This window comes from Homo sapiens, chromosome 3, assembly GCF_000001405.40.
Source record: "Homo sapiens chromosome 3, GRCh38.p14 Primary Assembly".
NCBI lineage: Eukaryota > Metazoa > Chordata > Mammalia > Primates > Hominidae > Homo > Homo sapiens.
In genome coordinates, this window is record NC_000003.12 from 177813715 (window position 1) to 177957893 (window position 144179).

The window sequence follows — 144179 nt, forward strand, 5'->3', positions numbered from 1 at the left end:
TGGTAGCAATGGGAAACTAATATAATATCCTTCAAAAATAAAGGTGAAATTGTACATATTTATGGGGTACAGTGTGACTCTTTGATACATGTGTACATTGTGTAAAATCAAATCAGGGTATTTAGCACATCCATTACCTGACACATGTATTATTTCCTTATTGTCATTAAAAAATAAAAATAAAATCTAAAGGTGCCGTGGAGACATTTTCACATAAGCAGAAGTTGAGAGAATTCAGAATTCATCTTTAGTGGACCCGCATTACCGGACATTTTCACAAAGCAAAAGGTGAGAGAATTTGTCACCAGCAGAATTAAGCTGTAAGAAGTACTCAGGGAAGTTCTTCCACCTGAAGAAAATGAAATTAGGACGGTGGAATGGAGTAAATAGCATTGGAAATGATACATATGTCCTTCGTTGCTGTTGTTTCTGCATTAAAGATGGAGCAGCACTCTTTCCAACTCTCTACATCCCCAGTGGGTGCTGCAAGTAAGGGCAATAGCATGGACTAAAACTAAAAGTATGGCAAAAGATAACCCATGCCAAAAGTAAACATAAGAAAGCTGGCCTGGCTATATTAATATCAGACAAAGTGGATTGTCAGACCAAGATCATTACCAGAGGTAAAGAGGATACTTTCAGAATAATAAAAGGCCCAATTTATCAGTAAGGCATAAAACTCTTAAATGTGTAGGCATCAAATAAAAGAACTTCATAATTCCTGAAGTAAAAATCTGGCATAACTTTAGGAAAATACATATAAATCTAGAATTTCAGTTAGATGTTCTAGAAATCTCTCAGTAATTTTGTCTGCTCATTGACAGAATAAGCAGACAAAAAATTGAGGAAGACTATATATACAGAATATCTGAACATCACCAACTGCCTGAACCTAATCACTATTGACAGAACACTGTACCTGATAATTGCAGAGTGCACATTCCTTCCAGTACTCATGGACTATTCACCTAGATCATATTCCGGACCTTAATAGGAATCTCAATCAATTTGAAAAGACTAAAATCTTACAGAGTATGTTCCCTGACCGCAGTATAACTGAATTAGGAATCAATAACAAAATGATCTCAAGGAAACTTTCATATATTTGGAAATTAACAACACACTTCCAAATAACCCATAGATCAAAGAAGTACTTATAAGAGAAGTCAGAAAATATTTTGAACTAAATGATAATAAAAGCACAAAATATCAATATTTGTGAGATGTAGCTAAAACCATTCTTAGAAGAAAATTTGTAGAAGAAAACACTAACAAAGGAAGAAAAATAGTCACTTTCTGGTGCTCAATAAATTATTAGTTTTTAATCATTATTAATAGTATCATATACATAGCAAACTTAGTTTAGACAAATTTACAAAACGTGTGTGTCAGGGTAATGTTACCTATGGCATTCGTTATCAACAATTACCTCTTAAATTTGGCAAGGAATTTCATTAACATAGATTCCATTTCCTAGTGAAAGAGAAGAGCAAAGCATCTGCAGCTTAAAGACCTGGTTCCATCTTCTTCTTCTGCCATTTACTACTGTTCTGACTTTCTCTCTCTTGGTGGCAACTTTCTCAACTGTAGTGGAAAAAATGATATCTGCCTAATCTATGTCACAAAGTCACTCTAGAAAATAGAATGCCATATGAAAACGGACTTAGTGCCAAAAACAGTTAAGGCAATTATTCTTACTCATGAAGGAAGCTAGAGAGTGTTCCTGCTTCTTTTATATATTGCTTGTTTCACTGACGCTATCATTCTCTCTGATTTTTATATGTGGCCTTGAACTCAACAAAGGTTTATATTAAAGATCTTCTATGTAAATAATTGCAAAATTAGACCAGAAGAGAAACTAATGGGCAACTATGGCGTTAGAAGCTTGAACCACTTTCACAGCCTGCAACACCTGTTGAGTCACGTTCATGCTCCTAGGTGTAACATTCAGGGTCTCCATCACCTGGTTTCTCTCTGTTCTCCGGCCTCATTTTAACCTACTTAGCTCTAAAACTTTTAGACTGTTTCATGCCTTTGAATATTTAATCATGCAGTACCCACTGCCTTGAATGTTTTGCAAACTTTTTTTTTTTTAACTTGAAAAACCTGCTATGATTCCCTCTAGTTCTAGTTCCAGGCATCATCTTCCCCAGGAAGCTTTTCCCTAATCTCCTTAGGAGTTAAGGGCCCCTTCCTTCTACCCCCACAGAATCCTGCACAAAATACTGTCTTATAACCCCTGATATTGTGTTGTATTTTCTGTGTAGGAGTCTGTCTCATCACCCAGACTCTTGAGTTACACAAGGGAAGGACATGTTTTATTCATTTTTGTAGATTTAGTACAAAAGAGTACATTATAATAGGGTGCCTAGTGCATATTAAGAAATCAATAAATATCCATTACTTTCTTTAAAAAAAAATGAATTGCTTACACTTATAAATCTATTGAAAGTATCATGGCAAGAAGCAAAGCTCTTAAAAACCATAAAGAAATTATGAATTTTTCAGGGTTTTTGGAATGTGGTTGCCACTTAACATTCAAACTATTAATAAAATACTAATGTGGGTATAAACTGAAAACTCAGGTGTGTTTTTCTTTAAATAAATTTGGTGCAAGGAAATCTGTGATTATGTTGTTAAAATTGAGAATTAGAAAGCGGTTCTTCATTTAATGAAGAAGACTTTCTTTATACAAAATAAGCCATAAGATTAAATGGTGAACTGCTTGTGGACATTAAATTGACTAAAAAAGAGGTTTAAATTCCCATACAAGGAATACGTGATATGCACTAACTTATGTATATCTATATCTTAATAGAATGTGTTGGGCACGTCTACAAGATTTTCCTTAAAATGTAGAAGAAGCCTAGAGTATAATATTTAAGAAAGATTACATATTATTCCAGTTAAAACTTTCAAATTAGGATTGATTGCCAAGACTACTTCAACTCATGTGGGGAAATTGGAGGAGTGTTTTGACGGGGGAAAAGACAAAACAGAAAATGCCAGAGCCCAAAATAAGTTCCCCAGAGAAGCTGGGAGTCTTTGCCTTGATTGGATACAGACTGGGAACTTTCTCATTGCTTTGGAATTTGGGCTAACGTCCAAAACTGAGGGTAACCTGTGACAATTGCATTGCACATTCTGAAGAAAGGTACTTAGACATGTTCCCCACAGGATGTGTTAAGGTGTTGGCCAATCATCAAATATTGTCACTCCAAAGAACACATTTAACAGCCGGGAAGAAAATTGTAGGAAAAGAGAGCACTTTGGCACGGAAGGGTAAGCTGCTATGTGACTTCGTCTTGATCCAAGAGAGGAAATTGAGAGAAAACCCTCTGGAGCAAAGGTGGTGAGGACAGAGAGGCTCACTAGTGGGGAATACTGCCATCTTACAGAGTTCGAGAAATTTCCTCAGAGAGTTTGAAGGGTGCCCTCTAGAGCAGGACTTTGCAAACTTTCTGTGATAAAGGACCAACCTGTTTCAATTTCCAGTCCATCATGGAGTGACAGGTTTATAGATTTACTAGAACTGAATTTTTAGAAAAATGAAATGGAAACAATGTTCAGAGGTTACATACTCTGTATTGTAACATCAAATTGCTATAAAAATTTCTGAACAGTACTCTTAATTCCTGCACTTATTTTGTCATGAACTGGTAACAGACTGTTAAGAATCAACATGAGTGCTGAGACCTCAGAATAAGTACCTCTATCCTACATCAGAACTTCACCCAGAGATCTGGTTAAAATGACAATTCTGAGCACTACTGCCAGTCCAAGCTCTCTGCTACTAAGAGGCTCCTGGGCGATGCCAGTGCTCTGGTCGGGGGCATTCTTTGTGTCCAAGGCTCTAGAGAAGTGCAGGCCGATAGAAATATGATGTGAGCCACACATGTAATTTATTTTTTAGTAGCCTATTTAAAAAACAGGGAAAGGAAATGGGTGATTAATTTTACTAATACATTTTATTTAAGCCAATATATCCAAAATATTATCACGTGGTTGATATAAAAATTAGTGATGAGACATCTTGCTCTGTGTGTGCGTGTGTGTGTGTGTGTGTGTGTGTTTTAATACTAAAGCTTTGAGATCTCAATTTGGACTGGCACATTTCAAGTGTTCAATGGACACATGTGGTTAATGGCTTCAGTGTTTAGCCAGGCAGTGCTTGAATGTGGGCAGCACAGGGCCTGGTGCCTGACTCTGCAGGAGAAATCACAGGTATGAGGTGGCTGAAGATGCGCAGCATGACAGAGTGAGGCCAAAAGGCAGCAGTGCTTGAAGTTTGAGAACATGATGGGGGAGGATGTGTTCATTTTCCTGCAGGACAAGTAGCACTGTGCAAGTTAGTGCAAGTTATTTGAAGGGCCTCCCACCATTTCACAGCAAGAGGGGTGCATGCTGGAATGAAGGAATCCCAAGCACCTTCTGGTACAGGAGTCAAGGTTCTTACAAAAGATTAACGAGAGAGTGTTTTGAATGCATCAGGAAATGTTAAATGTATGAGTCCCTGAAAGGGTCTCCAAAGAATTAACAGAGGTACTTCATGAAAAAGACTTCTTGGAACATCTGTCCTACACAGGGCATTTGACAACAAAGAAAGACACAAATGCACTTGAGCTGGGGAGGAAAAACATTGATTTCAAGAATAAATTGAAGTTTTGGTATCTGATTGGGTTAGAGTTTTTTGATTCCTGAAAATAAGTTCTATAGTACTTGAAAGTAAACAGAAAGTCGTGGATCTGCCCAAGAGGTCGTTGAGGGGAGAAGAAAACTCTGACGGTAGTTTTGAGAAAGGTTGTGGAGAGAGACTGAATTTTTTTTTGTCCAATTTGATTTATTAAATCGACCATCATCTGTGTGAGCTCGTGTTGCAAAAATGACAACACAGATCATTTAAATGCTTTGTCGTTCACATCTCTACTCGGCAGCCTGACGCTGACAACACTGCCAGGCACATGAAGCAATCCCTCCAAGATACATTTCAGATATTAATGTTTTGGTATTGTTAAATCATATTATTTTTATTTCTATAAATTTATCTTGTTCCCCATGTTAATGGCAGAAAGTTTCAAGTTAAAATCAAGGGTAAACACATTGGCTTAGGACTCTGTCTTCTTCTGAAAGGCCTAAGCCAGGAAGGTGGATACAATTGAAGGAAGCCAAGAGAAATTGGTTAGCCTGCTACTGGCTGCAAAGAATAGAATCCCAGAGGCCAAGTATCTAAAATGACAATAGTAACTTCTCCCATAGCTAAGACTCACGTAGGGTGAATCTCATGGCTGGTTGATACTGTGACTCAATGACATTTAGGTTTTTACACAAAATATTTCTTCACTCTGCTATCTTTTGAGCTAGTTTCCTCTTTAGAATGGTAGCAAGAAGGCTATGCCAGATCTAAGCAGTATACTTATGGGCAATAATACCCAGGAGAAGAAAGAGTCACTTCTCAGGCTTCTCTTTCTCTCTCTCACTCTTTTTTTTTTTTTTTTTTTTTGAGAAGGAATCTCTCTCTGTCGCCCAGGCTGGAGTGCAGTGGTGCAATCTCAGCTCACTGCAACCTCCACCCACTGGGTTCAAGCAATTCTCCTGCCTCAGCCTCCCAAGTAGCTGGGATTACAGGAACATGCCGCCACGCCTGGCTAATTTTTTGTATTTTAGTAGAGACGGGGTTTCACCATATTGGCCAGCCTGGTCTTGAACTCCTGACCTCAAGTGATCCTCCCGCCTTGGCCTTCCAAAGTGCTGGGATTACAGGCATGAGCCACTGCACCTGGCCGCTTCTCTCTTTTTCTCAAATTTTTCTGACAGCCTCTCCCCCTGTCTCATTGTCCACAGTTAGATCACATGTCCATTCCTGAATTAATTACTGCAAGGGAAATAGAGACCAACGAGTAAATCTATATTCCAATGAGACTACCCCTGGAGTTGAGGTTCATGACTATGAGAAGGAAAGATGGATATGTGGACAAAATTAGATTCTATTAAAAAAAGAAAGAAGAGGCAATGAATGTCAGGTAAGCACCAATACTATTCACCAAATATCCTATGTAGGTTTCTAATCCAAGTAAAAGCATGCTTCCAATGGATAGAGATCTACCACATACTCTATGACAAACGTCTAAGCCAAACCAGGTTGTCCATGTGAACACAAACCTATTACTGAAACTGCTTCCTGGATAATATCACATTAAATTAAAACTTGGATCATGAAAAGGCTTTTGCAAAGACACAGTATTTCAGTGGAGGGACTTCGTAAAACAAACAAACAAACAAACAAACAAAAACCACAAAGTTCTCCCAGATACTCAACTGAGTTAATCTTGCATTGGATGTCCACATTTAATGTGTCACATTGGAGTCTTAAAGTACCTTCTGCTAGTTGTGTCAGAATTTTGCTTCAGAGTAGGATATAAAAAGAAAAAATATCTTCTTATAAATGTGATTGTTTTTCTGCCTTTGTTATAAATGAAAAGTTATGAACGTTTCAAGATGTACTTTCTTTTTAAGCAGTTAACTGTCAGTTTACTGTAGCTGGGCCCTGAGACAGAGATAAAGTCTTTATAAAACCTAAAACAATTTTAGAAGATTATTCAAACTTGTGGGTTTTTACACATATTTTTCCAGCATTAATTTGTTTCTATTTTTCTTGGAGCCGTAATGTATGGTTCTTGCTTTTCCAGTACACTACCTGAGTATAACAGTATGGTTAGAAGTTTCATTCTAACAGATCTGTTATTCTACATGGTGATAGCAATGGTTAATGCCAGACTAGTCTCCATACAAATAGTACTTGAGGAAAATTTTCTCTTCTTTCATTGGTAGTTTATATTAATATTCTTCACCTTGAATGCCAAATTTAGAAAAAAAGAGAAACCTCAGAAGAAAGACACTGTTTTCTCCCTTTTCTTAGGATACATATTTTGCTCCATAGTTTTTCTTGGTCAAATGGTTTTCTTTTAAGTTCTCTTCTCCATCTTTCTTTCTTGTTTACTCCAGGAATGCAAACTTGATCTTGACTTTAAGGTCAAAGCATTTTCAGAATGTGCAGTCAGCAGAGAATTGAAAAAAAAAATCAATGTGAAACATATTAGAGAAGAATAAGGGGAAGAGTGATGCAGAAGTGCTGGGAAGTCATGCAGGGATTGGAAACCACAAAGATTCTACAGAAAGTAAGAACGTCCTGCACCGAGATGTTTATGATTCCTTTTGCTTTTACTTCCCTTTTCTTACATAGGGGTAGGTGAAAATTATGGTAATTTGAGGTCTGGACCACTTTCAAAGCATTTTCAGGGGATGAAAATGACTTTTGACCTCTAAAAATGAGACATGTTTCTTTTTTTTTTTTTCCTGAAACCCTTTTTTCTTTTCCTGTTTTGTTCATGGTAGGGGAGATGACTATATTCCATACCTGTTATGCACACAAACTTAGAAGGGTTTATTGCAGCTCCATGGCTGAAAATAGCAATGAAAATTGTGAGACCTTTTATGTCAGCATTGGAAATAAACTTAATTTTAAATGAGAACACCTTTGATTTTATAAAGAGACTTATCCAGTGTAAAAGCTGGAAAGTTAAATAGAATCATAGTGGAAATGTTGATTCTAAAATTCTAGTATCTAGCCACAGACCTTGAAAAGAAGAAAGAAAGCTAGAAAGATGAAAGAAAGAAAGAAGAGGCCGGGCGTGGTGGCTCACGCCTGTAATCCCAGCACTTTGGGAGGCCGAGGCGGGTGGATCACGAGGTCAGGAGATTGAGACCATCCTGGCTAATATGGTGAAACCCCGCCTCTACTAAAAAATACAAAAACAAAAACAAAAACAAAAACAAAAAAAACAATTAGCCAGGCGTGGTGGTGGGCGCCTGTAGTCCCAGCTACTCGGGAGGCTGAGGCAGGAGAATGGCGTGAACCTGGAAGGCGGAGCTTGCAGTGAGCTGAGATCGCACCACTGCACTCCAGCCTGGGCAACAGAGCGAGACTCTGTCTCAGAAAAAGAAAAAAAGAAAGAAGAAAAGATCAATTGTCCTTTATGACAAGGATTATCATCTCTTTCCTTATTTATCATTGGACTCGAGAACAAATTAGATATAGAAAAAAATCCCATTACTTTGTGAAGCTTAATATTTACTGTAACTTACTGATCTAGAGAATGATCAGAGAAAATTTTAACTTTTATATATGTATACATATTCTGTATGTATATGTAAATGTGAAAAGACAAACAGGTTCTTAATCATCTTTCCATATGGCTGATTTAAAGTAATTATAAAGCCAAAACATTACTGAGTTATCTGGAAAATATGAAATGTTCTCTCAAACATTAACTATATTAATATTAATATAATCAAAGATTAATATTAACTATATGGCAAATTTTCTAAAAATCTAACTAATCTAAACATTTGCACTGGGGATAGACAGAACTGTCTTATTACAGATTTCTAGACATATATATTATAGATGATTATGTTTAGAATAAAGCATTTGTTAGGTAACATTCTTTCACTGTTTGTTACTTTTGCACTGACCTCACATACTTAAATTTTATAACAGCACAACAAGAATGTGCTGAGAACAGAGCTTGGCATAAGCTCATTGATAACCGTGAGTGTGAATTACTGGCAGAAATAGATATTGATGATTTAGTCCGTATCACAGTGGAAAGGGAGGAAAATTGAAAAGCTTTTTTTTCACTCTTTAGAAACATTTGAAATCATTCCTTGGAAAAGAAAAATCTATATTAGGGGCTGAGTAGGGGAAGATACAGGTTGAGTCATTAATTTGATCAGTACAGTAAGTTCAAAGATTGTTTCCACTACAACATCTCATCTGAAATTTTACAGATTCCCTTAAAGGGGGCCAAAAAAAAAAAAAAAAAGATAGTGATTTCTAAGCTGAATCAAATATGTGCACTTTACTTCATGGAAAATCAGTAGGGAAACAAGAAAGATTCTCTCTGCTAACATCGATTTTCCTTATATTTATTTTTTCAGTCGGAACACTCTAGGCAAAAATTCACTTGGCTTCAACTAATTTGCAAATGCCATCATTCACTGCTGTTTTGCTACCCATTTCTCAAATCTCAATTAAATGTGATGACAGTTTACTTGCCAGAAACACACAGAAAGGTTCTTTTCCAACCAGAGGTCTTCACTCATTTCCTGCTTGTGGACTTGGCAAGTGGGGTCAAAACATCCATTACTGAGGCTGAATCTTAATTTAGAAGGTTATCACCAGAGTCAGCAAAATAATTATAAAAATACTTTCCAAATGCAAACTGCAATAGACATGCACAGTAACAGCTGAAAACAATATATACATCATAAAGCCTGTTTACAATGGAATTTTAAAAGGGTGAATGTTTGGTTTGTACTTGTTGAAAGCTTGTATAACTCACTCCTAGGATGGACCCGAAACTGTCTTCTCTCTGCAACTATTCTTTACATTAAAACCAAAAATAACAACAAAAAATTACGCTACAAGTCTTGATGTTCTGGCTCAGACACCAAATTCCCTATAAAACTAAAAGTGAAGGGTGAGGTGAGACAAAATTTTGGCTTAAAGAAACACCAGTTGAGAAATGAAAGAAAGTACTGCTCACTTTTCCCTTATTTCTTCTATGTAAATAAGTTTCCTCATACAATTTATATAGTATTGCTTTAAATATATGGGATCTTTAGAAATCATAGAATGTTAAAAATATCAATATGTGTAAATGGGTACTCACTTCACATAATAGGTACTCAATAAATATTAGCTACAAAAGATAAAAACAAACTATAAGACATCTTTGTAGAGACAATTTGCTCAACCTTCTTCTCTCTCCCTTTTTTTTTTTCTTTTTGAGATAGAATTTCACTCTTGTTGCCCAGGCTGGAGTGCAATGGCATGATCTTGGCTCACTGCAACCTCCGCCTCCCAGGTTCAAGTGATTCTCCTGCCTCAGCCCCCGAGTAGTTGGGATTACAGGCATGCACCATCATGCCCGGCTAATTTTGTATTTTTAGTAGAGACAGGGTTTCTCCATGTTGGCGAGACTGGTCTCGAACTCCCAGCCTCAGGTGATTGGCCCCCCTCGGCCTCGCAAAGTGCTGGGATTACAGGTGCGAGTCCCTGCACCCGACCAACCCTCCTATTTATAGCTGAAGAACTGAGGGCTAAGTGGTTGAAAGACTTGCACAGCTCCTACACTGGCCTGCTGAAAGCCAGGGCTGCAACGCATTTCTTCTCACAGGTTCAGAGACTCCTGTACCTCATCACTGTTACAGAACCTCTCTGGGCCTCAGTTCATCATTTGATAACAAGAGTAACTCAACCTGCCCAGGGGTTATCCATCAAAGGCAATCGAGGTTGCAAGAATTCCTTTAAAATTTTAATTTACAGTATAGCACCTTGCAGGTAGCAGGCACTCCATAAATCTCTGAGGAATGGAATTTGCTGAAGAACAGTGGCAAAGGCTAGCTCTGATTCATTCCCCAAAGCTCATGGTGCTTGTCCAAACTGTTTAATCAGGCTTATGCAACCAACTCCTCTGACCTTTATTACGGGGTGGGTGCAATCACATGCGCTGTGGGAGGAGGGGCAGGTGGCCTCGGCCTGATCAGGGAGCACTAGAATGGGGACAACATTTTCTATTGTTCAGAAACTAAAAGGACTCTGCTTGACCCCAGTGTAAGCCTTTCACTGCAGTAGTTGGGAGCCAAGCTTTCTCTTCCAACCTATCTGTCCTGGCGATCTTCATTTTCTCTGTTTTTTTCCTAAGACAGAAATATCAGCTAGAAGGCATTTCCCTCACTGGATTCATCCAGCCCTGATGTGAGAGTGCTGGGGGCAGACTGAGATCATGTGTGATGCCTGTCAGGCTGCCTGCCAGGCCATGTATATTGTTTTGGTGGACTGGCTTCTGCAGGAACATAGAGAAGACATGGGAATAGATTCTGAAAAGGGGGGTGGGGGACAGGAAAAAATGCCAAAAGCCCACTTAATACTGAAAAGTCTTACACTTCCAAGTCCTTGTTACTGCTGGCCAGAGAATGGGTTGTTGCCCTGTGTTTTTTTTTTTTTTTTTTTTTTTCCCCAGGAAAGCTGCCACGGCTTTTCTTTATTCAATAAGTACATGACTGCATTTGGTGAATTGTGTTTACACGTTCTGGTGAAATGAGATTTTAAAAAGAAAATGAATCAGGGAGTGTTTTTAAAGAGCACAGAGTGAGGAGAGGAGGTGGGGAGCGCTGCTGCCAGTCCTGTTCTGTTCTCTGCCTTTTGTCATCCTTCCCCCTCTGTATCTCTCTCCTCCATCTTCTCCTCCAAGGAATCACTATGCTCCTGGCAGGACATCCCTGGCGTCTGTCAGGGGAGAGAAGGAGGAGGAGAAATAGGAGAAGGAGAAGAGAAGAAAAAACAAAAGAGAAGAAAAGAACATCACAATTGACGTTGGAGAGTGATCTGTGCTAGGAGGAGTTCATCTCTGCACTTCCCCATTGGAATGACAGTCTCAACTTTACCCCAACTAGCCCCCCACCTTACATGAGCTGTAGGATCGACGTCGAATCTCTTGGCCTCTCTGAGCCTCAGTTTCCTCAGCTATTAGATGAGGATAATACCTGTACTGTTTTTGCCAGAGTGGTTGTAAGAAAGAAATGAGAAGCTTACGAAACCATAAAGCATGATGCCAGTCAAAAACATATAGTGATTTATATCTTAAAAAGATTTATTAGTCCTGGCACGGTGGCTCACACCTGTAATCCCAGCACTTTGGGAGGCCGAGGCGGGGAGATCACGAGGTCAGGAGATCGAGACCATCCTGGCTAACACGGTGAAACCCCATCTCTACTAAAAATACAAAAAATTAGCCAGGCCTGGGGGCACATGCCTGTAGTCCCAGCTACTCAGGAGGCTGAGGCAGGAGAATGGCTTGAACCTGGGAGGTGGTGGTTGCAGTGAGCCAAGATTGCACCAATGCACTCCAGCCTGGGTGACAGAGAGATACTCCGTCTCAAAAAAAAAAAATTATTAATATTCATTATTTATTTTAGAGACAGAGTCTCGCTCTGTCGCCCAGGCTGGAGTGCAGTACGATCACAGCTCACAGCAGCCTCAAACTCCTGGGCTCCAGCGATCTTCCTGCCTCAGCCTCCTGAGGAGCTGGGACTCTAGGCATGTGCCACCACCCCCAGCTAATTTTTTTTTTCTTTTAAGATATGGGGTCTCACTGTTTTGCCCAGGCTGGTCTTGAGCTCCTGGCCTCAAGTGATCCCTCTACTTTTACTCTCAAAGCACTGGGATTACAGGCATGAGCCACCATACCTGGCCTAAAAATATACAGTAATTTATAATTTTATTTCTATTTTCTCTTACAGGATAATTTATAAATTGAGTGTGTTTAGATTTCCCCAGCATATGGGCTCAGGTGATTTCACATTTAGAGTTAAACCTGAATTTTGCAGTCGATAAAAGAACATTTTGTTGGCTGTAAGCTCAGCTCATTCACACAGGCATGTCTATCCCTGCAAAGTTCATCCCTGATGCTTCTGTGGGCCCCAAGTGGTAACTTTATGTGCCTTCACAGATCCAGTTGAGGGCTCCCCTCACCAGTGCCCTTGCTGCTTCCCCAGCCTCCACCTTGCTGAAGAGCAGACCTGACCTCGCAGCTGAGCTTCAAAGCGCTCAGTGCTCACGGCTCACAAGCTGGCAGTCCTTTGGGAAGTGAGAAGGGAAGGGCTTCCTGGCTGTGCAGTTACACCCGGTTAAGTGGACCCCTCGGTGGTACTGGGGAGCACGGCGTAGCTCATGCCTACGACACTCGTGGGGCAGGGGCACTGAGGCAGCACCAGGACCAGCTGGTGTTCCTGACCCCTCTTGCTCCTCCTGCTCAGCCTTATGGTTGAGACTGGCTTGTCAGGCCTACCTCCGTCCTCTCTAGAACACTTTCTCACAGAGATTTAGCCAAATTCTCTTGGCACCTTGGTTGCTTTCTCTCCATGCCATTCCCAGTCCCCTATTCGTTCCCGCATAGATCTAATCCCCAACTGGGAATACATCTTGCAATTTTTTAGAAGATTCCTCATCTACCATGTAAATCACCAGATGAATAGAAACACCATAATGGACAGCAGTTTCTTCTAAAGCCAAAGCCAGGTATTCCTGGATTTCCGTTCCAGGCTGGTTGGGACTGTCTCCCCTCACCTCATTCACACTTTTTATGGTGAAATCTCCTGTGAATGGCATCATAATTGGCCCTTTACAGTCAAACAGAAGAACAGAAATCTTTTAAGTAATCTCCCAGATAATTGTCTTTTATTTTTCCAATACCTATTATACCTGGGAGTCACTATATATTTAAGGTGATGGAGATTTAAAATAGGGAATATGAGAAAGCTTAATATCCTTTTATGTCACTGAAGAAATAACAAAAGTTAAATCTCTAGTTGATGAATTATGAAGTAGCTGGTTCCTTATGAAACAGGATTCATAGGATTTAAAATAAATTTTTGTAGTTGGCAGAACTTTTATTTTTATGTGTCTCCTAGCATATGACTTCAGCAACACATAAACCCTTCTTTCCATTTTTCTTAAAATTCTAAGTAGTTCATTCACTTTATCATGTCTGTATTGTTCAATGTTAGCCCTATATAAGATGGTAAGTACAGTCTTTATCCATTATAAACTTAAAGTCTATAGCCATAGAGTAATTTATGAAACCAGTCACTCGTCCAGCATATATTTATTGAGTGTTTATTATGTGCCGGATGCTGGAGTGACAAAAAAATGAACAAGATGTAGATCCGGCCTTCAAGTGTAGCTGGTGATTTTCCACAAAACCCTCTATTATTGTATCTTAACATCCAGGAGTCAGCCAGGAGTTACACTGATCATAAATCGATAACCTCATTTCAAAGCTCAAACACAGAGATGGCAAATAAAGCCCTGGGCAGCACTGACTGAAGCAACAGATGACTCATTAATAGCAGGAGGCAATGAATAACTTTGCCACTGAGAGTGAAAGAAAATTCCCCCTTTGCACAATGCCTTTCACTTAAATAGCATTTGGATTTCTTAAAATCCACAAAGTTTATATTAGAGCGTCATCCATTAATGCTTTGGCTAGGAGGGGTAAGTGCTGGGAAATGTCATCTTAAGAACAGTGGGATTTGTGGGGGCAATTGTCTTTTACTTGCAGCGGCATAACTGATCATCTGTTCACCATTTACCTCTTATTACTTGCAGTAGTTCTTGAACAATGCTGGGAGCTAATATTTCAATGTTAAGGACTCGGAAGAGACAGCATAGTTGAGGCAGTGTAGCAAAGTGGTTAGGGGCACAACTCTGGAGCCAGCCAGCCTTGGTTTCAATGCTGGTTCTGTCATGTACTTGTGGTGTGATCTTGGGAAAGTTACCAAATGCCTGAGTTCCTCAGTTTGCTTATCTCTAATATGGAATGATAATGACAGTGTCATCTTTTACGGTTGTTGTTAAGATTCAATGGTGATAAGTTCTTAGTACAGTGCCGGCCCATAGTAAGTGCTGTATGTGTTGATCATATTATTATATATCACAGCTCTTAAAATACAGAGATTGTCTTGAAGACAATTATTCATCTTCTCACTCTTTTTTCCCCATTAGCCACTAGCTAACTTGGAAGTGTGTAGTAATAAGGCCAGATGACTAAATGGAAAGCAAAAGTTATCTTTTAAGCATGAGCAAAATTATGAACAATCTATAGAGTGATTAAAGTTGTGATTCAGTAATAACAATTTAAAGAAATTTATCAATAGCAAATGTAAAAATAATTTAAATCAAGAATTAGTTTCAATCAAGAAAATTTCAGATTTTATTTTATTATTCATTTATATTTGTTATATCTGTGGATCTGTTTTATTTATGTTCATGAGGACCTGTTTGGTCTGAAAGTAATTTAAGATAGCTTACAAAGAAGCATATTATATATAGTAAAATGATATTAAATTTAAATTAATAGGAAAAGTTAGATAAATGGAAAACAAAGGTAGAAAAGAAGGAGATGGTGTTTTGAATATGAAATTGTATCTTGAATCCCCCATGCTTGCTACAAGTGGTAATGAGAGTGGTAATATAATTCAAGAAGATGATTGTGTAAAACAAACTGGTTGCTTAGGCAGAGGACATCCATTATTGATACTGTGATAAGAGTAATTTCTGCCATGTTGCTCAGTTTCAGTATTCACCAGAATCTTAAGCATTAAACTTGAATATTAAACCAGGAACTTGGAATATGGTCTTTAATAAATTCATGCAGTAATTGTTTATTGAAATAGTTTCTGACCCACAGAAATTATTGTGTTAGGTGCTACAGAGAAGAGAGACATGTCTCAAACTATCCCTGCTCTTGAATAATATGCATTAAAGAAAGAATATAAGTAATACATTAATAAACTACATTCATCAGGAGGCTGAAGCCAGAGGATCACGTGACGCTAGCAGTTCAAGACCAGCCTGGGCAATACAGTGAGACCCTCTCTCAAGCAACAACAGAAATTAGCTGGGCATGGTGGTGCGCAGCTGCAGTCCTAGCTTCCTGGGAGGCTGAGGCAGGAGGACTGCTTGAGCTCAGGAGTTTGAGGCTTCAGTGACCTATATGATCTGTTACTCCAGCCTGGGTGACAGAGAGAGACACTATCTTTAAAAAAATTAATAGAGGCTGGGTGCGGTGGCTTGTGCCTGTAATCCTAACACTTTGGGAGGCCAAGGTGGGCGGATCACTTGAGATCGGGAGTTTGAGACCAGCCTGGCCAACATGGTGAAACTCTGTCACTTCTAAACATACAAAAATTAGCTGGGCAAGGTGGCATACGCCTGTAATCCCAGCTACTTGGGAGGCTGAGGCAGGAGAATTGGTTCAATGTGGGAGGTGGAGGTTGCAGTGAGCCGAGATCACGCCACCTCATTCCAGCCTGGGCAACATTGAGCGAGACTCCATCTCAAAACAAACAAACAAACAAACAAACAAAGTTCAAAGTAGATAGTGATGATGAGAGGTACACGTGTGGTGTTAAAAGTAGCTCCCCATTTATATCTTACCGCATTCTGTGGACCACCCCACAGAAGATATTGTAACAAATAAAATCTTTATACTTTCTAACATATTAACTCTTTTAATTTCTTAATGGTGGCTTTTAAATACTTAATGATTCTTTTATGTGGATTTCAAAAGCCAGACAGTGCAGTATCCATGCATAGCCACCCAGGACTACTAAAGGTCATAGTGGAGAAGACTTGTCATAAATATTATAATCCCATGGATAATTCTGTCCTTTAACTCTGTATGCAACTTAGATCATAAACTTGCAAAGTGGATGCCAAGCCTCATATTAGTTCTTCATCTCAATTTGTCAAAAATTGATTTCACCAAGTTCAGAGAGAGAGAAAATAAAGCACAAATGCACTGTTTTCCTAGAGGGCATGTGCATATTTTCTATACATTCGTTCAACATTATTAAACATTTATTATATTATGGGAATGGTACTGAGCATGGAATTATAACAAAAGTAAATTTTTTAAAATTTTCCTCAAGGAAAATAATTTATTGTTTAGGTGGAGAGACAGATATATAAACGAATAGTTATAGCAATGAGAGAAGTACAGATAGACATTTGTAAGAAGGGAAAAGGCAAGCTCTGCCTAGCAGGATAGAGAAAAGGCCACATTGAACTGGCGTTTGAATTTCCTCTTGAAAGATGTGCATTTTGCCAAGTGGAGATTGTACAATAGGAATGATATTCATCCTGGTTAGGAAATGTTCTTGGAGCACCTCCCAGCCTTTCGGTCTAATATTTCCTGAGTACCTCTCAAGGATTCAGTGTGGGATTAGGTGATGTGGTAATTATAAAGAAATAGAAGCCTTGTTACTCGTCTTCAGAATGTTTACTCATAAGGGGTAGTAAATTTCCCTCCCCACACTTTCAACAGTGATTAAGAGGTCATGACTGTCAGTCCTAAATTGTGTGTCACGTCATAAATTCTGTAGATTAGAGAGCATGATCATGTAATTCACAGCAACCAGGGCAAGCCTCACAGATGGGGTAAGGCCTAATCTGTTCCTTGGAAACTGGGATGAGGTTTGGATGTGGGAGAGAGAATGCTTTAACAGTCAAGCCACAAACCTGTATTGAGGGCCTACCATGTGTCAGGCTCATGAATAAAGAAGCAGCATGGGAGTGGGGAAAAAACTGGGATTGAGGTTACATGTGTTTGTGGAAAAACCTGGCTGGACTAGTGAGTTTGAGGTGAGGGATGGCGGGCAATAAGTATAGAGTGAAACGAGTTTGGGCAAGAAAACTGCAGCTAGATTAAAAGGTGCTCTGAAGGACAGGCAGTGGCTTTTGGGTTTGGCATTTATGAAAATGGGGAGTCACCAAAGGTTTTTGAGTATGGGAGAGAGCTGCTGAAAGAAGTACACAAATAAAAGTAACCTTCTTTAGGGAAGTTACATTGGAACAGCTGGAAGGGCTTGTAGAGATCCCTTTACTCACTACCCCATCTGAATATCCTTCAGATGGCCATCATTTGACTGAAAAGGCAATGAAGGCCCACAGAGGTTATAGGATTTGCTTAAGACAAATAGAGTAATCTTGTCTCCATTTCAGGCTCCTTCTTTTGATCTTAACAGTGTGTGTGTTCTAGGCTGGGTGGATGGACAGTAAAGGGAGTAGGAGCATCGAGGTCCAGGACCAGCCAGGCTGAATGAGAGGGCAAACAGGAAGCAGCCGTGACCCAGATTATGTTACAGCCATAGAATGAGCATATTAGAACTCGTAGAAGACCTAAATGCCATCCAGCCTTATCCTATTGCTTTGCAGAGAGGGACAGTTGAGGGCCCAGAGGGAAAGTGACTCACACAACAGAGCGATCTAATGACCTGACTTTAAGTCCAGCTATTTTCCCTGTGTCCACCTCCCTTCCTCCTTCAGATTCTATGGTTGTGTGGATGGGCTCTATTTTCTGTCCCCAGCTAGTTACCTGTTCATGCACTACACCCCTTGGATCCTCTGTTAAAGAGAGACTTAGTAATTGGGATACCTGCGCTGCCGATGGATTTGCCACATCTATTCTGTTCTCAGGTTGTATGTTGTTTGTGTGTGTGTGCTTGTGTGTGTGCATGTGTGTGTGTGTGTGTGAGAGAGATGTGCTACAAAAAGAAAGCTAAGGGAGGCATGCAGAAGACTGCACCAGAATGAGTTTGTACCTTTATCCAAAAAAGCCACAGTTTCCTTCATTCTTTCTCCTCCCTAGAAGGAGACCAGTTCTTATAGCTGCAGAGAAGGGTAGGGAATGACAGTAGGAAAGGGGCATTGCTAGAGTCAGAGGCACAGGTGGCATGAGAAGTGCAGACCAGTCAGAAACAAGGCCCATCACACTCTTACCCTCAGCCCTGTGCTCTGGGATCCTCTCTGTGATCCTGATCGTGATCGTGTAAGGGTAAGAAGTTGGGAGGAAGGAACCTCAGCAACATCTCCTCTCTTGCCCTACTGAACTCTGGAAGCCACGTTGTTTTCCAGGAGAGGTGGAGGAGGTCAGGGCCTAGCTAATATCTGGTGCTGCTGGAGAAGATGCTTTCCAAATGGACAGTTAAGAAGAGTGACGAAGGTATTTAAGAAATTTAGCCACAAAAGCACTTGTAAATAGTGTTAAAAGGCAGTGGGAAAGAGATATTTAGATTTGGTAATTTAAAAAAGTCAATGCACACCTATATGAATAAAGTTTTGAGTAGCCTCTCCCCTGCCCCTAAGAATTCGGACATTTATTTAACTGTGGCCCGAATAGTGAATGGAGATGTACATTTTAGCCTTCAGGGATCAACAAATGAGTCCTTAAAGAAACAACAGGCCTCTAAATAACTAAGGGAAGATCAATATAAAATTATTCCTGAGTATAAATAATAAAATATAGTTGAAAAATTAAATTACCTTATCAGAACTTTGGTTGTTCTAGCAAATATTTTTTGCACAGTATAAAATTCCAGAATGCACACTTAAGGCCGTTCAGCTATTTACATGCTAATATACATTTATTATTAATGTGCACATTGAAATATTTTTTTCTCATTTAAGGTATATGTATATGTTTATAATAGAGTGAATATCCCTGAACTCCATTCACACAACGTACAGTATTTTTTCATTCATTTAAACTAAGATTTATCTATATAGTTTATATTTTATATTTGGGGAAAGCTAAGTAGCAGAAATTTTATAACATAGACAATGATATTCACATATTCAGATCTACAACTCAGCCCTCACTGCTTTACACATGTAATTAGGTTGTTTCCATGGTAATGATCTAATTATGGGCTTCTCCTTGGCCTTGTGTAATCACATTTGCTGCGTTTTGGCAGAGATGTTTTCCTTATTTTGTTGAACTGCAACACTTGACAAGATGTTCTCTCTTAAGATGAATAATGATTTTTCTTGGGAGACAAAAACAAAAAACGAAATAACACCATCAAAGTTGATTTGAGAGGGATTATAGGTATTTGACAAATCATGCCAGTAATAAAATATCTATTACCCTTGAAAGCATACTCTATTTTTATCTTTGTGTGTGTTATTACTGATGGAAATCATAGGAGGTTCTCATTTTAAAAAACCATGTGTGCTATTTAAATATATGATTTTCATGGGGCCCAGAGGCTTGAAGGAAAAGAGATGTTAGGCCAGAGAAGAGAAAGCTCCTGAGAGCTTTGTAGAAAGAGAACTGGAGACTGTATTCAGTGAGAATATTATATTGCAATTGACAAAGCTATTCATGAAAAGATATTTGGTTATGGTTGCCATGGCAGTAGGAAACACCTGAAAAAAATCAATTAAGACTTATCTTGGCAGGGATTCAAATGCAATCCTTTATGCACGTGCAGAAGAAGACAGGAGATGTAAATACTTGCAGAAAGACAGCTTTATCATCACGTGGTCCCCTCAGAAAAACCCTGGAATATGAGAAAAATAAAAGTTTAGCTCTTTTATGTGCATAAAATGACACTGTGCTATAAAGCATTTTTTATAGGAAACTCATTCTTACAGTGGAAAGGATGCATATAATGGGTGGTGCAGGCTTATTGTTTTAGGGTTAGCAAGAAGGTGTGTGGGCTCCAATGTCACAGTGCCCAAGGTCCAGATACCTGGTATTCAGGGGCTGGGAATTCAAAGCTTGCTTCTTCAACTATTATGGAGACAGCTTCAAATCCAAAATTAGTGGACCAGATGTCTAAGAGTCCAGAATGTTGAAACTGCTTTCTGAGTATCATTTTGTGGGAATAGGGTGGGTGGATATAGTTTTTGGTAACCTAATTTATTAAAGGGCATAGATATAGCATGATGCTTGGGAATAATAATGTTAATAACCTGATTTTCAATTTATAGCAAACCAACCCCTATGAAATATTATACGGCTTGGTTTTAGGCTTATATAGTGTTATTTTCTCAGGGGGGAAATGATATTCATAGGATGTTTAGTAATTATAGGCAATTAACAAGAAATTTTTAATTTAATGTATTTATTTATTTATTGAAAAAATATTTATTTACTACTTATCACGTGTCAGGCACAGTACAAGGGCCTGGGAATAGAGCAGTGAATCAGAAAGACATGATTGCTGCTCTCAAGTTTTTTATCATTTTATAGAGAAAGTGGCGAAAACAAACAAATAAAGAAACAAACAAACAAAGAAAAAAGGCCAATTTCAATTCTGGCCTAAGCAGTGTTAAGTAGGGAAATGTAGGGTCCAAGGAGAACAAAGAGGAGGGTGGTGTCTGACAGGGTGACATTCATTCTAGCAGAGGGAACAGAGACCAAAGACAACATGGAACATGGACCCAACATCACAGATCAACTCCAAACAGGACAGTGTGATGGGATCCTGTGGAGTATAAGTGGGAATGATGAGAGGTGAGACAGGCAGGCAAGCAAGACCAGAGAGTTGAAGTGCTAGTAAACTACACTGACAAGCTTGGCCCCTCAGCCCAACCAGAATCCATTCAAAGGTCTCAAGCAAGGGAGCAACATGGCCTGATTTGCAATACCTGCTGCTGTTAGCTTTAGTGGTTTTGAAGCAGTGATTTTGGAAAAATCAATCGAATGATTTTCATTCTGAAGTATTTTGGCTGCTAACTGGGACTTCCATTGTGTGGTCTAAGGTGAGTTACTTTACCTCTCTAGTATCCCGTGTTTTCCTCTACATGGGCCCTTTTAGCTTTGTTTCTCTATGATGCGATTTCTCAGTTGTGTTTGTTTTTTGTTGATAGACACACTTGCTTACAGTGTGACTACACATGCACCCAGGAGTGAATTATCTTTGATTACTTGAAGTTCTGCCCTATCCACCAGCTGGCTGGTCTAAAACCCTTTAAACTCCTTTACTCTCACCATGAGGTCTTGCCTCCCAGTAGGATTAAGCCAGGAGGGCAACCGCGCCTGTCAGGGAGAAGGATGTGGGTTTGCCTGAGTCACTGTGTGTGAGAGTGAATGATGGTTTTAGGAAGTAGCCATAAAGCATTGGGAGAATGGCTGTGAATGGCTTTCATATTCTCTGCTCTGTTTTTGATTACACCAAAGACAGCTTGTTATTGAGTAGCTTATAGCATGTGGCTATGTTTTAAGTACTTGAGTAACACAGTCAAAATAAACCAGCTCACTCTGTTTGGTGAGCAAGTCTAACAAACATATAAAGAACATAAATGTACTTCTTGTAAGTCACAAATATATCTAGAAGTTAAAAGGAAGATCAGAATATGTTAGTTGGTCTTAGAATAAACTTTCCCTTAAGGGTTTGGTTTATAATGTGGGCGTGAAATTCAGTTTTCTTATGAACAATTTTACATTATCGTTAATAATGAACAATTTGTTAAGTATTAGCATCAACAATGTGATATAAATAACACTGTGTGTTTGATGTTGGTGTACAGGTGATTGGTGTACTGAAGAAAGGTAACGATGTATTTATTCAGTGTTGCTATGTATCTAATATAAATTAGGTATTTGGCATAATCAGATGAAAAAACTGTTGCGCAGAAGTTCATTCTATAATGCACAGTTAATTATTGCATAGTATAATAAGTATGGTATAAAATATACTTAATGGAACACAGGTAATGGCATTTAGCCTAGCTTTGTAGGTTAGGGTAAGAGGTAGTTAGCGGTGGGATTGTTACCTGTTTCTCCAATATTCTTAATCATTCAAGTCTAATTCCAGTCTAACTATGCCATATAAAAATCCCAAAGTAACCATGAGAATTTAGACATTAAGGGAAAATGAAATATTTAAAAGAATCCCTTGAATCTGGTCTTGTTGGGTTTCTTTCTGTAAAAATGAAGAGAATGTTCTGACTGGTCACTTAGTCATTCGTTCCTTCACTCAACATGTTCAAGTCTCTATGTTCCAGGCACTCTTCCTGGGCCTGTGGTTACAGAGATAAACAAGACTGACAAGGTCTTGGCTGTCATGGAGCCTAACTTCTAGGGGATCCCATGACTTAAGAACTCTACCTCCTCTCTTACATGAAAAAACAATCTTGTATTAAAATCAGACCTCTGTTAGATCTTGGAACAGTAAAAGTACATCAGTGGAAGAAATGGAATCTGAATAAATTTTGTAGTTTAGTAAACAGTATTGTAGCAATGTTAATTTCTCAGCTTTGATAATTGTATGATGGTTATGCAAAATGTCGACATTAAGGGAAGCTGGGTGAAGGCTCTAAGAAAATCCTCTGTACTATTTTGCAACTCTTCTGTATGTCTAACATCGTCTCAAAAAAGAAAAAAAAATCCTAACACTAAACAAATAAAAAACCTTGGGCCTTGATTATTTTACTTATGTATTTACAATGTACAATATCAGATCCTGTTAGGAAGTTTAACAAAAAATAACCCTGTGGGCAGCAGTGTACGTGAGTGCCAAGAAATGTTGGCTGAACTAGATTATTCACTGAAGATTAATCAAAATATTCCCGTCTTCCACAATTAATTTTGAAGATTCTACATGTTTGGATTGCCACCAAAACAAAAAGTGCCAAAATAGCACTGTCGTACACAGCTTTGTTACCTAAGAGACTGAAATGTAGCTCAAGTGTCCAGCTTGTTTCTTTAATGTGCATTAGGCGAGGCCCACATATCCACAGAAGTCATATAAATGAGCCACTTACAAGGCTTACCAATTCTTGCTCAATACCACAAAGACTGTGTGTCAAAGAGAATGGTTGTAAATTAAAGCTGACACACGGCAGCTGTGACCGTAGTCAGTGTCAAATCCCAGTTTGTTTTCTTGTCTTTCAGATAAGCTCAGTGAGTTGATCAATAAATCCAGATAATTACTACTATTAGAAATGTTAAAAGTGTTTTCTTCTTTCTTGGCCTGTATAATTTCCTCTGGGGTATCATGACTGCTGGTCCAGTCTCACCGGGGTACATATTTCATTCAACCCAGTGACTACCACCTAAGGCACTGTGGCTCAGCCCAACACCCTTTTCCTTGAGTTCACCTTCTTGCCCATCAAATGCCTCTTGAACTGGCCTGGGGCCTTGGCTGTGGCAGCCTGTTTGCACTGCAGAGCGTGGTCTCAGACTTTGGATTGCTCTAAGAATTGTCATTCTCTTCAGGGGCTGAAATCCTCACATTTTAACATCATTATGTATATTTTGTCTTGGATCAAATTGATTAATGAATGATAGATTACCCCAAATCTCGCTCTGGTGTGGAGCTTTCCATCTGTCTTATTTTTTTCAGTGAACATCTTTCCAAATTTCAGCCTCTTCTCCACCCACCCCCCACCGTAGCGCCCTGCCTCCTCTCCATTTGCCTCCTCTTACCTTTCTGCTGTATCTTTTTCCTTATTCTCCTTTTTTGTTCTCCACCAAGTATCTTCAGAGAACCTCACTGTGCCTGGAGCAGAGTTAGGTCCTGGGGACACAAAGATGAATGGGACGCACTCTCTGCTTATCAGGTGTGTACCTCTTGGCTGTCACCCTCTCCTGGCCATGCTCTCCCTGTCCCTGCCTGATGGGGGGTGGGCCTGACTCCTCCTTGGCATCTTCCCCTCTCTCTCCATACACTGTAAACCTCCGTTTACACCAGACAGTCTCTAAGGTAACACACTGATGAGGAATAACTGTCAAACAGCATGAAGATATTTAATGATGGCTTAAAAAGAGCCTGGGAATAAAGTCATATGAGAAATTGGTTACATATTTAATTTAGGAAAGATTGTTACAGTATCAGGGGAGAAAAGGAAGAAAATACATTGCTTCCCATAAAAATGCAGTAAAAGATAAAGCACAAACAGCCCCTCTGTATGTTGAAATATTGTCATTCTGTGATTAAAGGGAAGCAAGGTGTTTTCTGTTCAGCACTTGTGCCAGGGAGGCGTGGGGGAGGGATAAAGGCATCCGGGCTACAAGTTTGAATTTCTAGAGCTCTGAGGAAATTAAAATGCAAACAAAGAATAGTGAGATTCTGAGGCTTTTCAGAGGAGGAGTCCAGTACTTGGTGAGCCAGATGGGCCATGAAATGAACTTAAATTTCAGGCCATTTGACACCTCTCGATTTTCCTCAGCTTGACAGCACTAATAGGAAACAAGGTCACATCATTTTTTTTTTCAATGTACAAAAACTTATATTATGTGTTTTCTACCCCGAGAATCTAAGAAAAGAACCATCTTGCAAATGAGTCAGCCTGGAGTATCCAGATAGCTCAGTCAATTTTTGGCTCTGTGCTTTAGCACATTTCCTTAATGGGGTGGATTGCGCTTGTGTGTAAGGCATCAAAAAGTGGCAGGCATTTCCTAGTCCATCACTCATTTGAGCTACTGAACCTGGAATCAATAAATATTCCATTACTGCATTATTTATGGCCAACTATAAACAATTTCTATCATTAAATCTTTGCCTTTTAGTTGTTCCTCATTAGCAAGGGATCAATTTCAGATCCCAGTCTAGGTCGTGCCCAGAATTAAAGAAGAGCAATGTGTGAGAATGTTTATTCATATACATATTTATATTTTATATTAAAATAGATGCATGATGAAAATTATTTCTGCATCTAATATTTTCATAGTGTTTCAGTTCCAAAAGTCACCTTGAACTTCAGTTCGGATGTGGTGGTGGCTTGGGAAAAGCACTGGACAGCATTTAGACGAGTTTGGGTTCTTACATCTCCAAATCTCCAGTAACCAGCTGTGTGCTTTCAAGTGAATCATTTGCCCCAGTTTCTTCATCTGTAAAACGAGTGGATTAGAATGGATGATGCCTAAGTTTTTCTTTAGGTCGTAAATTCAGTGAATGGAAGAGGATTGTAGAAAGGAGCAGTAGATGACATGTGGGAACAGGGTCATTTGCAAATGTGCAGAATTCGTATTACGGGAGTGATAATGCTGGTCATTGTCTTGAGTCTGAGTGCCCTCTGGGAGATCTGCATTCAGTGATTAACTGTTTTCTTGTATGAGGAGTCATTCTGTCTGGGAGGACATCAGTCTAACCAGAGACGGGAGACTGTCTGTGAGCTGGAGATATTGAGGACATGTTTTTTTGTTTTGCTTTTTGTGAGAATTTGAATGCTTTGGATGGGCTTGCACTATAGTTTACTACAGTTCCCACCACTTGGCCTCCTTTACTCCTGACCTCTCCGCCCCAGAGGTATTTGAATTGGTAACACCTAGTCCAAGTAACTCGGAAGGCAGAGCTGGGCAGTCACTCAGGCAGCAGTTACTGAGCACCTACCATGTGCCAGGCACAGTGGGTGGCACTCGGGATACCAAGGGAGACATGTTGGGTGCAACTTCTCCCCAGCAGAGCATACACGCTAGCGAGGAACATGGAACACATGTCTTTTTACAAACACTTAGATAATTACAAGTGTGCTAAGAGCTGCAAAGGAGCGTGTAGTGTGCTGTGCCTGGGTATAACAGGAGCATCTAATTGAGTCTAGGAGTAAGGGAAGACTTCCCCAAGAAAGGAGTTTTTAAGCTGAGACATAAAATATAAGACAAGACTATTCAATAGAGACTATCAGAGAAAATGTTGGGAGAGAGAGGCAGAACAAGTTCGAAAATAAAGAGGTGATGTCTTGAGCAAGATTAACATGGATTAGCAAACACATCTCTGTGCTTGTTTCTTCGAAATTCATCAATAAAAGACTATGAAGAAAACAAAAAAGGGATTCCTCATCCTTTCTTCTGAAACTCGCTCCCTGCCCATTTAGGTCGGTGACTGATTCATAGATTCTCCCTTACCTGTCTGGCAGCCTAGGAGTTGTCCTTGCCTCTTCTTTGCCATCTCACTGCACAGCTCTCTGGTCTCCAAATCAGTCTCACTTCTACTTTCCTTACGTTTTACTTGCTCCCCTTCTTGTTTCAAAGCCCTCACACCTGTACAATTGATCTTTCCCACTGGAGTCTGAGCTACTGTCTTTGCCCATAAGGGTCCCCATTCCTTATCTAGTTTAGGACACATCTTCCTAAAATACATCCTTACACTGCCTGACCTTTTCAAGAGCTGCCTCTGGTCTCCTGTCATCTAAAGCACAAATGCTCAATCTCTTAATCTTCTGCCGAGAGCACTGAAGCACATGAGAACTTACGCACCTGAGTTCTTCAGTCCGGCCACTCTGGAGTATGCAGATGATGTAGTATCGTGAGTGAGCATTTTGGAAGAGAAAAACAGTGTAGCTACAACAGACGTTTGGAAGAATTACATGATTCTTTAACCCCAGTACTCTAGTACACTAGTGATTTTCTTTCCTATACTGTATATTCTTTTTGTTCATGTGCACATATATGTAACAGATTTTAATTGCAATATAATAGACCCTTGAATCCTGCTTATTATACCTTGTGGTAGATGGTGTTTCTCAAGATAGTCGCAACAAGATTTCCCATTCATCATGCCCTTCCTCCAATATGACATTGACCCTCCTATTCAGAGGAAGGGATGATGTTCTCTCCTCTCGAATCTGAATGGGTCTGTGACTACAGCCAAAGTGATGCGACGTGACTTCTGATTCTAGGTCATAAAAAGTGATCTGGCTCTGCCTGGCTTTCCTGAGGTGCTTGATTTTGGAACTGAGGCACCATGTCATGAGGAAGCAGGAAGCACACATGGAAAGTCCTGTGTAGGTGTTCTGGGCAAGAACTCCAACTGAGAGCTCAGTCTGCAGCTGGCATCAACCACTAGACTTGCCAACATGGAAGCTTTGAGATGACTTCAGCACTAGCTACTAGCCGTCTGAAACCACCCAGAGACAGGGCTGCCCAGTTGAGCCCAGTCAACACCTAGAACTGTGAGGAATAATGAAAAAGCAATTGTTGTTTTAAGCCACGTAGTTTTTGGATGACTTATTATTACAGCAATAGATAACCAGATACATACCTCAAACCAGTAAAATATAGACATAATTGTACATTAGAAATGTACGCTGAGAAAAAATCTCAAAAGGCAAAAGAAAGGCTTTATTACAAATATACCAACATTACTCGTAACCTGGAAATAATGAGGACAGAAACTCAGATGTCCAATTTTTGTTTAGTTTTTATAACTAGGCACATTTGCTTTACCATCTAGCTTGTCAACTCCTTGAACACATGGACTGTGTTTTAAACTTGACATAAGTAGGTTCCTCTCTACTGTATATTTTTTTAACAAAATAATGTATTCTATAAATTTGTTGATGATTCATTTTAATAATTTTTCAAAGGATATTTGAATTATTTTATTTAATCCTTTCAAAGCCTTGTCTGATTTTACGGGTGAAGTTAAGAGCCTTCTAAGGTCATACAGGTTGCAGGGGTAGCACTGTGTCTTGTATGTACTTAGATCTGACTTCAATTCTGGGACATCTTTTACGACACCACGAGGGCTGTTTGTCCTGCAATTTCTTTCTAAGAATATCTGTAGAAACATGATGGATATTCATGCATCTCGAGAGGACTATGTCTTTGTTCTGTAGCTTTGATGTGCTTTCAAATGGCTTTACTGTAGCTTTATAGAAACCAATAGCTCAGAACAGGACTCAAGATGGAAAAAGTGCCCATTGTTCTTGCTGAGGGCTGCATTTCCGGCTCAGTCATAATATGTAAGAAGGGCTGTATCCTACAGATACCCTAAGGATGAAATACAAACATCATCAGTTACTCTGGTATCTTTAATAACTGATCTTTGCAAAAATTGAGAATAAGGGAAGGATAAGGCAAAAAGCACATTCAATGCGGAGTCAGACAGGTCTAGATTTGAAGCATGATTGCCGCATGCCATTTCTATGGCTTCAAACCACAGGGCCTCCCAGGGCCTCAGCTTCCTCACCTCTTAAATGGGAAACACGGTAGTTTTCATCTCATTGGGTTGACAGGAGACAAAGAGATGGTGTATATGAAATACTCTCTAAAATGCCTAGTTCTTAATCCAAATGGAGAATTAGTAGCTTATTATATATAACAGCAAAACAATCATTTTTGTTAAACTTTTTAAAAATATAAGAACTTAAATATCACCTGCAACTATCTAGAGATTCTTATTCCAAGTTTTTGTGTGACTTTGGGTAAATCACTTCACAACTCTGGGCCTCAGGAAAGATTTGGCTAGAGGATTTCCAAGATTCCTATCCTCTGAATTTAAAATTCTGACTTTTAAACAGTTAGTTATATGACATTATGCCATTTGGGGTTTGTTAATCTTCTAATTGGTTTCATTGTAATTACCATTGAGCCATCATAGTTTGTCTTTCAAATACCAAGTGACCTTCTGCCATTCCGGTACTTGATTTGCTGACAGTTGTAAAATGTTTACCCTCTGCAAACATTCATTAGTAATGGTCACAATTTTTACAGTGTCACTGCATTTTTGCAAAGAATCTGATAGCTCCTTTATCATTGTGGTACATCATTCAATTGGAGAGTGAATTTGAGAAAGTGTCAAAGCCATTCTTAAGGGTATGTTGACTTTCTGCTGGTGATATGTAGAACTGTTTGCCTGTTTTCTTATTTTTTTCAGTCTGAATTAAATAAAATTAAAATCACAACTGTCATTTGTGATTCACAGAGGAAATCTGTGATTTGCAAAGGGTTACAACATAGTACTATAAATTTGATATTATCCACATTTACAGAAGGGAAACTAAGCCTCAGTTCGTGACTTGTCACACAAATGCAGTCACGTGTCACTTAACGATGGGCATATGTTCTAAGAAATGCATCATTCGGTGATTTTGTCAGTGTACTTACACAAACCTAGATGGTATAACCTACTACATACTTAAGCTAAATGGTATAGCCTATTGTTCCTGGGCTACAAATCTGTATGGCATGTAACTGTAGTGAATACTGTAGGCAATTTTAACAGAATGATAATTTGTTCATCTAAACATATCAAAGCATAGAAAGGGTAAAGTAAAAATACAGTATTATAATCTTACGGGACTATCATTTTACATGCAATTTGTCATGGACCGAAACATTATGTGACACATAACTGTAAGGAACAAGTAATTTCAGAGCTGAGTCTCTAAGCCTTGTATTGGTTCTTGAAATTGCTCATCTAACTACACCATGTGTTTCTCTGTTGGAGAGAGATTCACTGTCATTGATACACTCTTGGTTGAAGAAAACATTGCTAAGCAATCTCTAAATATTTCTGTTGAATATAAATTAAAATTTCAGAAAAATAAAAATGGGGATACAATGGAGCTGGGAGAAAATCAGGGAAAAAATAGTCTTTAAAAATGACACCTTTCCACAATTAGGAAAAAGAAATAGATTGACGTAGCACTTGTCAAAATTATGGTGAGGCAATCTCAGAGATTGCACAACAGCGGCAAGACCAGGGCCATTAAGAGGAGGTGGTGGGAGTGTGGTGCCTTTGTATTGTCTTCCAACCTTGCAAGCCCCACTCTCTAGCTATTTCCTGTCCAGTCACTTCTGAGCTAGATCCCTACCACCCCAGCCACACCTCTTGTTTAAATATCTGGAAAACTAGAATTTTTTTGTTATTATGGTATGGTAAATCAGAACAATGTAGTGAGTACGCTATAGTGAGTGTAACTGAGTGATACAGGGAAAATTGGCATGGTCAGGGAGGCAGGAGACCTCTCAAAGCTCTAGTTTCCTTTCATTCATCTCTAATGTTCTATGACTGTAACAGTAAAACAGTTCCTAGTGATTAAAGTTAGAATGGAAGTCAGTCCATGAATTGAATGTAAGTCCCGGCCATGCTGCTGAACATACTTAATGTGCAACATCACATCTAGGCTTTGTTGACCCCATTTACTTTGCCAGGAATTAGAAATTAGAGCAACTCATCTCATATGCGATGATACTTACATAAATCAAATACAAATAATGAATATCCTGCCCTCTCATATGTTCCTTCTCAGGGAAGAGCTTTGGAGTGCAACATGGACTTGAGAGTTCAGAAAGGTATGATCAGAGGGAGAGGGAGTTGATTGAAAAATGTGAGTAGAATGAACAATGAGGAAAGAAGAGTAGCATGAAAGAGAGGTTTGTTGAGTATTTAACATGTGTAAGTGTTTTACACACATCATTTCTAGTTTTTTTTAGTAGCTCTGAAAGGAAGATAATTTTATCTTCATTTTACAGATATGAAAGCAGAAGTTCAAACAGATTAAGAAACTTGCTTAAAAACCCTAGAAAGTAATCAGGAGATTAATATTCTTTTATTTTTAGCTTCTTTTTCCATCAGAAGCTAAAAATAGTTGATAGTGTCACTTGGCCTGAGAGTAGGGCAGGTAGTCATCTATTCCCCTTGACCCTCTAGCAGATCTTAGTAGAGACAGAGAAAATATTATGAAACTAAGAATTTTTAAGGGATTGGAAAATCTGAGGATGGGGAACAGACTTTTGGTTTTTGGGGGTCTTTGGCCTCTTGGCATTTTGATCACAGACTGTTGAATTGGAAGCTTTGAGACTTCTTGGAGTGTGAGCTACTTGAACACCTTTGAACTAGGTGGCTATGTCTTTGGAGCTAGAGAAGTTTCTGGGAAGGCAGTCATGCTTGGTTCTGTGAGCAGACAGGTCCAAAGGCAAGGCAGATTGAAACATCTGTTTAAGGGTACTCTCTGCTCAAGGAAAAGAGGGAAGGTGTTGCTCAGTTTACCAGATAGGAAATCCCAGACACAGGACAGATGCTTTTCTCAAAAATAGAGCATTTGCATTACATGGTCCCACTTTTTTACTGTGCCTATAAAAACTGAGATGTGACATGGACTGCATAAAATGAGGAATCCTAGCTATGGCTACATTAAAAAAAATATGCACAGAAGGATATCCAATTATACAGATTCAGGCTATACTGGCTCATGTACACTCTCTATGGTATAATCAACATAACATAGCTATTATATGCCCAGCCATAAGTTGAAATAATTTAATACCCATTTGTCAGATCTATGACACATATTTTAAAATGTGGAATGTTTACCTATTATAAAACTGATCATAAGAAAATCAGAAGACAAGCCACAGACTGGGAGAAAATATTTGCAAAAGACATATCTAAAAAAGGACTGCTATCTGAAATATACAAAAAACTCTTAAAATTCAGTAAGAAATGAACAACTCAACTTAAAAATTGGCAAAAGACCTGAATAGACACCTCACCAAAGCAGATGTATAGATGGCAAATAAGCATAGGAAAAGATGCTTAAAATTGTATGTCATAGGAAATTGCAAAGTAAAACAATGAGCTACTATACCCCTATTAAATTGGTGAAAATCCAGAACACTGGCAAAACCAAATGTAGTGAATATACAGAACAACAGGAACTTTCATTCATTGCTGTCATGAATGTGAAATGGTACAGCCACTTTAGAAGACAGTTTGGTAGTTTCTTACGAAACTAATAATACTCTGATCATACAATACAGCAACTGTACCCAAATAAGTTGAAAATGTATGTCTACACACAAAAACCTGCACACAAATGTTTATAGCAGCTTTATTCATAATTACCCAAACTTGGGAGCAACCAAAATGCCCATTAGTAGGTGAGTGGATAAGTAAGCTGTGGTACATCTTGACAATGGAATATTATTAAGTACTAAACAGAATGCATTATCAAGCCGTGAAAAGACACGAAGGAACCTTAGATGAATATTACTAAGTGAAAAAAGTCAATCTGAAAAGACTACAGGCTGTATGAATCCAATTATATGGCATTTTGGAAAAGTCAAAACTATGGAGAGTTAAAAAAAATCAGCTGTCAGAGATTAGTGGGGAGGGAAGGATGAATAAGGACAGAGAATTTTTAGAGCGGTGAAACTATTCTGTATGATACTCTAATGATGGATACATGTCATTATACATTTGTCCTAACCCATAGAATGTACACTGAGAATGACCCCTAATGTAAACGATGGACTTTGAGTGATAACTGATGTATCAATGTGGCTTCATCCCTTGTAACAAATGCACCACTCTGGTGGGGGGATGTTGGTAGTGGGAGAGGCGGCTGTGAGTGTGCAGGGGAAAGGAGTGCATCCCATTTAATTTTGCTGTGACCTTAAAACTGCTCTAAACATAACATATTTTAAAAATGCACAAAAGAAGAAACAAATCACCCCAAATTTCACCATACAGTGATAATTACCACTTACTTTAGTATACATCTTTATCATTCATTCCACAATTATTCATGAAACACCTACTATATATTGCGGGTTGTTCTAGGCACTGGGGATATAGCAGCGACTCAAACACAGAAAAATCCTTACTCTGTGGAGCTTATGTTGACCTCTCTCAAATAGAGGGAGGGCTCAGAAAATAAGCAAATTATACAGTATAGATGTTAGTAAATGCTACGAAAGATTGCAAGCAAGGGGAATAGGGAGAATATGTAGGAAAGGGGATTCTAGTTTAAATAGAGCATTTAGAGAATTCTCTATTTTTGACATTTAAGGCAAGACTTGAAGGAGGTGAGAAAATGAGCTATGAAGATATTTGAGGGTAAGGTATTTTGGGCAAAAGGAAGAGCAAGTGAGGACCCTGAGGTTTAAGAAACAAGGAGGCAAGTATAGCTGGAGTGTATTAAGCAACCAAGAGATGGTGGAAGGTGTTCATAATGATAAGGGTCAGCCAGATCAAGTAGGACATTATATCCCATGGGGATAATTTGGCTTTTATTAATAACTGGAGTGAGACAGGAAGTCATTGAATGACTTTGAGCAGAAGAGTGATGTGTTCTAACTTATGTTTTAATATGGTGACTCTGGTTGCTATTTAGAGAATGCTCAACAAGGAAGAGGTTAAAAGATGGAGATTAGGCTATTTTAACAACCTAGATGAGCAATATTGTTGGCTTGAACCACAGTGGTATCAATGGAGGTAAAGAGAAGTGGTTACACTCTGGGCATGTTGTGAAAAAAGGGCTGACAGGATTTTTCAGTGGATACGTAGGATATAAACACTAGTGTTGAGTCAAGGATAACTCTAAGGTTTTCTGGCTTGAGTATCTTGAAATATAGAGCTGGCATTAATTGAGATGAGACAGACTTTAGAAGAAACAGCTTTCACGGGGACCAAGAACTCGGGAGTTAGGATTGGGGCATGTTAAGTTTGAGACATTTTCTATCCAAGTGGAGATTTGGATAGATGGATTTAGAAGATAGAAAGAAGTCTAGTCTAGAAATATTTATTTGGGAACTGTGTAGAGTAAATATGTTGTTTAAAGCCTTGAGGCTGGTTGGGATCACCCAGGACACTGGTATTGAGGGGATATTGAAGTACTGATTCTTGAATTCTACAAAAGAAATAAAGCAGAGATGTGAAAGGAATTTCTTCAACTATACACATTTTGACATAATCATCTTCTAACATGGTGTTTAATTTGCTCTGCTTCACTTAGCAATGATATAATGAATATTTCCCATTTTATTATATATTCTACAATATCACTTTGAATGACTCTCTTAAGAGTGTATTATAACACATGAACCTAGCCCCCTATTGTCAAGTCTTTTGAGTTGCTTATAATTTTCTCATATTACAACATTTTCAGTGAATATTCCTATACATGCATGCTAGAATACAGAAGTAGAATTGCAGGATCTTTTGTTGCATTTTTCAAATTTCTCTCCAGAAAATTTATAATAAGAAGTTATACAAGAAAATCCTATTTATTTACACCTTCCCCAAACAAGGTGCTAATAATATTTGTAATCTCCAATCTGTTAGATGAAAATGATTGAATATAAAATTTCATTTTTTCACTTTAGTGTTTTCCTGATTGGTAATACAGTTGAACGTCTTTTTGTTTGTTTGTTTGTGTGTTTATTGGTAATTTGGAGAACATGATTTCTTTTGCTTGTTACTTATGGTCAGTTATAGGTTAAGATGACCACAGAGTACTTTCTACCCACCTCTTCTCTCAGTCCAGCTCAGGTTGGGGTTGGTTGTCCTTAGTGTAAGTATTAGGATCTGATTCAAAGACGATCTTCACCTTTGTATCTCCAGTGAATATGGTTGGTTTTGGCCTTAGGGAGGGCTCTTTTTGTAAGTTTGCTGTTTATTAACTCCACACGTAAACAGTGTACTAAATAGTAAGAGGAATCCTCTGCTAATGTTCTGCCTCAAACCTAAGTTCATAAGTTCAAGAATACAAGATCTTTAAGTCAGACCCAGTCAAAGATTAGTCAGCACAAACATATTGTAATTCTTATATTTATTTTTTCCCTCATTTAAGAAATTGTTAACTGCTCGAGTTCATTCCAGAAAAAGTTAACTCCAGTATTTTTACATATTGAAAAGACAAATCATATTTGGAACTTGGCATATAGTTTCAACTATTTTTATTTTATTTTTTGCCTAAATGTTTCAGGCCTTGGCAAAATGGAAAGCAATCTGTGCCAAGCCTCTCTCTACCTTTATTTTCTAACCCATGTGTATTTTTTTAAAAATTCTATCTGCCTGATTTTTATTCCCTTACTCTTAAATTGTCACATGGAGTTTATTAAGACATCCTGGATGTTCAAAAGAATTTGAGGCTTTCCCCTTTTGATAGAACCAGGATATCTGGATATCTCGTTTTGTTGGCTGTAAATACAACTTGAACCTTAAGAGGATAAAATTCAATCTGAAAATTTCAAAATATTTCAAAATCATGAACTAAGAGAATAACCATTTTGGTGTTTTCTTTTTCTGGTTATTTTTATATATTTGATTCTTAGTTGTTATTTAAAAAAAAGAAAGTAAAGTTTTATAGAAAACATATGGATCAATTATACCCCAAGTCATAAAGACTAACTCAGAATTAAAAATATGAGTCTTCTGATTTTTCAAGAGGCTTCTGAGAAAACTGAAGTGAGATTATATTAATAGCATTTTCAAGAGGCCTATTCCAAGATGCTAACTGACTCTAGTATATACTGACTCTCTTGGAATGATCTAGCTTTTGTGATGTGTTCACAAGTAGGCCAATGAATAAGCAATTTTTCATAAATTTTATTGCCTCAAGCCATTAGTAAGCCTAAGGCACATTTGGAATCATAATAGTTTTTTAAATTTTAATTTAATTATGATGATTACTTGACTATAATATTGCTATTTCTCTATAATTTTATGCTTGAAGAGTCAATCTTTCAGTGAGAATTCTTCATTTATTTACCAAAAGGAAAAAAAGAAAATTATCAAAAAAGATAATCATTCTACCACAGCAATAGTATAAAGCAAAAACCAGGACCAGATGGTGAGAGTGGAGGGACTTTCGTCATCTTCTGAACTCCATGCTGTACGCATCATTCAGTTTTTCATCTTTGCTCTTATTTTCTTTAATTTGCAAAAAGATAACTCTATGGAAATGGTAGTTTTAAGTAACATTTAAACATTGGCTTTTGTTTACTTTTTCTGTTTGAAAATGGCAGCCTAAACACAATTTGTGGTCTGCCTCTTAAGTCCACATATTTAGAAATAATAGAGAAAATTTTTGTTTGTTCATGTCTTTTACTGATTAAATATATAGTTCATGTTCAGAACAACTCTTGGTATATTACAAAATGGGAAAATTCTTAGGAGAAGGGAGACATCATAATCCTGGGAGGAAAGTGCTGAACAAAGCGGATGCAGGACAAGGGTGCTTCATGTAGTTTGTGAAAGCAAAAGGCAAGAGGTAATCCAGGGACAACAATGAGATTGTCTATCTCTAGGTGGGGCAAGGAGCATGGGACTTTCGGGAACAGAGGCAAGGTGGTGCTCTTAGTAGCTAGCTGATGATAACCTGGAAAGGAAAGGAACTCTCATTCTCAGAAGACCAAGCTATAGCATACATAGCCCAGTGGCACGTGGGCCTTTCCCCTGTCCCTATAGATACACACCCAAAGCACTGGGCTATGCAAGTTTTCAGTGACTTGAACCCCTCCCTGTAGACAATGTGGGCAAACAGATGCAGAAGATAATTGAAAAGAGTCATCAACCACAAAATATAGTAAATCTAATTAATATTTAGAGAAATGTAAAGGATAATGCAATAATGTAAAACCAGAATAGACAGTTATAAAAAGAACTAGAAATCTTGGAAATAAAACTATAATTGCTGAAAGTAATTTGCAGCTGGGCTAGAAGAAATACATGCTCATTGTAGAAAGCTGAGAAATTGCTGAAAGTTATTAAAAAGTTAGAAATATCACCCTAAATCTACCATTTAGAGATTACTGCTATTAATATTTGCATATATTTTATTATAGTCATTTTTTTCACATTTTTATATAATTCTTGACATATACTAAATATCGTACTTCTACTTGCTAACCCTCCTCCCCTCCTGGACAATTTAGGAAAAAAGGCAACTTAAGTTGCTGCTAGGTGCCTTTTTCACTAATGTATTTTTTCCATTGACTTTTTATCATAGATCATTTTATTATAATGTCTTAATTTAATAAAGATCCCAAACACAGGGCTTGTGCTTAGCTCTTTAACATTCTGCTGGCTGCTGTGTTGTCTTCTTTTCACATTAAGCTTGGTAAAGATGTGAGCACACACTTCGTCTTTAAGTGTAGAGTGTTAGTTTCATGCTTAATATTTATGACTCTTATAATTACTCTTATAAGAGATCCACTATTACTAGAAACTTCAGCTCTCAGGTTAATAATCCTGCATTTTAATGAGCTCTAGGTAATTATACTTTGAAGTCCAAGACTTCTTTTCAAAAATTGTAAATTGAGTTTCTTTTTTTTATAACTATGTAATTTTAATTTCATGTTGAAGCGCAATGAAAATTTGCACATTATAGTACAACTGTAATTTTAGAGGGAAAAATCAGTAATAGACTAGGTAATTTTAATTCAGGTCACTTCTACAAAGGATATACTGAGAAAAGTCAAAATACGCTGAGAAAAATTTTCTTCAGAGGCTACAGAATTAATCTATTAGTCACCTTGACAATACAGCATACGAATAGGAAAACGTATGGAATGAGCTGGTTTTCTGCTTTATGAAAATGGTTTTGTTAAAGCCAAGTTTCATAAGTGTCAAATGGAAAGTAGATATTTCAATTGCTAGCTTTCCTCCAACCAGGTAACGCAGCCAAATTGACATGACCAGAATCATAGGAACTTTGAGTCTTAAAGTAGGCACATTCTGCTCCCTTTCCTCCATTAAGCTGATTCCCTGCTGCCAGCTGACCTTGCTTATGACAGGTGTCTCTACTTGTACTTTACTGAATCTCAAGGCTTAGTGGCAGGTAAAGTTTCTAGTTATGTAAAATCATGTTAATGCTCCCAGGCAAATTTAAGCTTTTATCTTGGCTTATTTTGACGGCAAGGCAGTTGAATGCCTCCATGCTTCCCTCCCCAAATGTCCAAGCACCTGGCCTTGGAATGAGTGGAGTACTGGAATGAAGAGGCCTTGGAACAAACTCAATATACCTAGGATGATACTACCCTGTAGTGTTGCGTCCTATCAGATAGGAGATTATAAATAACTCAAAGCAGGAACTCAGGCTTAGAGATCTTCCATCCGCTTAGCTCCTGCCACAATATCTTACAAATAATATAGTGGATAAGAGCAAGCTTGTGAAGGCAAGTTCCGACTGTTAGATTCGTGTCTGTAAAACTTGATTGTGTGACCTTAGATAATTTAACTTCTCCAAGTCTGAGTTTTATCTCTATAAAATGGGATCAATAATAACACCTTCCCTACATGGTTTTGATTAAATAAATAATGTAATCTGTGTAAAGTGCTTAGCATCGTAGTTCTAAGTGTTTGACAGAGATTTGTTCTCAAGTAATTGTAGTACTGACTCTGCTTAGAAGTACTTGATGTGTTGAAAATTTATCTTTCTTCAAAAATTTTATGCTCCTCAAGGTTGAACAGTTATCGTTTAGTTAAATAGCATTGACAGCATATTTTCCATATTAGCAAGATTAGTTGGCACATAGGAAAGATTGGGGGAAGTGCATTTTTAACTAGCCAGGCAACTGAAGGCATTCTCACTGATACCTACAATGCAGGATTGGATGAAGATCAGTTTCATAGTAAATAGACCTTGCTTTTTCTATATGAAGCAGCTTATCTCCCTAGACTGTCTGCCAAATAAACATTACTTTGTGAGGTCAAATTCTAAAAGACATAACATATTTTGTTATCTTCCTCTAGAAACATGTGCCTCATTTCCTTGAGCAACCTTGCTATCAGTTCACAGATTATATACCTTTTTGAAAGTTTTTCTGGCAAGAAGAGATTTATTTTATGGAGAAATTAGCTAGAGCAAAAAATTCTACTTAGGCAGTACTGAATATATACATTCCCCTTTTGTTTAAAATTAACCTCTTGTCCCTACTCGTTATATTTATGAGGACTACTACAAGATGACCATAGCTTTGCGACTTTTTTAAACAACTAAAGCTAAACACAATAAAGAAAACCATAAAAAGCAAAGTTTACTCTGTCTCCTGCTCTCTCTGTGATGTGTTTGTAGTATGAATCACACTGGATAACCTTGTCACACTTTTATTTGAAATGGTAGCCTCTTGAATGAACACTCTTTACAGGAATATTATTTAGGTTTTAATTAATAATGAAAAATTCACTAATTCATGGTATCTTATTTCTAATTGTTTATATATTAATTAGGTCATTTAAAAAAACCTTTATTTTCCTAGGATGCAAGGGAAAGCACAAACTTGCAGGTTTATGCAAACTTTAATTAGGCATATAGAAAAACACATTAGCGTTGTAGAAAGGGAAATGTACTTAAGAAAAAACATAACTTTTTAAAAAACTTTTTTAGCTTTTAAAAAATTGTATGTTTGTTTCACAACACACACGGAGGCCTGTTGCGGGGTTGGGGGAGGGGGAGGAAAAGCATTAGGAGAAATACCTAATGTGGATGACGGGTTGATGGGTGCAGCAAACCACCATGGCACATGTATACCTATGTAACAAACCTGCACGGTCTGCACATGTATCCCGGAACTTAAAGTATAATAAAAAAAATAAAAATAACTGTATGTTTGTTTCTTAAATACATTTTCCTTTCTAAAATGCGAATGTTGACCCATTAAGCAATGTCAAGAGAAAGTCAAAAAACTTAAACCACTAGACAATTGGGTCTGTGTCACGAGGAAACTGGAGTGTCAAGCAAGTAACTCTGAGCAAAATCCGTGCTTCACATGAGATTATGCCACAACCTCCACTTTTCTACCAGTTTCCATTACTGAGGCAGGGAGACAGTGTCCATGCAATTTAATGACCAAGTATAGGAAGAAGAATGGCTCTTTCCACATTGGATTTTTCTCTATAAGTGAGAGGGTCCACAATGGCCTTGATAAGAAACAGCTCTTCATTGAGACTTTGCTGCTCTAGGTGGGATGCAGATAGGAGGCTGATGGAGGCAGGACCTGGAGACATATGCAAGTAACAGATATCCTTAAAAGATTATGGATTTCTTGGAAGTCAAGTTCTCATGCATTTTGATCATCATGTGTATTAAACTTTGAACAAGTCCACTATACCACTTTGTCTAGCCATCATTATAATCATTATAATAGGCAACATACTGAACACTTGTGATATATCAGAGACTGTTGTATAACCCACCTAGTTCTTACAAACGTCACATGTAGGTAATCATTATTATCACCTTTGTAGAAGAGGAAACTGAGGCCTAGAAAGTTTAAGTCATAGGTCCAAGGTCATGGAACTAGTAAATGGGGGACTGCATTTCAAGGAAATCTGAATCTTAAGTTAGAGTAAAGATGAAAGCCCATAATAATAATAATAAAAAATCACAGTAGCTACTATTATTGCTTTACGATACTATCTTATATAATCATCGTAAACTCACTAAGAGGTGTTAATCTCACTGAATTATGGAGATAAATAAACAGGGTAATAAAGAATAAATAATTTTCCCAAAGTCCTCTAGCTGGAAAATGAGAGAGCCACTTATGTTTGTCCAATTCTAAAGCTCTTTGTTATACATAGAGTCTTAGAAAATTACTTTTGCTGTCTCTATGTATGCTTGGGGACTAGGTTTTGTCTTCTTCAAGTATTTGAACTTCTGAGTTCAACTCTTTAATTTAGTGAAGCAATTTGCCGCTGGGTATTCTTAGACAAGTTACTCAAACCTCAGTCTTTTCATCTGTGAAGTGGAAATAATAATAACAGAACCTACCTCATCAAATGAAATCATTCTTGTAGAGGTCACAGTTGCTGATACACGGAAGTGCTCAGTCTATGTTAGCTGACTTTGGTATTATTAAGAAAATTAGACACCAAGTAGTATGGTGCTAAAGGAGTCAAATTATAAATGTTCTATAGAAAAACTAAAGCTGTCCCGTAAATCTTTAAAGAAATTTCAAAAATTCAAAACCAAACAAATAGTTTTCTTTAAAATTAGCTTTCCTATGAAGAAAACAATTCTGTACAGCTGAAGAATGGGAATTCTCTTCAAAAGTTAAGAGTTGAGAAGGGAAGGCAAGTCTGACCCTGACTGCGGCAGAGAGATTGTTCAAACAATTGTTCTAAATAGATTATGATCCTTGTGGATGAGGAGGTCATGAGCTGAAAGGAAGACTTTGTAGATAAAGTTTTAGCTAAATTAGAAGAGGCAAGCTATCTCCTGTGATCTTAGAAAGGGAATTTCAGTAACTCAAGACTTTTTGATACTTAAGTAAGCTTGAAGAAATTATTTACATTACTATGGAAAGCAACTAGACATGAATAGAGAAAAACAGACAAAATTCACCTTTTCTTTTTCTTTTGACTTCTTTAATCATTTGTTTAAATAAGACTGGGAAAGACTTCAGTATGCGTGAGACTATAAACACAGAAAAGGAAGATTCTGTGAGAGTGTATATAATTATGCAGTCGCCAGTAAATTTGAAAAAAAAATCTGTTGCTAAAATGTTAAAATAAACTGCATTCTGAAAAGTCTTGATGTATCTCACCCAAGCTATTCAACTTTGTCTCCACACAGTCTTGCCTTTAGTTTGGCTCTTGCATACTTCCCACGACATTCTATTCTCTTTACCAAGAATGTGTTCTGCTCTTGGAACCTGTTCACCAACCCAAAGTTCATCAGTCTTTCTAAGTCAGCTCAATTCTCAATTGATCTAAAAATGTGTGCTTTAATTACTTTAAGCATTTTGGTGAGTAGAAAAAAATGTAGACTCTTAAATAAGACTTGTCTTTGTTCAAATCATGGCTAGGTCATTTTTATTTAACTGACTTGACTTCAACCTCTCTGGTCTCAGTTTTCTCATCTTTGGAATATAGTGCTTTATAGAAATTTGTCATTGTGAAACATAATAATGGTAACTATTTTTATTCTTGGTCTTTTGTTGCTTTATGCTCTTATTACATCTTATTTTATAACTATATAGTTTGGACTTAGGTTTGCAATTCTGGCCATGATAGAATAAGATGTATCAGACTTACCCTTCAAATATTACAAAACTAGAAAAACTACATGCAACGTGTGTTTTCAGTCTTTGCACAATGTATAGCATAGTACTGGGATCACTGACAGAAGGAAAACACATGAGGTAAGCTCCATATTCATTCAGGCTTTCTGCATGGAAGTCCTTACAAAACTGCAGTCTCTGATTGTGGAGCCCAAAGAGAGAACAGTGGTCTTATGAGATATAGAAAATAAAAATTGTAGATGGGGACTGGTGAAGCAGCTGGAATTTGTGGATCAGGGCAGTGAAGAAGAGGGAATGTTTAGAGAAAGAGCTCCAGAAATCTGCACTGGAGCTGTCTTGAGTCTCTGGCTGAATACTAAGATGTGTACATATAAGGCAAGATTCCATGAGGTCTGGTGGAGAATGACTACTGGGATGTGTAAGCTGAGCAGTGTAATTCTAAATATTTCACTGTGCTAAAAGACTCGAGTGAAAGGCCACAACTTAGAAATAGTAAGGATTGGCTGGATGCGGTGGCTCACACCTGTAATCCCAGCACTTTGGGAGGCTGAGGCAGGTGGATCTCTTGAGGTCAGGAGTTCAAGACCAGCCTGGCCAACATGGCGAAAGCCTGTCTCTACTAAAAAATACAAAAAATTACCCGGGTGTGGTGGTGGGCACCTGTAATCCCAGTGGCTTTGGAGGCTGAGGCAGGAGAATCGCTTGATCCCAGGAGGCAGAGGTTGCAGTGAGCCGAGATCGCACCACTGCACTCCAGCCGGGGCAACAGAGAGAGACTCCATCTCAATATAATAATAATAACAACAATAATAAAGAAATAGTAATAGTAAGGATGTAAGGATTCCTCTGGACCCAACCTACCAAAATCTATAATTAAGCCTAAGTGGGACCAAAATAATCCACGAGTAAATTAATTGGCTAGTAATGCAAAACTTAAGACTTTCTAAAGATAAAATAAAAATCTAGAATCTCAACAACATTTCTAGAAGAAGCAGGAAAATGTGACATATAACCTGGAGAAAACTAATCAATGGAAATAAATGTAAAGATATTACAAATATTGACACTGACAACTATTCAAAATAGCTATGTTAAATTTATTTAAGAATTTAGAAGAAACTACAAAACACTGCTGAAAGAAATCATAGATGACACAAACAAATGAAACACAACCCTTGCTCATGAATGGATACAATCAATATTGTGAAAATGACCATACCGACTTGATCATTGTGGATAACCTTTTTGATGTGTTGCTGGATTCCTTTTGCCAGCATTTTATTGAGGATTTTTGCATTGTTGTTCATCAGGGATATTGTCCTGAAGTTTTCTTTTTTTGTTGTGTCTCTTCCCAGCTTTCGTATCAGGATGACGCTGGCTTCATAAAATGAGTTAGGGACGAGTCCCTCCTTTCAATTGTTTGGAATAGTTTCAGAAGGAATGGTATTAGCTTCTCTTTGTATTTCTGGTAGAATTCAGCTGTGAATCTGTCTGGTCCTAGGATTTTTTTGATTGGTAGGCTATTAATTACTGCCCCTATTTCAGAGCTTGTTTTGGTCTATTCAGGGATTCGACTTCTTCCTGGTTTAGTCTTGGTAGGGTGTATGCATCCATGAAGGTATCCATTTCTTCTAGATTTTCTAGTTTATTTGTGTAGAGGTGTTTATAGTATTCTCTGATGGTAGTTTGTATTTCTGTGGGGTCAGTGATGATATCCCCTTTATCATTTTTTATTGTGCCTATTTGATTCTTCTCTCTCTTCTTCTTTATTAATCTAGCTAATGGTCTATTTGGTTGATTTTTTTCAAAAAACCAGCTCCTGGATTCATTGATTTTTTGGAGGGTATTTCATGTCTCTGTCTTCTTCAATTCTTCTCTGATCTTAGTTATTTCTTGTCTTCTGCTAGCTTTTGGATTAGTTTGCTCTTGCCTCTCTAGCTCTTTTAATTGTGATGTTAGGGTGTCTATTTGAGATATTTCTAGCTTTCTGATGTGGGCATTTAGTGCTGTAAATTTGCCTCTTAACACTGCTTTAGCTGGGTCCCAGAGATCCTGGTACATTGTCTCTTTGTTCTCATTAGTTTCAAGGAAGTTCTTGATTTCTCCCTTAATTTCATTTTTTGCCCAGGAATCATTCAGGAGCAGATCATTCAATTTCCATGAAATTGTGTGGTTTTGAGTGAGTTTCTTAATCCTGATTTCTAATTTGATTGCACTGTGGTCTGAGAGACTGTCATGATTTCAGTTCTTTTGCTTTTGATAAGGAGTGTTTTACTTCCAACTATGCGGTCAATTTTAGAATAAGTGCCATGTGGCACTGAGAAGAATGTATATTCTGTTGATTTGGGGTGGAGAGTTCTGTAGACATCTACAAGGTCCACTTGATCCAGAGCTGATTTCAAGTCCTGAATATCCTTGTTAATTTTCTGATAGTGGGGCATTAAAATATCCCACTATTATTGTGTGGGAGTCTAAGTCTCTTTGTAGGTCTCTAAGAACTTGTTTCATGAGTCTAGGTGCTCCTGTATTGGGCACGTATATATTTAGAATAGTTAGCTCTTGTTGAATTGTTCCCTTTACCATTATGTAATTATCTTCTTTGTATTTTTTTTATCTTTATTGGTTTAAAGTCTGTTTTGTCAGAGACTAGGATTGCAACCCCTGCTTTTTTTTGCTTTCCATTTGCTTGGTAAATTTTCCTCTATCCCTTTATTTTGAGCCTGAGTGTGTCTTTGCATGTAAGGTGGGTCTCCTGAATACAGCACACTGATGGGTCTTGACTTCTTATCCAATTTGCCAGTCTGTGTCTTTTAACTGGGGCATTTAGCCCATTTACATTTAAGATTAATATTGTTATGTGTGAATTTGATCCTGTCATCATGATGTTAGCTGGTTATTTTGCACATTAGTTGATGCAGTTTCTTCAGAGTGTCACTGGTCTTTATATTTTGGTGTGTTTTTGCAGTGGCTGTTACCAGTTTTTTCCTTTCCATATTTAATGCATCTTCCAGGAGCTCTTGCAGGGCAGGCCAGGTGGTAATGAAATCCCTCAGCATTTGCTTGTCTGGAAGTGATTTTATTTCTCCTTTGCTTATGCAGCTTAGTTGGGCTGGATATGAAATTCTGGATTAAAAATTATTTTATTTAAGAATGTTGAATATTGGCCCCCAATCTCTTCTGGCTTGTAGGGTTTCTGCTGAGAGATCTGCCGTTAGTCTGATGGGCTTCCCTTTGTAGGTGACCTGGCCTTTCTCTCTGGCTGCCTTTAATAGTTTTTCCTTCATTTTGATCTTGGAGAATCTGATGATTATGTGTCTTGTGGTTGATCTTCTTATGGAGTATCTTAATGGTGTTCTCTGTATTTCCTGAATTTGAATGTTGTCCTGTCTTGCTAGTTGGGGAAGTTCTCCTGGATAATAGCCTGAAGTGTGTTTTCCAGTTTGTTTCCATTCTCCCTGTCTCCTTCTGGTATTCCAATCTACCTTAGGTTCTGTCTTTTTATGAAGTCCCATATTTCTTGGAGGCTTTGTTCATTCCCTTTCATTCTTTTTTCCTATTCTTGTCTGCATGTCTTATTTCAGGAAGGTGGGCTTCAGATGCTGATATCCTTTCATCTGCTTGGTTGATTTGGCTATTGATGATTGTGTATACATCACAAAGTTCTCACACCATATTTCAGCTCCATCAGGTGATTTATGTTCCTCTCTAAACTGGTTATTCTAGTTAGCAACTCTTCTAACCTTTTATCAAGGTTCTCAGCTTCTTTGCAATAGACTAGAACATGCTCCTTTAGCTCAGCATAGGTTTTTATTACCCATCTTCTGAAGCCTACTTCTGTCATTTCATTCATCTGATCCTCCATCCAGTTCTGTGCCTTTGATGGAGAGACGTTGTTATGATTTGGAGGAGATGGTCTTTTGGGTTTTTAGTATTTTTTCATGGATTCTTTTTCATCTTCGTGAGTTTGTCTAGTTTTGGTCTTTGAGGCTGCTGACCCTTGGATGGGGTTTTTGCAGGGGTCTTTTTTGTGTTGCTGTTGTTGTTGATGCTGTTGTTGTCACTTTCTGCTTGTTCAGTTTCTTTCAATAGTCAGGTCCCTCTTCTGTAGGGCTGCTGCATTTTGCTGGGGTTTCACTTCAGGCACTTTTCATTTGATTCACTCCTGTGCCTGGAGATGTCATTCAAGGAGGCTGGAGAACAGCAAAGATGGGTTCCTGCTCCTTCTTCTGGGATCTTTGGCCTTGAGGGGTACCAACCTGATGCCAGAGGAATTGCTCCTGTCTAGGGTGTCTGACAACCCCTGTTAGAGGGTCTCACTCAGCTGGGTGGCATGGGGAGCAGGACCTGTTTAACAAAGCACTTTGTCCCTTGGTGGAGAGGGTGTGTTTTGCTGGAGGGAAACCCACTCGTTGGGCCACCTGGATTCCTCAGAACTACCAAGAGGAGAGGCTAAGTCAGCTGGTCTGCAGAGACTTTGGCCACCCCTCCCCCTAGGGGCTCAGGCCCAGGGAGATCCGAATTCTGTCTCTGAGCCTCTGGCTGGAGTTATTGGAGTTCCTGCAGGGAAGTTCCACCCAATGAGGAGGGATGGGTCAGGGTTAAGCCTGAAGAGGCACTCTGGCTGCTGATTGCCAATAGTGGGTGTGTTCAGCTGTGGGGACAAGCCTTGGGACCAAATTGTCTAGCCTCCCTGGCTCCAGCAAGGGAAAAGCGCAGCCTGGAGCTATAGAAATGGGTGCCGCCCTTGCCTCGCCCTGGAGCTTAGTGTGTTAAGCAGTTGGGATTCCCAGTGCTGGCTGCTGCCCCTCCGCCAAGGAGCTCAAATGGCTTAGCAGGCAGCTGCAGCTGGTGCTGGTCGCCCCTCCCACCGGGAATTGGTAGGCTTAAGTAGATTCCAGCTGAGAGTCTTTAAGAATCTGTGCATTCTGGGGTTGGGACGCTAGGCCCAGGTGGCGTGGGTCTGCAAGTGGGATCTTCCCACCCTTGAGTTGCACAGTTCCATGGGAAAAGCAGTTTCCCTGGCTGGGTAGTGCACTAACTCACCACCCACCTTGGCTTGGGGGAGGAGGTTCCCCTTTCCCGGTGTGGCTCTCAGGTGGGCCCCACACCACACTGTTCTTCCGAATTCTCTCCATGGGTCAAGCCAGCCTTCTAGTCAATTTTGATGAGAGAAGCTGGATACCTTGGTTACTGGTGATGATTTTTTTTTTTTGATGGGAGCCTCCGAACACCACTGCTATAGTTGGCCATTGTGGCCCCTTTCCCCCGTGTTTACATTTTCATTTGTCTCAAGATATATTAAAATTTTCTAATTTCTTTATTCACCCATTGGATGTTCAGGAGCATGTTGTTTAGTTTCCATGTATTTATAATTTTTCTGAAAAAGTTCTGTTATTGATTTCTAGTTTTATACGATTGTGGTCAGAAAAGATACTTGATATGATTTCAATCTTAAATTTGCTAAGGATTGTCTTGTGGTCTAACATATGATCTCTCCTAGAGAATGTTCTGTGTGCATTTGAAAAGACTCTATCCCTTCAGATCCTTGAATATTCGCTTTACATATTTAGGTGCTCCACTGTTGGGTGTATATATATTTACGATTGTAATATCTTCTTGATAAATAAGTCCTTTATTATTACAAAATGTCTTTTTTTGGTCTACTTTTACAGTTTTTGACCTAAAGTGTATTTTGTCTGATATAAGAATTGCTACTCACACTCACTTGCAGTTTCTATTTGCATGGAATATCTTTTTCCATCCCTTCACTTTCAGCCTATGTGCATCCTTAAAAATGAAGTTTCTTGTAAACAGCATATAGCTGGCTTTTCTTTTTTTTTAATTCATGCATTCACATGATATCTTTTGATTAGAATATTTAATCCATTTCCATTCAAGGTAATTATAGATATGTGGAAACTTTCTGCTGCCATTTTGTTAATTATTTTCTGATTGTTTTGTCCCCTTTTCCTCTCTTGCCATCTTCCTTTAAGACTTAATAATTTTCTATTTCCTATGGTGATATGTTTTGAATCTTTAATTTTTGCTTTGGTTATCATGAGAATTTTATAGAATATCTTACATTTATAACAGTCTATTTCAAACTGAAAACAGCTTAATTTTGATTGCTTACAATTCTTCTACACTTTTATTCCCCCCCTCAATTTTATGTTTTCAATGCCTAAATTTACATTCTTTTGTAATGTGTGTCCCTTGACTATTTTAGCTATAGTCATTATTAATAATTTCTTTAATCCTTGTTCTAGAGATAAAATTACTTTATATACCACCATTATGGTCCTGAGTATTCTACATATTGTCTGTATTACTTATACTATTAGGTTTTGTGCATTTGTAAGTTTTATGTTATTAATTAGGAGCCTTTTGTTTCAGTTTAAAGACCTCCCTTTAACAATATCTATAAGACAGGCTTGTTGGTGAAGAACTTCCTAGCTTTTGTTTGCCTGGAAAAGTTTTTATTACTCCCTTATTTCTGAAAGACATTTTTGCTGGGTAAAGTATTCTTGTTTGGCAGTTTTTTCCCTTTAATATTTAAAATACATCGTCTTATTTTTAAATAGTCTGCAGGGTTTTTGCTGAGAAGACTGCTGATAGTCATATTGGGACTTTTTTGTATGCAATGTATTTCTTTTATCTTTTGTTGCTTTCAGAATTTTCCTTTTGTCTTTGATTTTTGCCAGTTTGATTATTATATATCTTGATAAATTCCTCTTTTGGTGTAATTTAATTTGTGACATCTGTACTTAGTGTACCTGAATTTTGGCTTTTTTTCCCTGATATTAGGAAGTTTTTATCCATTATTTCCTTAAATATGCTTTCTGGCCCTTTCTCTTTTTCTTCTCCTGGAATGCTATTAAGCATAGATTAGGTCTCTTGATGGTTCCCATAATTCCTATGGGCTATCTTCATTCTCTTCCATCTGTTTTTCATTTTGCTTCTTGATTGCATAATTTCAAATGATTCATCTTTGAATTTACTGACTCTTTAGCTTGATCAAGCTGGCCATTTAAGCTTTCTATTACATTTTTTTTTCCAATTCAGTCATTGTATTCTTCATCTCTAGGATTTCTATTTGTTTTTTTAAAAAATTAGTTCTATTTTTTTTGTCACAGCTCATGTGAAAAGAAATATGGAAACAATTATTTTCCAAATAATTTAATTTTTTATCTTTATATTCCTGAAGCTCACTAAACTTTATTAAAAAGGATTATTCTGAATCCTTTTCCTGTCATTTTTAAACTTCCTTTTTATAGTGGTCCATTGTTGTAGCTTTGTTAGTTTTTTCTGGAGATGTCATGATATCCAAAGTCTTTGAATTCCCTGTGTTTTTGCATTGGAGTTTATGCATTTACAGAAAAGGTCACTTTTTTCAGCTTTTACAGGAGTTCTTGGCAGGTAAAAACCTTCACTAATTAGTCTAGATAATGATTCTAAATAGGCCAGTGGGTCATAACCCTGGAAAGCACAGCTTCCTTTCAGATCCTCTAGATGGCTAGGCTGCTGCCTTTGCTATGAAGTCAGGTGAGGCACCTGGCTAGTCTCTGCTATTTGGCAAGACCACAGGCTGAACTCTGCTATCAGGCTGGGCTGCTATATAGGCACTGCATCTACTTCTGATTTGGGTGAGCCACAGGCCATATTCCTTGGCTAGAGGTACTGATATTTGAGTTCAGCAGTTGGACAGGGTTGCAGGAGAGGCTCCAGGGTTAAGTGAATCAGAATGGATGAACCAACTACTATGCTCAGTAAAAATCCAAGACTCAGATTTGCCTCCTTCCCTGTGTAGGCTCTGGGGGAGCACATTAAACTTCTGGGCATGGGAAAACAGTGCCTATTTGCCCAACTGCAGTGGTTCAGACAACTGCAGTGGTTGTCTTCCTTCTTAGGTGGGGTCTGGTGGTAGACTTTGAGGCTGTGGGGAACACTGATTAAGCTCTTAGATATGGCAGATCTAATACCTTTTTGTTGTGGAAATTTGCTTGTGGTAGATCTCCGTCCCTGGCCAGAACCCTGGGGTAGGGTCTGAGGCTGGGCCTGGAGGTTAACCATCTAGGGATTCAAGCCAGATAGCACTTCCAACCACTTCTGAGAGTGACCAACTCAGCTCTGCAGGTAGGCTATGCTATTAGCTAGTACCCCTGATTGAATACCACTGCTTGATATATTGAGCTTACATCAAAATCTGCATGCTGGTCTCTGTGAGCAATACCTCTTTGCTTTGTTTCTATCTGACCCTAGGTGGTCTAGCTGTGCAGTTTCCTCCTATATTTTCTGTTCCCCATGAGGAAAAATGAAATGGGTTTCCTGGGAAGCATCTCAGTATGTTAAAGAAGCTGGATGTCTACCACCCAGGTTCTCTTTCCCCACTGTAGAAACCATGAGCCCTGGAGGATCCTCTCTGTGTGGGACTGTGCCAACTTGGGGGAGGGAGAGGGGTGACATGGTCAAAGTGAGACCATTTCTCCTACTTTTTAATGCAAATTTTTATTCAGTTTCATAAGTCATGCAGGTGATTCTGGCTTATTCCCACATGTTTGGGTTTTCATCAAGGTGTTTTTGTCTGTGGGTAATTGCTAGTTAGTATTTCTGTGGGGAGAGTGAAGCCTGCAACATATTATTCCACCATATTGCCAATGTCACTCTCTCCCCAGTTCTAAATGTTTATGCAACTCATGACAGAACTTCAAAATACATGAGGCAAAAGTGGATGGAATTAAATGGAGAAATAGACAAATTCAAAATTTGACTTTTGTATTTTAATAGTCCTCTCTTAGTAACTGCTGGAACAAGTATACAAAAATAATCAATGAAGATACAGAGATTTAAACATAACTAATAAAATGAACATAACTAATATTTATAAGAAATTACACTAAACTCCTGCTGAATACACATTATTTTCAAGCAAATGTAGAACATTCATAAGATAAAAACATGTGCTATTTTATGTTTATAAAACGAGATAGGTCATAAACCAAGTCATAAATTTAAAAGTATCTTTTTTTCACCACAGTGGAGTGAAATTAGGAATTGATTAAAAAATCCTCAAAAATTTACAAACATTTCTAAATTAAGAAACACACATCTAAATAGCCTATTTATCAAAGAAGAAATCAAGAGTAATGTAAAATTTTTAAAGTAAATTATAGTAAACCAACAACATATTGAAATTGATAGGATGCCATTAAAATAATGTTCAGTGGGAGTTTTACTGTTTTAACCTAATCAGAAAACGGCAACGAGATACAATCAATCCTGTAAGTTTTACCTTAAGAAACTAGACAAAGAAGAAAAAATTAAACACAGTAAGCTGAAGAAAGAAAATAAAGATAAAATAAAAAAATCAATGAAGTGGTAAATAGACAAACAATAGAAAAAAAATCAGTGGAACAAAAAATTGGTTCTTGGAAAAGATCAATAAAATTGAAAAACCGCTGGCTAGACTGTTTAAAGAAAAAAGAAATAACACACAAATTGCAATTGTCCAGAATTAAATATGAGGCAAATCTGCAAATCTTATTGACATTGAAAGGATAACAATAGGATATTATAAATAATTTTTGAATAATAACTATAATAACTTAGATAAAATAAAAATATCTTAGAATATATTACTTACCAATACTGGTACAAGAAAAAAATCAGGAAACCTGAGTAGATCTATACATATCAAAGAGATTTAATCTATATTTAATAACATTCCCACGAAAAACTCCATTTTCAGATAGCTTCACTTGTGAATTCTATCAAATGTAAGAAAATGTAATGACTACCTTAACTAACTCAAAACACAAAGCAGTCAGATCTGGCAAGATGGCTAAATAGGAAAAGCTCTGGTCTGCAGCTCCTAGCGAGACCAATGCAGAAGGTGGTTGATTTCTGCATTTCCAACTAAGGTACCCGGCTCATCTCATTGGGACTGGTTAGATAGTGGGTGCAGCCCACAGAGGGCGAGCAGAAGCAGGGTGGGGCATCACCACACCCAGGAAGTGCAAGAAGTGGGGGCCTCCCTTTCCCAGCCAAGGGAAGCCATGAGGGACTATGCTATCCAGCCCAGATACTACGCTTTTCCCATGGTTTTTGCAACCCACAGACCAGGAGATTCTCTTGTGTACCTACACCACCAGGGCTCTGGGTTTCAAGCACAAATCTGGGCAGCTGCTTGGACAAACATCAAGCTAGCTGCAGGATTTTTTTTTCCCCCCCGGTGACTCCTGGAACCCCAGCAAGACAGAACTGTTCACTCCCCTGGAAAGGGGGCTGAAGCTGGAAAGCCAAATGGTCTTGCTCAGCAGGTCCCACTCCCATGGAGCCCTGCAAGCTAAGAACCACTGGCTTGAAATTCTTGCTGCCAGCACAGCAGTCTGAAGTTGACCTGGGATGATCGAGCTAGTTAGGGTAGGTGCATCCACCATTACTGAGTCTTGAGTAGGCAGTTTTCCCCTGACTGCTAAAAAGGCCTGGAAGTTCAGACTGCGTGGAACCCAACACAGTGTGGCAAAGCAACTGTGGCCAGAGTGCCTCTCTAGATTCCTCTTCACTGGGCAGGGCATCTCTGAAAGAAAGGCAGCAGCCCCAGTCAGGGGCTTATAAATAAAACTCCCATCTCCCTGGGACAGAGCCCTGAGGAAAGGGGCAGCTGTGGGATCAGCTTCAGCACACTTAAACTTTCCTGCCTGCCGGCTTTGAAGAGAGCAGTGTATCCTGACAAAGAGGGTTCTCCCAGCACAGCGCTCAAGCTCTGCTAAGGGACAGACTGCCTCCTCAAATGGGTTCCTGACCCCCATGCCTCCTGACTGGGAGAGATGTCCCAACAGGGGTTGACAGACACCTCATATAGGAGAGCTCCAGCTGGAATTAGGCTGGTGCCCCTCTGGGATGAAGCTTCCAGAGGAAGGAGCAGGCAGCAATCTTTGCTGTTCTGCAGCCTCCGCTGGTGATACTCAGACAAATAGGGTCTGGAGTGGACCTCCAGCAAATTCCAGCAGACCTGCAGAAGAGGAGCCTGACTGTTAGAAGAAAAACTAACAAACAGAAAGCAATAACATCAACATCAACAAACCAAGGACCCCCCTCCAAGAAACCCCATCCAAAGATCATCAGCCTCAAAAATCAAAGGTAGATAAATCCAAAAAGATGAGGAAAAACCAGTGCAAAAATGCTGAAAATTCCAAAAACCAAAATGCCTCTTCTCCAAATGACTGCAACTCCTCTCCCGCAAGGGCACAAAACTGGACAGAGAATGAGTTTGATGAATTGACAGAAGTAGGCTTCAGCAGGTGGGTAATAACAAACTCCTCTGAGGTAAAGGAGCATGTTCTAACCCAATGGAAGGAAGCTAAAACCTTGACAAAGAGTACAGGAACTGCTAACTAGAATAACCAGTTTAGAGAAGAACATAAATGACCTGATGGAGCTGAAAAACATAGCACAAGAACTTCGTGTAGCATACACAAGTATCATAGCCAAATCAATCAAGTGGAAGAAAGGATATCAGAGACTGAAGATCAACTTAATGAAATAGACATGAAAACAAGATTAGACAAAGAAGAATGAAAAAGAATGAACAAAGCCTGCAAGAAATATGGGACTATGTGAAAAGACCAAACCTGTGATTGATTGGTATCCCTGAAAATGATGGGGAGAATAGAACCAAGTTGGAAAACACACTTCAGGCTATTATCCTGGAGGATTTCCCAAGCTAGCAAGACAGGCCAACATTCAAATTCAGGAAATTCAAAGAACACCATTAAGATACTTCTCAAGAAGAGCAACCCCAGGACACATAGTCGCCAGATTCTCCGAGGTTGAAATGAAGGAAAAAATGTTAAGGGCAGTCAGAGAAAGGTTGGGTTACCTACAAAGGGAAGCCCATCAGACTAACAACAGATCTCTCTGCAGAAACCCTACAAACCAGAAGAGATTGGGACCCACTATTCAACATTCTCAAAGAAAAGAATTTTCAACCCAAAATATCATATCCAGCCACAGTAAGTTTCATAACTGAAGGAGAAATAGAATCCTTTTTAAACAAGCAAAAGTTGAGAGATTTTGTCACCACCAGGCCTACCCTACAAGAGGTCTTGGAGGAAGCACTAAATATGGAAAGGAAAAACCAGTACCAGCCACTGCAAAGACACACCAAAATATAAAGACCAATGACACTATGAAGAAACTGCATCAACTAATGTGCAAAATAACCAGCTAGCATCATGATGACAGGATCAAATTCACACATAACAATATTAACCTTAAATATAAATGGGCTAAATACCCCAATTAAAAGACATAGACTAGCAAGTTGGATAAAAAGTCAAGACCTATCAGTGTGTTGTATTCAGGAGACCCATCTCACATGCAAAGACACACATAGGCTCAAAATAAAGAGATGGAGGAATATTTGCCAAGATAATGGAAGGTAAAAAAAGGCAGGAGTTGCAATCCTAGTCTCTGATAAAATAGACTTTAAACAAACAAAGATCAAAAAAGACAAGGGCATTACATAATAGTAAAGGGATCAATGCAACAAGAGAAGCTAACTATCCTAAATATACATGCACCCAATACAGGAGCACCCAGATTCATAAAACAAGTTCCTGGAGACCTACAAAGATACTTAGACCATAACATCACTGTCAATATTAGACAGATCAATGAGACCAAAAATTAACAAGGATATTCAGGACTTGAACTCAGCTCTGGGCCAAGCAGACCTAATAGATATCTACAGAACTCTTGACCCCACATCAACAGAATATACATTTTTCTAAGCACCATATAGCACTTACTCAAAAATTGACCACATAATTGGAAGTAAAACACTCCTCAGCAAGTGCAAAAGAATGGAAATAATAATAAACAGTCTCTCAGACCACTGTGCAATCAAATTAGAACTCAGGATTAAGAAACTCACTGAAAACCACAGAACTACATGGAAACTGAACAACCAGCTCCTGAATGACTACTGGGTAAATAATTAAATTAAGGCAGAGATAGCGAAGTTCTTTGAAGCCAATGATAACAAAGCAACAGCATACCAGAATCTCTGGGACACAGATAAAGCAGTGTTTAGAGGGAAATTAATAGCACTAAATGCCCACATCAGAAAGTGGGAAAGATATAAAATCGACACCCTAACATCACAATTAAAAGAACTGGAGAAGCAAGAGCAAACAAATTCAAAAGCTAACAGAAGACATGAAATAACTAAGATCAGAGCAGAACTCAAGGAGATAGAGACATGAAAAACTCTGCAAAACATCAATGAATCCAGGAGCTGGTTTTTTGAAGAGATTAACAAAATACATAGACCACTAGCTAGACTAATAAAGAAGAAAAGAAAGAATCAAATAGATACAATAAAAAATGATAAAGGGGATATCACCACTGATCCCACAGAAATACAAACTACCATCAGAAAATACTATAAACACCTCTATGCAAATCAACTAGAAAATCTAGAACAAATGAATAAATTCCTGGACACATACACCCTCCCAAGACCAGAAAGATATCGAATCTCTGAGTAGACCAATAACAATTTCTGAAATTGAGGCAGTAATTAGTAGCTTACCCACCAAAAAAAGCCTGGGACCAGACGGATTTACAGCCAGATTCAACTCAAGATGGATTAAAGACTTAAACAAATTCTACCTCTGTCCAGCATCATTCTGATTCCAAAACCTGGCAGAGAGACAACAACAATAAATTTCAGGCCAATGTCTGTAATAAACATTGATGCGAAAATCCTCAATAAAATACTGGCAAACCGAACCCAGCAGCACATCAAAAAGCTTATTCACCATGATCAAGTTAGCTTCAGCCCTGGGATGCAAGGCTGGTTCAACATACACAAATCCATAAACGTAATCTATTACATAAACAGAATCAATGACAAAAACCACATGATTATCTCAATAGACGCAGAAAAGCCCTCCAGTAAAATTCAACATTTCTTAATGTTAAAAACTCTCAAGAAACTAGGATTGATGGAACATATCTCAAAATAGTAAGCGCTATTTACGACAAATTCATAGCCAATATCATACTGAATGGGCAAAAGCTGGAAGCATTCCCTTTGAAAACCAGCACACGACACGATGCCCTCTCACTACTCCTATTAAACATAGTGTTGGAAGTTCTGGCCAAAGCAATCAGGCAAGAGAAAGAAATAAAGGGTGTTCAAATAGAAATAGAGAAGTCAAATTGTCTCTGTTTGCAGATGACATAATTGTATATTTAGAAAACCCCATTGTCTCAGCCCAAAAACTCCTTAAGCTGATAAACAACTTTGGCAAAGTCTCAGGATACAAAATCAATGTGCAAAAATCACAAGCATTCCTATACACCAATAACAGACAAGCAGAGAGCCAAATCATGAATGGACTTCTATTCACAATTGCTACAAAGAAAATAAAATACCTAGGAATACAACTTACAAAAGATGTGAAGGACCTCTTCAAGGAGAACTACAAACCACTGCTCAAGGAAATAAGAGAGGACACAAACAAATGGAAAAATATTCGTTGCTCAGGGATAGGAAGAATCAATATCATGAAAATGGCCATACTGCCAAAAGTAATTACAGATTCAATGCTATTCCCATCAAGCTACCACTGACTTTCTTCACAGAAATAGAAAAAACTACTTTAAATTTCATATGGAATGAAAAAGAGCCCATATGGCCAGGACAATCCTAGGCAAAAGCAACAAAGCTGGAAGCATTACACTACCTGACTTCAAACTATACTACAAGGCTACAGTAACCAAAACGGCATGGTACTGGTACCAAAACAGATATGTATATATAGACCAATGGAACAGAACAGAGGCCTCAGAAATAACACCACACATCTACAACCATCTGATCTTTGACAAACCTGACAAAAACAAGCTGTGGGTAAAAGATTCCCTATTTAATAAATGGTGTTGGGAAAACTGGCTAGCCATATGCAGAAAACTGAAGCTGGACCCCTTCTTTACATCTTATACAAAAATTAACTTAAGGTGGATTAAAGACTTAAACGTAAGACCTAAAACCATAAAAAACCCTAGAAGAAAACCTAGGCAGTACCATTTAGGACATAGGCATGGGCAAAGACTTTATGACTAAAACACCAAAAGCAATTTTAACAAAAGCCAAAATTAACAAATGGGATCTAATTAAACTAAAGAGCTTCTGCTCAGCAAAAGAAACTATCATCAGAGTGATCAGGCAACCTACAGAATGGAGAAAATGTTTGGAATCTATCCATCTGACAAAGGTCTGATATTCAGAATCTACAAGGAACTTAAACCAATTTACAAGAAAAAAACAAACAACCCCATCAAAAAGCGGGTGAAGGATATGAACGGACACTTCACAAAAGAAGATATTTATGTGGCCAACAAACATGAAAAAAAACTGATTATCACTGGTCATTAGAGAAATGCAATTCAAAACCACAATGGGACACTGTCTTACTCCAGTTAGAATGGCGATCATTAAAAAGTCAAGAAACAACAGATGTTGGTGTGGATTTGAGAAATAAGAATGCTTTTACACTGTTGGTAGGAGTGTAAATTAGCTCAACCATTGTGGCAGACAGTGTGGCCATTCCTCAAGGATATAGAACCAGAAATACCATTTGACCCACCAATCCCATTACTGGGTATATACCCAAAGGATAATAAATCATTCTACTATAAAGACACATGCATACATATTTTTATTGCAGCACTATTTACAATAGCAAAGATTTGGAACCAACCCAAATGCCCATCAATGATAGACTGGATAAAGAAAATATGGCACATCTACACCATGGAATACTATGCAGCCATAAAAAAGGATGGGTTTATGTCCTTTGCAGGGACATGGATGAAACTGGAAACCATCATCCTCGGCAAACGAACACAGGAACAGACAACCAAACATCACATGTTCTCACTCATAAGTGGGAACTGAACAATGAGAACACATGGATACAGGGAGAGGAGCATCATACACTGGGGCCTGTTATGAGGTCGGGGCCAAGGAGTGGGAGAGCATTAGGACAAATGCTTAATGCATGTGGAGCTTAAAACCTAAATGACAGGTTGATGGTTGCAGCAAACCACCACGGCACACGTATACTGATGTAACAAATGTTCACATTCAGCACATGTATTCCAGAGCTTAAAGTAAAATAAAAAATAAAAAGCAGAATGTGAAAAAAAGCAAAGAAGTCAAAATTTTTCAGCTAAGTTAATGAGGTCAATGTAACCCTCATACCAAAATAATTGAAAAAACATTATGAAAAAATATATTACAGATTAATATTTTTCATGAGCATAGAGATAAAAAATTTTTATCAAAATGTTAGCTAGTCAAATCCTACCATATATAAAAAGCATAATACATCATGACTAAGTGGATTTACACTAGGAATGTAAGAATCATTTAATATTTTTAAATGATTTAATATATTTCTTCATGTTAACAAAATAAGGGAGTAAAGTCTTGATCATCTCAATAAACAACACTGGCAAAATTCACGGCCTATTTAAGATTAACATAAATAAATAAATAAATAAATAAATAAATAAATAATCTCAGCAAACTAAGAATAGAAGGCAACTTCTTCAACTTAATGAAGAATATTTTTGAAAAAACCTAAAAGTAGCATCATGTTAATATGAAAGACTTGATTACCATAAGATCCGGATAAGGAGAGCATATCTTCTCCTACCAATTTTATTAAACATTTGTAATCAGGATCTTCTCTAGTGCAATAAGGCAAAAAAAAAAAAAAAAAGTAAAAGTTTTGCACATTGGAAAGGAGAAAGTAAAATGTCAGATAACATAATCTGTGTTCATAACAATTCAAAGAAATCTACAAAAAAGCTACTAGAACAAATGAGTTTAATGATGCTGCAGGATACAAATCAATATTTGAAAATCAATTGTAGTTTTACATTTCATCTATAAAACCATGTCATTTACAATTGCATAAAAACTATTTTGTGATACATTTAACAAAGTATATGCAAATCCATGATTTTAAAAGTATAGTACTTTGCTAAAGAAAGTGAAATGTTTTATAAATTAAATAAAGATTAACTAAGTAGGGAGATATACCATCTCCATTAATTGGAAGATTCAATATTTTTAAGACATAAATGATCCCCAAATTGTTCTACAGATTCCATGCCATTGCAATCAAGATTGCAGCAGCTTTTTCCTTCTTTTTTATTTTGGTAGAAATGGACTGATTTTAAAACTTATATACCCTGAAAACAGCCAGAATAATCTTTTTTTTAATTTTTTTTTTTTTTTTTTTTGAGACGGAGTCTCGCTCTGTCGCCCGCTAATTTTTTTTTTTTATTTTTAGTAGAGACGGGGTTTCACCGTGTTAGCCAGGATGGTCTCGATCTCTTGACCTCATGATCCACCCGCCTCGGCCTCCCAAAGTGCTGGGATTACAGGTGTGAACCACCGTGCCTGGCACAAAATAATCTTTAAAAGATTTACAGTACCACATTTACACTATCTCAAGTCTTGCTATAAAGCTACAGTAAGAATACTTACAATGTCTTCATTTGTAATAGCCCAGAATAAGAAATAACTCATACATCCATCAACAGAAGAATGAGTAAACAAACAGCAGTATATTCATATAATGGAATATTACTCAACAATAAAAAGAACTGATATAGGCAAAACCAAGAATAATCTCAAAGGCATAGTGCTGAGCAAAAAAAAAAAAAAAAAAAGCAAGCTATAAAGAGTGCATACTGTATAATTCTACTGATATGAAGTTCTAGAGTACATAAAATATAGAATAGTATAAATCAGAGCAGTGGTTGCCTCTGGCAAGTGTGGGGGTGGGGATTGACTGAGATAAGGCGGGAGGGAAATTTCTGGGGTGATGGAAAAGTTTATATCTTGTTAGGAATGTGGTATTTACACAGGTATATGCATCTGTCAACATCATCAAACTGTATACTGTATGTAAATTATATTTCAATAAATAATCCATTTTTAATTTGAATAAATAGATACTACTCTGTATTTTTGTGTGTTTTTAAAACAAATATTGCTTTGCTTTTAAGTACACGCATTTAAAAAATAGGCTAATCCCAGAACTTTGGGAGGCCTAGGCGGGTGGATCACGATGTCAGGAGTTCAAGAACAGCCTGGCCAAGATGGTGAAACCCCGTCTCTATTAAAAATACAAAAATTAGCTGGGCATGGTGGCAGGTGCCTGTAATCCCAGTTACTCAGTAGGCTGAGGCAGGAGAATTGCTTGAACCCAGGCGGCAGAGGTTGCGGTGAGCCGAGATCTCACCATTGCACTCCAGCCTGGGCAATAGAGTGAGATTCCATCTCAAAACAAAAAACAGAAAACAAAAACAAACAAAGAAACAAATATACAGGCTAGTACCTAGATGTCTTGTAGGTATTCAAGGCACATAAGCTGTGTGTCTATATTTTAGCAAAACTGGGTTCACAGTACATAATTGCAAAGTAAATCCTTGTTGATTGATAAAAAATTTAAAAATTGTCTTTTGCATTATGTAGAATTTTATTAGAAATGTGGGTTAGTGAGGGAGGATGGGTTGGAGTAGCAGTTTTAAACATGTTAGCAAGACCTTCACAAATCCCAAGAAATAAAAGTAGAGCAGGAAGATGCGGTCTTTTTACCAGGTGACAGTCATAATATTTGTAAAATAGGGTCATATCTTAACCATGTTGAATTTTTCTGTGTTTAATAACACCTAGCAGAAAGTTTAGTGTATATTTGAGGAATTAAAATAACCAATTTTCTATGGCAAACCCCATTTAGCAAGATCAAATTTTATACTTTAACTATTTTTTCAAATGTTCTTTTTTGTGTCCCAAAACAAGTTATTCAAAACATAAATTGACCCCCAAAAGGAATACATGAGTTTGAAGTAGGGAGATTCAAATTACATATTGCTAAGAAATACTTTCAGATAACTTGGTTTCTCAACTCAAGGAATATGCTTCTAGCTTTTCTTCTTCTTCTCCTTCTTCTCCTTGTTCCCCTTCTTTTTCTTCTCTTTCTCCTTCTTCTCCTTCTTCTGCTTCTGTTTCTGCTTCTGCTTCTCTTCTTCTTCTTTTTTTTTTTTGAAATCTTGAAGGAATTAGTACCTATTTCCATGGAATTAGCCCAATTTTCTTCCTCTTCCTGGTATTGAGTATGCTATGTTAAAATAAAGAGGAGGCTGGGCACAGTGGTTCATGCCTGTAATCCCAGCATTTTGGGAGGCTGAGGCAGGTGGATCACCTGAGGTCGGGAATTTGAGACCAGCCTGACCAACATGGAGAAACCCTGTCTCTACTAAAAATACAAAATTAAGTGGGCGTGGTGGTGCATGCCTGTAATCCCAGCTACCTGGGAGGCTGATGCAAGAGGATTGCTTGAACCCGAGAGGCGGAGGTTGCAGTGAGCCGAGATTGCACCATTGCATTCCAGCCTGGGCAACAAGAGTGAAACTCTTTCTCAAAAAAAAAAAAAAAAAAAAAAAAAAGAAGAGGAAAGAGATCTCAGGCATGGATACACAGGTTCATGTTGGGAATGGCTAAAAGTAACACTGGTTAGCAGGTTTGAAGTTACTTCCAATTCTCTTTCTCATTCATTCAAAATGTTCATTGGGGAATGGTATAACAAGACAATGTGCTCAGTGCTAGTCATAAAAATGAACAAAGGAAAGTTAGTACCCTCTAAGAGATCCACAGGCCAGTGGAAAAGACAAAATGAATAACTGAATACATAACTGAATATATGATTATAAGCATACTCCATTCTATTATTGTTTATAAATTAATTTCTGTATTAATCATTATAACCATATACAGGGCATCTGTCTGGTGTTTTACAGATGTTGTTCTATTTGTACCTTCAAAGTAGGTGTTATCCTAATTTCAGAGCAGTGGAAACCAAGGCTTAGAGAGGATATACCACAGACATGTCTAGGATGTAGTTAAGATTTGAACTCATTCTGTCTGACTTTCTAGTCCTCAGTCTTTCAACCAGAGCCCTCTACCATCTAAGACGGACTTTAGCCAAACTTTTCAGCCTGCAGTATGAATGCATAACTTTGTAACCATGCCCAGGGTAAAAAACTTCAAAGGAGCTTGAAACTGATTTTCCCTTGTTTTGGTAATTTGTATTTTATTCTTTCTTAAACTCGGATAAATAAATAATCACCAAACACACAGAGGAAAAAAATCAGATTTGTTTTGTGTTAGCCATATGTTTCCATTTAAAATATCATGTTGGGAGAGGATGGTGGTTAGGAGCAGCAGGCATGTGGTGATTTTGCACATAATGGCACATGCTGGGTCTGTGTTCTGACAGGAAGTTTCAGCTTCTCTTTGAAGCTGTGCTTTCTACTTAGTGGAGTCATGCAAAGGCTTTCTTTGTCCCAACTTCAATTCTATAGCAACCAGAGTAGATGATTGGCCTGGGCACTAAGAGCCTCGTGCACAATTTAGTGTTGTAAACGTGTTGGCTCTCTGCTATGCTGAAGAGACTGAGCTAGCTGCTGGGAGGGCTACAGTTCCTTGGTCCCTTGCTATCCTGTAGCTTGCTTTCTGGTGGGGGAAAGCCTCCTATGACGAGGGATATATTAAGACTAAGAGAAGTCAGAGCATAATGCTCTAAGAGCGTGACCTCCAGTAATCTCAAAGGAGTACTAATTGTCAAGGGGAAGCTCACTTTCAGGCAGAAGCATGAAGAAAGGAAAGCAAAATTTATTGACTGTACTATGCAATATTGCTTACTCCTCAACACAACAATGTGAGGGATGTGCACTTCTTGTATTTTTTTTTTTTTTTTTTTGAGATGGAGTCTCACTCTGTCACCCAGGCTGGACTGCAGTGACACGATCTCTGCCCACTGCCACCACTGCCTCCCAGGTTCAAGCAATTCTCCTGCCTCAGCCTCCTGAGTAGCTGGGATTACAGCCACCATACCCAACTATTTTTTAAAAATATTTTTAGTAGAGACAGGGTTTCACCATGTCAGCTAGGCTGGTATCGAACTCCTGACCTCAAGTGATTTGCCTACCTCGACCTCCCAAAGTGCTGGGATTATAGGTGTGAGCCACCATGCCTAGCCTTGTATATTTTTTGTTTAAAAAATGAGATAAGTGTAACTGAAAATTAAAAATGTGTTAGAGCATATACAATGAAAAATAACTCCTCATCTCACTTCAATCTCTTAGTCTATCCCCAAGAGCAAGCAGAGTAAAAGATTCCTGTTTATTTTCCTGGTAATATTCTAATTAAATGTATGTGCATTTCATTGTATGCATCCTTTATTTCTATACAAATAAGAGTACACTAAATACCCTGTTCTGGACCTGACAGTTTTCCCTCAACAGCATATCCTAAAGTACTTTAAGTGACAATAGGTACATATGGCTTCACCTGTATATTTTTGTTTGTTCGTTTGTTTATGGCTACATAGTTTTCAATATATACGTTGGATTTTTGACAGACCAATAAATAGTGTCCCTCTATCTCTGCCCCCTTCCCATGGGTTCTGAAGAGTTTGAGAAGGAAAACAAATAGTTGGCATAAGGAGGCCACAAATTTAATTTTATTGCAGATAGAGGCAAGACTAGAAGTTAGAGTTTTGTGTGAATAGTCAAGCAGGCTTGTTATTACTGAAGCTGTGTATGTAGATCTTGTTGTGTAGCCTACAGCAGTTCCCAAAATGAAAAGTACAGTTGGGACAAGATCTACCAGTCAGATAAGTGATACCACCTTCTCACAGGTGGAGTGAGTCAAGGGCAAAAGCAAGATCATCAGGGTGCTTTAAAAACTCCTTTGCACAAAAACCTGAATAGAGTAGAAGGTACTCCTCTCTAACTGTATAGGCGGAGAGCATCCTTATTTAGCTAGTCCCCTGTGGATGGTAGTTTAGGTTAGTTCCATTCCTGCTACTGAGCATGCATTTTTGTTATTCTTTTTCTTTTCTTTTTTTTTTTTTTTTTTGAGTCTCACCCTATCACCCAGGCAGGAGTGCAATGGCGCAATTTTGGCTCACTGCAACCTCCACCTCCCGGGTTCAAATGATTCTCCTTCTCCTGCCTCAGCCTCCCAAGTAGTTGGGATTACAGGTGCCCGCCACCATGCCTGGCTATTTTTTGTATTTTTAGTAGAGACGGGGTTTCACCATATTGGCCGGGCTGGTCTCGAACTCCTGAGCTCGTGATCCGCCCACCTCAGCCTCCCAAAGTGCTGGGATTACAGGCGTGAGCCACCGCACCCGGCCTGTCATTCTTTTTTTTACAGAAAAAGAAACTGTGGTTCTGTGAGTTTAAGTGTTCATGGTTACACAGCTAATGAGAGGGGGAGTCAGAATTCTGATTCACATCTGACTTCAATTCCAGGGCTCATCATTTCTCACATCCTCTACTCACCCAATTACTAGCATCTGTATGGAAAATCAGTAAGAGTCTGAGTCCATTTTTACTAAATCAGTAACAGTCTGAGTCCATTTTTATTAAATCTTCTTATTGTTTTCCTCATAATCCCCATGTGAGGCAGTTGAAGCAGGAGTATGGTCTCTATTTTCTAGAAAAATAAATGGAGATTCAAAAAGGTTGTTACTTCTTTACTTAACATCACTAGTTAATGGCCAGGTCTAAGACTCAACCTCCTTTCACTTCAGACCCTTCTCCTGTATGTCAGAGAGCCTTGGACTAGCCAGTGAAATATGAATGCAGACCAAGGGATTAGTGTTATCGGTGGCACGTTGATGGGAAAGAGCGGTGTTTGCTCCAGGAGTGACAAGGAGTCTCCTTTCAATGATATCTAGATTATATCCTTTTTAGGCATCTGTGTTTGTGGTCTGTGTGTCAGAGCTTCCTGGGAAATGTCTAAAATGTAAATTCCTAGACTTCACTTAGACCTACAGACTATATGGAAAGAAAACCTGGAATCTGCATTTTAACAAGATACCTAAGATATTCTGATGGAAGTTAGTCTATGAATTGGGATGGAAGAACCCTGCTTTGAGGAATTTTAAAAAGTTTTGTTTTTTGGTATATAGTAAATGAGTCATAATCAGAATTGTGTCTTCAGGCAGTGTGTTATTGTGGAAAGAACATGGGCTTTGGCATTAGCTAAACTTAAATTGATTCCTCATTCTGCCATTTATTAGGTGGGTGAACTTGGAGAAGTTATGAGTCTCACTGAATCTCAGCCAGCTCACGTACATCACAGGTCTGCAATGAGGATTAAATGAGATGATGTATGTTAAGAGCCTGCCCTCAGGCTCTACAAATGTGACTTCCTCTCCATTTTGTTTTCTTCTAGTATTTTTTTCAATAATCTATCTCATCTTCTCCACCCATGATCACTCTGAAAGCAGTTTCTTGGTTTTATTTATCATCTCATTGCTATTACTTATGGTCCCTGCTATAGAAAAAAAGGACAGATGCCCAGCAGGGTCAGGTTTTCTTTAACCAGACTGCTGCATGCACAGGCCTTGTTACTCTACTCGTTCTGTAAGATCCATGGAGGAAGATAAGCAAAGCGCGTTTACCATGTGCCTTCTCAGAGGACATGTACATTTGTTAGTGAATTCTGAGTCATTAACAAAACGTTGCCTTAAAATGGTTTGCATTAAAATGAAATTTTACTTGTGTTCCTTAAATGTCTTGGAATGTGCTGGGACTGCTGTAGGCAAGCTTTGGAAGCAGGCCCTTCTCATTTTCCTGTTACCTTCCATCTCTCTGGGTTCAGTGGGCTTCAGTGTGTTCAGCAGCTACCAGGGCTCACCTAAGCAGCATTTAGGATCTTTCCTTTCTCTTGTTACAGCTTCAAACCTGACAGCTCCTGTGTGCAACCCCCTTAGCATCCTCTAAGGAACACAGTGGCTTACACCTGTAATCCCAGCACATTGGGAGCCCAAGGCAGGAAGATTGCTTAAGTCCAAGAGTTTGAGACCAGCATGGGCAACATAGCAAGAATCTATCTCTACAAAAAAAAATAAAAAATTAGCCAAACCTGGTGACATACATCCGTGGTCCTATAGCTACTCAGGAGGCTGAGGTAGGAGGATCACTTGAGCCTGGGAGGTCGAGGCTGCAGTGAGCAATGATTGTACAACTGCACTCCAGCCTGGCCGACAGAGCAAGATCCTGTCTCAAAACAAAACAAAACTAACAAAGACAAAAACCATGAAACAGTCCCAACAAGGGTGTTCATTCTAATCATAACTTGGTATGGTAATTGCCTGCCTTTTGAAAAGAGCCTTTATAAAAAGTAAAACAAAATGAAAGAAAACCACTGAAATTTTGTATATCTTAGCAGCTTTAGGACAACATCATGGAAGAGGGTAAAGTTCCAAAAAAATAATAATAATAATAATAACCTTTTGAGGGAGTGCATAATCTCGAGATGGGTGAGACTTGCTTTACAAACATATTCATGTCTTTAATAGACAGAAGAACAAGATACAGGAATAGAAAGATAGGAACATTCTTATGGAAACAGTGTGAGGAAATAGTCTACATCACAATTAGACTATATATATGATAACAGATGTGAACCTAGTGCTGTAAAATTATACTTTTAATTTTGCAAACTTCAATGTGCAATTAACCTGAATTTTTACCTGATAGAAAAGTGATTTACTTACCATGAACAATCACTTTAAAAGAAAAAACAACAAAGATAAAATACACTTATAAAACTTACTTTTCTTTCTTATGACAAAGGCAATACACATTTTTAGTTGAATATATAGAAAATATTTAGAAAATTTAGAATAAAAGAAGAACATAAAAAGTACAGCACCCCAAGATCATTACTGCTTACATTTTCATGTATATCCATCGACTCTTTTCTTCTATCCATGTAGTCATACTTGAGAGAGTCAAAAATGGAATCATAATATACATATTTTTCTTTTGCTTAAAAAAATACAGCATATGCCAGTGCTTCTCAAATGGTAATGCATGTAGAAATCATTTGGGGAACTTTGTTAAAATGCAGATTCCTATTCAGTAGGTCTGGGTGGGACCTGGAATTCTGCATGTCTAACAAGTTCCTGGGAAGCACATGCTGCCGGTCGCGGGAACACACTTGGAGTAGCAGGTGTGTACCCCATTACATGTCATTACTGATTCCTTACCAAGTTATTATTATTATTTGAGATGGAGTCTTGCTCTGTCACCCAGGCTGGAGTGCAGTAGCACAATTTCGGCGCACTGCAAATTCTGCCTCCCCAGTTCAAGCAATTCTCCTGCCTCAGCCTCCCAAGTAGCTGGATTACAGGAGCATGCCACCACGCCTGGCTCATTTTTGTATTTTTAGTAGAGATGGGGTTTCACCATGCTGACCAGGCTGGTCTCGAACTCCTGACCTCTAGTGATCTGCCTGCCTTGGCCTTCCAAAGTGCTGGGATTACAGGCATGAGCCACTGTGCCTGGCCTTACCAACTTATTTTTAATCACTGCAAATCTTCCATTATACAATGTATGTATCTCAACACTGTCATGAAATTGGCTAGTTAAGTTTACTCCTTTGCTCTTATTATACCAGAAAAAAAACTATGATAGACATTTTTGGGGTGAGAAATCTTTACACATGTCCATTGACATTTCCTTAAGGGAATTTTCTTGAAATGGAAGTGCTTCATCAGATTTATTCAGAATTTTAAAAACATTTAATACACACTGCCAACTAGCTCTTAGGAAGAAAACAATGCAGTTTTGAAAGGTACACATTAACCAGTTAGTTACATTACCTTGACCTGAAATTTCTTTTGGTTTGTTGTTTCCATTTCCATAATAACCCCACTGAGTTCTCTTGTATCTTTTTTAGTATTCTATAATCGATGTTTGCTCATGAGGATGTCTGCCCCAAGCTGGCCAGACTATTAGCCTGAATGCTCAGCACAGCACTAGACGCTAAAGAGATGAGAGAAGGATGAATAGTTAAATGGAAACATATGCCTTTCACTAGATAAATACTTCTTTAGAGCACTGTAGTGGAGGCAGTATCAATTTAATTTCTGACACATTAGACACTTTGACCACTAATTAAAACCTAAGCATGAAAAATTACTTGCTGCTTCTTATGGAAAATAACCCACAACATCCTTTGGCGTTAAACTATTTCCTAAAACTCCCAAATCTGTGCATAGCTGGCCAAAGTTTTAAAACTACATGCACCAACACCGGTGGGCTGTTATTATTATGCTTAAGGTTTTATTAGTGGCATTACATAATAATGCTTTTGTAATATTTTGATATAATATAGCTCATCATATAATAATTCTCATATAATATTTTGCAAATCCATCCCACACGGACCATGTTTTTATTTATATTTGTGGTATTTTATTCATCATGATTTTTTGTATTAATTTTGATTTTTAAAAATATCTCCTTAAATGTTACTTGGACCCCTTAAGTCTTGCACCCAATATGACTGCCTGACTTGCTTTACCCTAGTTCTAGTCCTAGAAGTTAACTGTAACTTAAGATTTTTGAGCAGTAAGATGAAAGTTATAACTTAAATTTTATACAGGTAATATCAAGTAATATCACTTAATCAAATAACATTTGCTTTAATTTTTACTGGTATAGTTAATTATTTTTCTTCTAGGTGTTACTATGTAATCAAGAACATATTCAAGTCACTGTACCTGTGGGCGTGGTATGAAATATGCTTGCTTTTCGTAGGCAACAACAGGGGACGTTTTGAGTCAGGGAGCTATTCATACCAATACTTTCCTTTATCCATTCAAAGTTCTTCCTTTTGTTCAATTACTAATTCAAAAAATACCCTTTGATTGCTGTTGTGTGATAGGAACCATGACAGGTAAATGCTATGTATGAATAAAAATGAGTAAAACATAATGTTTACCATCAAGTTGTTCCACGTTTGCTAGTGGAGGGACACAGTCCGTATGAAGATCAAATTAAACCCAGAGTTTAAATGGGACCAGAGAGGAAAGATGGGGACACCTGGAACACAGGAAAGATGTGGTCATGCCTAAGTTGTCTCTTCAGGAGTGAATTTTGTGCATGTGTTACACTCACCACACGCCACCACACACACCCCCACACAAACACACACAGAGATGCATTCTTTAGAATTTAGCCCATAACCATTGCCTTGGGAAGACTTAGATGTTTTGGCCAATGTACATTTAATCTAGGTCAAATTTTGCAAAACAAAACATGGAGTGCATTTGTTTGAGCAGGGGAATAATGCTGTCTTGGTCTTGAAGCCCATATGGCATCATGCATAGATTGAGAATCATCATGTCTGCTGAATTATGTTATCACTGACTTCAAAGTTTATCATTGATGAGCAGCAGCTGTTGCCAGGAATAGTAAATCACATCTTGCATTTTTATAAGAAATGGTATCATGGCTTTTCTGAATAACTGATTTTTAATAGAAGGCATAAGTCATCACTACACTATATATAGGAAGGGTATAGATTTACTTATTCATTTTTGACAATTTTATTTGATTTCAAAATATTTCATTGAATGTTCACTATGTGCACATGAATAAGCTTAAGTCCCTATTTTTAAGGAGCTTAAAATCCATTTAGGAAAAGGACATGTCTGTAACTAGAGTTTAAAGCCCAATGTCGTATGTGTTGAGTACAGATACAAATCACTTGGATGGGAAATGAGTGGGAAAAACAAAAAGCTCAGGCCAGAACTAGGGAAGAAAAGAGGACTTTGTAGAGAAGGGAGCATTTGGCTCGAACTTTGTTGGCTGTGCAGGATTTGTTTCATTTAGGTGGTAAAACACTGCAAGGCATTTGATGCCAAGAAGATAGGATGGGCAAGAAAATTATGAAGGTAAATAAATGCCAGTTTGGGGAATTGGGAAGTAATTAGGCATTGCTATTGATCAGTGCTTCTCAACCCTGGCTGCACACTGGAATCATCAGGAGAGTCTTGAAAATACTGGTGCCTGAGTTTAACCCTCAGAGACTCTGATTTAATTGGTTTTTGGTATGGCTTATGCATCAGAATTTTTAAAAGTTCCCCAAATTATTCTCATATGCAGCCAGGGTTGAGAACTTCTGCTGTAGACTAATAACTTAGCCTGGTTCTACGGGAGGTAAGGCAGGAAAAAAAAAAAAAAAAAAAAAAAGGAAAACAGAACATGCTTTTCCTGTGCTGAAAAAGAGCAGAGAATTTAAAAGAATATTCCTATTAGTTCATGTGGAAAATGTTAAGAGTCAGGGATTCTCATTTACATTTACAAATGAAAAAATGAGCTAGTCAAAGAAGGCTTGAAACTAAGGTAACATGACCGGTCTCTAGAACTCATCGTGAGAAAGGACAGGGTTTGAGGATAAGGAGAGAAAACTTTGATTACAAGAGTAAGAAAATTATAATGAAAAGAGGAGTCAGCAGTTTGGCTCTTCATGTTTGTCTTTGGCTTGAATTGGAAAGTATGGAAACTTCATCTAAAACTAGTCTTTTTTTTTTTTTTTTTTCCTTTCATCAACTACCAAATGTGTATATGAGAAAGGGCACACACAAAGGGAAGTGAATAAAGTAGGGCGGGTGAGCTTTACTCAGAATAGATGAAGGGGAAGTACACAGCCACTGTGATATCCTTTCTCACCTTGAATTGGTCTTGTAGGCACAAGGCTTCCTGGATTCTTGAAAAATTCCTACCTTCTCACCATTCAGGTCTTGTTAATTCTGCCTTCTTAATTCAGTAGTGACTCCTACATTCTGTCAGATGATAGCCTTCTTTAGGAAACAAAACGAAACCTGCTCATCCAAAACTTGGATAAATACGCCGGGTGCACTGGCTCACGCCTGTAATTCCAGCACTTTGGGAGGCCGAGGCGGGCGGATCACTTGAGGTCAGTTGTTTGAGACCAGCCTGGCCAATATGGTGAAACCTCATCTCTACTAAAAATATAAAAATTAGCTGGACGTGGTGGCACATGCCTGTAATCCCAGCTACTCAGGAGGCTGAGGCAGGAGAATCCCTTGAACCCCAGAAGCGGAGGTTGCAGTGAGCCAAGATTGCTTCATTGCACTCCAGTCTGGGCATCACAGCAAGACTCCATCTCAAAAACAAACAAACAAACAAACAACAACAACAACTTGGAAAAATAAAATTGAATCTTCTTCTTCAAAAAATATATATACTTCCAAGCCAGTGTTTCTCAACTTTTGGGATTATTCTAGCACTCAGACATGCTTCAGCCATGACATGCTCACCCATTCCCCACTGCAGTTACAACTCTTCACACTGCATTGTGTGCTCTTTAATGGTCCCAGTGGTCATAGTTGTTTTGTTTTATTTTCATTGCCTAGCACAATGCCACACATATATTCAATAAATGTAATACTTTTACTTCTAGGTTCCAAACAAGACCTTGTTTCCATGGACTTGTAATACCTAAATAAAGAACAAACTCTTGTAACATTTAATTTTCATTAATTTTCTGTCTTTCCATATTCCATAGTGTCCTCCCACTTCATTCTGGTTTTCACCATAAAAGATTTAGTTTATAACAGTTTTTTTTTTTTTTTGTGGTAGTAAATATCTGAATTTTTTTCCCTTCATTGTTATCTTTAGTGAACGGCTCTTGCAGGAAGTTTATCAGTGTCAACTCACTCATCTGCATCTGAAACGTTCGATGATGGATTGTCACTCAAGGGAACCATTATATTTCCATACGTAGAGAAGTTCCTTTGCCAATCACAACAAAATGATACAATAACCGTTAATACAGAAAGAATGAGTATGCCTCTACCTGCTCTTATCTTACTGCTTCTCTTTAGGTCCTACTCAGTACTTCCTTTCTAAAGAGACAGCTTCCTAATTTCCCTACCTCCTAATGTATCCACTGTCTTCCCTCTCCATTTCCTTCAAATACATAACTGCCAGATACATTTTTCTTAACTAGAGGTATGATAGTCATTTTCTTACTCAAATCTTTCAGTGGATCTCTATTTCTAACTCAGATGTGTCCTTCTGACTTGGATATTTGTAAAGAACTTCACGCTCTCGCCCAGCTTTCCCTTCCCGAAGCTTGTCCTGCTCACCTTTACATGAGGCTCCAGCTTATTGTGCCTATTAGGTGCACTTTCAATACAGCACATTCTTTCCTGCCACCTTGGCTTTGTCTTAGCTACTTCCTTCCTATGAAATGTCTGGATTCCCATCAATAGAACATTAACTCATCCTCAAGGTCAGTTCAAAATCAGTTCCTTCATGAGGAATTCCCCAATTCCTGTAAATAAACATGATCTCTCCCTTCCTAATCTCTCCTTAGATTAGGAAATCTCAGTTCTGAGAAATAGAACTGTCTTTCTGTTTCTCTCAGGGTCTTCCGCTTGGCTTGTTTTATAAATATCTATAGCCTACACTATCTCCTGAGATGATAAAGGCCTTGAGGAAATGGTAGGTACATTTGGTACCTACCTTGAGGAAATGGTAGCAACACAGTAGGCATGCCTCAAGTATTTGAGACATGTTTCCTTAAAGTGTAGTGAAATATTAGGGCTTAGGGGGATAAGTTATATTCTTTTACATTCGAAATATTAGAAAGGAAGCCTAATGGGAAGGCAAAGAAATTACCTAATATAGGGCTTTGTATTCCTATAATTTTGAACTCTAAAATCACTATGTTTTTCCTTGCACCAGCCTTCACCTCCCTACCCCCATATACACACTCACATATGTACACACGGGTATAGAGGGGACTTTTGGTCTGCATAAAAGATAAGCAGACTAACTCACTATGATTATTCTGAATCAGATAAAAATATGTAACACCCTTGACATGAAAACAGTCTTTGGTGAAGAAGAAAAACTTCATTAACGGTTCTTTAAAACAGTTATAATCCCTTTACTATGCTACTTTGGAAAGGAAATATAAAACAGTATGATTACATATTTAAGAAGAAAACTATAATGTATTTCAGCTCCTCCTGGTAAAATGTGGAATAAAAAGTAATCTGGACCTACCAAAAAAAAAAAAAAAAAAAAAAAAAAAAAAAGCCCAAACAGCTTCTGCTCAGTACACGGCAAAACTGTGAACATTTGAACATTTAGTGACATCTGGGCAAGAAAAGTCAGCCGGAAAAACAATCTGTTTTTGTGACACATTTTTGAGATGAATTCAAAGAGCAACTTTTAAGGACAAAAAAGCAAATTAGTGTTTTATGTTGGGGAGAATATTTTATTCTTCCTTTTTCAGGGCTGCAACTCAGTAACCGCATCCCATATAATGCTGGCACTTATGTCTCATAAATACTCTGTAGGTTTAGTGACATGGCTCTTCTGGGAGCTTTCCCTAGGCAACTAACATTGCCACTTCTAGATTTTGCTTTCAATGATAGGCCTAGTAAAAGTTGGATGTCCCTGATATGTAATGGTAACAACTGAAAATGCCATTCTAATATTTTCTGTAGCAAAGAATGAAAGAGCTAAAGGGGTTTTCTTTATTAAGTCAGCCTAGGTAACTCAAATATTCTCCTTCATTCTCCTTTCCAGCTTTCTGTTGATTTTATTGCGATTAAAACACCATCAAATGAAAAGATGAATTTACTGTTAAAACTTAAAGTTTCTTATGTACAGTCCAGCTATTGCATTACCAAAAGATGCCAAAGGAAAATGAAGTGTTCTCTCTATATGGAGATTGAATTTAAAAATTCATCTTATTTTTTAAATGCCTGGCACATTAGCCTACACATACTTTTAAACTGTGTTCCCTCTTCACCAGCTCTACTCTTACTGTTTCGATTCAAGTCCTGGAATGGAGAGGATTACTTTCTTCTGGATGTATCCCTGCCTCCTCCCTCACCCTCATCAAATTCACCCTCCACTCTGCCACCACAGAGATGCTTCAAAAAGTACATTAGATCATGTCATCTGTTGAAATTCTGAGGTTTCTCTTTGTCAGGCCATCTAAGGCTTGTGAAGACCTGGCCTTGCCTTAGTTCTCACCATTTTTCCTCTTGCAGCCCTGTCCCCAGTACATACAGTCAGGCCAGACTGCGTCCTGTCCCCTGAACCTATGATACTCTGCTGGGCTTTCATTTCCTCTCCTGAATGTTCTCGCTTTTTGCTCCCAGGCTGTTTCCTATTCAACCTCTCATTCTCAGTTCAGGCCTCACCTCTGTAGAGATGCTTTCTTGGCCCCCTCTCATGTGCCACAGCCTCTTGTGATTCTTCTTTCATAGATCTTGCCCCACTATACTGTGATAGTGACTTCCTGCCTCTCCATCTAGGCAGTGAGCTCCATGAGGATCACTTGCTATGTCTTTTTTTGGTCTGTCTTTCAATATTTCCCAGAACAGGACCATGAACTGGGGAGGTGTTGATTATGTCTTTGTTAAAATAACATCCAATCTATATTGCTTAAAAGTAGCTCACACAGGCCAGGTGCGGTGGCTCACGCCTGTAATCGCAGCACTTTGGGAGGCCAAGGTGGGCGGATCACGAGGTCAGGAGATCAAGACCATCTGGCTAACACAGTGAAACCCCGTCTCTACTAAAAATACAAAAAAAATTAGCCAGGCGTGCTGGCAGGCGCCTGTAGTCCCAGCTACTGGGGAGGCTGAGGCAGAAGAATGGCACAAACCCAGGAGGCGGAACTTTCAGTGAGCCAAGATGGCGCCACTGCACTCCAGCCTGGGCAACAGAGTGAGACTCTGTCTCAAAAAAAAAAAAAAAAAGTAGCTCACATATTTTACACCCCCACTCATTTCTCTTTTAAATTAATTATCCTTTTTCTATACCTGCTTCAAAACAAATAATACAGTACCCAAAGCCATTCAACAGGCTTGAGCACAAGACCATAAACAAATCAGTTTAGTTCACTAAACACTCTTCATTTTCTAATACACAGCAGATATTTCTGATTTCAGTTGCAGAGCTATTCTGATTGGCTCATTTTAGTAGTTATGTTTGATCAAATTGATTAGAGGAAACCACACTCCATGAAGGGGTGATCAGAAAAATTGGTGCTTGTTGGTCTCTGATGAAAAATGGACAAGCCTATTTAGCATATCACCTAAAGCTACCTCAGGAATGTTTTGGAAAACTGTTCTGCAGCTGAGTCTGCAGTCAGGGTCCACAGCCTAGAGAGGAAATCACATACTTGGAGGCGGTGCTCTAAAGAAGTGTTACTGATGGTGATGAAAATGTGCACCGAAAGAGATCAATGAAACAGGAGCTGTTTGACCCATTGCATGAACTGCACTCCACGTTAGGTTTCCGTTGTGTACACTCCTCATTGTATTCACCATCTATTCCCACTCTCCAGGATATACGCACTCACACAGACAAAACAGACACACAAACACACACACTCCAGCAAGATTTAGGTAGGAAGTAACCCAGCCAGGAGAGATAGACACAGTGAGATCTAGAGATTCTATTTTTATAAAGGCCTTGCAACTTGCAATCAGAAATGATGTCAGGGAAAGTGGCGATTGCTGTTTGATTGGGTGAATCTACCATTAATTAGTAAGAAAAGCACTGTTGGTATTTTGAACAAAAGTTATTATTATGATTAGGACAGTTGCCTCATTTGTCAGGAAATTCAAACTGTAATTTTTAGCGGTGATTTAAGGTTAACAGGTGAAGAAGCTATGCTCCCAAGTTCAATTAAAGAAAAGATAACTAAGGATTTACGTATGTTACTATATATGTCTTTCCCGTCAGGCTCTAAATTCCTTGAAGGCAGATATGAAAGTACAGCTACTGCACTGATGGTGACCAAAATTCCATGCCTCTTGTACATGACTATGTCTAGACTGGGGCATTTCTTATCATAGAAAAATATGAGCCTGGCTCAAATATTGTTTTATTTTTACTTGAAGTGCAATCTCTTTTGGAGTGGATCTGTTTAGATTATTTCCAAGGGTTTTTTTGAAGAGTCATAAAGGATGCACTTGAAGGCTGTCTGATCATTCCTTGACATGGGCAGAATTATGGGGAGCATTTGATGAACTGAGTACCCAGCTAAGTCAGGCAGCTGTGGGCAGTGGAAAAGAATGATGGATGTGAGCTGGGCTGGGAGGCAGGGAATGGGAAGCAGTCAGAGGAGGGAGGGGCTTTCTTATGCTTTATTTCACCAAATCCTCACAAGAAACTTGCAATGGAAATTGTATTGTTCCCTTTTATATGTGAAAAAACGGAGGCTCCTGGAGACTGAGAGATTTGTTTGCATAGGCGATGCATGGAAGAGGCAGGGTCTAAACCCAGGTAGTTTGAAGCAGTGCTCTTCTTTACATGCTACAATACATAGCCTTACCCACAGCAGACTTGGAAGTCACTGTGCTTGAATTTTCTTTGGCTTTGACAGTGTGTGGCATTGGGCAAATCACTTAATGTCTCAGGATTTGTTTCCTCAGCACCCAGCACAACAATGCCTTCCCTGTGTTCATTACAGTAGTGTTGCAGTGGCCTAACAAAATAGCACAAGTCAGAAATCACTTTGTATTTGTAAATTACAAAACATGAAATGAATATAAAGGGTTATTATTATACTTACGGCCCTCAGCCTACACCTGAAGAAAGAGCAAAGCAATTTGAGAGACACTGCTAGTGTGGAGTATGAACTTGCATTTGCAATTTCATAAAGACTTTTTTTTTTTTTTTTGCTGCAAGGGTCTATTGATTATAACTGCCAGTCTTCAGTGCACTGCTTATCTTACATACAATTAATTATTCCATAAATCAAATAAGCGAGTTGTTGGCAAATGACATCTGCAATCTTTGAGCTGACAGCAAAATATATTATGAACCATAAATATCTCAGGCCAACTTTTCTTTTCTAGACATTTTGGTGCTGCTACCCAGGAAGAGATTATTACCGTGAAAAAACACTTGTGCTTGCTGATGATAACAGAACATGTTCAGCCCTCTCAGCAACCGAGGGGGCAGCTCTTTAATTTCTGATCTCAGGTCAGCAGGCTCATTTGACAAGACCAAAGTGGGATAATAGAGACATCATCAAAATAATTTGTCAGGCCTGCTAACATACTTTGTTCTGAGAACTCTGGTCTCTGAATACTACTTTTCTGATCTTATGTGACCCTAATTCCTGCCTTTGCTAACACACCTGGAATAGTGCCTGGCACATAGTAGATACTCAACAAATGTCTACCTCAAACTCCAGTCTTAGACTATTTACTTTCTATTTCCTCAGCACTGTTGTCTGATTGTTTCTTCTCCTGAACATCACTTGATTAATCTCTAGCATCTTATACTGTGTGCAGACCCTGCTGTGTTCTTCTGGGTTGAGTCTTAGCCTAAGGCCTTGGTTGTCTTATCGGCTTCCAGTCAGCTCACAACTGACCAGTTACAGTTTTGCACATGTTCCTGGCCCTCTACTGCTCTCTACCCTCCTGTGAAAGCATTGGCCTACCCAGGGGGAAGGGTGACGCTTTGCATAGCAATTGTAGTTGGGTGATTTTTATTTATTTATTTATTTATTTATTTATTTATTTTTTTATTGATCATTCTTGGGTGTTTCTCGCAGAGGGGGATTTGGCAGGGTCACAGGACAATAGTGGAGGGAAGGTCAGCAGATAAACAAGTGAACAAAGGTCTCTGGTTTTCCTAGGCAGAGGACCCTGCGGCCTTCCGCAGTGTTTGTGTCCCGCAGTGTTTGTGAGATTAGGGAGTGGTGATGACTCTTAATGAGCATGCTGCCTTCAAGCATCTGTTTAACAAAGCACATCTTGCACTGCCCTTAATCCATTTAACCCTGAGTGGACACAGCACATGTTTCAGAGAGCACAGGGTTGGGGGTAAGATCACAGATCAACAGGATCCCAAGGCAGAAACATTTTTCTTAGTACAGAACAAAATGAAAAGTCTCCCATGTCTACCTCTTTCTACACAGACACGGCAACCATCCGATTTCTCAATCTTTTCTCCACCTTTCCCCCCTTTCTATTCCACAAAACTGCCATTGTCATCATGGCCCGTTCTCAATGAGCTGTTGGGTACACCTCCCAGACGGGGTGGTGGCCGGGCAGAGGGGCTCCTCACTTCCCAGTAGGGGCGGCCGGGCAGAGGCGCCCCTCACCTTCCGGACGGGGCGGCTGGCCCGGCGGGGGGCTGACCCCCCCACCTCCCTCCCGGATGGGGCGGCTGGCCGGGCGGGGGGCTGACCCCCACACCTCCCTCCTGGACGGGGTGGCTGCCGGGCGGAGACGCTCCTTACTTCCCAGACGGGGTGGCTGCTGGGCGGAGGGGCTCCTCACTTCTCAGACAGGGCGGTTGCCAGGCAGAGGGTCTCCTCACTTCTCAGACGGGGCGGCCGGGCAGAGACGCTCCTCACATCCCGGACGGGGCGACAGGGCAGAGGCACTCCCCACATCTCAGACGATGGGTGGCCGGGCAGAGACGCTCCTCACTTCCTAGATGGGATGGCGGCGGGGAAGAGGCGCTCCTCACTTCCTAGATGGGATGGCGGCTGGGCAGAGACGCTCCTCACTTTCCAGACTGGGCAGCCAGGCAGAGGGGCTCCTCACATCCCAGACGATGGGCGGCCAGGCAGAGACACTCCTCACTTCCCAGACGGGGTGGCGGCCGGGCAGAGGCTGCAATCTCGGCACTTTGGGAGGCCAAGGCAGGCTGCTGAGAGGTGGATGTTGTAGCGAGCCGAGATCACACCACTGCACTCCAGCCTGGGCACCATTGAGCACTGAGTGAAGGAGACTCCGTCTGCAATCCCGGCACCTCGGGAGGCCGAGGCTGGCGGATCACTCGTGGTTAGGAGCTGGAGACCAGCCCGGCCAACACAGCGAAACCCCGTCTCCACCCAAAAAATATGAAAACCAGTCAGGCGTGGCGGCACGCGCCTGCAATCGCAGGCACTCGGCAGGCTGAGGCAGGAGAATCAGGCAGGGAGGTTGCAGTGAGCTGAGATGGCAGCAGTACAGTCCAGCTTCGGCTCGGCATCAGAGGGAGACCGTGGAAAGAGGGGAGAGGGAGAGGGAGAGGGAGAGGGAGAGGGAGAGGGAGAGCGGGTGATTTTGACAGAATACAGTCACTCCTGGTGGCTTGATTTAATGTATTTTAACATAATCCACAAAATATGTTTTTCAATTTTTCAACAGGGTTACACTTCTTAAGGAAATTTGCAATGTAATCTACTCATGACCTAAAGAGATATAAGTAGTTTTCAGTTATTTAACTTAGTAAATTGTCTGTATATTGGTAGATTATAAAATATCTCTTTCAGTCTTTTACCATTCTAGTATTCCTTTGCTCTTTTTTCTTTACACATTATGCCAATTACAATGGAAATATCAATTTATTTCAACTTATCAATGTTTCTTTAAAACATCAAACTGCTCTGTATGCCCGTGCATACCAGCATAAAAAGGCCATACCATCACAATCTGTCATGAAATGTGTACTGTATTCCGTTGATTCTAACATGCACATCTTTTAACATGTTAATATCTCTAAAATTGGCTGCATTTTACAATTGAAGGCATCTTAGTACTATTTCAGGATTGAATGGACCGTAATTTTTGTCTCTTAGGACTATATAAAATAGTGGCATATTATGCAACCAAAGGTACCTTAGAATTGATGAAAACCAGTCTAAATCTAATCATAGCTAAAAGTTTTAATTCATGTTTGGCAGATATTGTATGGTGTCTCATTCAGTCTCCCTCCATTCTCCTTTTGCTGTGCTTCTCTGTACTGTGGAAATTCCAATGCTTAAAATTTTTTAATTTTCAATGTAGCTAGAGTTCTAACTAAGAATGGGGTTTAGCCAAATAGATGAGCACGCAAAACTTGGAATGTGGAAATGAGACAAAGAGTGTCTTCCTGTCATTTTTGGGTGTGTGCTACTGGCAATCGGGATTCTGAAGACAGTATGTTCCTCTGCAAGAACATTCCAGTATCCTTTTTCCAGCTTCCTGTGTCCTAGAGGCAGCTATGGAAATGGCAGCAGCAAGTGGAATTTCAGCTTCCTGATCTCTGGAGCACTGTTCTGGGGTGTGCTTTCCCACTCAATAGTTCCAATGGTGGTATCAAAGTAGTGACTTTGTGTTGCTTTAGAAAAAATTCCTGGAGGCCCAGCCCATAATCAACTCTTCTAGCCTTTCCAACAATTTCATAAACACTGAATTCCCTTTATTGAATCCCTTGCTGCTTAGAATACCTAGAGTAGTTTTGGTTTTCTTTACTGGTGTATTTGACAATTACATCAGATTATTATATGTACCCTAACACAAATAAATCTATCAGAGAAATAAGAGGACCTTTACCTGTTTTCTTTACATCGACTGTAGTTATTTATTTATTTTTTTGAGACGGAGTCTCGCTCTCTCTCCAGGCTGGTGTGCAGTGGTGCAATCTCGCCTCACTGCAATCTCCACCTCCCGGGTTCAAGTGATTCTCCTGCCTCAGTCTCCCAAGTAGCTGGAACTACAGGCACGCACCACCACACCCAGCTAATTTTTTTGTATTTTTAGTAGAGATGGGGTTTCACCCTGTTGGCCGGGATGGTCTTGATCTCTTGACCTCATGATCCACCCGCCTTGGCCTCCCAAAGTGTGATATACAAGCATCAAGGTTTGTCATCGTGATTAAAGTAAATGCAATGCAAACAATTTCCTTCAGAAAAACAACAGCACTTAGAATTTCTATAGCCTCATCATACGACTATAAAAATAAACATTATTGTTTTAATAACATCTTTAAGTTCTTTAAGGTCAAGAAGGATAAGCAAACAAATAGATGGACACATAAATAAATCATTGTTTATGAAAAAAGAATTCACAAAATATTTTCACATTTATCTCTCCATTTGTCACTTGGAGAACTGGAGTTTGAAAAAAAAAGCAAAAAAAAACACTATATGGGATATCAACATGAACCATCTGTCTGACCTTAAATAAGTCATTTCATTTTGCTGTGACTCAGATCCTTTTTCTATAAAATATGGAAAATAAGACCTGTCAATCGCCTGGATTTCAAAGATATTGTCAAGAAAAATATTACATAATGCCCTTGCATATGCTTGAGAAAGAACTTGGAAGTTTTGGATATTATTAAACTTGGATTGTGTACTTTTAGTATTATTGTTAATACTTCATAAAGTGTCACAAAAATTTGAAATTAACCATATATAGGAAATTGATCTAATTAAATAGAACACATCTACCTCATTTTCTTTCTCAAAATTATAGTTTCAATCTGCACTGTGAAAGAGCTCTGTCCATAGATGTGATAATGAATTATATTCCAAGGTTAAACCAGGACTTCTCTGAAAGCCATTAGGGATCAGTTTGATGCTAAAAATAATCCACTAATAAATGTTCCTCATTTTAAGTTCCCTTCTCAGAAATAATTAAAGGGTACATCTCAGAGGCCAGTAATTTTCAGGCTAACTGCCACTTTTTAATCTAAGTTTTTCTTTTTTTTTTTGTTTAAATTTATGATACTTAAGCCACACATCAACGTATTCAGTGAAAACACTTCTTTAGGATATGTCAGTTATGCTGAACAAAGAGAGAAGAATTAATTACATATCTTTGCCTTAGAATAAGATTTTCATTTCTATTAATTCTTATACATAAAATCAAACTGATGCCTCTTGCAAGCATCTTTTGTATGATTTTTCATTGGTTTAAGCAGAGTTAGATGTCAGAGTTCATTTTAATTTAAAAAAATTTAAGCTTTAGGATTTGACAAATGTATTTCTTTCAGTATGCAGCTGTGGAAGACACTGAAATATGTGAGCTATTATATCTATTTTAAGTAGCAAGAATAGAAATTTCAAAATAATTACATTTCTATAGCTAATGCTTGAAGATAGTTTAATGTGGTGGTTGGATGCACAAACTCTGGAGATGACTTCATGAACTTAAATTCTGTATTTCTCCATTTGTAAAAGGAGACAATGATAATATTTGCTTTTCAAGGTTTTCATAAGCATAAGCATTAAATGAATTAATACACTTAACAAGGGTCTTTTTTTTTTTTTTTTTTTGAGACAGGGTCTATCGCCCTGGTTGGAGTGCAGCAGTGTAATCATAGCTCACTGCTGCCATGAACTTCTGGGCTCAAGCGATCCTCCCACCTCAGCCTCCCTGTGTGCTGGGATTAAAAGTGTGAGCCACCGTGCCTCATCGTAAGGGTCTTAAAAGAAACCCTATTTCATGTAAGTGCTCACTAAACAGTTACCACTTACTGTGACAAGATACAATATTGTCTCTTTTTTTGTCCACAGGGCCTGTCATATTTAGAAACGTGACTTCTGGTATGTCCAGGGCCAAATAAAAATGTTTTCTTACACTTCACACATAATACATTATATTAAATGGCAGAAATCAAAACAATAGGAAATAATCACAAATTAGTGAGCTCAGGGATTGGACTTGTCTTTAATTTCAAATATGTGCCATGATTTTCTATGTAATTAGAGTACATGAAAAGAGAATAAACCAAATCTAGACATCTCTAATTCTAATATTACAAACAAAACATATTTGAAAACATTCAACCACTTGATTGTATTCCTCAGCTTTCCTAAAATGGTTACTAAATTGCAGACTTGGATGAAGCATTTGCCCCCAAATGTGTGTCTGTTAAACTTTAGTTTCTTAGGATGCTCAATGAAAATAAAAACAGAGTACCATAGTCAAATAAGTTAAATAAATTGAGAAAAATTGCATAGTATATTCTTTCTTGTAAATTCACATTGTTCATTAGCATATTATAGTCTTAAAATAAAGAAACTAATTTGATTATGTTTAACCAACTTCTCCAAAATATTTGATTATAAGATCAAATTTGTCCTCATTTGTGGGATATTCTACAGAACTGATGATCCAAAGGATGTACATTTGAAAATGACAGCATAAAAATGAAAATGAGGTCTCTAAGTATGCTTATTTATGCAAAAATTATACTAACTAAATATCAAACTATTGTTTTCATTTATTCAGACTTTCTTGATGCACTTGATATGGATTATATAAATCTATGGACAAAAATGACATCAGTACAATGGAATATTGGAGTTTTCTACCATAATCTCTGCATAGTGCACTGATTTTGACAATCACCTATGGATGAAAATACATTTGCCAGAGTCTAGGAGTTAAATGGAAAAGTTAACAGCACACCGTTGGAGAAAAATATCTGGGAGTAGATGCATTCAAGGGAGTAAGAAGAACAATTACCTGCATCACCTCACCCCCAGGGTCCACTTCTTAGTGCCAAGATAGACTCCCTTCAGCAGGCAATTTCTCCCATGGGGAAAAGGAGAGTATAATGAGTGAGTATCCAGCTTTTCCAGCTGTGTGAGGCACATCCCAAGAAGCCCATCTTTCTTTCACTCAACTCAGAATATTGAGGGTATTAGCATGGCTAAGTGGCTGGGACAGGGCAGTAGCAGGAAAGAAAGGAGAGGACTCACAGCAACCAGGACTTGAAACTCAGTACAGGGTACATATCCTTTGAAGCATTTCACAGAGCCCATCAGGAGGCCCACCCATGAACCACTTGGGACACCATATCTGTAGCATCTCCCTGCAACTGGCCCATAGGAGCCCCCGATGTTTTGTGCATATTCCCCTTCCCTTTCTCCTATAGTCAGTTGCCTGCACATGCACTCCAGATGGTGAGTGTGAGCATTTACCTACAGCTTTTGAGTACATGCAGTCAGCAGGCTCAACTTTGAAGGATTGGGAGGAATACAAAATTGAGCATTTCAGGGCACTGTCCTAGAGGAAACAAACAGAAAGCTTTCAGGACCCAGTTTGGTTTTGTGGATTTAAGAGAAGACACACAATCATCAGAATTTCTTCTCCACCCATCCAAGAAGTGTGGATTGGGTGAATCCATAGAAAAGATCTGAGAGAGCCTCAGATTCCCTATAGGCTCACTGTTGAAGATATTTCTCTCAAATCCAGTCAGTAAAGACTAGAGAAAGTGACTCTTTCTTCAAATGTGAAGACAGCAGTGCAAGACTTTGAGGAACATGAAAAATCAAGGACACCTAGTACCACCAAAGGAACATAATTTTCTGGTACCCAACCACAAAGAAATGGAGATACACAAATTGTCTGACAAAGAATTCACAACAATTGTTTTAAGGAAGTCAGTAAGCTACAAGAGAACACAGAGAACTTAATGATATTAAGAAAGCGACACATGAACAAAATAAGATGTTCAACAAAAAGATAGAAATTATTAAAAACAACCATGATTTTCGAGCTGAGAATACAATGAATGAAATGGAAAACACAATAGAGTTTCAATAGCAGACTTGATCAAGCAGAAGAAAGGGTCTGTCAACTCAAATACTAGTCATTTGAAATTATTCAGTAAAAGAAATAAAAAGGAATGAAAAATGCTTATGCGATTGATGCAACACCATGAAGAGTAGTCATATATGCACTATGGGAGTCTCAGAAAAAGAAAGAGATAAAGGGGAAGAAAACTAACTTAAAGAACTAGATCAGTCTCTCCTTATCTGTAGTTTTGCTTTCCTTGGTTTCAGGTACAGTACAATGATATGTTTTAAGAGACAGACAATGAAAGAGAACATGCAAATATTGACATAATTTTTATTACAGTATATTGTCATAGTTTTTCTATTTTGTTATTAGTTGTTATTCTCTTACTGTGCCTAATTTATACATTAAACTTTATCATAGGAATAGTGGTGGTGGCCTGTCTGGAGTGGCCACTGCCAGGATGCCAGCTGCAGCAGGGGAGGTGTAGCTGGGGCTGTGCACTCCGCAGAGCTGGGGGGGGCCAGGAACAGGTGATCCTAGTGGGAGCCCTATATGCTACTGAGTTAGTGGGGTGGGAGCCTGTGCTCCCAGGCATAGCTGCAGCTGCCCAGCCATGGCTCCAGCCCTAGGCATACCTGTGCTCTCAGGGGCCCTGGAAGTCCCCTGCCCTTACAGGCTTGGAAGTGCCTGCTCCCATTCCCTGGCCTCTTTCCACTGCTGGCACCTGCTCTGTGGCAGAGCAAAGTTGTGGATGTGTTGTGATAGCTGAGCCTGGGAGCTGTTGTGACGTGGTCAGGTGTGTGTGTTCAGGGCAGTTCTGATACACCAGACTCCCCACTGCCTTTGCCCCCTCTGGAAACTGCTTCTGAGGCTGAAACTTTGGATATTAATGAGCAAGGATGGTGGGGGAGGCCAGGACGGCTGAGGGCAGCTAGGTGTGGGCCTGTGGACACCCCTTAGTGCGGACAGTCTGGGTGCTGTGGATGGCATGTTGATGGCAGCGAGAGGCAGACATGTTCCTAGGTGGGAACGGGTGGGTCCCTGGTGAAACCTCACCTTCAAGCCAGGGACAGCTTGAAGCATGGGGGCCTGGCTGCCAGTTCCGGTTGCAGTCTGTGACCTGGAGTGAAAACTTCATTGATGTCTTTCAGCCAATTGGATGGTGCTTTTTCCAGACCCACAAATGGCTGCCCATGGACCAAGCAGTATGTACTTCCTCCATTCTGAGCCCATGAAAACCCCAGACTCAGTCAGACTCTGACACTCATCAGGATGACAAGCCTGCAAATAGGATCTACCCATTTTGGGTATGCACTCCACTGAGAGCTATTCTGTCACTCAATAAAGCTCCTTTCTGCCTTGCTCACCCTCCAGTTATTCACATAACCTCATTCTTCCTGGATGTGGGACAAGAACTCAGGACCTGCTGAATGGTGGGAGGGAAAGAAGCTGTAACATGTTCCTGGCCAGCTCACCAAGCTGCAGGTGGTGACATACTCCTGGACTATGGGAGTGAAGAGTAGTGACCCTTCTGGGGGCCCAGACCTTGAGATTCTCCGAGCCAGAGCTGCAGTAACACTATAGCTCTCCTGCCCTCTGCTGGTGCTGGGTGGCCCCCCAATGCAACAGGACGCAGCAGCAGGCCTGGGCCAGCCCAGGAGCTGGGAGCCTGAGTGGGGTGGTGGAACTGAAAGGGCTATAACACAAACCAACCAAAACATGCCCCACTCACTTGCTGCACTGTGGGTGAGGAGAAGGAGAAAAGAGCTGCAGCCCTTCTAGGAAGCCAGACTTTGGGGCTCCCTGAACTAGGGCTGTGACATGCTGTAACACCTTCTTTAGGATTCTGCACTTCCTGGCCTCTCTGAGATTTTGGATGCCACCGTGTTCCCTTTGTCCAGATGCTGGTGTCCGCAGCAGAAGCCACTTGTGATATATCTGGTCCAGCTGCAGCTTCACATGGATGAGGTGCCTGTGCCGGTGCCTGTGCCAGTGCCTGGAGCTGCCCGCCCCACCACAGCAGCTAGCATGCCTGGCTGTGTGCAGTGCCAGATCCCACACTTGCTCACTCACACACACCTCACCGCTCCATGCCTGGCTTGCCCTTGGAAGGAGTACGATCCAGGCCGGTAGCATGAGCCAAGTGCAGCCTGCCAGCCTGAGTGGACAGAACAAGCCCAGGGGGCATGAACAAAACTCAAGCAGAAGCACTGCTGTCCACAGAGGTTTCTGGCTGGCAAAGCAACACCCTAAGGATCCTATGACAATAGGTATATATGTATAGGCAGAAACATAGTATATATTGGTTTTAGTACTATCCATGGTTTCAGGCAGCCACCAGGGGCTTGGAATGTGTCCCTGTAGATAAGGGAGGAGGATTTTAATAGCTGAAAACTTCTCCAATCTTGGGGAAGATAGGGGCATTTGGGTACATGAGGCTTAAATGTGCCCAAATAGGTTTGACTTAAAGAGGACTTCACTGAGACACATTATAATCAAATTGTCAAACATCAAAGATAATTTTGAAAGCAGTAAGAGAAAAGAAACTCATCACATACAAAGAAACCCCATTAGACTATCAGATTTCTAAGCATGAATCTTGCAGGCCAGGAGAGAGCGAGATGACATATTTCAAGTGCTGAAAGAAGAAAGAATTGTCAACCAAGAATACTTTACCTTGCAAAACTATCTTCCAGAAATGAAGGAGAGATAAAGACTTTGCCAGATAAAGAAAATATGAGGGATTTTATCACCACTACATATGCCTTATAAAAAATGTTAGAGGGAGTTCTTCAAATGGAAAAGTAAGGATTCTAATTAGTAACATGAAAACATATGAAAGTGCAAAACTCACTGGTAAAGGTAGCATATATTGTCAAGTTCAGAATACTCTAATGCTGTAATGGTGGTGTATAAACCACTTTTACTCTAGGATAGAGGTGAAAAGACAAAATTATTAAAAATAATCACAATATGCTGGTGCGGTGGCTCACACCTGTAATCCCAACACTTTGGGAGGCTGAGGCAGGCAAATCATGAGGTCAGAAGTTTGAGACCAGTCTGGCCAACATAATGAAACCCCATCTCTATTAAAAATACAAAAAATTAGCTGGATGTGGTGGTGTGTGGCTGTAATCCCAGCTACTTGGGAGGCTGAGGCAGGAGAATGGCATGAACCTGGGAGGCGGAGGTTGCGGTGAACTAAGATCACCCCATTGCACTCCAGCCTGGGCAACAGTGCAAGACTCCATCTCAAAAAAAAATTCACTATAATAATTCGTTAATGAATATACAATATTAAAAAAGTAAATTATGATATCCAAAACTTAAAATGTGGAATAGGGGAGTAAACATGTAAAGTATATGCAATCAAAGTTGAAATCAGTTTAAAATAGACTGTTATAAATATAAGATATTTTCTGTAAGCCCCATGGTAGCCACAAAGTAAAAACTTTAGTAGATACAGAATAATTAAAGATAAAGATAATAAATTAAAGCATGCCACTGCAGAAAATCATGAAATTACAAAGGAAGAGCAAGAGAGGAAAAAAGGAACAAAATAACTACAGAAGAGAAAACAATTACCAAAGTGGCAATAATAAATCCTAACGTATCAATAATTACTTTATAAATGAACTAAATTCTGTAATCAAAAGACCTACAATGGCAAAATGGATAAAAACAAACAAGTAAGATTCAATAATATGATGTCTACAAGAGACTTGTTTTAGCTTTGAGGACACACATAGGCTAAAAGTGAAGAGATGGAAAAAATATATTCCATGCAAATGGAAACTAAAAAAGAGCAGGATGAGTATCTGCTATTTATATAACATAAAATAGATTTTAAGTCAAAAACTGTGCAAAGAGACAAAGATATTTATAATATAATACATAATATCTCTATAAGCTTATAATCATATATAATGTATATTATGTTATATAATGTATATCCTTATATCTAATATATATCCTTATATCTTTATATTTATTATTATATATGCCATATATAACTGTAAATATATGATATATATAATTATAAATATCTTTGTCTCTTTTTGCAGTTCGACTTAAAGTCTATTTTATCTTATGTAAATAACGGATGTGTTTATCTTATTATATATTTATATAATAAGAAAGGGGTTAATTCATGAAAAGGATATAACAATTGTAAATATATAGGCATCCAACATCACAGCACCTAAATATATCAATCAAATATAAACTAGTCTGAAGGGATAAATAGATAATACAATAATAGTATTTCAAGATAATATGCATGGTAGACCACATATAATCTATTGAAATTGTAAAAAATAAAGAAAAACACAAGAGGACTTCCTCATAGTTACACATTGGTGAAAAGAAAGTGTTCTAGTTACCACTCTTGTACATTTGGTGGATATTCTCAATGTCCTGCACTATGCTAGGTCTTAAAGAAGTATAAGACTTGCACATGTATCTTGAAAGAGTAGCTCATTGCCCAGCATAGAAAGAAAGAGGAGTAGAAAATTTCAGGCATGGATAAAGGTGCAGAGGTGCAAATATATATACACTACTCAATAGTAGGTAAGGGAGTAATGGCAACTAACGTTAAGGAACATTGTCTACCGTATTGTGAAGGGTGACAAAGGTCATGCGTACTAATATGATGATTAACTGTCTATAGCAAGGCTATGAGTAAAATTTAAATTATATGCAGCCTAGGTATTGAAATTTGACAACCAATATAAATGAATTCATATGTTTATGAAACATTCTTTATTTCTTTTTATCAATGACCTAGTAGATTCAGAATCAATTTTTCAGTGCTTTTCAAGATAATTTTGATACGATTGGAAATAAATAGTTCTAAATATTAAAAGAAAACCTGAATTTTTGCAATGTCCTTTCTAAATTTATAAACACAAAATTTTCATACTGCAGAGATACTTGGGAAAAAAAATATTTGTTGTTTATATATACTCACCCAGAATCTACACAATTACAAATTTCCTTAAGTTTCTGACAGCAAAAAAGAACATGAATAACTAAATACAGAGAATCATAATTGGAACATATTCAAGAGGTGGAGAATCTATTTAAAACCGACAACTCAACAGATGTAGTCTAGTCAATGGTTATATTTGCATAAGCATGAAAGCCAAACAAACATGTCTGAAATCTCATTGGTAAAACACTGTATGATTTAAAAAATTTTGGGGGGGTTGTCAGAACTCCTTTTTAGATTTATTGCATCCCCTCAACAGAAGAACCGACTGCCGAGAAATTCAAAACACATCCGTGAAAGCAGAAAATTATAATGTGACAAGTGAAGAATTGAAATGGATTCACCCTAAAAGCAGAGCCAAATATCAGCCATTGTCATGGGCCCCTAGGAGGACTGAGTCTGGTGATGCACGAATACCAGAATGCAAGTGTGGTGCAATGACAGCAATAACACATGTGTGCACCTTGAAGCCAGAGGGATGGAAACCCCAGCCAATGTCTCTTTCTCTTTTCAGCCATGTAAATTCCAATCTTGATCAATAAGCAATCCAGGTGTCAATGAAAGTGGAAGGAATACATATTCCTCCTCCCACAAATCTTAAACATTAATAGCAGCAGGATTCTCCTTTCACAGAAAAGCATGATTTTAAGGTTTTGGTCCCCACTGAACACAAATTCCCAAGATACAAATAAAAGTACTTTGATTTATAGATTAATCCAGACATTTTTATGTTCTGTAGGCCTGACATATGCTTGACAGAAACCCCACAAGGTCAGAAAGTCCTGTTGTCTAAGAAAGAATTTCTCTTCTGCTTTCTTGCTCATTTTGGCCTGAGAGGAAGGTGATACTACAGTTAGTTGTGGTCTTAATAAAGAGCATTGAAGTCAGAATTCATAAATTTAGGCTTTTTTCTTTCTCAGGAATTATTGAAAAGAATGGCTTACAATTTTTTAAAATTTATTTTGGGAGAGATAATCATATTATTTAGGGAGAGAGATAGTTATATTATTTTTCTGAATCTCTCAAGCTTCACATAACAGTGAAAGATTCATGAACCACTGATTTAAAAAAGGTACAAAAGCAACAGTTTTTAAACCACCTGCTATATACTCATTTGACAATATTAAGGGGCAATGCTTCTGGTGTTTTCAAAGAAATTGGAGTAGTGGGCAGGAGAGCTATAATTAAGGAGGAGCACTGCACTGGGATTGGACCAAGGTTTTATATTAAGAACAACATTCTGTTTTATCCTAACTAGTGTAACTTATTCATTCCACAAACATGTATTGAATAACTTCTGAAAATAAGGCTCTTTTTGCCTTCAATAAGATCTCTGCATGTAAAAGAAAAATACTAGTACTAGTTATACAAAAACTTTGAAATAATATATCAGCAGGAGGCAAAATCAAAACAAAATAAGGCCTGGTGTGGTGGCTCATGCACTTTGGGAGACTGAGGTGGGAGAATTGCCTTAGACCAGGAGTTTGAAACCAGCCTGGGCAACATAGAGACCTTGTCTCTACAAAAAATAAATACACTAGCAGGGTGTGGTGGTGGATGCCTGTAGTCCTAGCTACTTGGAAGGCTGAGGTGGGAGGATCACTTGAGCCCAGAAGGTAGAGGCTGCAGTGAACTATGATCATGCCTTTGCACTCAAGCCTGGGCAACAGAGCAAAACCCTATCTTTAAGCAAACAAACAAACCAACAAAACAACAGGACCCCTGTCGTATCTCTCCCCATGAATAATATAACAGGCAATTTCTTGAATATTAAAACTGGTATTCCTTATAGATTATTACAGTGGCCTCACTTTAAACAGAAGAACCTGAAGCCCAAAAAGGTGAGGTCACTGCTTTAAATTAATAGTTAGAAAGCTGCAGAATCAAACAGACTCAGTTCTCTAGATTCCTAGCCCAGTTACATTTTTTTAGTATGACACTATCACCCTTAACAACAACCAACAAAACCCAAACTGCTTAAAACATTTTAATCCAAGGCAAATCTTTAGTTCTTCTGGTTTGCTGGAGTGGGAGGTGGGGTGGAGGGACTGGGGAAACAGTAGGATGAGGCAGTGGAGATTTAACATTCTTGTATGTGCTGGAGTGCTGTGCTAGGTGCTTCCATTTTTAATCTCTTTAAATGCAAGAACTTTGTGAGATCAGTGCTATTCCCTCCATTTTCCAGGTGAGGAACCATGAGTCTCAGAGAAGCTAAGAAGTTTATCCAGACACCCACATTTTTGTGAGTGGTGGACTTAAGATTTGAACCTGTTTTGGTTTCCAAGTTCTTTGGTCTTTTTACTGTTCCTTAATTGTTGCCTGTTACAGGATGCCTTGCATTTCTTCATAAATGAGTCCAATTTTTGCCTGCCACCTGGTTTATATGACTGTCCAGATTGATTTTTCTTTTAAATTTACATTTTGCAACTGTAGGCTTTTTTCCTTTCCATTTACCTCCTGCCTCAGTCATGAGGTTGGAAAAAATGAGAAGTATGCTGGTTTTGTTTGGACTGAGAACATTCCAAAATGTTTGGCTGCACCTCAAAACCCTGTTAAAATAATATTATTTATAACTTTCTGCTTGGTCAATTTTGTTTTAAGTTTGGCTATCTCCCATAGGAGGTTATTCTTTCTCCTTGATGGTAAGGTTTGCTGCTTGAAAGCCTTAATCTTAAACATTTTTCAAGTAAGACTCAGGTCCTTGCCTGAATACAAACTCGTTAGATAATAGCCCCAACCACTCTGAAGCAGTTCATTGCAGAAGCTCACTCTCAGCTGTTGTGGGTGGGGTGTTAGCAGAATGAATGCCATAGGTTTACATGTGAACCATCAGCCCTGCTCACAAAATATAATCTGTCCAGCACCGCGATAGGTTGCATTTTAGAGCTGGGCTTTAGTATGGTGTGACTGTTTACCAGAATGCCTTCTGAGGAATACAAAGTAATTTTTTTTTTTTTACATTCCTCCTCAGTAAGGTTATTGTTGTTAGCAGATTTATTTAGCTGCCCTAGCAGCTTAAGACATTTCATTGACTTTTGAGCAGACGATTTGATTTTTCAGGCACAGATGGGGGAAAAACAGCTAGCAGAATCATTAGAATGGATACCTACCACAAGTAGTAGGGAGGCAGGCTTTTAACAGGACATAGCTAAAGAGAAGACCTGTCTTTGCCTCAATGTGTAATTGAACACTGTCTAAAATTGATGGCAAAGCAATGTGAATTATAGGGGCCAAGGATTTGCTATTTAGAAACTTAAACAAATCTGCTTTTTCTAAAAGGCCTTTCTTTTTCACACAAAAACGATGGTCAGTGAAGTGGCAATTCTCAGTGAAACGACAATGCTTCTCCCTCAGGAGCAGCTACCCTCAAGGAAACAGAGCCAAAACACAGAGACTGAATCATTAACCTAAAAATGTAGTTACATAACTGCTAAAATTCCACACTTTGCAGGCCTGTGGCCTGACTTTAGCCTTTAGAGACATTCCTAGCCCAGTGGTTGCTAGTAGCCACTGCTCACATTTCTCCATCTCTCTGCCTCCCAGGAGCTAAACTCCTATTGATTTTCCCAGAACCCTGAGCTGTCTCCATAATAGAATGATTTGGTGGGCGTCCTGTCAAATGCAAAAGGAAGCCTCTGCCAGACTGAGCATTAGAACACGGTGTTTTTAAATAGAAATGTGAAATATCAGTGCAATTACAAATCAATAAAAACCCAGAGGGAAAGAGAATCTCATTTGAGGAAAGATCTTTAAGTTTTTTTCCTTTCTTTTTTCTCGTAATGAAAAATTAGATCAGGGAACCAAATTTATGAGGTAAAAACTGTCAACAAAGTATTCCTAGCTGTTGCTGAGGCTGAGAAAAAAGAAAGCTAAATCATGCATGCAGTGTGAGTATGTGAATGACACATTTTAATATATTAGGGAGTCAAAATACCTCTCATTTTTTACTTGTGTTTTTGGCTGTTGCCCAAATCGTTATTGTTTTATTTATTTTGCTAATGTCATTCTCTTATGCCTTTTTCCAAATTCCATATTTTCTCCTAGGTTTGCTTTCCATATGCTGGATGATGTGTGTGGATTTTCAGTGTGTGTTTCAGAGTCTTAAAAGCTCATGCTAGCTTGCTTAACATACCTGCCATAACTCATGATATAGAACCCTATGGAGAACTGTGTTGCAACATGGATGCAGTGCCTATACTAAGGCACATTGCCAAGCTGAAGACTGTCAGAGAGCATCACTAACGGAGGTAAGCCAGTAGGGTCTAAAAATCTTCACAGAGAGAAGGTATGACCAGATGATAGTCCATTAAATTGCGTTGAGGTGCAGCACTATGTTCTAAATTGGTGTACCCCACGAATTTATATGTTGAGGCCTAATACCCAATGTGATAGTATTAAGAGGTATGGCCTTTAGGAAGTGATTAAGTCATAAGGTGAGGGCTTGACCCTTATGAATGAGAATAGTGACCTTATAAAAGAGGCTTGAGTGAGCTCTCTGGCTCTTTTTTGCCATGTAAGGATGCAGCAACAAGTCACCATCTATTAAGCCAATTACCAGACACCAAATCTACTGGTGCTTTGATGTTGGACTTCCCAGCCTCCAGACCTCTAAGAAATAAATCTCTGTTGTTTATAAATTACTGAGTCTAAAGTACTTTGTTATAGCAGCCTGAATAGACTAAGACATGCAGCAAGTGAATAGATCACTCACTGTAGCCTGGATCTCTCCTTCATTATGACAGGGTTGTTTCTCGTACTGGACATAGGTCACCTTTGCTAACCTCTTACAGAAATTCTAAACTTTGTGAGAGGAAATGCAGAAATGTGAGAGAAGAACAAGGAGCTATGTGAAGAAGAGAGATGGAAATGGATTGAGACTGTTGAAATAGGAGAAAATATCTTGGTTTTGACATCATTTCCAAAGAATCATAGTTATCAAATAAAAAATTTCACAATTATCCAAAATTATAATAAAAATTCAGTGGCTGGCAAAATGGCTGAATAGGATCAGCTCTGGTGTGCAGCTCCCAGTGAGATCCACACAGAAGATGAGTAATTTCTGCATTTCCAACTGAGGTACTTGGCTCATCTCATTGGGACTGGCTAGACAGTGAGTGAAACCCATGGAGGGCAAGCTGAAGCAGGGTGGGACATTGCCTTACCTGGGAAGTGCAAGGGGTCAGGGAACTCCCTCCCCTAGCCAAGGGAAGCCATGAAGGACTCTGACATGAAGACTGGTGCACTCCAGCCCAGATACTACGCTTTTCCCATGGTCTATGCAACCCACAGACCAGGAGATTCCCTCGGGTGCCTATGCCACCAGGGCCCTGAGTTTCATAAAACTGGGCAGCCATCCCGAGCTAGCTGCAGGAATTTCTTTTCATACCCCAGTGGTACCAGGAACATTTAAGTCTGCTGAAGCTGCGCCCACAGCTGCCCCTTCCCCCAAGTGATCTGTCCCAGGGAGATGGGAGATTTATCTGTAAGCCCCTGATTGGGGCTGCTGCCTTTCTTTCAGAGATGCCCTGCCCAGAGAGGAGTCTAGAGAGGCAATCTGGCTACAGCAGTTTTGAGGCGCTGCAGTGGTATCCACCCAGTCTGAACTTCCAAGCAGTTTTGTTTACACTGTGAGGGGAAAACTGCCTACTCAAGCCTCAGTAATGGCAAATGCTCCTCCTGGCAGCAAGTTTGAGCATCCCAGGTCGACTTCAGACTGCTGTGCTGGCAGCGAGAATTTCAAGCCAGTGGATATAAGCTTGCCAGTGAGATAGAACCGTTCAGTCCCCTGGAAAGGGGGCTCAAGCTAGGGAGCCAAGTGGCCTAGCTCAGCGGATCCCACTCCCATGGATCCCAGCAAGCTAAGATCCACTGGCTTGAAATTCTTGCTGCCAGCACAGCAGTCTGAAGTTGACCTGGGATGCTCAAGCTTGCTGTGGGGAGGACCATTTGCCATTACTGAGGCTTGAGTAGGTGGTTTTCCCCTCACAGTGTAAACAAAACTGCTAGGAAGTTTGGACTGGGTGGAGCCCACCGCAGCGCCTCAAAGCTGCTGTAGCCCGACTGCCTCTCTAGACTCCTCACTGGCAGGGCATCTCTGAAAGGAAGGCAGCAGCCCCAGTCAGGGGCTTTTAGATAAAACTCCCATCTCTCTGGGACAGAGCACCTGGGGGAAGGGGCGGCTGTGGGCTCAGCTTCAGCAGACTTAAACGTTCCTGCTTGGTGGCTCTTAAGAGAGGAGTGGATCTCTCAGCACAGCGCTCCAGCTTTGCTAAGGGATAGACTGCCTCCTCAAGTGGGTCCCTGACCCCCACGCCTCCTGACTGGGAGACACCTCCCAGCAGGAGTTGACAGACACCTCATACAGGAGAGCTCCAGCTGGCATCTGGCAGGGGCCCCTCTGGGATGAATTTTCCAGAGGAAGGAACAGGCAGCAATCTTTGCTGTTTTGTAGCCTCTGCTGGTGATACCCAGGCAAACAGGAGCCAGAGTGGACCTCCAGGAATCTCCAGAAGACCTGCAGCAGAGAGGCCCGACTGTTAGAAGGAAAAATAACAAACAGAAAGGAATAGCATCAACATTAACAAAAAAGGATGTCCACACAGAAACCCCATCCAAAAGTCACCAACATCAAAGACCAAAGGTAGATAAATCCACGAAGATGAGGAAAAACCAGTGTAAAAAGGCTGAAAATTCCGAAAACCAGAACGTCTTTTCTCTTCCAAAGGATCACAACTTCTTGCCAGCAAGGGAACAAAACTGGATGGAGAATGATTTTGGCTAACAGACAGAAGTAGGTTTCAGAAGGTGGGTAATAACAAACTCCTCTGAGCTAATGGAGCATGTTCTAATCCAATGGAAAAAAGCTATGAACCTTGATAAAAGGTTAGAGGAATTGTTAACTAGAATAACCAGTTTAGAGAAGAACATAAATGACCTGATGGAGCTGAAAAACACAGCATGAGAACTTCGTGAAGCATATACAAGTATTAATAGCTGAATCGATCGAGCGGAAGAAAGGATATCAGAATTGAAGATCAACTTAATGAAATAAAACATGAAGCCAAGATTAGAGAAAAAAGAATGAAAAGGAACAAACAAAGCTACAAGAAATATGGGACTATGTGAAAAGACCAAACCTGTTTGATTGGTGTGCCTGAAAGTGACAGGGAGAATGAAACCAAATTGGAAAACACTCTTCAGGATATTATCCAGGAGAAGTTCCCCAGTCTAGCAAGATGGGCCAACATTCAAATTCAGGAAATACAGAGAACACCACAAAGATACTCTTCGAGAAGAGCAACCCCAAGACACATAATCGTCAGATTCACCAAGGTTAAAATGGAGGAAAACATGTTAAAGGCAGCCAAAATAAAGGTCTGGTTACCCACAAAGGGAAGCCCATCAAACTAACAGTGGATCTCTTGGCAGAAACCCTACAAGCCAGAAGAGAGTGGGGGCCAATATTCAACATTCTCAAAGAAAAGGATGTTCAACCCAGAATTTTTTATCCAGTCAAACTAAGCTTCATAAATGAAGGAGAAATAAAACCCTTTACAGACAAGCAAATGCTGAGAGATTTTGTCACCAGATGTGCCTTACAGGAGCTCTTGAAGGAAGCACTAAATATGGAAAGGAAAAACCAGTACTAGCCACTGCACAAACATACCAAATTGTAAAGACAATCGACACTGAAGAAACTGCATCAACTAACGGGTAAAATAACCAGCTAGCATCATAATGACAGCATCAGATTCACACATAATCATATTAACCTTAAATGTAAAGGGGCTAAATGCCCCAATTAAAAGACACAGATGGCAAATTGGATAGAACCAAGAGCCATCAGTATGCTGTATTCAGGAGACCCATCTCATGTGCAAAGACACAAATAGGCCCAAAATAAAGGGATGGAGGAATATTTAAACAAAACAAATGGAAAGCAAAAAACAAAAAGAAAACAAAAAAGCAGGGGTTGCAATTCTAGTCTCTGGTAAAACAGACTTTAAACCAACAAAGATCAAAAAAGAAAAAGAAGGGCATTATGTAATAGTAAAGGGATCAATGCAACAAGAAGAGCTAACTATCCTAAATATATATGCATCCAATACAGAAGAATCCAGATTCATAAAGCAAGTTCTTAGAGACCTACAAAGAGACTTAGAGTCCCACACAATAATAGTGGGAGACCTAACACCCCACTGTCAATGTTAGACAGATCAACAAGACAGAAAATTAATAAGGATATTCAGGACTTGAACTCAACTCTGGATCAAGCAGAAGTAATAGATATCTACAGAACTCTCCACCCCAAATCAACAGAATATACATTCTTCTCTGCACCACATAGCACTTACTCTAAAATTGACCACATATTTGGAAGTAAAATATTCCTCAGCAAATGCAAAAGAACTAAATGATAACACAGTCTCTCAGACCACAGTGCAATCTAATTAGAACTCAGGATTAAGAAACTCACTCAAAACTGCACAACTACATGGAAACTGAACAACTGCTCCTGAATGACTACTGGGTTAATAATGAAATTAAGGCAGAAATAAATAACAGTTCTTTGAAACCAATAAGAACAAAGACACAATGATGCAGAATGTTTGGGACACAGCTAAAGCAGTGTTTAGAGAGAAATTTATAGCACTAAATGGGAAAGATCTAAAGTTGACACCCTAACATCACAATTACAAGAACTAGAGAAACAAGAGCAAACAAATTCAAAAGCTAGCAGAAGACAAGAAATAACTAAGATGAGAGCAGAACTGAAGGAGATAGAGACACGAAAAACTTCAAAAATCAATGAATCCAAGAGGTGTTTTTTTTAAAGATTAACAAAATAGATAGACTGCTAGCCAGACTAATAAAGAAGAAAAGAGAGAAGAATCAAATAGATGCAATAAAAAATGATAAAGGGGATATCACCACTGATCCCACAGAAATACAAACTACTATCAGAGAATACTATAAATACCTCTACACAAATAAACTAGAAAATCTAGAAGAAATGGATAAATTCCTGGACACATACACCCTCCCAAGACTAAACCAGGAAGAAGTCGAATCCCTGAATAGACCAATAACAAGTTCTGAAACAGAGGTAGTAATTAATAGCCTTCCAACCAAAATAAATCCCAGGACCAGAAGGATTCAGAGCCGAATTCTACCAGAGATACAAAGAGGAGCTGGTACCATTCCTTCTGAAACTATTCCAAACAACAGAAAAAGACGACTCATCCCTAACTCATTTTATGAGGCCATCATCATCCTGATACCAAAACCTGGCAGAGACACAACAAAACAAGAAAATTTCAAGCCAATATCCCTGATGAACATCAATGAGAAAATCCTCAATAAAATACTGGCAAACCGAATCCAGCAGCATATCAAAAAGCTTATCCACCATGATCAAGTCGGCTTCATCCCTGAGATGTGAGAGTGTTTCAACATACTCAGATTAATAAATGTAATCCATCACATAAACAGAAGCAATGACAAAAACCACATGATTATCTCAATAAATGGAGAAAAAGCCTTCGATAAAATTCAACACCCCTTCATGCTAAAAACTCTGAATAAACTCGGTTTTGATGGAATGTATCTCAAAATAATAAGAGCTATTTATGACAAACCCACAGCCAATATCATACTGAATGGGCAAAAGCTGGAAGCATTCCCTTTGAAAACCAGCAGAAGACAAGGATGCCCTCTCTCACCACTCCTATTCAACATAGTATTGAAAGTTCTGGCCAGGGCAATCAGGCAAGAGAGAGAAATAAAGGATATTCAAATAGGAAGAGAGGAAGTAAAATTGTCTCTCTTTGCAGATGCCATGACTGTTCATTTAGAAAACCCCATTGTCTCAGCCCAAAATCTCCTTAAGCTGATAAGCAACTTCAGCAAAACTTCACAAAATCAATGTGCAAAAATCACAAGCATTCCTATACACCAATAATAGACAAACACAGAGCCAAATCATGAGTGAACTCCCATTCACTATTGCTACAAAGAGAATAAAATATCTAGGAATGCACCTTACCAGGGATGTGAAGGACCTCTTCAAGGAGAACTACAAAACACTGCTCAAGGAAATAAGAGAGGACACAAACAAATGGAATGTTATCCCCATCAAGCTACCATTGACTTTCTTCACAGAAATTGAAAAAACTACTTCAAATTTCATATGGAATCAAAAAAGAGCCTGCATAGCCACGACAATCCTAAGCAAAAAGAACAAAGCTGGAGGCATCACACTACCTGACCTGAAACTATACTACAAGGCTACAGTAACCAAAACAGCATGGTACTGGTACTAAAACAGATATGTGGACCAATGGAACAGAGCAGAGGTCTCAGAAATAACACCACACATCTACAATCATATGATCTTTGACAAACCTGACAAAAGCAAACTATGGGGAAAGGATTTCCTATTTAATAATTGGTGTTGGGAAAACTGGCTAGCCATATGCAGAAAACTGAAAGTGGACCCCTTCCTTACACTTTATACAAAAATTAACTCAAGATGGATTAAAGACTTAAACGTAAGACCTAAAACCATAAACCCTAGAAGAAAACCTAGGCAATACCATTCAGGACATAGGCACGGGCAAAGACTTCATGACTAAAACACCAAAATCAATGGCAACAAAAGCCAAAATTGACAAATGGGGTCTAATTAAACTAAAGAGCTCCTGCACAGCAAAAGAAACTATCATCAGGGTGAACAAGCAACCTACAGAATGGGAGAAAATTTTTGCAATCTATTCATCTGACAAAGGGCTAATATCCAGAATCTACAAAAAATTTAAACAGATTTACAAGAATGAAACAACCCCATCAAAAAGTGGGTGAAGGATATTAACAGACACTTCTCAAAAGAAGACATTTATGTGGCCAACAAACATTTGAAAAAAAGCTCATCATCACTGGTCATTAGAGAAATGCAAATCAAAACCACAATGAGATACCATCGCACTCCAGTTAGAATGGCGATCATTAAAAAGTCAGGAAACAACAGATGCTGCAGAGGATGTGGAGAAATAGAAACACTTTTACACTGTTGGTGGGAGTGTAATTAGTTCAACCATTGTGGCAGACAGTGTGGCGATTCCTCAAGGATCTAGAACCAGAAATATCATTTGACCCAGCAATTTCATTACTGGGTATATACCTAAAGGATTATAGTCATTCTACTATAAAGACCCATGCGCGCGCACACACACACACACACACACACACACACACATATATTTTGATAAAAAGTAAACTTTAATGTCGAAAATGCAAACTTGGGGAGTGCAGAAGTATCACACGCAAGGCTGTCACTTCACACTTGGAGAGTTTCACAGCGCCCAGGCAGAGGTGCTCCTTACATCCCAGATGATGCGGGGGCCGGGCAGAGCCGCTCCTCACTTCCCAGAGGGTGGGCGATGGGCAGAGGTGCTCCTCACTTCCCAGATGGTGGGCAGCTGGGCAGAAGCACTCCTCACTTCCTAGACAGGGCAGTGGCCAGGCAGAGGGGCTCCTCACTTCCCAGTCAGTTGGGTGGCCAGACAGAGGCGCTCCTCACTTTCCAGACAGGGCGGCAGCCAGAGAGAGGTGCTCCTCACTTGCCAGATGGGGCAGCAGCCAGGCAGAGGCACTCCTCATTTGCTAGATGGTGGGGCCGCCGGGCAGAGGGGCATTTCACTTCCCAGACAGGGCAGCAGCCAGGTAGAGGAGGCACACGTATTTTTATTGCCGCACTGTTCACAATAGCAAAGACTTGGAGCCAATCCAAATGCCAATCAATGATAGACTGGATAAAGAAAATGTGGCACATATACACCATGGAACACTATGCAGCCATAAAAAAGCATGACTTCATGTCCTTTGCAGGGACATGGATGAAGCTGGAAACCATCATTCTCAGCAAACTAACACAGGAACAGAAAACCAAACACCACATGTTCTCACTCATAAGTGAGAGCTGAACAATGAGAACACATGGATACAGGGAGGGGGCCATCACACACTGGGGCCTGTTGGTGGGTAGGGGGCGAGAGGAGGGATAGCATTAGGAGAAATACCTAATGTAGATGATGGGTTGATGGGTACAGCAAACCAAGATGACATGTGTATACCTATGTAACAAACCTGCACGTTCTGCACATGTATCCCAGAACTTAAATTATAATAAACTAAATAAATAAAAATTCTGATATTTTTAATCCAAGAGGGGTAAAGATGGGAAAATAAGAAGACAAATACAGTCATGCTCTGCATAATGAGGTTTCATTCAACAATGGAGCACATATACAATGGTGGTCCCATAAGATTACAATATCAAGTTGGTGCAAACATAATTGTAGTTTTTGCAATTACTTTTAATAGCAAAAACCACAATTACATTCGCATGAACCTAATAAAATATTTTTACTGTAACATTTCTATGGTTAGATATATTTGTATACACAAATAGTTGCCACTGTGTTGCAATTGCCTACAGTATTCAGCACAGTAACATGTTGTACCAATTTGTAGTGTGTAGTAGACTATACCATCTAGGTGTGTGTAATTACAATCACTCTATGATGTTTGCACAACCGCAAAATCACCTAATAATGTATTTCTCAGATTGTATCACATCATGAAGTAATGTATGACTATAATCATATATATGATGGTGGCAAGGGAACACAATCACTATGTCATCTCCAGATGCTTTGAGCCAATAGTTTTTCTTGTTTCTTTTTCTATGTCAACAAAAAATTGTGAAGTTTTAAATAATTTCTCAAGATTAATAGTAATAACATATTTCACAATTTATTGAGCTGACTTCATGTACTTTAAAAATTTCTCTCATATTTTCAACAACTGCAACTTTCGGACTTCTAGAAAGCTCAAAGAGATGAACAGTCCATGTACTGACCTGTTCCTGATTTCTACAGCCTCACCTCTGCCACCACATCTGCCTCTTACACATCTCTATGTTTTTGGTTTACAACTTGATGTAAGATGGTAGGTGGTGGGTCGAGTTCTGGGAGATTCCTGAAAAATGTAGCCTTAATGAGAGAAATCAACATATATTCCAAAAATTAGGGGTTTAGTAGTGAGGAATGGGTGGTTTCATCTTCATTTGCCTTTCCTTGTATATTTTGTACACTTCTTAAAACTAAAATTGTAATACAACTGCATTAAGGGTGATTGGAATTTAGGGACTGCAGAGGGGAAAAAGACAGCATCTGGTTTGATGTACTGTAAATCTCAGGGAATCTAACCAATGGTATGTTTATTAAAATTATAATCTGTACTTTTCCTAGAAGCGGTAGTTAATGCAAGAATTAAACATTTGTAAATATTGCATAGTGAATTCATTTTTGAAAAAGTTTGCTATGAGTTCTTCACAGAAATTATATGGGTATCTAACTCAGGATGTTCCTGCAGCCTAAAGCAGTATACCGAATCCTAAGTCTACACTAAAATTTGAAGTGAATGTCTAGATCCATCCTTAGGGTAGGGGCAAATGTAACACAAAGATGGTTTTTATATTTAAAGTTCAAATGGAAACATTACTTAAGAAACCCAAGCTTTGCCAAAGGGCCATTTGATTTTCACTTGGCTTTGGAAAATAATATAAGAAACCCATTTTCCTCAGAAGGCTGGGAAGGAATTGAAATAGAAAACCATTTGCCCTTCAAAGGAACGTATCCAGTTGTCTAGATCTGGAAATGTTAGATGACAATATTGCTTTCTTTGAAGTGACTGAGTCATGTGGGTCAAAATTCCTCATGAAAAATATGTTTAGACATGTCCTAAATTATTTAGAATAAGGCTCAATACTTCCATTACTAAGGAAAGTATATAAGGGGCCTTACACAGTCAATGCATAGTGCCTGAGTGAGGTATTCACCAAGAACTTGGAAATGGTATCACCCTTAGGGAGTTCATCTAATAAAATCTACACATGACAGATTTGATTACCATTCACTATGGGTAAACCAGGAGATATTTGTAAATGTAAGACTGGAACATCTTTTTAACACCTAAAACTCCAACAAGGGAATGTCTTAGAAAAGTAGAATGGGAAGATGCTTGTGGTATATAGTAAGCTAAATTTGATCAATCTTATGATACACTTTTGTAGAAAGGCCGTGTTAAAAGAAGAGAGATGGTTAGACTGGAATAATTAAAAAGAAGTATCAAGAACTAATATTTGTCAGAATATCTTCAGCAGTCCCAGGGTTCTTGTTAGTTCTTCAAATTCCCCAGACCTTATGGCAGGCAAAATCTACAAAGTGGATAAATGCATTTGGCCTTTATAGCTCCAAGACACACATCATTAAGGCTGCCTACCTCAAGAAAGTTACTGATTATAATTTAGTTTCCCATGCATATTATCTTACAGGAAAGTAATGTCTGACTAACTGATGCGAACTTTCTTATCTTCTTAGTGATGGCAGCAGCAGCCCATCCAGAATGGCTGCTGCCAACATACGGGCTGCAGTGGGGAGGCACAGCCAGTCCTCCCACTCCACAGAGCAGGCAGGAGTCCCGCCCCTGGGCCCCAGGCCTCCTGCTCCAAGGGACAAGTGCAAGCCCTGCCCCTTCCGAATTGGCAGGGCAGGAGCTCCTCATGGGCAGCTGCAGTCACCCAAGCCCGGCTGTGGACCTGGGCATCTCTGTGCTCTTGTGGGGCTGGGAAGGCCTCCCTACCCCCGACTCCCCACAGACTCTGAATTGCCTCGTCCCACTGTCTGGCCTCTCCCCACTCCTGGCACCCACTCAGATCATGGAGCAAGGTGGGAGCCTGCTGAGTGGGGCATGCTTGGGTCAGCACTGACATGTCAGCCCCACTGCCACCTTGGCCCCCTCCAGACATTGGGTGCTGATGAGCACGGGGGGGACTCAAAGCAGGGCTGAAGGCAGCTCAGTGCTGGCCTGCAGGTGCCCCTTGGTATGAATAGCCTGGGTGCCATGAACAGCAGGAAAGGCAAACAGGCTCCTGGGCTGAAGAGGGTGGGTCCCCAGTGAAGCCCCACCCTCAAGCTGGGGAAGCCTTGAGGCCTGGGGGCCTGGCTGCCAGTCCTGTGGACTGAAGGGGGAAGTGGTGGTGCTTTTTCCTGGGCCCACCCATGGCTGCTGATGGACCAGTCAGCGCACACTTTCCCACTTCCCCACAAGACTGTAAAAACCCCAGACTCAGCGAGAGCAGAGCAGATATCTGGACCAGCAGCTACAGAGAGGAGCTCCCTGCTCCAGGGCCCCCTCTCTACTGAGAGATGTGAACAATTTGACAACCAGCAGCACAAAGGAGCTACCTTCCCTGCTGAGAGCTGAACATTTGTCAGGACAAGCTATCTGCAGAGAGGAACCACCCACTCCAGGCCTCCTCTTTGCTGAGAGCTGAACACTCAACAGGATGACCAGCTGCAGAGAGGGGCCACTCACTCCAGGGCTTCCTCTCTGCTGAGAGCTGCAGAGATGATGGGATTACCTGCCTACAGAGAGGAGCCACCCACTCCAGGCCTCCTCTCTGCTGAGAGCTGAACACTGACAGGATAACCTGCCTGTAGAGAGGAGCTATCCACTATGGGTCTCCTCTGAGCTTTTCTAACACTCAATAAAGCTCCTCTTCATCTTGCTCACCCTCCACTTGTCTGCCTCATTCTTCCTGGACACAGGACAAGAACTCGGGCCAAGGCGCCATTGTCCGCAGATATTTCTGGCCAGGAAAGCAACACCCCAAAGATCCCATAACATTAGTAGATCTTTTCCTCTTAGTATGTTGATAATTGACTTGCTGGTTTCTATATCAAGTTCTTAATGATTTGATTAATAGGAGCCAGATCCCCAGAGCTTGATCCCTTCTAGATGCAATGACACACTGAGTTCTAAAGTTAAAGTGCTGGTGACCCCATGGTGACACACTTTGGCCTTCCCTTGGTAGCCAAGGAGACTGATGTTAATGCTATTTCATTTTGTCCTAACTGAGCATCAAGTATTCTCAAATTCAGTAAAGTGGTTTCTAAGTGAAGAGAATGGAGTTTGAGAAAGACTAGGGTGGCGAAAAATAGTGTTTAATAAAATCAGATGCTAAGGGAATAGAAACTGGGATAAAAAATATTGGGTGAAATGAAACAGAAAAAGGATTTTATTATACTTTATAGTTTATTGTATTTTATTTTATTTTTATTTATCTATTTGAGACGTAGTCTTGCTCTGTTGCCCAGGCTGGAGTGCAGTGGTGCGATCTTGGCTCACTGCAACCTCCACCTCCCAGGTTCAAGTGATTCACCTGCTTCAGCCTCCTGAGTAGCTGGGATTACAGGTATGCCCCACCACACCCAGTTAATTTTTGTATTTTTGGTAGAGACAGGTTTCACCATGTTGGCCAGGCTGGTCTTGAATTCCTGACCTCAGATGATCCACCTGCCTCGACCTTTCAAAATGTTGGGATTACAGCCATGAGTTACTGCACCCGGCAGTATTCCTTATATTTTAATATTACATATTTATAATTTTCAGGTAATATACAATGAAAATTCATTGCAATTAGAGTGTTAAAATAAAATAGTGTATGTTAAGAAGAAATACAATGCAGATGCTTTTTTTTCTCCCCAGTCCTTAATTATCTCTAACCTTATATTTACACTGGTATCTCTGAGTGATTCAGATATAATTAACATTTACTGAGCATACAGTGTTTGCAGGTAATGTGGTAGTCATTTTAAACACTATATATCATGGAATTATTTTGCCAAAACTAATTGATCAATTCATCAATAAGTATTTAGAATGACTATTTTCCTCTTATCTTGAGTCTGCTTTTAAATGACCTCAAAAAGACTAATTTAGGTCCCCTTCCCTCCCAACCTCCACAAAATGGAATATCAATTGTTATTATTTTATTAGCAATGCAAAACCAGTAAAAAGCTTGACTGGATTTCTCATTCTACAGGGGGAGTGAGAGAGTGACTGGTGAAGCATCTGAATGCAAAACTGAAGGGATCCAAGGAAAGCTCAGCTATGGGGCAGTTTTCCTATCTAAAAAGGACTAACAGTTCTCTGTTAACCTTCTTTTGTGTCAAATACAGGAAATTAATGCGGTTTTAAAAATATCTCCTGCAAGTTGATCAGTGTCCTTTTATTTTTTGTTTTTCTGATTTTATCCCTTCATGAGTATTGTTCCCTTTTGCTATGCAGGCAACCAGCCTGATGGGCTAGTTTTCCAGGTAATCCAACTTGGCTCCACGGCTTTAAGACTCTGTTGAATCAAGCTGGTTTCTTCCTTGCATATCTTCTTCTGTTTAGAAACCTTATTCCTTGTTGGTGATTTTGTCAGTTTTGTGCTTCGATTGCTTTGTGTCATAAAACCTTTTTAGATAAAACTATATGTGTTGGGGAAGGAGACCAACAAAAATATATTATTCAATTACCTTAATCAAATCTCTTTGGGTTAATGAGTGTGGCCTCAGTTATGGCAATTTTTAGAAATGTAGCTTTTGAATTGAAGTTCTTTTGAAAAAATAAAACTACTTATTAGGGGCAAAAAAACAAGGAATAGTTGTGTTCTACTTTTGAAACACTGTCAGATTTAAATAGTACTGGTACAATAGAAATCTTGTGGCTTGGGATTCAGAGATCTGAGTTCCAGTTTTCGCTTTACTCGTAAGTAATATTAAGGTGATCAGGTAAACTCCTCTTAGTTTCTTTCTCTAAAAAGATGGGATTAAATTAGATGATTTTTTAGGATATCTAGAAATTCTAAGACTCTGTAACACACTGTGTTATGACAAGGTCCTTTTAGACATAAATCAAAATTATTCTGAAATTATTTCATATTTTAGAGGCATCAGTAGGGCTTATTATAAAATGAACTGGTATGAAATGACATTATTATCTTTATTTCACATGCTGTAGATATAAATACATACTCTAATGAGCTTCAAATAACATTAATTAAACTGTTTGAGAAGAGTCACCCTCTAATCTTTTTTGAAAACAAAGCTGCCCAGTAGAAATATGTGAGCCATACATGTAATTTATATTTTCTAGTAGTCACATTAAAAAGTAAAAAAAGTAAAATTAATTTTACTATCATATTTTAGTTAATCCGATACGTCCAAAATATTATTGCTTCAATAGGTAATCAGTTAAAAATTAATGAGTTATTTTGCATTCATTTTCTTAATAAAACAATTTTAAAATGTCTGGTGCATATTTTATACTTACAGCATACCTTATTTTGGATTAGCCACATTCCAAGTGCTCTATAGCCACACATAGCTGGTGGCTACCATAAGTGGTCAGTGCTAATCTAGATAAAATACTTTATTCCAATCATAACTTTAAAACTGTGTATTAAAAGTATGTGAGAAAAACTCTTCGTTCTTTGTATTCAACTGAATTCCAATTAACCTTTTGAGAAGATTGTGTTTGCCCAGGTTTTGACAACGTGGCCACTTTCACACAGTACAAACTGCAGGGATGTCAATCATCTTTCAGAGAATGTAGGTTGTGCAACGAATCCCAATTATCCAGCATCCATGACAGAGGCTGTGATGGCTTTGCCTGGAATTTCAAAAATGGTCTCAACTTAAAAGTGACATATTTCATTGTGTTCATTGAAAAACTGATGCCTTATCAGAAAACCTATTTTTTTTACTGCCTCTAGAATACTGACCATTGCAAACAGATTTTTAAAGGTTTCATATATACTGTGGACAGTTCTTTCAAAGCCCCAAAACAGAGAAAATTAGTCCAAATTTGCTCTTTGTTGCAAACATTTTGCACAACATTGGGCTATGTATTTGAATAGTGGTGTTACATAGTAAATTAGCTTTTTGAACTAAAACATTTAAACAAACTTTCTGTGCCTTTGTTTTGGCTCCATATTTATTTATTGAAACTTATTATTATTATTTTTTATTGATAAACCATAATTGTCTACATTTATGAGGTACAGCATGATGTTTTGATATATGTATATATACAATGTGGCATAATTAAATCAAGCTAGTTAACGTGCTTATCACCTTGCTTACCTATTATCTTTATAATACATTTAAAATTTTCTGTTATTTAAAAATATATATTATTATTGACTATAGTCACCCTGCTGAGAAACAACTCTCAAAACGTATTACTCTTGTTTATCTGAAACTTCGTACCCTTTGATTACCTGTCATCATTCCCTTTCTTCCTAACCCTCCCTACCTGCCACCCTAGCCTCTGCTAACCATTGCTCTACTCTACTTCTATGAATTCAATTTACTTTTTTAAATTAAATTAAATTTAATTTTAACTTCTGGGAGTGTTCAACTTTATTAGATTTCACATACGGGTGAGACCATGCAGTATTTGTCTTTCTGTGCTTGACTTATTTCACTTAGCTCCATGTCCTCCAAATTCATCCGTGTCATCACAAATGACAGGATTTCCCTCCTTTGTAGGACCGAATAGTATTCCGTCATGTATGTGTACCCACATTTTCTTTATCCATTCATCTACTGATGGACATTTGGGTTGTTTCCATATCTTGGCTATTGTGAACAATGCTGCAATTAGCATAGCAGTGCAGATATCCCTTTGACATACTGATTTCAGTTTCTTTGGATATATACCCAGAAGTGAGATTACTGGGTTGAATCATAATTCTATGTTTGGTTTTTCTGGGAAGCTCCATACCCTGTTTTCATAAAAGCTGTATTAATTTTTATTCTCACCAACAACATATAAAAGTTCAATTTTTCTGCATCCTCTTAATGGTTATCTTTCATCTTTTTGATAAAAGCCATTATATCAGATGTGAGGTAATATTTCATTGTGGTTTTAATTTATATTTTTCTAATTAGTGATGCTAAGCATTTTTCCATGTACCTATTAGCCATTTGTGTGTCTTCTTTTGAAAAATATCTGGGCCATTTTCTCATTTTTAAGTTATTTGTTTTCTTGTTTTAAGTTGTTTGAGTTTCTTATGTATTTTGCATAGTAACCCCTTATCAGATGTATAATTTGCAAGTATTTTCTCCTATTCTGTGGGTTGTTTTTTCACTTTGTTAATTATTTCTTTTGCTGTGCAGAATATTTTAGTTGGATGCCACCCCATTTGTCTATTTTTATTTCATTGCCTGTGCTTCAGGGGTGATATCCAAGAAATGACTGTCTAGACCAATGTCATGAAGATTTTCTTCTTTGTTTTCTTTTAGTAGTTTTACAGGTTCAGGTGTCTTCTATGTAAGTCTTTAATTCATTTTGAGTTGATTTTTGTATGTGGTATAAGATAAAGGTCTAATTTTATTCTTCTGCATGGGGATATCCAATTTTCCCAACAACAATTATTGAAGAGATTGTCCTTTCCGCATTGTGTATTCTTGGCAACTTTGTCAAAAATCAGTTAGCCGTCAAATGCATAGGTTTATTTCTGGGTTTTCTATCTTGCTCCATTGATCAACGTATCTGTTTTTATGCAAGTACCATGCAGCTTTGATTACAATCACTTTATAATATGTTTTGAAATCAAGGCATGTGATACTTCCAGCTCTGTTATTTTTGCTCAAGATTGTTTTGGCAATTCCTAACTCAGTGCCCTGACCAACTGTATTGAAATCATCTACAGTGCTGACCATAAATATGGATTTCTGGTTTCTTTCCTCACTCTCAAATCAAGATCTTTCAAGGTAGTTCTCAATATTTTAATTTTCATCAAAGCCCCCATGTTATTTTTCTATAGCTAGGTGAAAGAACGCCCCCCATCTTTTGTTCCATAGCTGAAAAAATAGAAGATGAAATAATTTAAACTATTTGCCTCATATTCTAAAACTAGTAAATATCAGACCTAGAATCAGAGCCTACCTAAGCTTTCTCTCTTAATAATATTTCTGAAATGACCGTGTCCATTAATAATGTTCAACACCATATACTGAACTAATTAAAGGAGAAAAAAGGACATATTTTAGACACATTTTTAACAATAAAGATTTTTAAAAATAGAGTCACTTGAATTAAATTTAATCAGATTATGTTTCCACAGTTACTCTATTTAATCAAGCTTTTACTATCAAACTTTGCAGTAGCATTCTTCAGAGAACCTTGCAAGCAAGTTCTCTTAAGCACTTCTCTCGAAGGTATATGAGATTTAAATAATGGAAGAAGATACCCATATATTTTTCCCCTGGTAGTTGAAATCATTTAGATAGTTTTATGTAAATTTTATGCAAATGGAACACATTTTATGCCCCCAAACTTATGGTGATCATAACTACTTTATTCACCAAAAGTTGGCCTTCAGCAAGATTCTACTGAGGACTGATGATCTATGCAGTCTCCTTCTGCCTGGATTTTTGTGACATTTATCATCATCCTACTTGGATACTCAAAAGACTTGCAATATGTGAATATAGGACTGAAATAAGACCCTGATTTTCCTTCAGCCAAGCCTGAACTACCTACCACAAGCACCTGGGGATCATTTTTTGTAGTTTCTTCTCTAGTTTCTTAGTACAAATCATCTTGATTCATTTATGTCATAAAGTAATAGACATTCAAATTATAATTTTACTGAGTAAAAAGACACACCCTGGTATGTATGGAAAGTATTACTAAATTTTATTAGTTTTTAAGAGTGACTGTTTGCCAATAGCTAAATTTAGAAAGAATATGTTCCTAACAGTGCAGCTCTAGAGAAAATGTTAAGGCGTGATGATTTCATTAATTTTCAGAGCATTACAGCCAGCTGGCAAAGCCTTTTCTATACCATTGTGGCTTACTGCCTTTGAAATTACTTTCTTTTCTTAAATTAACCTGACGATGTTAAAGTGACAAAATAGCAATAACGGTGTGATAAAATTGGCCTCTTTGTATAATCTTAAAGTAACTTAACTAACTTAAATAATAGTACCCTGAGTTTATGACTGCTGCAGTGTACTCCATAAAAAGAAATTGGTGTTAAGAACATTTACAGAGCCCCATATTAGTTTTATTGATAGATAAATAACATTTAAAAATTTGAATCATATGTAAAATAGAAGGAGACTTCTAGCTCAAAAAGAAATTCCCCATTTAAACCCTCAGGACCTAGTTGTCTCACCTGTGGTGGTGGAAAGAGCACCAAGCTTGGAACCAGAGGGCCCAGGTTCGGGTCACTGTCATCATGTGAGCATGGGCAGGTAAGAGAATTTCTCTGGGTCTCAGTTTCCACATCTGCAAAATGGGGATACTAATATTAACGCTGCCTTCTTCTCAGGTTGTTATACAAATAAAATAATAAATGTGAGTGACAACAGAAGAAACATATTCCCAAGATTTCTGAGGAGTTTGTCTCATAGAGAGGAAATAAGTCAGAATGAGTGGTTAGACTTTGTAGAATATGCACATCCTACAGTGTGTGCAGGGGAGGGTGCTAAATGAGGACAATAATGTCTGAGCAGCAGCAAGGAAGGGAGGACACAGGGAAAGATAATGTCATGGGAACCATGAGGATGGTGCTTCTGGGAAAGAGGGGTTCAGAGGGAATTTTTTTTATAAGGATAATGAATGAATGAATGGTTAGATGTTGGATGGACAAATGGATGGTTGGTTGAATGGTAGGATGGATGGTTGAATGGTAGGATGGATGGATGGACTAGATAAACCCCTGAACCACCCTGTAAAGAAAACCATCAGTCAAAATCTCCTTTAGGGTGGCTGTTCAATGGGCAGAGAAGGCCTCAGGGTGGCCCAGAATTCTTCAGGTTTAACATGTAAGTCTTTTGGTCAGTTTTATTTTAAACTTTTGTACAAATACCAAATATAGCTGTTTCTTGAATATGGACAATGGTGGCTGAGCTGGCTACTTTAGGAGGAGCCTCATTCCGTTGTTGGAAGGCTTGGCTTTCTTTTAAGTTGAACTGAAATCTTGACCCTGGCAACTGCTACCTTGGGTCCTGAAATCTTGACCCTGGTGACTGTACCTTTGGAGTCACAGAACATTTTCTTCCTTTTGACATATAGCAACACTTCTCTAAACAGCATGTTCTAGACCTAGATAGGGTGGAGATCTGCATTCTGTTTGTTAGCCCATGATTATCAGCATTTAAAACCTCCATAAAACATTACAAGTCATGTTAGACTTATAGTACCGAAAGTTAATTTCTACTTTATCTTTCGGATATTCTCCAATTCATAAACACAAAAAGCAGATATACAAGCCATGCACTAGTCAGGGTTTTCAAGATGAGAGCACCACTCAGAATGTTCAAAGTGTCAAGTTATCACAACAGGAATAAACAGGCCACAAAAGTTTACTTTATCCATGTTGTTTGTGAAGTAGAGTAATACATTAATTTTTAAAAATATAGTAGCTTTCTATATAGTACTATGTTATCATTGAAAAATGGAATTTTCATCAAAAACCTATCTTCTACTTTTTCAGTGATATGAAGGAAAAATTCTTTATCCCAGACATTTATCATTCACCCTTTAATATTCATCTACTTCTTTATTTATACATCGTTCATTCACCAAGCACTTATCTAATTTCTACTATATACTGGGCATTTGGCTAAGTGCTAGTGCTAGAGGTACTAATTATAATAAGGCATGATTTTTGGTCTAAAAGGGTCTGGTCATCAAGTGTCTGAAGTAAGAGGCCAAGATGAGGTGTTAGGAATGAGGATAAGAAAAAGAGTTTGCAGGCTGGACGCAGTGGCTCACGCTTGTAATCTCAGCACTTTGAGAGGCCCAGGCGGGTGGATCACTTGAGGTCAGGAGTTCGAGACCAGCCTGACCAACATGGTGAAACCCCATCTCTACTAAAAATACAAAATTAGTCGGGCATAGTGGCACACGCTTGTAATCCCAGCTACTTGGGAGGCTGAGAGGCAGGAGAATTGCTTGAACTGGGAAGGCGGAGGCTGCAGTGAGTTGAGATCCCGCCACTGTACTCCAGCCTGGGCAACAACAGTGAAACTCTGTCTCAAAAAAAAAAAAAAAAAAAAAGAAAGAAAAAGAAAGAAAGAAAAAAGAAAAAAAAACATAGCAAGTAACCAGTAAGTGAAAGAAGAAAAGGAAAGATTTGTAGTGGGAATAGCAGGGCAATATGGAATGTCCACATGGAGCTAGGACCTGCCAGAGCTATAAACCTGTAGCATTGGAAGAATCATATTGCTCTAAATTCTTTATCTACCATAAGAGAAAACAGAGATTCTGGGGGATATAAGGCAATGGATGATTTCCTCAGGGCTAGGTCATTTCAATCCTTTCCAGTGGTTCGATATAACACCAGATCACCTCATCGTGCTAGTGGAAGGCATCAGGCAACTGGGAACTACCTATTCCCTATAGGATTTTGTTCTACTGTATTGCCGTATTGCAATGCCATCCATAGTAGCATACTTTTTATTTTCTGTTATAAATATATAATCTCATAGAATAAGAATGTATTCTTTCAGCTGCTCATTAGTTGAGTCTAGTTCTCCTCATATAAAGACTTAAAAAAAAAAAAACAAACACCTATTTTAGTAACACTTTCTGGAACATCTTTAATTTTCCAGATGAATTGTTCACTAATTAGTATCCCAGGAGTGTGAGTGCTATAAATGATAGATACTCTTTTAATTTTAAAACTAAGATGGCTTGGAGAATTTTTAAATTTAAGTCCCAAGAAAATTTAACAGAAATGCTGATAAAAATGGTATGTCATTCTATGCTTATGTTCAGTGAAAGAAATCGAATACATTTATTTTTCCCAAATAGTTAAGTTTACAGAGTTTCCTAATAAAGAGTGGTGATATAGTCTGGGTCTGCATCCCCACCCAAATCTCATGTCAAATTGTAATCCCCAGTGTTGGAGGTGGGGCCTGGTGGGAGGGGATTGGATCATGGGGGCAGTTTGCCCCTCAGTGCTGCTCAGTGATAGTGAGTGAGTGCTCATGAGATTTGTTTGTTTAAAAGTGTGTGGCACCTCTCCCCTCTCTCTCTTCCTTCTGCTCTGGCCTGCTGCCCCTTCACCTTCCACCATGATTGTAAGTTTCCCAAGGTCTCCCCAGCCATGCTTCTTGTACAGCCTGTGGAACCATGAGCCAATTAAACCTCTTTTCCTAATAAGTTACCCAGTCTCAGGTATTTCTTTATAGCAGTCTGAGAATAGACTAATACAAGTGGTATGCCCTAAATTACCATGCAACCTAAAACTTAAAGGGAGAGATTAAATAAAACAACATTTTTGTTTATTAAAATAACCATCTATTTAAAAATGTTCATTACTTAATAATGACCTATAATATCCATTTAAGCATCAAATTGGGCAAAAATTATTTACAAAGTTCTACTTTTGTTTCTCTCTTTAAATAAAATATTGGCTTCAGAGCACTCATAAGTTAATAGACCAAAGAGAATTCTAATCTTTCGATTCTCGGCCTAATTTTCTCCTTTCATTTTCAGTATGAACATAGGGGTTCCAGGTAGACATTGAAACAAAACTTTAGAAGGATTAAAGAAGGAAGTAAGAGCCAAACAAGGAAAAAATAAGAAACAAAAAAGAATGGGGTAATCTCTCCCATGACAAGCCCTGAATATAAATAAGGGTGCGGTCTTAAAGTGAGTCATTACTCCATTGCCTACTCCTTTCATGGCAGAGACAGTGATGTCGTGGAATAGAAGCTGTTAAAGAGGCTTTATATAACTATTAGCCTCTGAAACAATAGACAGGCAGCAGGGTGTTGTTCCAGAAAATGTTCAAAGAGGAGGAGTAATTTTGTCCTTTACAAATTTAATATCTTCTCTTTTCTCCTATATCATTTGGAGGAAGCGCCTTTTTCCTTTTTCTCTTTTTTAAGCAAAATAAGCGTTATGCACTAGTAGGTAGTGAGTGAATTCTCTTTGCCAGCAGGAAGAAAAGCAATTTTTGAATGCCAAAAATAGCTCCTTTGTGTGAAAATATCACATAGCCCAAGACATTTTTGGGAGAAAGCAAAGATTCATGTTCTGAATTATTGTTTTTTAAATATACAGGCAGAGAAATGTTAATAATAGAAAAGACAGAAATTGATGGTCATTTCAAAGTCTGAATGTTTATCCTGTTTACGACACACTCAGACTTTTGTGTGGTCTCAGTCATAATTCCTCTCCCAGGCTATGTCTCTAGGAGATAGGTATTCCTAATCATTCTGTTTGGGTCAAGACATTTTATTCCTTCCCTACCTTTTACTACTTGTTCCTATGCAACATTACAAACCAGCAAAGTATGAACTGACCTGGATATAGGAGATGGCCCTAGAGCTGTAGACAGAATTAAAAATCGTATCTTTTTTTTTTTTTTTTGTAAAGCACCCCGACATCTTTGGGAACCGTTCACTCTAGGGAATCTTTTTATCCATTATTTGCAAATAGCAGACCATCAGCCAGTTACAAAGACTTTTGATAGAGGTGGTGGGCATCTTTTACTTTCACCCAACCAGTATCCCTTTCTGCTTCATTTGATAGTAACATATCCTTTTCTTTTGAAAAACTAACCATTCTTATTACATGTCATTTTGATGGCACTGTCAGTCCAACTGTACTGCCTTCCTTCTGGCCAGTGAGTGGATGGCCATGTGAACCAGGCTGGGACAGTGAGATGTTTTCCTATGAACGTGAGTATTGAATGGAATGACACAAGAATGGAACATGGTCACTGACTCACTTTGCTAGTGGTTCTACTTGTCTGACTGCTGAATGAATTCTAACTCCTGACTGACAGATTTTGGAACCTGGAAGTAGAGTGCTCTTATAGCAAAATCTAAAATGAGACAGTGGTTTTGGAAATAGGCGGTGTGTAGAAGGTGGAAACTGTGAGAATTTTGAGTAGAGTATTGGTGAAAGATCAAGTACCTTGAACCCATTGTGCATACAATTTTGAATTATGAGGAGGCTGGCAGTGAGGCCTTAAAGGAATGGGAGAAAAATCTTATTGGAAACTGGAGGGAAGGGCAGAAACTTAACAATACACTTGTCTGCAGGAACATGGAAAGTAGAAAATGTGCCTGATAAACTAGGGGATCTAGCTGAGATTTCCAAGCAGAACGGTTAGTTACCACCCATTTTTTTTTTCTTGCTGCTTATAGTAAAACATGAGATGAGAGAAAGCTAAACTAAGGGAAGGACTGTTAAACAAAAAGAAGCTGGATCTTGATGGTTCTGAAAGCTCTCACACTATTCAGAAAGTCGGAGATGCTAAAACGGAGATAATGTCTAGGGTGTGGCCATAAATCTTTTTATTAAGATCTTCACAATTCTCTGGTACCTCAGAGAACCTTCAGTCAGACTGAAGGGCCCCTTAAGGAGATTAAGAGTGTGCCACACAGATTCTCTCAGCCAAAGAGTAGAGCTTCTAAGAAGCCTAAGGGCATTGTCCCCAGTCATCTCAGCAGAAGCCCAAGGTGGAAGGGAGATTATCTGTAAGAGGTGTGTGGGTGGGGCTTTTGTCTGATGGATTTAACCTGGAGAAGTTTCACAGGAAACCCATAAGGTTCTCAAAAGAGATAGATACAGAAACATTACCACTTGGATGGAATGGGACAGTGCAGAACAGTACAGAATGAAGACAGGGCTTTGAAGGCCCAGAATTTTAACACCTGCTATATTTTGCAAAACTAGAAAGAAGACTAGGAGGGTGAAACCAAGAGCCCAGAGGGCAGAGTGGAGAAACACGAAGAATTATTTCAGATATGAGACCTAATCAAGGATCTTCCAACATTTGCCTGGCTCAATTTTAGAACTGCCATGGACCTGTAACCCCTATGTCTTCCATCCCCTACCCCTTCTTTGAACAGGGTCATATAAGTGCTTATCTTATATCTGTCCCGCTGTTGCATGTTGGCAGAGGAAGACATAATTTGCTCTTGTTTTATGGGTTTAAAAATAACAAGGAATTGTATTTGAAGAGCTGTGCTTAAAGAACTACACTTGAGAAACCACATTCATACTTGGACCTGATTTAGATGACGAGATTATGGACTTGAAGCTGATATTGCAATGGAATGAGAATTTTGAAGTCTTTGGGGGCAGTGAGTACATTTTGCATTTGAGAGGTAAATAAATCATTGGGCACCAGAGGATACACTGTGGTGGGCAGCCTATAAGGTGGCTCCTAGTGATCCTTGCCTTCTGGTATTCACATCGTTTTGTAATACCTTCTTGCTGAGTGTGGGCTGGGCTTGTTGACTCACATATAACAAATAGAATACCTGGGAAGTGATAGGACAGTAATTGAGGGATTAGGTTATAAAAGGCTGCAGTTTTCATCTTGGAGGCTCTCTCTCACTCTCTTTTGAATGACTTACCCTGGGGAAGCCAGCTGCCATGCTATAAAGCATAAGGCAGCCCTGTGGCAAGTCCCATGGAAATGGACTTGAAAATAGACTTTCTGAGACCTGCCCATAGCTATGTGAATGGGCTTGGAAGCAGATATCCTTGAGATAACTGTAGTCTCAGCCAAAACCTTGATTGTAGCCCATGAAAGAATCTGTGCCAAAACGACACAGCTAAGCTGCTCCTGATTCGTGAGCTACAGAAACTTTTGAAAAATAATTGTTTGCTATTTTCAGCCTCTAAATGTTGAGATAATTTGTTATGCAGAAATGGATAAAAATACACTCATATTCTAGAGGATACACTATGCTATAATGCTCTAATTGCTATTATTCAACATTTTGTGAAAAGGCAATTCCACTGTGTTTAAGAGGATGACATTGTCAATGAATCTTTTAGTCACTATTTAGTCACTATTTGAAGAGTGCCAACTTTGACCACAATTTTATTTTTAAAAATTGTGCTAATGCCAAATTCCTTTTTAAATCTGATTTCTCAAATATCGTGAAATATAAAGTTTGGTCTCCTACCTCTCCACTGTCTTAACTGATCTTTTGATTAATTCTTTTCTTTAATTACAAAACGATAGCTTAAAATGGCATGAGGGCATGGTGTTCCCTTGGTCCTTGGAATTATCCCAGGTTGGAGTGCTCAAAGATAGGCTAGATTTATATATAATAATGTTACCTTTATGAGATGCTTATGTGTAACAGGAACTTTGAAACTTGCTTTCTGTCATCATTTTAGACAATTCTCATACCAATTGTTTGAATTAGGCATCATTATTATTCCTCCTTTAAAGAGAGTTGCCCAATGTCATACATCAGTGAGAGGTGGATCTGAGATTTGAACCCAGATCTGCCTATCTTCAAGAAATCCTGAGCTCTTAATCACTTTAGGCAAAGAAGATGTCCTGTGCCTCTTTGCATGAATTAATAAGCTGTGATAAGTGGATTCGCTCCATGGCCCAGTGGTTACAAAACAGAACCTGTGCGAGCCCATTTCATATCCTCCTGGATGCAGCCTGTGAGGGGTTTTGAATCCAGAGAAGCCCTTTTGTCACATGTGAGCCCAGGACATTTTTGAAGAGAGAAGTCCATGCCCAATCTGAAATAAACTCTGTCACCAGGTTATAGCCTCTGCCTTTAAGAAAACTTTGGGCAATCTTAAACATTATTCAGAATGTGGGAGATACTTGAAGTGGTCAGTTATATTGATTTTTCAGGATCAAGAGTACATGAATTCTAAGAGAGAAATCAGAGGGTTTCAACAGGCATTTGGATGGAGTGGAACAAAAACTCCCTGGCTATGCCTGTGACCAAGACTATCACTGTTTGTTTTCCGCTAAGGGAAAACAGGGGCTAGCATGTTTGGTAAACTGTTACATGCCAGAGTGTTCACTAAATGCTTTATGCATTTGGGTCATTCTGACAAACATTGACTCATTTGTTGGTTATTTAAAAGGGACAATTGAAATATAAAATATGATGAAATTCCTGATATTAATAAGTGTCTTTGTTCTATTTGAGAAATCAGATTAAAAAAAGAATTTGGCATTAGCACAATTTTTAAAAATAAAATTGTGGTCAAAGTCATTAATGAAATATTTATTTTTATTTGCTTTCTTCCCTCACTAATTTTCCAACAGACTTAATTTCTTCAAAATCGAATCCTTTATATTTCTTAAAGCTTCAGCATAATTTTACAAATTGTTGAAAATACATTCCATGTTTTCCTGGTCATGTTTCTCATACCTAGACTATGTATTCAGTCAAACAGGGTGATGGTCAGGCCAAAGTTTATCTTATCACACCAGAGTTTTTAGGTCATTTCCAGTTTTCTTATTTTTTTTTTCTTTTCAAACTTTCACTTGAAAAGAAATTAATTGGAAAACACTAGCAAAGCTTTTTTCCTTCCTCTTTTGGCTACTTAACTGCCAACTGCCAATTGTTTCTGCATTCTTTATCTGATGTGCACAAGATACAGGAAAATTGTGGCTGTATTTGGAGTTGGCAATAGTTAAATGGAATTATAGAGAGTGACTAAAACCAACATGTATTTTGTAGAGTCTTTTGATTACACACAGCTTTCTCTGAGACATAAAAAAAAAAACCTCTTGAAGGATTAGCTTTCTAGGGAGAATTACCATTTTGAAAGATTTTTGCCACATTTCAATGACAAAATTATTCAGAAAAAAAAGTGCCTCTCTGTAAATAGTCTCTAAAGTCTCACAAACATCTGAGCTCTTGGGGGCCAGAATCAGGGCACAATTTGCGTAAATTAAATACACACACACATTTGATAATCCAAAGGTCTCTCAGATGTGTTTTGACCCCTCTGGAAAGTATCATCAAAATAACTGTACCATCTCTTCAAAAAAGCGCCTGTGACACGGACCATGAAAACACGGTTGTAGAAATCTTATTTTAACCATTGATGTATTACAGCTATGTTAAAGTGGCAGCTGAATTAACTTGGTTGAAAACCAAGTATGTTATATGTATCTTTTCCTCAACAGACCAGTGTGAAATATAAAGCTTATTTTTTTATGTAACTCCTTAAATGATCTAAATCCTTTATTTAAAACAACTTACCTTATGATAACTCTTCTGACAGATTTAAATACTCTTTTTATAATATGAGACTTTGCATATTTCTATTGAGATAGCTACATCAACACATTTCCTGAAATTTTTCTTAATAATTAATTTTAATAACATGTGATATGCTGGTTGGAATTTGTGGTTGTTTCATGTGCCTATCTTATTAGAATTTCAAGCATTCCCAAAGCATTCATGTTGGAAAATGACTTAGACAAAATTTTGTGCAATTGGTTAATTTCTCATCAGAAAAAGTCCTGAGAGGTTGAGTAATTTTGCAGTTAACTAATGCCAGACCACTGTAAACAAGAAACAAAATGTGAATCAGATGCTACCTTCTCTGAAGATGGAATCCATATCAAGCAAAAAATCTGACTTCAGAAATTCGCTTTGCAAATTAGTCCAGTAGCTGTCTATCACGTCACCTGGCATCGGTCCACAGCCTCCCAGTAAGACACTTGATAGAGGAAAGACAGCAGAGTGAGAATGTGGTATCCTCCCTCGTCTAAGCCCTCCTTAGGCAAGCTCCCTCATTCCAGCTCTCTCATCCCAATACAAGTTGGGGTAAGATAAGCTCTAGTTGTGAAATGCTCTATGACAAGAAAAATTCAGAGAATGTGCTTTTGTGACCATGAGAGTGTGTTTTACTGCTGGGATGAGGTGAGCCATACAGAGAGGCAGGTGGAGGGGGAGAAGAGAGCTGTGATCTTCCTGGAAATAATTTGCTCCCATGTCACCCCCGGAAAAGGCATCTCCCTTAAATCAGGCAGGCATAATGAATGGTGTGATACCCGGCGGCCTGCACAGTTATAAATACACAACCTTTCATTCTAGAGATGGCCCATTACCACTCACTAAAACAGTCTGTCACAGTGGTGCTCTGGGGCCATTCATTTTTCATGACCTTCTTGGAGACGTGACTGGGATTTCCTGAAACCACGCATAGGTCCCTGCCCAGCAAGCGCTCTGCATTAACATCCCTTAATTCTTCTCTTCCAAAGGTTATCATGTCCTGTGGGGGGATATGTGTGTGTGTGTGTGTGTGTGTGTGTGTGTGTGTATGTCTTCCCTAGCAGGCAGAGAAACAAACAGCACAAACTAAGCTTGACCTTGTTGGAAATACAGTTTATCCACAGAGTGAATGTTGGCTAAAATTTAATCTTATGACATCAGGAATGTTCAAAGTTTACACAGGAGGTAAGAAATTTTAAAAATCAGTTTAAAAAATTATCTCACTATTCCCAAGGTTCAGATTTCACATCATGAGAGGCACACTTTAGCGGAGCAATTGCAGCAAAGCAGGACCTTCTCATTTGCTGGCTGCTTCAAATAACAGTTGTCCCTTTGATAATATTGACACCTATCTCCTTCACAATCTAGTGCTTCTCCTGCACTTTGTAACATATCCCATCTGTTTTTTTAGGGCCACTGTCATAAGGACGCCTGGAAGAGTGAAGAAAGGCCTGATTGATCACAAGGTCCTATCAAATGTCAAAGCTGGCCCTGGCTGACCTCCCATCTATTCAGAGCTGCTTTGATTTAATCTCCAAACTGGCTGCTTCTCCAGGCTGTGAGTTCTATCTGCAACCCATGTGTCAGCATTGAGATATGACCTGCTTCACGCTCCATTCATCTCATTTGAAGGACGGAAATTAAACTCGAGGGTCGAAGAGGGGAACTGCTCAAAATACACACACACATTAACTGAAGCCTTTTGTGTGGGTACATTATAGGAGTTTGAACAACCATTAAAAATTATATTAAAATGAACTTGATCTTTACTCCACTGAAATGGTTTAGAACTCTTCCTCCCCTCACTGCCCCTTCGTCTATTCTTTTTTCCCTCTCATATTTGTAGTAATCATATGAACCTGATCTTATTAAGATTCAAAGTGAAAGAAGAGAAAAATTTACATTTTTTCAGTTTCTTTAAAAATGGTGTCCTTTAGAAAATTCACTTTGCCTGTAGTTTGCACAGTAAATATTTTTTTTAAAGAGATAGGAGAAGCCAGAACCAGACTAATAGAAATGCAGACTGCTTTGTTTAGCATTATTGATTCATTTAAGTTTCACCTTGTAAGGTTTTTAAAAAAATTAATTAAAACTCAAACTTTGGGAACAGTTCTATAACCATCAGGACACATTGGTATGGTATAAATCTATATATCCTAGGTTCCATTTCTTATTTCTAAACTCTTCTTTCTCTTTTCATTGGCCCTTTTATACTATCAAGGCTAATAACTAAGTGAAACTTGATTCCTTATAGATTTGTTTGCATAAAAATTTCAAGAACAAGCTCTACGTTATTTACTAGAAGTACCTCAAAAGTATTGAAATAAAATAATTATAAGTGTGTTAGAAAAGTTAGTTATACTTATTTCTGTGTTTATTCATTTGCTTATGCATTCATACATTTAAACTCTGTATGATAATGGCATCCAGGTAGGAAAAATGTTGTTGCTTGTTTAGTTAAAAGGATATACTGTACATTTCCACTGTAAGAGTAGTACATATTCAATATAGAAAAGACAATTGGCAAAGACAGGCAAGAAAGAGGGAATAGCAGACATCAAAAATACTATTGACCAGAAGTAAACAACATAAATACCTTTGTGTTTATCCTTTCTTTTTTTTTTTGTAGATGCCCACTTTTTATTTTCCTTATATAAAATCATACTGTTTCTGCTTGGGAGAAGACTGCATTTTTGATTGTTATATCACCTTTTATGGAAATGATTATTTTGCTTGGTAATATTGTATGAATAGCAATTCAGATTTTTAAGTTTTTTCACTATTATGAATATTTTTATGTAAAAATATAATTATATATAGTATGTTATTTATGTTTCCTTTATTTTCTCCAAAATACTCTAATTTGGGAAAAAAAGATGTGCTCAATTTACTGGTATAGTTAAAACTATAGTCTTTTCTTTTACGGTTTTTCATTTGAATACTCACTTGGAAATAATTTTCCTTCTTAAATAATCACTCGTGTTTTCTTTAAGACATGTCATTTGTTTTATATGTAATATATGTACAATGGAATGAGTACTATAGTGAATACTGATACTATTTCTACATAAACAATTTCATGGGACTTATGAAAAATCTTTCTGACTACGGTCATATGGAGAGAAACATTTGAGCATCTGAGGCATTCAAATAATGCTGTTTAAACATCTAGTTTTGCAAGTAGGGAAGTGGAAGAACACAGGATGATTGTATCTGTCTTGTACTTCTCAGTAAAATCTCTCTTTCTTCATATCCTTATGTTGATATCTTATTATTCATGGCAGAAATGTTGAATAAATGCACTTTGCAAGTTAACTCATTCTTTGCAGTGCCAGGTGGAAAGTAGGCTCATTCTTTTAATATGGTATAGCATTTTGCAAGAGAACTTTTTACAATGGTGGAAATATTCTATAATTGAACTGTTCAACATGGTAGCCACCAGCTACATGTGGCTATTGAACACATGAAATGTGACTCATGTAACTGAGAAACTGAATAAAAAATTTTATGTAATTTAAATTTAAATCAATTAAACCGCATGTGACTAGTGGCTATCATATTGGACAACACAGCCTTAATAGTCTTAGCATTGTTAAGACCATTTTAATAGTTTGTGAAGCATTGTAGATGTTTACCCAGTTACTCAAGTTTATTTCATTGAAGAATAAATATAAGATGATGAAGAACTTACAGTCTCTGAATATAATAACAATAAACAATTACATTTGTCCTGAGAGATGTTTTTCATGGTTTCTTTCAGAGAAGAGAATTGAAAATTTCAAGAAGGCAAAGGTGATGGAAGTGTCTTCATGAGACCCTTGGGTAACATAAATTGGCAAAGAATTGGATGATCTGGGTTCTAAGATCTGGCCTTAAAACTAGCCATCTATTGACTGAGTAAGTTACTTCACTTTTTGGTGGTCTTAGTCTCTTGATATTCACCACACAGGGTTTGGAAAAAATGTATTTCTTTGTTCCTACTATGGCTAAATTATATGGATTTTTTCTGTCCTGTATTCAGAATCAAATACTAGTTTTTCCTTCATACCTCAATAATGTGTATAAGCACCTAGGGCCAGATACATTCTAAGTGTTCAATAAGTATTTGTTGAGTGAATGGATGTACTTAGTTGTCTGCCTGGATCAATAGCTCCTTTAACACTCCATTATTAAAGCTTGATATTTTCCACACCTAGACTTAAGCAAAGTATTAAAACATGGATGTTTTTGATGCAGGTGAAATATTTTGCTACAGAGTGGTAGAGGATCACTAGGCACAACCCTCTGCTCTTGAGTTGCTAAAAGGGCCTACTTCCAGAGATGGCCAAGAAAGTTTGGGACTCTAGCACTCAGCTGATTTTCCTAAAGAAAAGCCCTCAGGATGTGCTCAAAGACCTGGATCAGGCACACTGAGGTGATGATGGGAGGTCAGGAAAATGGCCAGAATGGAACTAAGATTTAACTTCCCAGAACACTCATATATGATTTTTCTGAAAAGTTTTTTCCGCACCTTAGCAATATTAACTACTTTGAATACTCAAGTCCAGAATAATTACATTTTCCTTCTTTCACATTCTGACACTTATATATATATCACTTATGAGATATTTAATACTACTCTTTTGAGAATAAATAGTTTATTTTTAGTGTGATGATGTCTTTTTAATCCAATGAAACTGTTAGCATCAATAAGGACAGAGATACTACCTTTATTTCTGGCACACAGTTCTCTGTATCTCGCAAACTCCAGCACAGTATAATCTACTCAGCATCAGACACATGGGAAAACACTATCTAAACAGGAAAGCATTGTACAAACATTAGTAGTTGTTATTATGATTAGAATTGATGTTTCAGGTAATTTAATAATTACTCTTACTTCTGGTACATACCCTCCTCCAGGAATGTAAAAGCTCGTCAGTGTTTACTGGGCTTAGCATAGATGTCCTGAGATCTTAGCATTTCTAAGATTTCAAACTGTACAAGAATATACAAAAGAACATTTATCATGCTCTCCATTCAGAAGGATAATATTAAAAATTAATAAGCATTTTAGTCTGCTGGGATGCAACATAATTCAGGGGAGGGGAGGAGGTCCGTCGCTATCTTTTTCAAGGGCAATTCACAACAACACTTTGCATGATAAATTCCTGAAGCTTGATGTTCTCCTCACCATTATACAATGTGAGTGCTGACAAGGTCTTTTAAAAATAACAATACTTTATTTTAAATTAGTTCATCTGTTTGGGGAAAAAGGCAGCAGTGTGCACCTATATAGGTGTCATATCCTTTAGTCCCATAAATTTCACAACTAAAACTATATCTTCTTTTTTTGTTTGTTTGAAATGGAGTCTCACTCTGTTACCCAGGCTGAAATGCAGTGGCACAATTTCGGCTCACTGCAGCCTCCACCTCCTGGGCTCAAGTGATTCCCCTGCCTCAGTCTCCTGAGTAGCTGGGATTACAGGTGGCCACCACCGCACCCAGCTAATGTTTGTATTTTTAGTAAAGATGGGGTTTTACCATGTTGGCCAAGCTGGTCTTGAACTCCTGACCTCAGGTGAACCACCTGCCTTGGCCTCCCAAAGTGCTGGGATTACAGAAATGAGCCACCACGCCTGGCCTAAAACTATATCTTAAAAAAAATAGTTCACGTAAGAAACAAAAATCTTAAGGAAGGAATGACTTTACTTGTGACTTATTGATGATAAAAGGAACTTGGAAACAATTTGGATGCCCAATATTAGAAATGCTTAAATAAATTATACTAGCAAGAAAACACATTAGAAAGATGTTAACATTTAGCACTTTAGAGCTTAGACAAATATATAGAAAAATTTTTTTTGGAAAAGCTTAATGCGATATTTGTACACAAGTATGTGAAATGCTATATATGAATGCTAACATTCCCCAAAAGCAAAGACTTATTTTACTGGGTAGGCTGTTTGCATTGTATAAAAAACATGAGTTTAGAATTAGAGCTAGATTTAAATTCCAGTTCTTCCATAAGCTGTGTGACACTTGCAAATTATTAATCCTCTCTGGATATCTATTTCCTTATTAGCAAGTGTGTGTGTGTGTGTGTGTGTGTGTGTGTGTGTGTGTGTGTGTGTGTTAAGCAAAGCCACTTTAAGAGTCTAGGACATAGTAGGAGCTCAATGCTATTATTTCCCTTTCCCTTTACTAAATACCTGAGACTCCCTTGGTTTAAAAAGTTTTGTTCAAATTGACTGACTTTTATAGAAATTTCAATGTCGTTGTTTTTGACCCATGCAAGAATTTCTAACAGATGAGACTCTATTAATTAATGTGATGATTCTCCTGTAATTGGTCAATAATCTTTACATTTGAATAGATTTCAGAACAGTATTAAATATCTTGGGTTGGAGGTTAATTTCTATAAACAGAAATGTATATCCAACAGTGTTGCATTTTAGCTGATCTTGACTATAAACGAGTGCAATTTGTGTTCATTTCCCATATATCATTGACACTAAATTTTGGAACACTTACATCTGGGTTATGTTTGAGTAACCTTCTGGGAGTATCTCTCCATAGATTTGGGAATGAAATATCTCCCAAATATAATGCAATTTCAGAATGCCTAGAAACTCACTACGTAGTATATATGCGTATTTAAAAGAAACTGGTCTCATACATGATAAAAGAAGGTTAATGCTAGACATAATGACTATTGCCACTTGGTAGCAGGGGCCAGAGAGAACAGGAAAAAGATTAAACAAGAGGATTAAAATTATTTTTCAAGTAAGGCTATACCTCTGTATACGTGCTTAATTACAAAAGGAAATTAGGAGCAAGTGCATGTATATTACTGCATGTATAAACATAGAGTTTAATCGGTTTGGAGTAACTTAATGACTGCTTGCAATATTTCTGGCGATTTGTTCTAAGCTTTGTGATTTTAAATTGGTTTCTTGAAAATGCTGGATAAAACATTTGAATTCACACATTGCTTTAGGAATTGATTTGGAGATAATAAAATATAATGAAATGTTTCACCTCAGATGGATCTAATTTATATTTGCTCTGTACCCTTTTTTAAAACCTGAATGCAAATAATAAGGACACTGCTAGGATGTTTAGAGGAGCTGTAACTGCAAGTTACTCTTATTTCTTTTTATTGGGTGAACTCTTTCAAAATTCCATTCTCTCGAGGTGGTAGAGAACAAGGACAAATCCTACAGGGGTTTCCCCTTTTTATCCACAAAAATTATATATGAAATTGAAAGGCAAGGAGGTAAAAATCTGGCAACTCAGGAAAGAAATGATTATAAAAGTCTAAGAATAGGGACATTTACATTTCGACCACTAAGGAGAAGTTTCATGAGTTCTCAGATAGTCTCTGATAGTGACAGGACTACATTTGATCAACTATCAAAAGGAGATGATGACAGTCAGTATTACCTGATGTGAAAATGACCTGCAAATGATTCTGGAAAAAAATGATAGCTATTCTTCCAAGACAGTCAAGAAGAATAAAGCAAAGGTGTTTATTATCATCCTATTTTTTGATTTATAAATATTATTTTCCTGATCTGACAATATATACTTGGAAGTATTTAAAAAAAAAGAAGTCTGGGCATATGAAACCACTCGAGGCACATATGGCCCCTTTATGTCAGGGAAAGTATCATGGTATTATATTCTTCTTTTTTTCCTTGTTAGCTGGGTATCCATTTCCTGTTGGATTTCTTTAATCCAACTAAGATTTTCAGCTTTCAGGAGTACAGTCACCCCAAATTTGCTCACTCTCTTTTTGGGATCTTCTTTTGCCATTGTTTTTTCTTTTATAATTGATTAGGTAGTAATAGGACTTAAAAAATAACTCTTGAATAGATTATAACTCAAGTGTCCCAGAATTTGTGCCCAGATTACCAATCATATGACTGCTAGCAAAGCAGTCTATTTTTTCTTAAACTTTGTTTTCCATTTCTGTGATTATCCTACATTTTATGAATTTTTTTCATAGGTACCTAATCTTCTCATGCTAATTATTTTCTCTCACCTTCAAGCAAGAAAGACTGTTCCTAAAAAACTCCTTTCCCAACTCCACCTCCTTTCTGTTTCTTCTCGTTGAAGTTTGCACTTCAATGAGTTTGGGAGTTTATTGCATTATGCATTGCAGCTTTTGACATACAAATTTGATCTCCCATTAGCCAGTGACCTCCTTGAAAGCAAGAATGTATGTTATTACTCTTTGTAGCTTAGTTATGTTCATAGCACATAGTAGGTACTCAATACATGCTAACTTATTTAGAATAAGGTGCAATGAGTAATAAAAATCATCCTTTTTATTCCTAATGCATTGCAACAAGTGTAGATGTCCAGAGATAAACTTTATACTACAAAAGTATAAATTTTGTTTTGGAGAATTTTGAACATTAGTAAGTATGAAGACAACTTGAGTCTTATTTTTGTCTTTAATCAGAGGAGCCATTTTGGCATATCGAAAGTCACATCACAAAAATGCCTTCCCTCTTTTCCTACCTCTGAAGACTTTGATGTATTTCTGAGTTTTTTGTTTCCAATCTCACTTTCCAACAGTTTCATTCTTGGTTATTTGCTGGAAACTTAAAGGGGTAAGGGGTCAGTAATGCATGGGAGTGTGTAGGCAGGTGGGGGGTAGTCTTTTTTGTTTCTTTTATTTTTATTTGTTCTTTTTTTTTTCCTTTTCCTTCTTTTTTTTTTTGGAACAAAGAGCTTTTCCTAGCGCTATTAGGCTTCCTTACTGCCACCTTTTCCTTTTTAAGGTAGCAGGAAAGATAATAGTAACATGATTTCAGTTTTTAAAAATGAAAGTTCAGAGAGTCTGAGTTGCTTGAACTCACTAAGAATGAAAAACCAGAATTCTTATCACTTCTCTTCATTTTCCAAATTCGGTACCCTCTTATAGTATAAAACTTTACACAGCATGTCATTGTCTTAGGATATTTTCTCAGTTACTTAAAGGTCAAGTACACAGAATTAGACGTGATGGAATGGCCTGGTTGAATAACTCTTTATTACGCTGGACTTACTGCTCTTAAAACCTAAGCAATGTTCATGTCCATCAACAGACTAAGATCTATTTGTCTAAGTTTAAATAGTGTATTAATTTAATTCATTTGTCAACACAGCTGGTCTCTTTAGGTATTTTTAAAACATCAGCACAATGATTAAAATAATAATAATCTGTAGAAAGTTAAGATTAAATACATGTCTATGTTAAAATTGGCCATACTTCACAGAACCATTTTCATATGCTTAGCACTAGATAAATTTATGTGACAAGAGTAAAATTAGACAATCTATGACGTATGTCATCGAAACATATGTCATCAATTAATAGGCTGAATTTTCAAGTCCCATTGCTAGAAGACTGTTAATAACTCCTATGCTTTCTTTATTCTTGTAATTTAGGTGAGCATCACCATGTTCAATGATTAGACCTAACTCATACTTGAAAACAGAGATCATTGAAAAATTCATATGAATGATACAACTAAATGTACTTCCTTTTTATATGGAAAAACCTCATAATATCTAACAGAGATAGATCCACTAGAAGATAGTAACAACAGCAAAGATAGCAGTTATACCACGTAGGGGGGGTCTCTTCTTTACTGAAATCAAGATCTTCTAAAAAGTGAACATAACATTTCTTTCTCTATTTCAGTTAGAAATTAGAGGCTGACTTTTCAGATGTGGATGCTGAACCTTGCCAACCTCAGTCAACCAAAGCTATTTTAAACATTTTCAGTCTGGCCTATCCACTTGTAACCAAACTTCTTAGGACTTGACACCCATACCCCTACTTCTTGGATCAAGGCTTGAGCCCGATTATTCCTTTTTGCTTTCTGGTGTCTGGTGACAGCTTTACTCATAGTTTGTTTTCAGCCCTCCCCAGTAGGCTTTATTTTGGAGTGCAATTCTTTTTTTTCTTTTTTTTTTTTTCTTAGATGGAATCTCGCTCTGTCGCCCGGGCTGGAGTGCAGTGGCACAATCTCAGCCTACTGCAACCTCCATCTCCCGGGTTCAAGCAATTCTCCTGCCTCAGCCTCCTGAGTAACTGGGACTACAGAGGCACACCACCACGCCCAGCTAATTTTTGTATTTTTAGTAGAGACGGGGTTTCACCATGTTGGCCAGGGTGATCTCGATCTCTTGACTTTGTGATCTGCCCACCTCTGCTTCCCAAAGTGCTGGGATTACAGGCGTGAGCCATCACACCCAGAGTGCAATTCTTTAGTTACTTCCGATTCCTTTTTCTTTTCTGGATATTTGGCCTTGGTCTTGTTTGGGCAGTCCTATGGCATTCTGTCTCCACAGTATTTAGAACTCTTTTGATTGAAATAATGAATGCCCAATTTAGACTAACGTGGAGTAGAGCACATTGCATCCAGGCCCAAGGAATAATTGGTACAGAGACACACAATGCCACCAACATTCTTTCTCTTGTCTCTGCTTCTCTTTCACTCTATTTCTTTCTTTTCTCAAGTTGCAGACTTGACTTCTCTCTTTTATAGTTATGACAGGAAGTGGTTTTTGAATTCGTTTCCCCCAAATTCATCACTTCCTTTTAAGAAAGCTGTCAAAGCAAGCAGGAACTTTTGGATCCATTCCAAATTCTCAGAGAAGTGTGATTTGCTTAGCCTGAGCCAGATGCCCATCCGAAGGCCAATGACTGTAACAAGCAGATGGAGTCACATTATACTCTTAGGGAAGCCCTATAGTAACCATATAGATATAGATGGTTTTGAGGGGTTGAAGAGTAACTGTAGTTTCCAGACAAAAGATGAGGCAGTCTTAGGGTAGATTCTGTGCCCTTTAGAACAGACCTCTATGACACTTTTTCTTCTCACTGCTTGCTACATCATTTCCTCAAGAATCACAGGACTTTACAGTCTGTGCCGAAAGCAGCCAAAAACCAGTGGTTTTATGCCATTTTCCCTTGAATCCCTGCTGGTAAGCTTTTTAACATCTATCTTGCCTTTTGAAAGTGAAATGTTATTTTTTATGTCTTCAGCTCTCATAATTAGCTCAAGAACGTAGCTTTCTCAGCTAGCATTTTTTTACTCTTTTTAGACAGAACAACAATACCAAGTTTTCTGGATGCCTCTCTGTCTCCATCTGCTTTACCATCTCCCCTTAATTGAGGAAAAATTCTAAGTAACCCTGATGGTCATTACTCGGTGTCAGTCTTGCCACTATGTCACAGCCTGTCATAATTACATGATGTCACTCTATGCTAAATTCCCCCTCCTAATGAATGCTTCATTATCCAAAAGAGAATATATTATATTAAATCTACATTTTGCAGTTTTGGCATTTTGCTAAAGATTATGCTTTATCTGGACCTTGAGAATACCAGAGGTTCTTCCCTTTGACTTTGTATGCTTAAGTAGGCCTTGACCTTTCCCTTTTTGAAAACCATTGTTTGATGCTAAAATTTTAGTCACACTCTAGTTGCCTTCCATGGAGCATTAGGTAAAGCAGAAGTAGCAACACAACCCCAAAACACTAATTTAATAATTGTTGGTGGACTCTAGCTAAAACGTCTTAACTTGAATTATGATTGGAGGCATGAAAACATGAAGCAACATTTCAGATACTCCTGGAAAATTACACATTTGACTGTAGTAGTTAATAAGCATAGAATTAATTATCAGAATTTTCAAGGTATAAGGTCGTCATAAACCAAAGACAGTATTTAGGCATATGTTAACTTTCCAACATACTTTAGTATAGTGGTTCCCAATTCTGACTGACTATAAGAATTAACTAAATAACTATTTAAAAATACCCAGATTCTTAAACTCTGCCCAAGACCTACTGAATGAGGATCTTTGGGAGAGGAATTTTATATAATATTTGATTTTGATTTTGAGGAAGAGAGATTTTAATGTTCTCCCAAGTGATAGTGATGCTCAGCTAAACTAGAAATCACTTATTTCTATTACAGCTCTACTCTTTCCTTTAAGTGAACTCCAGGAAGTCATTTTGCTCACAGATGTGACACTGGCAGATTAGAAGTACACTTCACTGATAAGTCCGGAGAGTTACCCATCAATGTGTCCCCATAGTCCCAGCCCAGGCTCTTCTGCCCTCCTCATTCTTCATTAGTTACAATTGACACCTCTTTATAAAAACTAGGGCCTACTCCAACAAGTTTGAGAAGAAAGAGAATGGCTCGTCCCACACCCCAAATCTGGGCTCATTTGAGAGGGGAGAACCATACTTCCCTCGGCTGTAGAGTATCCAGGAGATGAAATACGAAAAAGCACTGAGAGGCAGACGCTGCCTGTCTCAGCCTCTTGGACTGTTCTTAGCCCGAACCTCTTGCAATCCTGCCTGTAGCTTCAGCCCCACCCTACTCCTTAAGACCAACCTAATCTTGGACATGATAGTCTTTACACAACTTCTGGGGCATCACTCCCAGGCTGGAGATATCGTGACCTGACTCTGGTAACTAGGTTTCAGCATTTCTCTACACGTCAGAGTCTTTATCTCGGCAACCTGCCTGATACCTCGGTTTTCCCAGATCACACTTCTCAGTGTGGTATGGGACATCCTTCACCAGGATCTTCAAAGGTGCCTATCAAAAAAATGCCAGTAATGAGCTTGCACCCAGACCTATTAAATCAGAATCCTTATGGCTGGAGTCCAAGAAGCGTATTTAAAAATAAGTGAACAGTCAAGTTGTTTTACAGAGTCCTCAGCTTCTCTAATCTGGAAATTCTGGAATCCCTTAATCTCTTTGTATCTGATATTTCTGATTATTTTCATTATTATTATTATTCTGACTTTTGGAGTAGTGTAATATAGTACAATAGTTGTACATTTCTTTTTTAGCAGAGCCATTCATAAGATATCACCCCTGAATTTGGCTGGGGGTTGTATTGTGCATATGAAATTTTTGGCTGCAGGACATTCTAGTACTCTACTCAAAAATATGTTTTTATTGCATACTGGAGAGATTTAATCATGTTACCAAACATACTCATTCAGAAGCATTACGAAATACAACTCACTCTAATTACTTTTTATCATTATTATTGTAATTATTTTATTATTTATTATCCCCATTAAGAACAATTAATATGATATACTACTATCAATCATTTGACTATAATAATAACAGCAACATCTGAAATTTTCAAAGCATCTTTTTTAAAAGAGTCCAAATAGAATGAAAAAAAAATGAGTTGTGTCTTTAAAAGTATTTTCTGAGTGTTTTTCTAGTAAGCCACCACCATTTACGTATTTATGAGAAATATATTCACATGCACGCTACTTGTGTGATGACAAAATTATTCTCTCAAAGCCGAATACAAATTAGAAAGTCAGGGCAAGGGCTTTATTTTATATCAGATCCAATAATTGTGAAATACTTTGGCAAGCACTACTAAGAATAAGTGAAATTGTGTTATTGCAAAATAATCAGATCTGACTTCAGTAAACTCCACTCAGTGATATTTAAGTTGGATGACAAAGCTAAAATTTCTGCAAACTATTATTTGTACCCAGACTGACATGAATTAGAATTAGTAACTCACAATGGGCATTCAACTATAAGGTACAAACTAGAGGTGATTTATTTAGTGGTTTGAAATCTAGGAAGGAGTTTTATACTTCGACTGTATGTAAAGGCTGTTTCTGTTTTTACAAATGCTAATTACAAAAAATTATAACATAACTCATCTGAATTGTCACTGAACTGCCTAGGGAAACTCACATAAATTTTCTTCCCTAAATAAGTCTGCTAATACAGCATGCAACAATAACAAGGGTAAATAAGACCAATGTTTTCAAATATAAAGGGAGATGGTGGTATTCTTCTAAATTTATTTGATGAATTTGATAACATTTCAAATACATCACGAACTAATTTTTTGTGGCTGGATTGCATTTTATTTATATACATAACATTTTTTCTAGATATAATAGTATGTCATGCAGATTTTTTTTGAGGAAGTGGAAATGATTCTCCAGTGGAATTGGAAGAATAAGATTTAATTTTGTTATCTTTTATATGCATCATTTTTCTATCCTTGAGATAATTTTTTTAAATACCTGAGATCTTTTGCAATAGAATTCTTTTCACCCATGTAGGTCAGAGATCCCCACTTCCAGTGACCACATTACTCATAAATATCAATATTATGATAGTTAATTAAAGAGGGAGGCTCTGAAAGGGGAGAGTTTCAGAAAACCTGATATATGTTCAAAGGTCTGCAGGTGCACTATGCGAATATATCCAGGTTGAAAGAAGATGACCATTGCCCCTGCAATGTCAAACCAGCATTCCCTGGTGATGACAGTGGTGGAGACTTCCCTAGTCATTCATCTATTCATTCCTCAAGTATTAATTGACATCTACCATGTGTAAGGTGCTGTGCTGGATGCAATGGTTATAAAGACAGGAAAGCAGTTTTGCCCCTAAGGAACACACACACTAGAGAAGGAAACATAAATTGATACATCAGCGCCAAGTGGAACACACAATATAACATCATGATTGAGTACAGACTTCAGAGCCAGATTGTTTATGTTTGAATCCCACTGTCATTTACTACGTGACCTTAAGGAATTACTTTATTTCTCTTTCCTCAGCTTCATCATCTGCAAAATGGGGATGCCTACCCTATAGGTTTATTATAAAAATTACGTAAATTAATGTATGTATTAAGTTGAACCATACAAAATTGCTGATTTTGTGGTTATAAAACCATTTGAATAAACAACATACAAAAAGTGCTAACCGTGAAAAATTAATAAATTGGAGTTAATTGAATCTAAACACTTTTACTCATCAATAGATAGATGCTTTAAAAGTGTGAAAGGCAAGCCACAGACTTAAGTGGTGAAGCATCACTGACAGCCTTGAAAGAAGGTCAAAAGTCTCATGTAATAGAGCTACCAGGACCAGGCAGGGACGATATCCCATGCAATGTGACTCCCTTCACCCCAAGGCAAACAGGTCAATTTTGGAAGGAGTCTCGTCATACACGCAACAGCAGCCTCTGCATCAGAAACATCAAGTCCTTTACTTTGTGGTAATCTATGGTGATGGATATATTTCCATGCCCGTTATGATGATGATGATGGTCAGGTAGCAGCTGTAGCAGTGAAAGTGGTACTGGCTTATTTGGCAGCTTGATTCCAGTCAGTCTCATCAGAGAACAGCTGTTCACTGTGGTCATCTACACAAGTGACCTACACAGTTGCTTAGCAGCTGTGATTTACTTCCACACTTTTCAGTCTCAAAGAGGGGTGTCTTTAACCTGCCAGTCTTAGCTTTCTAAGTGACAATTTAAAGAGCTAGGCTATTGACAACATTACAAGAGTTAGTAAAAATAAAACAAAGCTCATCAAGGGGAGTATTGCCTAGAGTTCAAAGAGCGACTCTGAGTTCCACTCACTGAGTAGAGGGACCACTTCCATTTTCTGTTCTTCACAGCTGGTGCTGAGGTTAAACAGCCACAGTCAGCCAGTGCATACCATCAAGTTTTAACTTAGCTAAACTGTCAGTGCCCAAGTTTGTTGAAAAACTTCTTCCTTCAAAGAGATAGCTGCCACATTTTCATGTAAAGCCAAGTTATAACACTGGTACCATTTCCACTTGACCAAGAAGTTTTATTGGGCCCTTCCTATGCCATTACTGAGTTTGAGTTCAGCCCCCAAAATAAGAATATCAAGCTGGAGTCACAAGGCCTCCGTTTGTTAGATGTTCAGATGTCAGATGTCCAGAAAACCCCAGAAGAAAACTAATAGCTTCAAAACCTATACCTAGTAGCCCTGTCAGGGAAGCAGCCCCAAGGGGAACCTCCAGATGGAGGGTGCCTCCTTTTGCCTGAGGCCTGAGTTGGTGAAATCATCAGTCACAAAGACGTTCAGCACAATAGGGTCATTAGGGCTTTGGGTCTCAAGAGTGGAACACGTGCCATAGCTTGCACAACTCCCCACACGGCTTCTTGCACTGGGTCTATTCTCAAAAGATGTTGATGTGCAGGTTAGTTGATGTAAAAGACCAAATAGAAAGCCCAAATGAGGCATACGCTGTCTCTCTCTTCAATACCCGACAAGTGTAATAAGGTACTCAGCTTCATTTTGGATGGTGGAGGTTTATAGACAGAGCAGTTTTTCTTGACTCCCAGAGGGACTGAGCATTGTAAATCTACCCACATGGTTTCAAGAAGCTTTATTTTGTAAGCGTGTCCCTGAGGGCTGTTTATTTATATCAGCAAGCAGGCCACCACCCTTCAGGTCCCCTCACTGTTGGTGGAGGTTTGGTAACACCACAGTCTAGGCTGTAGTGACCAAGACTTCTGATTCACCAATCAACGGGGCATTATTGGAATGAAAGCTTTGGGTAGGGCTACTCGTACTAAATCCAGACTGACTCCCTGGTAGAAAAAGACAGTGAGTGACTTACTGGTAGCAAAGGCAGTGCATCTTGGGGAGCACCTTGTCATAAATGGGAGTTAGGGAGCAATTTATATGTCACACTGCTACTTCTCTACCTGTGGGTCTTCCTGAATTAAAGAGTCCCCTCTGGAATATATGGAGCAGCAAAACATGTAACACATTGATTCCTCTGCATTCAGATGTAGAAGCAAAAGCAATAGTGCATTAAATTTTTAAAAGGTCACACCCACAAGACCACCTTAGCTTCCCTTCCCCACTGTAAAACCACCCCACACTCCATTAGCAGAACCCAGGTGGATTTTATTTCCAAGTGTCTGGTAGGACAGTAACTTGCTTGCCTGTCTCAAATTGAGTTAATGTAGTTTGAGCCCCTTGCTTCCCCAATCTTTGGGTCAGTTTCTTATTATCTAGTAGGTTATCTTCATCAACACTATTAACCCAATCTAGAACACTAAGTGCCTAAATAATTGTTAATGCCTAATCTGTCGTTTCCCATGTGCTATGATTTGAATTCCAAATTCATATGTTGAAGCCCTAACCTCCAGGACCTCTGAATGTGACCTTATTTGAAGACAGGGTATTTATGGAGATAATCAAGTTAAAATCAGCCTATCAGGGGAGGGTCTAATTTAATGCGACTGCTGTTCTTATAAAAGGGGAAATGTAGACACAGAGGCAAACACACCTGCAGGGACAATGATATAAAGAGACAGGGAGAAGGCAGCCAACTCTAAGCAAAAGAGAGAGGCATAGAATGGATCCTTCTCTCACAGAACTTGGAAGGAACAACCCTGCCAAAACCTTGATTCTTGGACTTCTTCTAGTCCCCACAACCATGAAATAATACATTGTTGTTGTTGAAGCCACCCGGTTTGTTGTACCTTGTTACAGCAGTCTTTGCAAAGTAATATATCATGGGAGCTTGACTTTCTCCAAGAAAATATCCGCAAGAGGCCAAAGCTCCCTTATGGTAGCCTAGATCCACTGCAAAAAAAACCTGAGACATTTTACTATTATCCCTAAATAAATCCAAGATTGGAATAATAGACTGCAGGTGGGAAATAAGCATTAAGAAATACTTTTCTTTAACAAGCATTTCACACCTTGGCCCTCTCATAGCCCAAGGGAACCAGCCAAACTTCTAACAGTTGATGAAAAGTCCCTTCTCCCAAGGAAGTTGCAGCCACAGCCAGAGCAGCCATTGCTGAACCTATTTTTCAGTATTCGAGTACCTGTCCTGCACCCACCTTCCCATTTCTGATTAATGGTCAGTAAGGTCACTTATTGCCTAGTTAACACCACATTATTTTGTTCCATGTTTTCTACTGTTTCCATGTCCCATTAATTGATTCCCAAGGCCTTCATCTTTCCCATTCCAGAAAGCCATGTCTGTAAGCATCCCATCCTCGCCCTTTACATACTTCAGACTCCTATTTGTCTCTGATTGTTTGGTAGACTTATCACCACTTTCTGAACAGATCTCTTTTTCCTCTTCAGTTTTTTAAGCATCTAGCATCCACTTGGATTTGCATTGACTGATACAAGCATGCGTTTTGCTTTGGTCATGACTTTGACGAACTGTTCAGTGTGTAAGTACTGTCTTCCTGTACATAATTGTGCCCTTGACTCTGGTTTGTAACTCCTTACTGCGTCATAGTCTTACTTAGTCTCTTGATTATACAGTTATAGCAATTATATCCTTTTGTAATTAAAATCTTTGGTTGACTATATTAGTCTCATCTTAATGATTCTTTCTAAAACAAAGGGATAATAAATAATCACTCTGATACTAATACTATTAATCACGTCTGTATATTATTCTTAAGTTTTCTTCAAGATCAGATACTATGACATGGGTTATAGATTATTTCCATCATCTTTCTTCTCCTTGCCATGTGAAGATCTATGATAAGCAGTATTTTAAAATGTGTGTGTGTGTATTTGTGTGTATATTTATATGCATATGTTTTAATTGAATAGCTATTATTTGGTCTAATGTTGTAGCCAGGAGCAGATTTTATCTGTTAGATGGACGATGTTGGATAGATGATTATGTTTATTAAAAGATACTAATAGTCACAGTCATGAGCTATTTCTTGAACAGTTTCATGCTCTATATTAATTACAATTTTTATTTTGAAATAATTGCAGATTCACATACAATTGTCTACCCTTTGCTCAATTTCACCCAGTGGTAACATTTCTCCGAGATATAATACAATATTATACCTAGGATCTTGGTGTTGATACAGTCAAGATACAGAACAGTTTTATCACCACAGAAATCCCTCATGCTGCTCTTTACGTTCACATCCACCTCTTTTCTGCCCTGCCCATGCCCTGGCAACCACTAATCTCTTCTTTTCTATAATTTTGTCCCTTCAAGAATGTTATGTAAAGGGAATCATATAGTATGTAGCCTTTTAGATTTGGCTTTTTTTTTTTTTCATTCAGAGTAATTCTGGAAATTCGCCCAAATTGTTACATGTATCAATAGTTTGTTCCTTTTTATTGTTGAGTAATAATCCATGGCTGGATATGGTGGTTTGCTTAACCATTCAATCTTCGAAGGATATCTGAGTTATTTCCAGTTTTATGGCTACTATGAATAAAGTTACTGTGAAGATTCATGTGCAGATTTATATTAAAATATACCTGGGGTTTTGTCTTTATTCAGGTATGATGAGCCCAACAGATCAGGAGACATTGCCATTAGAAAGTTTATTATTCAAAGTTCCCAAGAGGAGGGTAGAGTGTCATTCCTCACAGGACCATACTAGAGAACAACAACATCAGTTGCAGGCAAAGAGAGAGCAAGGGAAACTTCAGGAAAGCTTTTACTATAGTTTTCTTGGAAGAAATGGGTCATTTGCTCTAAAGCAAATGGGCTAAGCAAGTTTAGAACTCTTGGCTAATATGAATAATTTCAGTATGCTTCAGGGTGTTGAAGCTGGCTGATGCTTAGTCTTGGGGTGATTAGGGCAGGTGAATAGTGTCTTACAAGAGTAAGAACCCCTGAAAGAACAGGCAGGTCAGGGGTGTGGATTTTGGATCAGTTTGTTTACATATTGATATGGTTTGGCTTTGTGTTCCCACCCAAATCTCATCTCAAATTGTAATCCTCACAAGTTGAGGGTGGGTCTGGGTGGGAGGTGATTGGATCATGGGGGTGATTTCTCCCATGCTATTCTTGTGATAGCGAGTGAATTGTCACGAGATCTGATGGTTTTAAAGTGTGGTACTTGCATTGTTCACTCTCTCTCTCCTTCCACTGTATAAGAAGTGCCTTGCTTCCTTTTCACTTTCCACCATGATTGTAAGTTTCCTGAGGCCTCCCCAGCCATGCGGAACTGTGAGTCAAACCACTTTCCTTTGTAAATTACCTAGTCTCAGATATTCTTTATAGCAGCGTGAAATGGGCTGATACAGACAATAGCAGCGTGAAAAGGGACTAACACACATATGAAAGGTACACTCTAATGAGAGTCAAAAAGCCTTCTGCTAACTCTAGGAATTCCAACTGCTAAACCTGTGGGAGGGGCAGTCTCTTCCTACTAACAAGGCCTAAGATGTCAAAACATCATATACAGAAACTTGAAAACATGGATAATACAAGTTTTTTGTGTGAACTTAAGTTTTCAGTTCTCTGGGATAAATGCCCAGGAGTGCAATTTCTGGGTCATATGGTAATTTCATGTTTAGTTTTATAGGAAAATGCCAAACAATTTTCCAGAGTGGTTGAACAATTTTCCATTACCACCAGAAATGTCTAGATGATTCTGTTTCTCTAATCCTGTAGATTTATAAAGTGTATGGGAGGGAATAAAGGGTTTTTTTTTTATTATTAACACTTCAGGCATTTAGGTAAACCATGACAATGATTTTTTATTTAGCAAGTACAATCTGTAGTACACCGAACTGGGAACTGTGAAAGATCCAAAGGTGAAGAGGTAGATAATTTTGCTCAAGGAGCCTCCAGTCCCTCAGTGGAAGCAGGCCTGTAAATGTTGAACAAAAAATAATAAAAATGGGTGGTACATGTACATTCAACCAGTCTGCAGTGTAGGCACAGTGGAAATGCTAAGTATTTGAAATAATGGATATGCTAATTAGCTTGATTCAATGATGCTGCATTGTATACATATATCACAGTATCACTTTTTACCTCATAAATAGATATAATTTATTAAACTCAATACAATTTAAAAAATAAGTAATGTTTAAGAATTCTGAGGGTGTGGCTGGTGAGGCCTGATGTAGGTAGTAATCTCTGAGCAGTGTTTGAAGAATAAATATAATTTTAAAAGTAAAGAAAAAAAGTGCAAAAGGCATTTAACATTCAAAATATTTTGTGTGCTGGGTGCACCAGGGGTATTCTGATGGGATTAGAGCCCTAGTACAGTGGGGAGATGGATGGAGCAATGAAAGTGAGAAACAGAATTGAAGAAAGGTCATGAGTAAACTGGAATGACCTGTGAAGAAGCTAGACTTGGTTTGGTAGCTGATGTGAAGTCACTGAATTTGGAGAAGATGAATACCAGTTGGCCTGCATTTTAAGATATTGACGAAGTTCACTGAAAACAGTCAAGATCAAAGGTGAAGAGAACTGAGGGGAAGCTATTGTGGTAGTTTAGGTGAAAGATGCTGAGAGCATGAGCTCATTGCAGACCCTTTAAAATGTCATTGTGCTATTTTTTTAATTAAGTCAACTACAAAAAAATGCATGTTCCTTGCAAGCACATCAGAAAACAAAGCAAAAAAATAAACAGAAATCACCCTTGATCACCACAGCAAACATTTTGAAATATTTTAATAAAAATGTTTGTAATCTTTTTAGCTATATTGCCATGAGTGCATGTATGTATAATTTTAAGCATATATCAGTGACAGCATATATAATGTTTATGTCATATTTATAACATTTTTTCATCAAGTGTATTATAACATCTTTTAGTATATAAATGTATTTATTCACTATCACCTAAATTATTCTCATTGTATGGAAACACTGTAACTAAATCAACTCCTCCCCACCGCAGGATATTTAAGTGGTTTTGTTTAATTTTGTTTGACTATTTTACTATTTCTAGCTTTTTATTTACATTCAAAACCTCATTTGCAGACTTGGAATAAGAAAGGAGATTCTCTATCTGTGGTTCTGTCTCTTGCCCATGCTCATGGAAGACGAAGTTGGGGCTCTGCAGACATCCTGAGATGCACACATTTTGTGCTGGCATTGCACATTGAGTGGCCTTGCCTCACCCCTCCAGCACTGAAAATAGTATGGCTTACGTTGAATTAGAGACCAATATGCTTATGATTCTCTAGCTGCTGCAATTTCTACTCAAGCTCTTTTATCTCATGTCGAGTTCCCAAAACTAGACTGTGCATCAAATTATCCACAGATCTTTTTACAAATGAAATGCTGAGGACCCACCATAAAAGACTGTGATTCAGTTGGTCTGGAGTCAGGTCAGGGAACTGTGTTTTTTACTCTTCCCTAGGGAATTTGACCATTCAGCCAAGGTGAAAACCATGGTGCTAGACCTTTCTTTCCCCCCTTTTACTGATATAACTGTCTCCACTGACTGTGAGTTTGCCTACGTGGTGACAGAACAATTTAAGCTAAGATGGGGCTCAGCGATGGCGGCTTGATGTGTTCCTTTCTGGGAAGTTCAATGTTTTCAACCAAAAGGGAGCCAAACTCATGCAAACCAGTGACAGATGAGGAGCAGGAATAGTTTTAGAAAGGGAGTTTCTTTAAAAAAAATTTTTAATCTGAGACTGGGCTCCTAGGGGATATCCTACCAAGTGTGGATCTTTTGCTTTTCCAAAGTATTTCCTGATCTTTCTGATTGGGTGATGAAACCTTTTGACACCCTTACTAAAAAGGAGGAAAATAGGCTGGGTGCGGTGGCTCACGCCTGTAATCCCAGCACTTTGGGAGGCCGAGGCAGGTGGATCACAAGGTCAGGAGATCGAGACCATCCTGGCTAACATGGTGAAACACGGTCTCTACTAAAAATACAAAAAAAAAATTAGCCAGGCGTGGTGGTGGGCGCCTGTAGTCCCAGCTACTCGGGAGGCTGAGGCAGGAGAATGGCCTGAACCTGGGAGGCGGAGCTTGCAGTGAGCTAAGATTGTGCCACTGCACTCCAGCCTGGGGGATAGAGTGAGACTCTGTCTCAAAAGAAAAAAAAAAGGAGGAAAATATGGACATTGGGGTGTACATGACTATCTCATTTCTGAGCCCATATTTTATGCAGGTGGTTGGATACTGCGATTACATGAAAGACAAATGGAAGCATCTCAGAGTAGGGACAGAAGGACACAGTAGAGAGGCTTATGTTGTTGGGGACAAATTTTGTTCATTGGGTTCTTTTCCTTGAGGTGGCCTCTCAAATGCTACCCAAAGAACGTTGACCTGAGGATGACATGAGGAAGTCTGCAGAAGTACGGCTTTAGGCCATTAACACAGGCTAAGCCATCACTGCACAGTGGACAGAGCCCCTAGGTGGATTCCCTCCTCTCATGGCTGGCTCCTTCTGTCATCACTGCCAGCTCAAAGTAGAGATGCATCCTCCTCACTCATGCCTGTTGTCCATGTTCCCTGTTAGAACTAAGATATCCTGCAGATATTTCTGTAATCGATCTTGCTGCATTGCAGTCCTGTGCTGCCCTGACCTCCAGCTCTGCCTTCCTCCTTGGATCTCTGAAAGTGTAACCTAGGTATCCTCCCTGTTTCTGGTTTCACTTGCCTGAAACACATCCCCTTCTTGGTGGACCAGAATCAGCTCCAATATTTCTTTAATTCCATTACAGGGGCTGAGGTATCCTCCTGGCTGCAAAGAGGATAACAGAGTTTGCAGCTCCAGTCACACAGTTCTCTATAAACCTCAAGAAATTGCTTGGCACAGGTTAATTTTCCCCATCTTTAGAGAAAAATACTACCGTGTTACCAACACTTACTGATACACTGAAAGCATCAGATTAAAATAAAATGGTTAGCTGCACTTTAAAGAATGGAAAAGATCTGTAGCATCAATATTAATCTTGCAAAATCTGTGTGTCAATAATATGGCATAAAAAACAAAGTTATTGCAAAAAAGGATATTTTTACAAAAAAGGATCAATATGACCTGCCTGGAAAATCAACACTGTGACTTCTCATCATTTATAATGTATTAGCTAAAAGGTCTAAACCATCTCAATCAGGAGACATGCTTTGAATTTTCTACATGAGGATCTGAAATGATGTAATGATAGCAACATTCATTACCTACCATGAGTGAGTATTATGCTTAAATCACTCTCATTCGATTCTATGGCATCCCTGGAAGGGAACTGGTATCATTCCTTGTTTTGCAGATGAAGTATCTCAGAGAGAACCTCTACTCAAAATCAACACTAATTAGATGTTTCTGCAGGGCCTATGGGTTTTCCCAGCACACCACAGGTTCTCTCTGGTTCACTCGTGTACAAAGTCCCAGAATTCTCAAAGCTTGCACCCAGTGTGGCTGCAGTGGTATTGCTTTCTTCCAATTCTCCTCTTTTACTTTGTTTTGTGTGAGGGAGACTAGTAGGTAATGTTTGATGCAGGTCAATCAACTCCTGTCGTCCTGATCATATGGCTGTTGGTGGGGGTTGAAAAGGTGGATTCAGGGTTTAAAATAAGGAAAAAGCAAAG

The 144179-nt window shown here is 38.5% G+C and overlaps 2 long non-coding RNA genes across 2 annotated transcripts, besides 2 other annotated features; one reads left to right on the forward strand and one right to left on the reverse strand.

Moving 5' to 3' along the window:
• The first annotated feature begins 3150 nt into the window (after nt 1–3150).
• On the forward strand, nt 3151–85510 carry LINC02015 (long intergenic non-protein coding RNA 2015). The gene is made up of 3 exons (NR_110826.1): nt 3151–3282; nt 81899–82062; nt 82850–85510. It is a non-coding gene; the product is annotated as a long intergenic non-protein coding RNA 2015 (long non-coding RNA).
• Nucleotides 12226–12726: an enhancer, noted in NCBI's record as "H3K4me1 hESC enhancer chr3:177543728-177544228 (GRCh37/hg19 assembly coordinates)". NCBI's record gives its function as "activates a minimal SCP1, AML or CMV promoter by ChIP-STARR-seq in primed H9 embryonic stem cells {active_cell/tissue: H9 hESC(primed)}" and the evidence as "EXISTENCE:reporter gene assay evidence [ECO:0000049][PMID:30033119]".
• Nucleotides 12727–13227: an enhancer, noted in NCBI's record as "H3K4me1 hESC enhancer chr3:177544229-177544729 (GRCh37/hg19 assembly coordinates)". NCBI's record gives its function as "activates a minimal SCP1, AML or CMV promoter by ChIP-STARR-seq in primed H9 embryonic stem cells {active_cell/tissue: H9 hESC(primed)}" and the evidence as "EXISTENCE:reporter gene assay evidence [ECO:0000049][PMID:30033119]".
• Nucleotides 85511–106415: 20905 nt separating the features above from the next.
• On the reverse strand, nt 106416–120578 carry LOC107986154 (uncharacterized). Its single transcript, XR_001741024.2, has 3 exons — nt 120388–120578; nt 111214–111326; nt 106416–107696 (listed from the first exon to the last, which is right to left on the reverse strand). It is a non-coding gene; the product is annotated as an uncharacterized LOC107986154 (long non-coding RNA).
• Between the last annotated feature and the right edge of the window lie 23601 nt (nt 120579–144179).